General features: G+C 43.3%; 1 protein-coding gene across 1 annotated transcript; it reads right to left on the bottom strand.

Annotated features, from left to right (window-relative positions):
• Positions 1-36,183: 36,183 nt before the first annotated feature.
• LOC146821506 (uncharacterized) lies at positions 36,184-99,879 on the bottom strand. Its single transcript, XM_085609866.1, has 2 exons — positions 99,126-99,879; positions 36,184-36,287 (listed from the first exon to the last, which is right to left on the bottom strand). Exons 1-2 carry the CDS (start codon positions 99,877-99,879, stop codon positions 36,184-36,186), a joined length of 858 nt encoding a protein of 285 aa, XP_085465992.1.
• Positions 99,880-144,179: the final 44,300 nt, after the last annotated feature.

Raw genomic sequence — 144,179 nt, 5'->3', positions numbered from 1 at the left:
GCACTCGCAATTTGCGTCCCCATTGGGAATGGCTGGCCCTCTCTGGTATGGTGGCCTGCTGGGCTCAGCAGACCTCCATGTGTGGGACTGCTTTTCAATAAAGCAGTTTTTTTAATGCTGCCCGTTTTCCTTAAAGGAAAACGGGATGCATTTAGAAAAAGAAAAATGACCACTGCCTGCCGTTAAAAAATATTTTTAGAGACAGTCACAAAGGGGAAGGGGTACCCCGGGGACCCCCTTCCGTTTGAGAGTGGTTTACCACCCCTCAAAGCAGGGTCGTAAACTGTGACTGTTTTGCGACCGCAATTGCGGTTGCAAAACAGTCATACATGGCATTTGGGGTTGCTATTAGGAAGGGAACGCCCCTTCCTAATAGCGAGTTGCAAAACACTATTTTGCGAGTCACAAATTTTTGCGAGTCGCAAAATAGGGTTTGTACATGGCCAAAAGGGTTTCTGCATGCATAAAGGGGTCTAAGACCCGTTTGCGCATGCACACACCCATCGTACATCTGGCCCTTAAGCAATTGGTGGTTCAGACTGGTTAGCCAGAGGCAAAGAGGGTATCCTTATTCTATCAAGGTCTCCAAAGTGCATTGAGAAATATCTTGGCACCAGTGGTTAATCTTCATACAAAGTGGGAGAGTTAGTAGTACAGTTGATTCATTGCTTGTTCGAACACCAGTGAGGAAAGGCTAACGTTTTAACAGTAGGTAGAGGAGATTTTTGACCCAATGCAGTTAGGCAGCATATTAGACATCTATCTAAAAGAAGAAGAGAAAGAAGATGTGAAACTGTTTTGTGTGGAAGGTCAGGACACTTTGTAATGTTGTAGAAGTACCTTCAAGACTTTTGAAGAGAGACATGTCAGTGACAAAGTCTATTGAAATGACATAGCTGGCAGAAAACAAGATTCCTCAACAATTAAAGAAGCTGCCTTGCTGAGTGAAGAATTTAAGTCAATTCCCAAATGGTTGTCTTGAGTATTTTACTGATGAGGTATTGAGAGGTTGTGTGAATGTATTCTATATTATATTATGCTCTGCTCTGCCACCTTGAAAACTCACATATCAACTGTTAAGACAACATTGGAATGGTTAAGCGATCACCACCGTTGTCATTTTCATACGACTACTGTGGAGCTTTTGGGGTACATTATTAAATACAAGGTCATTGAAATGGATGAAACGTAAGTGGCAGCTATATATGCCTATAGCAACCACTGTTAAGGCAATTTAGAGTTTCTTGGATCTTGTCAGGTTTTATAGGAGGTTCATTAATCAGTATTCTGAAATCATAAGACCCATTACCAGCTTACTAGGGAAGGGAAACTTTTTTTTCATTAAAAGAAACTGATCAGCCATTTTGATTAAAAAAAATGTGTTTCTAGTGCCAATATTTTGTAATATCCTAAAGTAAAATGTCCATTTGTGGTTAAGATGGATGCTTCTGAACATACTAAGGGAAACGTTTTATCTCAGAGAACCCTGAGAAATGGTTAGGTTCAACCAGTATCTTACTATTACAAGACATTTTGGCCGGCAGAGTTAAATTATACAAACCAGAAACCTTTAGCTATTAGAAAATGTTTTGAAGGATGGAGACATTATTTATTGAGGCCAAAAACACTATAGAAGAGTATACGATCACAGGAGTGCCATTTCCGAAATCAGCTTTTACTGACTATGAGTTTGTGATTCATTGTAGTCCAAGATCTAAGAATTGGAAGGCTGATGCCTATGCATGACAAGATCAATTAGAGGGTGAACATCAAGTAACAGAAGACTCGCCATTCATTTTGTCAAGTTGCATATGAATGTTTCATTGCTTTAAATAATGTAAACTCATCTCTGACGACAGTATGTACAGAAAGTCATCTATAGGCAAAGAGGCTTGGTTAGAAGACCAGGGGACACCCTGAAAAGGATAGATTTTTGTATCAAGGGAAAAGCCATGTATTTACCGTAAGTCAGTTAAGGCAACAGGCTAGGAACTGGTTTCATCATTAAAAGGTTACTGAACATCCTGGCATTGACAAGACTCCATCAACAGTTTGGGGACATGTTTGATGGCCAATAGTTTTACTGATGTAAAACTCTATATATGACAAATGAATTTCAATCCCAATCTGTATGTATCCCTCTAGAGGTCATCCAAAATAATAATAATAACAAATAAAAATAAACGTACCTGATGATCACCGCCGCTCGCTGCATCACGCTCCTCCAGGCTTCCTCTGGGCACAGGCTCCCAGAACGCACTGCTGCCAATCCTGATGCTGCATGAAAGCAGCGTTAGGATTGGCCTGAGCGCTGGGACTTTGCACTCCCAGGCAGACAGGGAGCCTGTGCCTGCTTTCTCCAGCCCCAGCAACGTAGCTGGGGCTGGAGAGCGCTTTACTGCGCTTGATGGTTTGGCCGGCCTGAGACGGGTGGCCAAACCGTCATGTGCAGGGAAGGGAGTGAACTACCACTCACCCACCACAGTGTCATCCCCCTGGAGCTGCCCCCAAGACTTGTCAGAGTCCTGGGGGCGGGTCCTGGGGGATTAAAATAAAATGATAATAAAATGGGTTTGAAACCCGTTTTATTATTGTCTTCTTTGAGGGCGGTGGCAGGGGGGTGGCACTCCTCCTCTCTAATGGAGGGGCTGCCGTTGGTCTGCACTAAGACTGTATGGAGGCAGAGAACGAGCTACTCAACAGCATGCTGACAATGAACTACAATTCCCATCAGGTCGTCAACTCTCAAATATGCAGAAAATTTGCCTGCCATCTTGCGTTATCAAATATGACTTCCCTCTTGTTTCAGAGCTTCTTTGCTAGGCAATCATGATGCGATGTTACTGCAAGCATCATGGTGCGATGTTACTGCAAGCAGGACCTAAATATGCAGAAATTAGATTGTCGTTGCCAAGACCAATTGCAGCCTAAGCATTTGTATTGATGAATATTAGGAATATAGAGAAATATTCAGAAAAGTGGTGTTTTTGATTAAAGAAACTTTGATCTATTTCTTGAACATTTATCTTAACTCTTCGAAGATGAGGTTTATTACGTTAATGTAAGGGTTATCATATGATAGATGTAAAAGCATATGAGGGAATGGACTATTTTTCGCTTTATATATGAATGTCATGGACAAGGTATTAGAGTCAGATTCCTTCTATAGGATGTTAAAAAGTCGCAAACTGATGTCACAGAACCCACTGAGGGAATAATTACTCAACGGAATGGACTACCCTTCCCAGCATGCCTCTGAACATTAATAAGGCACTTAGCAACGCCCATTGGGCGGAACTATAAACGGCATGCAGAGCCTTCTGTGAATTCACCTGAGATTGCCCGAGAAGAAGAGGCGAGATGCCTTGAAACGCGTCAGCACTATTTACACTGGAATGAAGCTGCTGGTTGCTGAAAATAAAAAACCGAATGGTGAAATCGGCTGGGAGTGCGTCCTGACAGCTAGAGGCGTTTGATGGAGAACATGCACGCGGAAGCCTCTTCCGCGCAGGACATCAACATCCCACAATGTTGGTGAGGCTGCGGCAGAGAACTGATCCATGCCGTGAATGCAGCGCAGCCGATTTAGCACAATCAAACCAGCGCCAACTCCAGATTCCTACTATAGGATGTTAAAAAGTCGCAAACTGATGTCACAGAACCCACTGAGGGAATAATTACTCAACGGAATGGACTACTGCAGAGCCTTCTGTGAATTCACCTGAGATTGCCCGAGAAGAAGAGGCGAGATGCCTTGAAACGCGTCGGCACTATATACACTGGAATGAAGCTGCTGGTTGCTGAAAATAAAAAACCGAATGGTGAAATCGGCTGGGAGTGCGTCCTGACAGCTAGAGGCGTTTGATGGAGAATATATATATATATATTACCTACTGGCGGTCGCCAGTAGGTAGTTATAGTTAGGACCACGTTTCCATAGGAAATCCTCAACATTCTATTTTGAATAACTTTGGCGCCGGTTGACGAATCCTCGCAAATTTTTCAAAATAGGTGGGGCGCTACGCTCCGCTCCTACCCTGAAAGTCTCGGGGGGATTCGTCAAGCGGGGGCTGAGATAAAAGGGGGGTCCCAAAACGCGTTTTTCCCATGCATTTTTCCATAGGACCTTTAGACACAGCTACAGCCCGAACGGCTGAACAGAATTACTTGAAATTTGGCAGAGAGGTAGTCCTCAGGTCAAGGAAGTGCCTTTTGTTGGTTTGGTGTAAATCTGTTCAGTAGATTCTGAGAAAATAGCCTTTAAATCAATATATATATCTGAGCCAACTTACGGTGACGTGCGCGAGCGCGATTCTGATTGGCTGTTACATCTAAGTAAACATTCGAAGCGGTCGAAACCAGGAAGCGGCGGCCGCCATTTTCTCTCTCGCACTGTGAGGGAGGGGCTGTAAACAAAGGCAAAAAACATATAAAGGGGCTGTTTAGACAGCGCCCATGCACATAGCCATGTTAGTTGAGTCCTCAAAGATCCCCCAAGGCCAAAAACGGTAAATTTTTATTTTTTGAAAATTTCGCCGATTACGCTTACCGTATGCGTACCGTGCGCTTACGCTAAAAAATATTTAAAAAAAAAAAAAAACACACTCTCTGTGCATGGCATATTATTGTCATCACATTATAAATTAAATTTAACAGATTACCTATCACAAGGAAGCGCATAATATGTCCTCCATGTGCGCACGGTGCGTAACGTGCCCACCTTGCGTGTACGGCACTAACTGCGTAAAGTGGGCGCGCGGTGCGCGAAGCGCACCGCGTGCTCACTGTGCACGCACGGTGCGCGAAGCGCACCGTGCGCGCACGGAACGAACTGCGTTAAGTGGGTGCGCACGCCACGAATGGCGTAAAGTAACTTAGCATTTAAAAAACCGTACAAATTCACTGAAAAAACCATAGGTTTCACACACGTTATAGTTAGGAATTAGCATTTAAAAAACCTTGCTAATTCACTGAAAAAACCATAGGTTTCACACATGTTATAGTTAGCTGGAAATTTTACTGATAAAAAACCAATGAAATTCCCCCGTTATAGTTACTGTAGGCAACTATAACTCACGCGACCGTAATCCTCTGCTGATGACATATGTGTCTTTATGAAAAAAAAAAAATTGTAATATATGTATAGCTAAAATTTAATGGAAGAAGTCATGGGCAAATAAGTGTCTAAATACAGTATTAGCATCAGCAGAGGATTGCGGTCGCGTGAGTTATAGTTGCCTACAGTAACTATAACGGGGAAATTTCATTGGTTTTTTATCAGTAAAATTTCCAGCTAACTATAACATGTGTGAAACCTATGGTTTTTTCAGTGAATATATATATATATATATATATATATATATATATACATATATATATATATATATATGTATGTATATATATATCTATATATATATATATATATATCTATATATATATATATATATATATTATCTACTGGCGGTCGCCAGTAGATAGTTATAGTTATGACCGTGTTTCCATAGGAAATCCGCAACATTCTATTTGGAATAACTTTGGCGCCGGTTGACGAATCCTCGCGAAATTTTCAAAATAGGTGGGGCGCTCCGCTCCTACCCTGAAAGTCTCGGGGGGGTTGGTCAAGCGGGGGCTGAGAAAAAAGGGGGGTCCCAAAACACGTTTTCCCCATGCAATTTTCCATAGGGACCTTTAGTCCAAGGTACAGCCCGAACGGCTGAACAGAATTACTTGAAATTTGGCAGAGAGGTAGTCCTCAGCTCAGGGAAGTGCCTTTTGCAGGTCTGGTGTCAATCTGTTCAGTAGTTCCTGAGAAAATCAAAAGTAAAATCATATAAATATGTGGGCGGAGCCTAACCACACATCTCATCCTGAGATCTGATTGGCTGTCAGCACTTAATCCAAGAAGTGTTGGCAGCCATCTTGGGACCAAAATACATGATAGCACCTCATTAAAAAGCATTGCAGTTAATAGAAGGTTTTAAGACTTTAGTTACATTATAAATCATTTGTTGATGGTACCATAGTCATTTTAGGAATAGTGGTATGTTCTAAGGCGATTTCACCATGTGAAAAAGCCTTCTGCTGGGATATCATGATTGAGAGAAAAAAGGGGAGGAGCCTAGCGCGCAACCAAGATGGCCGCGTAGGTGCGAGGCTCCCGAGGACCTCCGCGACCTCCTATGACTATCCTGAGCATATCCTGTCCCAGATGAGGGGACTGTGTTGGTGAGCCTGAGCTGAGGTGGCGCCCGTTTTCCGCTTCCAAATCGGACCTCGGACACCGACTTTAGCACCGATTGAGGTTTGCGGCCTTCTCCTAGCCGAACCCCGGATTTGCGTTGTGGGGCGATCCAGTGACGAAGTGAACAACAGCGGCGGGCAGGGCTTGGTGGCTCGCGTGACCCGCACTTTCACTTTCGCTTTCGCACCCTCCTTGCTGTCTATGCGAGGTTGGGTCGCGGGGCTTTGTGTGTTGGTGTGGCCTCGCCGGGGGACCCTGCCTGCCTGCCGGCTGTGATCCGCCCCGCAGATCTGGGGTGGCACCCCCCCGGAGCCCGTGGACCGGCTTGCCCGCCCTTCACGACGTGGCTGGTGCGACCGGGAGACTGGGACCATGGCCACGAAACAAGATGGTGATCGGGCAAAGGTAAAATCGACCCGGCGTGGCGCAACCCATCAGTCCAACAGCATGGATCGCTATACCCTCCAGAAGGGATCTCCCGAGGTGCCACGCAGGTCCCCTGAGGGCCCTACTGATGCCCCCGATCTGCCCACGGACCTGACTCTGCGGGATGTCATGGGCGCCATCGCCGAGATGAAGGCCTCTGTGGGCCAGCGTTTTGATACACTGGCGCAGAAGATCGACTCGGTCCTCGTGGATGTTGGCCTGGTAAGGGCCGATCTCTCCAAGACCAACGACCGAGTCGATTCTTTGGCCCACACCGCATCGGGCCTTACGACAGATGTGGCGGCCCTACAAACGGAGGTGCGCCGGCTTGCTCGGGCGAGTGCACTGATGGATCGCCGCCTGGAGGACTCCGAGAGTCGGGCCTGGAGGAACAACATCCGTATCATCGGGGTGCCTGAGGGACGTGAGGAGGCGGCGGCGGACCTTTTCGTGGAAGACCTGATTGTTACCCATCTCCAGCCACGGGGGCTGAGTAAATTCTTTGCTGTAGAGAGGGCCCACAGGGTTCCCGGGGGAAGGCCTAAGGTCGGAGCCGCTCCGAGACCTCTCATTGCCCGGATTTTTAATTTTCGGGACAGAGACGCTATCCTGCAATCCTCCAGACTACAGGGACCGATTAGACTTGACAATATGGACATTAATTTCTATCCTGATTTCACCCCTGCGGTCCAGAAGCAGAGACTGAGCTTCCTTGGTGTCAAGCGCCGTCTTCGGGACCTAAATCTCAAATACGCCATGCTTTTCCCAGCTAAGCTGCGAGTGGAGGTGGATGGTCGCACACATTTTTTTGATCGTCCCGAAGCGGCCGGGGACTGGCTGGATACTCTGTCTGGGGATCGGGATCGGGGTGGCGGGGGGGGAGCGGCCGGGGGAGAGGGCTCGCCGGATCAAGACTGAGGGACTAATATTAGGCCTCGTTCGGGACAAAAATGATGCCACTTTTGACCATACGTCGGATTGCTTAAGTTCCCCTCCTATGGAGGTTGTGTGGGGTCTCTTGGGGGTTCTCCCTCCTCCTCTGGGGGTTTAGTTAGTTTAACTATCTATGGGGCGACAGGCACACTGCACGTTGGGGGGGCTGTCTGGGCTCATGCAGGGGTGCAGGGAGGGGGGAGTTCTGTTGGGGTGGGTGGGCAGGGATGGGGTGTTGTTCGTTATTATCACAAGGCAACCCTTTTTTTGTGTTGGTTCTACTGTGCTCTCGGGGGGACGAATGATGGTTTCTGTGTATGATGGGGGGTAGGGAATTAACTTTGTTGTCTTGGAACGTTAATGGTCTGGGGGACAGGATCAAACGAGGTGTGGTCCTACAGTATCTGAAGCGACTCTCGCCCGATGTAGTCTTCCTGCAGGAGACACACCTTATTGGCAATTCCTTTTGCGCCATGAATCGGCGTGGCTACCGCCTCGTGGCCCACTCGGGCTTCACGTCAGGCTCGAGGGGTGTGGGTATCATGGTAAAGAACTCGCTCCCGTTAGAAATTGATGAGGTGCTCCACGACGACAGGGGACGTTACACTGTCTTGGTGGGGAGAATGGAGGGCAAAGTGGTTGTCTTTGTGTCAGTGTACGTCCCACCGGGGTTGCAGTCGACCACCTTTGCAGACCTGGGGCGCCTCCTCCTTGGCCTTCCGGGGGGGCTTCTGGTGGTGGGGGGGGATTTCAACGCGGTGGTTTCTGGGACTGTGGATCGTCACCCCCCTAGGGACCTCCCCCGGGCACAGGCGTGGCTATCCGGCCTCTTGGATACACTGGGATTGGTGGACTGCTGGCGCTTAAAACATCCCACGCAGCTGCAATACACTTTCCACTCGGGGGCCCATGGTAGTCTCTCACGGCTTGATTATGTCCTTGTCCCGGCGGCCTATGTCGGGAGGGTGGGGGAGGTGCGCCATTTGGCACGGGGTATCTCGGACCACTCCCCGCTTCTGCTGCATTTCGATGTCTTTCCGAGGGGTGAGAGCAGGGTGGTCCCAATCAATTCCTGGTACCTGTGTGACCCCACCATTCGCGCTGACTTGATTAAATCCCTCCAGCGCTATTTTGATGAGAATGTGGGGTCAGTGCCTTCAGCTATCTCCCTGTGGGAGGCCTTCAAAACAGTACTTAGAGGGGAGGCCCTATCCCTTATTTCCCACGCCCGGAGGCGCGAGCGGGAGGAGGTGACCCGGGTGGAGGCTGAAATAGCTGAGCTGGAGGGTAATCTAGAAGATGGGGTGACGGATGCTGCACTACATGTCCTCCAGCTCAAACAAGCGGCTTATAGGGCCCTCGTTACGGAGGCGGCCAGGGGCCTTAGTAGAGAGCAACAGGGGCGACTGTATGATGTGGGTGATAAGGCTGGTAAACTGATAGCGTGGTTGGATAAAAAGGAGAGAGCGAATCGTGTGGTCCCGCTGATTGAGAAAACGAATGGTGTGTGTGTAACTAAGCCAGAGGAAATTGTCTCCTGTTTCGCGGATTATTTCCGCGAGGTGTATTCCCCGGTCTCTTCTTGCTCGGAAGAGGATTCCCGTGCCCTGCTTAGGGATATCGCGCTGCCTTCCCTTTCCGGGGAGGACAGGGTGTCGCTGGACGCCGCTCCCACCTCCGACGAAATCGCCCTCGCCATACGCTCGGTCGCTTCTGGCAAGGCCATGGGCCCGAACGGTATCCCTATCGAGTTGTATAAGCTGCGACCGGATACATTGGCGCCTCACCTCCGCGCAATGTTCCTCGCGGCCCACTCGCTGGGCTCCCTCCCGCTTGACCAGCGTCTGGCTACAATCGTGGTGATCCACAAGGAAGGGAGACCTCGGGATCGGGTTACTTCTTATCGGCCTATCTCACTACTGAATGCGGAGCCCAAAATTCTCGCCAAGGTACTCGCCAATCGGCTGGTCGGTGTGGTGGGAGATCTGGTTCATCAGGACCAGTCTGGCTTTATTCCCCATCGCAACACAGCCCTTAACCTGCGGCGTTTGCATGGGGTGCTCGCGCGCGTCCCATTTATACGGGAACCGGCCATTTTGGCGTCCTTAGACGCCACCATGGCGTTTGACACGCTTGAGTGGCCGTACATCTGGGCGATGCTTGCGAAGTTCGGATTTGGCCCAGGATTCATCAGTTGGGTCAAATTGTTGTATGCGGGCCCATTGGCGCAGGTGGTCGTGAACGGAAGAGTATCGGCCCCGTTTGAGCTGGGCCGGGGCACGCGACAGGGCTGTCCCTTGTCGCCGCTTCTTTTTGCGCTTGCCTTGGAGCCCCTGGCGGAGTGGCTGCGGTGGGAGCCTTCCATCCGTGGTCTCCGTTGGACCCCCGAGTATGAGGACCGCGTATCCCTATACGCTGATGACATCCTTCTGTACCTAGCCTCCCCACGTAAATCACTTATAGTGCTAGTTGATGTTTTACACTCGTTTGGTCGTAACTCCGGTCTCGTCATCAACTGGGCTAAATCGTGTGTGTATGTTCTCTCTGGGGAGGCTCCTATTCTCCCGCGGGGCTGTCCGATTCAGATCGCCCCGCAGGGATTTCGGTACCTGGGTGTCTTCATTACTCTGGACCCGGAGGCCCGGTATGAACGGAATCTGCTTCCCCCCCTCCAGCGTCTGCGGGTAGATGTCGCACGCTGGCGGCGCCTGCCGCTTTCGCCGCTCGGCCGGGCGGCATTGTTCAAGATGATGTCTCTGCCGCGTTTCCTGTACGCTTTGCAGAACACTATGGACTTAGTCCCGGCGCGCTACTTCCGTGAGGTGGAGAGTCTGCAACGCCGCCTGTTCTGGGACGGGAGGCCGCGCATTGCCCTGGCGAAGCTGACGCTCCCATGGTTTGACGGGGGGATTGCCCTCCCGGATATTAAACGGTACTATTGGGCCTCCCAGCTCGCTGCCATTAACCATGGCCTATACGGGCCCGCCTTAAACCCGGCATTTGAAATGGACAAAATGCTCCTGCCAGGTGGCGACTACAATCGAGCGCTCTACTCTGGCCCGCCCGATGCTCGTCTGACGGGCCCCACGCGTGTCATGGTGCAAGTCTGGCACGCGGCCAATGCAGCTATGGGGTGGAAGGACCGTTTGACCCGGGCGTCACCACTATACGCGTCTGAGCGGTTAGGCTCCCTGTGGACCTCTAAGGGCTTTGAGAAGTGGGACATAATAGGTATCAGTAAAGTGGGGGATCTCTGGACGAGGGGAGGATTTAAAACGTTCGATATGTTGCAGACGGAATTTCAGTTGCAGGGCAGTGAATACTTTCGGTATTTGCAGGTCCGTCATGCGCTGGGCTCCGTCTTCTCGGACGTTGCCTCCATCCCGGAAAATTCCCCCCTGGAGGATAGAGTGCTGGATGGACACGTCCCGGACAGCACGATCTCACTGATCTACAAAAAGCTGATAAACGACCGCTCGGGCCTGCTGACTGCCCTTCGTGCGGCTTGGGTTGCCGACGGGCTGGAGTTGGACGACGAGGACTGGACCTCCGCGGTGGCCTCCCCGAAGGAGGTGGCCATACCGGCTCGCCTTCGCTTCGTCCAGCTCAAGATACTCCACCGGGTCTACATGACGGGGCCAAAGCTTCTGCGTATGGGCTATGCTGGAGATGGGTTGTGTAAGCGTGGGTGTGGTGCTTTGGGGACCTTTCTGCATATTTTGTGGGAGTGCCCGGAGGTGGAAGGATTCTGGCGTGGTGTACATGAGGTGCTGCGACTGGTTACGCATGTGGCGCTGTTGCCTGAAGCGAGAAGATGCCTGTTGAATGTGTGGGAACCGACTGATTACTCGGCGCCGCAGACGTGGTGGGTGACTCTGGGATACATGATAGCCAAGCGTGATATTGCTCAACTGTGGGGATCCCAGAGGCCCCCGACGGTCTCGGCCTGGAAAGAACACATGGACTGGTGCATGTTTCGAGAAAAGGTGGTGTATGTGGCGAGGGGTAAGCCTGGGACATGGGTGAAAGTATGGGGCCCCTGGAACGCCTACCGAGGGGGTATCTGTGCACCACCGCTGCTGCCTGATGCCTCGCCAGCCCCATCCCCTTAGCCGACTTATTCCCACGCTGCCGGGCATTGGGTTCCCCCAGTCCTCGCTCTGTTCTCTTCCCCCTCTTTATACTTCTGTGTATAGTTGGGATCCCCCCTCTAGGGGAGCACGTGCTGCTATTTTCGATTGTGGGTTGCCTTGTGGGTGTGGTTTTAATTTTTGTTGTTCTTAATTTAAAATGAAACCGCATAATGGGGTCTGGATGATGTGGCCTTTGACATTGTTACCTACTGAGAAATGCTCATCCGTAATACCACGTGTTCCATAAATGTATGTCGTATGTTCCTACCATTGCTAGCGGCCGGCCGGAAGGTTGTGGGCCCATACTTGTATACTTTTAAGACCTGTAATAAACGGTTTAAAAAAAAAAAAAAAAAAAAAAATGATTGAGAGAAAAATATTTTCTCATGCTTTTCCCACAGAGGTTTGGAAGGTGATCTATAAGCTAAACTGAGAGCTTATTTTCTGTAAATTCACATTATCTTTCTCAGTCATGTGAGAATGAAGTCTGACATTCTCAGTAAAACATGTACATCCAACAAGGGCAGAGACTGTCAGTTGATTCCTTTGTGTTCTACTGCAGCTTCCCAGAGTGTTCCAAAGAACAACTAGAGCGCTAACAGTCCTACTTATGATAAACGTATGGCACACCTGAAGCAATCTTGCTTGGATTAAAGTGGTAACTCTTAAAACATTTAATTTAAAAAGGAACAAAATGAGGGGGTTTCCTTTTTCCATAAAAAGTATGATTAGTGCTGCAGAAAGAAAAATTAGGGCACATTTTGAGTGACTTCTCAAATCCTCTTCTATTTCATTAAAAAATTCTGACATGCAGACTGAAATATGCACTTTCAATACCAGCAGCAGTTTTCCATGGTGAGCAGTAGCTTTACTACAGTGATCTAATGAGCAAAAAGAGTGCTAACATTCTGAATTTATGGCAAATGTGTGACACATCTGAATGCCTTCTTGATGGAATCAAAGTAAAAAACTGAAAGTATTTCCTACTGAGGAGACTGCAGTAAATGAGGAAATTAGGAAACTTCATAACAAATAAGTCTCCCAAGATGGCCACCAGAGACAAAAGAGCTCAAATGTAGCCCAAATATCACCCAGATGTAGCCCAAGTATAGCCCAATGACAGAATGTCCAAGAGTGTTCTTAAAAACAACTAGAGCGCTTACTGTCTTCATTAAGACAAAAGTATGGCACACCTGAAGCCATCTTGATTGGAATAAACTGGTAACACTTAAAACATTTAATTTAAAAAGGAACACAATGAGGGGGTTCATTTTGCCATAGAAATTATGATTAATGCTGAAGAAAGAAAATGAGGGCACATTTTGAGTGACTTCTCAAATGCTCTTCTATTTCATAAAAAAATTCTGACATGCAGACTGAAACATGCACTTTTAATACCAGGAGCAGACTTCCATGGTGAACAGTAGTTTTACTACAGTGATCTAATGAGCAACTAGAGTGCTAACTTTCAGAATTTATGGAAAATGTGTGACATATCTGAATACCTTCAGGATGGAATCAAAGTAAAAAACTGAAAGCATTTCCTACTGAGGAGACTGCAGTACATGAGGAAATTAGGAAACTTCATAACAAATAAATCTCCCAAGATGGCCACCGGAGACAAAAGAGCCCAAATGTAGCCCAAAATCACCCAGATGTAGCCCAAATATAGCCCAATGACAGAAGTGTGCAAAACACTTATTATTTTGTGTTTTTGCAGTGTTATATAGTGCAGACTTGTCAGGTATTGGAGTGCTTTACATGAGCACTGGTTACATCACACAAGAACAAATTCATTTTGGTTGTAGACATGGGGAGACTGAGTGATTTGACCAGAATCACAGAATGTCGAGCTGAAGCAGAAACTCCAACCTGGTTCCCCAGTTGCAAAGTCTGCAGTTCTGGAAGTAAGACCACATCCTCTCCCCTAAGTGCAACATTTAATCAAGTGGTCAACTGGATAAAAAAACATAAAGATAACAAATAATTTAAAAGTGCTTTGTCGCTATTTGAAAACTCAGAATATATGTCCTTATTTTAGTCTTTTAGAGCACTAACCATAATTTTGATGCCAATAAGACCCTCTCATATATGTAATTTCTAAAGGAAATGCTATAGGTATTACAGTTTTGATTACATCAAGATGACGTCAGGCGTTCCACACTTTTGTAATAAATATAGAATGCTAGCAATCTAGTTGTTCATTAGGATACTGTTGAGAGGCAGAGGCCAGGGGCACGGACTCTGAAAATTGAAGGCAGGTAGGAGGGTGCAAAGGCAACAATTTAACCACACTGAGCAGGCAGGAAGGGCCGTGGTAGCACAACAGACTATGGAGGGCAGTGGAAAGGGGGGCAGGGGCAACAAACCAACAATACAGGACTTGCAAGAGAGGCTGTGGCAATGTAATAGACCATTGTGGGCAGAAGGAAGAGGCAATGGTAGTACAACCATACATGCCAAAAGACCCGATTCAGCCAGGAAACGTCCAATGTTTTTAAGCTCAAATGGGCTTTATTTGATCTGTCTCCTGTCTACAAACTCCTCTTTTTCAATGTAACTCAAAGGGGAAAATCAATACCACAGTTTTTTTTTCAAAATCTCCCTCTCACCAAGTTCAAAATGTTCGCAAGTATGGTACATTGGATCATGGAAGGAAATGGGGTAGGGACATGGACTTGGATAACAGAGGACAGGAGGGACATGGAGAGGTGCACCAAACTGACCCTGCAGGGCAGGCATCAGGGTTTGCAGCAGCACAATACACCACACAGGGCATGCGGGACGGGAGTGCAGCACAACAATCCATAGAAAGCAAGAGGGAGGGGACAGGACCATGCACATGGACAACAGAGAACAGAGGGACAAGAGGCAATGGTAGCTAGCTGACCATAATGGACAGACAGGAGAGAAAGCTGCAGCATAACAGACCATAAAGGGCAGGAGGGGCGGATCAGGGGCATTACAATGGAACAGACAAGCCAGGAGGGAGGGAGTAGGGGTCTGCACATGTAAACAGAGGGCTGGGGGCAAGGGGGCAGGGCAGGAGCAGCAAGATAGCCATGGAGGTCAGGCAGGATGGGCACTAGAAGCAAGACACACCATGAAGAGCAACAGTGAGACTGTGATGGCATACACAAAGACCATGGAGGGAAGGTGGGAGGGGGTCAGGGGCAGCTAACTGACCACACAGGGAAGGTGGGAGGGGCCATGGCAGCACAGAAGACCACGCATGGCAAGTGGGAGGGTTAGTGGCAGCACAATGGCTATGATGGGCAAGAAGGAGGGTGCAGGGGCATGCACAAAGGACGATGGAGGATAGAAGGGAGGGTCAGGACCTGTGCACAGACAAGAAAATTCAGGGGAAGGGGCCTCACAACAGACCGCATGGGGCAGGCAGGAGGAGCAGTTGCAGCACAACAGACCAGGGAGGGCAGAAGGGTGTGGCAGTACAATGGACCATGTAGGACAGGAGGAAGAGGATAGGGGCATGGCATGTGGACAGGCAGGGTGGAGGTGGCAGGGACAGGTTACAGTCATCTGACAATGCTAGGCAGGTGGGAGGGGAGTGGCAGCTCAACAGAACACTCAGAGTAGATAGGAGTGGCAGGTCCATGGAACATGGTGGGCAAAAATGATGGAGCAGGGGCATGCACAAAGACATCGGAGGGCAGGGGGAAGGAGAATAGGGCAGCAAGCTAAGCACAGAGTTTAAGCCGGAGGTCAATGATGGGGCATAGAATTGGGCAATGGAAGGCACGTTTACACAGTGGTGAAGGGAGGGGACGGGGCCTGAGGTGACGTGTGCAAACACGCACTATGGCACGTTTTAAATTAGGGATATAATTTCCCTTCAATACTGTGGGCCCCTGGGGGCTAACTAGCCCACCAAGTGCTTCCAGTGAGCTGCATTGCAGAGAGGTGGTCCAGGCCGTGCCACTTTTTACACCTCTCTGCAACGCAGCTCTGTGGCACTTACTGGAGGTACCTAATGGGCTAGTTGGACCCTAGGGACCCTCAGGATTCAAATGAACTTAATCTCCCAACTAAAAACGGACACAGGGCGTGTTTACACAGTGGTGAAGGGAGGGGACGGGGCCTGATTTAACGTGTGCAAAAACGCCCTGTGGCCTGTTTTAAGAGGTAGTTTTAATCCCCCTGCCCTGTTATATACTAGGGGCTTACAGAGGAGGTCATGCTAATCACAGAGGGACCCCAACGCATAATGTTCCCTAGTGTATGTAGGTGTTTTCACTGTATTTAAAGTGTCTTTTAACATAGCACTGGCTCTAGGACTGGTTAGTCAGACTCAGTTACCACCAGTATCCGTCTGAAAAAGTTGAGGGTACAGGATGATTTTGCAACAAGGATTCTTTCTGCTCTTCTGTTTGTTCTTTCTGCACGTTATCCTTCTTCCTGCACTTTTCTTCGTCTTTGAGGACTTCTGTTGCTTCTTTCTGCACTTCTTTTTTTTCTTTCGGTGCATTTTTTCTTCTTTCTTCACATGTCCTATCGCTGTAGGCATAGTTAGAAATTAGCATTAAAAAACCTTTGAAATTCAGAGAAAAAACCATTAGTTTCAGGCACGTTATAGTTAGGAATTAGCATTTAAAAAACCTCAGAAATTCACTGAAAAAACCATAGGTTTCAGGGGTGTTATAGTTAGCTGGACTTTTCACTTGTACAAAACCATTGAAATTCCCCCGTTATAGTTAGTTCAGCTAACTATAACTCACGCACCCGCAATGCACTGCTGATGACGTCACATATTACATCACTCATGGCATGGTCAGTGACATCACTCATGACATCACTGATGACATTACATCACTGATGACATATGTGTCTTTATGAAAAATAAATATTTGTAATATATGTATAGCTAAAGATTAATGGAAGAAGACATGGGTACATAAGTGTCTAAATACAGTGATGTAATATCTGACGTCATCAGCAGAGGATTGCGGTCGCGTGAGTTATTGTTGCCTGCAGTAACTATAACGGGGGAATTTGGTGGCCGTAGGCCACCAAATGTACAGGGCTTATTAATAGGTAAAAAAAACTAAATTTTGGCAACATGAAATTATAAAATCGAAATAAAAAAAACACTATCCACATTGACCCCACCCCCTGTGCTTTTGGTGGCCGAAGGCCACCAAATGTACAGGGCTTATTAAAGTTGATAAAAACCGTGCACGGAACGAACTGCGTTAAGTGGGCGCGCACGCCTCGAATGGCGTAAAGTAACTTAGCATTTAAAAAACCGTACAATTCACTGAAAAAACCATAGGTTTCACACACGTTATAGTTAGGAATTAGCATTTAAAAAACCTTGCAAATTCACTGAAAAAACCATAGGTTTCACACATGTTATAGTTAGCGGAAATTTTACTGATAAAAAACCCGTGAAATTGCCCCGTTATAGTTAGTGCTGGCAACTATAACTCACGCGACCGCAATCTTCTGCTGATGACATATGTGTCTTTATGAAAAAAAAATATTTGTAATATATGTATAGCTAAAAATGTATGGAAGAAGACATGGGCAAATAAGTGTCTAAATACAGTATTAGCATCAGCAGAGGATTGCGGTCGCGTGAGTTATAGTTGCCAGCACTAACTATAACGGGGCAATTTCACTGGTTTTTTATCAGTAAAATTTCCGCTAACTATAACATGTGTGAAACCTATGGTTTTTTCAGTGAATATATATATATATATATATATATATATATATATATATATATATTCACCAAAGTCGCTCCTTCCGATAGCCGTGGACCCAAAGAAAGGTGGCACACACACCGGCGGAGCACGCCGGTAATAAAATCCAATCAAGAGAATTGCTAGTCGTGTGCTATCAGAGATACGAATCCCCGAACAATCCAGAGATTCAAGCGTGTTTAATTACAATGTGTATCAGCTTGCGAAGAAGCCTTGTTCACGTAATACAACAGTGCAATGTACACCATGACTGATAAAGTTTCAAGCAGTGAGCATAGACAAAGGACAAACACTGTCGTTCTGAAGCTGTAACGGCAGACATCTTGGAATGGTATACTGCCACGATGTGATGACGTGAAAAAAGTATTCAAATCATGTAATATAGCTGTCAGAATGGACTTAGGATGTCAAACAAGTTATGAAACACATTAAAATGATATACATTATTGCCATACATGTGGAGCTATGTCAGCCTTTGTCAGAAATGGTGCTGAACACATTGTGTATGATTAAAAAAATATATTGTGGCAAGCTCACTGGATGTATATTGGAAGACGCAATCCAACTAAAATTGCTGAATTGCTGACAGATATAACATGCATACTGCAACTTGTAAATAGAGTATGTGTTCATCGGTTGTTACATGACAAGAAAAATGCTCTGTCAACACTCATATTAGTGGAACAATATGAGAAGGGCAAGTGCCCCTACACAGAGTGCTGACAATACTGGCAAACCATTGTTACAAAGCTCTTGTCTTAATAAGAGCTTAAATGACCCAATATACATATGCAAGTATGTAAACAAGTCTGGAATGCTAGACCTCTGGTAAAGATAGCTCACGTGGGCTCGCTATTTAAAAATTAATAATAACCAAGGTCAAAATAGATGGCAAGTGCCCATACGGTAATAATTAGTGATCGAACTGTACAAAGTCATACGTGCTTTCAGAGGCCAACCAGTCATGGTGATAAGTGAAGATAAGGGGAAAAGGGTAGGTTGCCCGTGAGGTGTGCGTGCCAGTGTCTGGGCCCTTTCCTTTCCTCCTGGAAATAAAAGAAAACAAAAGAGAGATGTAACGCACAAAAAACTCCGTGCACATTACAATCATTACATAATATCTCAAATATACATCTCTGCCAAATGGAAAGAAAAAGAATCATGCATCACACGTCATAAAATAAAATATATCCAAATATCCTAAAAAACACTTCGCAGCTTGGAGACAATGGAAAGCGTCATGTGAGGAGAATGTCAACTAACACTCCCTAAGGTGTATTGCCAATTCCTCATCCTGATTTAAACCACCTGGCACCTTTGTCTGGAAGTCCACAATATACTTGGACTCCCTTTGTCTCCTACTAAACCTGTTCCAGTTTCTGCATTTTGTTTCTGTCTATGTGATGGTGTCATTGTGAATGTGTATAAGTGTTGCACATGATACATCTTCCGAATTAGTCTGCCTAACTAACAAATCCCCTCCCAATCTACTGGCATCAAGAAATAAGTATTTAGGCCATAGATATAGTAAAACCCAGGAATTGTGTTCTCTTCTCCCTACAAAATTTGCCATGATCCTCCTGTCTATTCAAATGTGTGTTCACAACTACAGATCTGTTGACTGGGTGTGAGCGTTTGATTGGTTCTGATGCTCCGTCCATCACCACCCCCTTTTGTACCGCTTTGTTCGCCATAAGTTGGCAGGGTATGCTCAGACGTGAGTCCCTTGCTCACTTTGCCACTGGATTCAAGCAAGCCTGGCTGAAGACGGCTGAAATGCCAGAAACCGGTCCTAGGAAGCTTGTTTCCGGTCCAGGGTAGGAATGGCTTGGCAGTTCGGTCTGGACTGTTCCCATGAGGCACAGGGTCAGGGTCAGACTGATTTTCATATGGCCATGTCTGAACTGGGGTGGCAGAGTGGGCTAAAGAACGGTGATGGATCAAACCCAGATCTGTTGACTGGGTGTGAGCGTTTGATTGGTTCTGATGCTCCGTCCATCACCACCCCCTTTTGTACCACAACTACAGATTACTACATTCCTGTTTCATTTGGTTGTCCTTCTTCTGTAAACACAAATGTTCCCTTTGTGTTGGCTTTCTAATTGTTATTTAGGGTAAACCATTTTCTGTCTGAATTCTTTCTCTTTCTTTTTTCAAACATTTTCTAAAACATCACTATATTTATCACTAGTTCAAGTTATGTTAGTGTACCTTTCTTCTAAACCCATTATGTATATTTTCTCCATTGGTCGCATTAAGCATGCTAGTGTATTCTTGTAAGCTTTAACATTATCTGTAGGTCTGTGTGGAAAGAAATAATACCAGGTTGCCCCCATTCCTGTTGCTTGCAGATGTAAATTCATGTTTTCTACCTAAGGAACCCTAGAAAGTATTATATCATTGTTAGAATAGAAATGTTCAAAATGTCCTCGTCTATAAACCTAATGAGGTATGATGCTGCATGAAATTGCATAAGATAAAGGCATGTGGTAGTATGTTACTTCTTCTGAAACATACATTGGTAAGTGTGCACAGTCATTTGCATCCAAAGTATTACTATATTCTTGTACTAACCTAAAGCAAACATTAGTAGGAAAATCATTTTTCGTATAGCTTGCAAAAGAATATTTAATTGATCTTCTTTGCCAAGATATTTATGTGGTTTAGTTGAATTCTTTGCTTTGGGATCTCTCTCTATTGTTAAGTAAAATCCTATTATTACTATAGAAATCATCATTACTGTTATTAAAAAAATTAAACACTTAGGGCCAGATGTAGGTAAATTCAATTTTGCAAGTCCTTAATAGCGATTTTTACTGAATCGCTATTAAGGACTCGCAAAATTAAATGTAGGTAGGAATCACAAAAATATTTGCGATTCCTTAATATTCCTTAATTGCTAATTGCAAATTGAGATTCGTCATCAAGGAATACCATCCCATTCATTCCTATTGGCCAAGAGATAGGATAGGATTTGCACCCGCAATTTGCGAGTCACCAAGAGGCACTCGCAAATTGCGGGCGCAATTTCAAGGGTGCAAGGGTTCCAAAAGAACACCCTGTTGCACCCCTGAAATGTGTATGTGCGTACATGTGGCGCACATACATGCCCTAAGGGCATGTATTTGTGCCACGTGGCACTTTGTAAAAAGCCAAAAAGTGCTTTTTGAAATGTAATCGCAAAATACCACCTACTTGAAGTTAGTGGTATTTTGCGATTCCTTAAGGCAAAATCCCAATTTGCGATGCCTAGCAGCATAGCATTTAGGGAATCGCAAAGTGCGATTCTCTAAATGCTTGCGCAAAATAAGGAATCGCAATTTTGTGATTCCATATTTTGCGAGTAGGTTTAAACTTACCTACATTGCTCGCAGCCAAATTGCGATTGCAAACGTTTGCGCTCGCTATTTGGTTTCCTACATCTGGCCCTATATATTTACACTTCTTTCTAATGCAACACATTTCTCTTTGAGTCAGTAAGTTCCAGTTCTTCTTGAATTCAGCAGTTCTCTTTTTTTTTCAGGTTACTTTTGACACTGTTAGTCTTCAGAAGTTCAGTCACTAATTAGACAATCCAGAACCCTACTCCGTGTTCTTCTAAAATGTTATCCCCACTCTTCTACTGCTCACCCATAGGGCGTAGGTTGTCCTTCTGTAAAAAAAAAGACTAGAATTACTTTCTGAAGCGCATGTTGTGTGTTCCGCGCGGAATATCTAACCTAGCGGTCCATGAGGAATTGGGGGTCCCTTACCTAAGTGATGTCCTTGCGCTGCTCCCTTTGGTGTTTTGGTTGAGGTGCTGGTTAAACAAAGAGTTAACTCTTAACCATTTAATTTTAAGAGAGTGTATGTCCCTTGATAATGCATCTTGAATTAATTCCCTGCCTTAATTACATTGAAGAAGAATGCAAAGAAAACTTACCAAAGTGTTATTTAATCACAATTTGGTTCTATACCACTTTCATCACTACACTCAGTTTCTTCAGGTATAGTCTATGGTATTCGGACTATTGACGAGCTTCTTCTCAGGTTTCTGTGTTCAAAGCTTTGTGCATTCAGTTTGTCGATTTACTCTACTGGATTGAGTACTCGTTCCTTCACCTGGATCTTCTATTTGTGAAGGCACAATTTCAGTGACACTTCAATTCTGAGGATCAGCTTCTCCTTTTTCCTTAGAGACTTCGATTCCACCCTGTGTAACATCAGGCACTTGAATTTCTCGTTCAGATTGTTGATCTTCACCCCTCTCTTCCTCTTGCTGTTGTACAGACAACGGTGCTGCTGGTCTGGGTGGTCTGTCGGGTGGAGCAGTCACCAGTGTTCTTCGTTCAAGATCATAGATCACTATTGCTTCCTCAGGATTTCTCACTTTCTTGGTGTGTGAGGCATACATCTAGTTTGGAATTCCAGCACACTTAGCAGTATTTGTCGTCTAAATTACCTGAAAGGGGCCTTTCCATCTGGGCACTAGACAAGTCTTCTGAAAGTGCTTCTGGATCATGAACCAATCACCAGGGCTGAGTTTGTGGCACTGTTGTTGATGTGACTCTTGTGTTGTTGCCAAAACCTGATGAGAAATAGAATGGACTACATCAGTCAATCCTTTGCAGTAATCCAAAATAATATCATCAATGATATTCAAGAGCGAATTTGCGAGGATAGCTGGTAATCTCATGGCCCTGCCCATGAGATTTTCATGCGGCGAAAAACCTGTCTTCCTGTCTGGTGTACTCATTAACAGCAAGGGTAGTGCATCTGGCCATTTCAGAGAAGTTGAAGCACAAACTTTGGCCAATCAAGACTTAATAGTCCTGTTTACCTGTTCAACTATTCCAGAAGCTTCAGATCTATAACTGCAGTGCAGTCTTTGCTCAATCTGTAATGCTGTGCAGATCATTTTCAGAACCCCATCATTAAAATGAGTTTTTCTATCTGACTCAGGAGAAATCCACATTCTGTTTCTGGGTATCAACTCATGCAATAACAGCTTTGCTACAGTGAGGCTATAATTTCTCCAGGTTGGGTAGGTTTCCACCTATTTTGAGAAAATGCACACAATGAGCAGGGTGTATCAGAGTCCATTATAAACCGGTATCTCAAAAAAGTCTATGTGCATCCTGTTAAAGGGATCACCTGATCTCACTATGTGTATCAGTGTAATGTGTGTCCTCTTTCCTGCATTCATTTATTGACATACTACACATCCGTGGCAAATTTCGGCAGCCAGCATTCGAATTCTGGGATTGTACCAGTTTTGCTTAAAGAGTCTCACCATGGAATCCCTACCTAAATGTGTATATCCATGATAATACTTTGTCATTGGAAACAACAAACCATCGGGAAACATTGGTCTCCATCAGCAGACATTCAAATGTCATTTGCATTTTTCTCACAACCTGATTTTATCCAACTGCTCTGTTGTGCCTCTGAAACATTTTCCTGCACTCTATTTAAATCATTGCATGTATCAGTGACCTTCAGCAACATTGTGAATGAACTCTCTTCCCATTACATTTGCAGGTGAACAAAGCACAATACCATGCTACTGAATCCACACATCTGTTACCCATGGCAACGTAACCATTACCACTTTGATGAGCTGCACATTTAACCACTGCAATTTACCTCAGCAACTGCGAAGCCTCTAACAGATTCTTGACGTGGATTCTGTTCTGAAGAAGTCAGAAAACCTTGTTGTGACCACAACGGCCCAAAGTCGTGAACAACACCAAACCCTTTCTGGCTATGTGTAAAAATGGTGACTCTCACTTGTGCAGTTAAACTGCATGCTATTGTAAGGTCAATCAATTCGACAACTTGTGCTGAGGTAACACTTTGAAGCCAGGAAGCTTTGATAACGTCATTTATTGTGCACACTGCATATGCTGCTTTTAGTGTAGCATTATTACCTCTAAAAATGAGCAGTCTACAACAAGTACACAATCAGTATCAATTAGGGGTTCATCCTTTAAAACTGGTCTTGGTTTGGTGCATGAATCCATGACATCTAGGCAATCATGTTCAATCTCATGCCAATCAACATAATTTTCAAGCAACAAAGTTGATGGATTAATCACAACATCTTTTGAGAACTACATTATCACTGGACAGAATAGTTTGCTTGTATCTTGTCAAGGGATTATGGGTTAGGTACTGTATTTTCGTTCTTGTCAGCAATAGGTCTACAGAGTGTGGGACCGTAACAGTTAATGGGCAACTCATCACTATGTTCTCACTCTTTTCCAGACTAGTAGTCACACGACAACCGCTTTTGGGCAACCGGGAAGCCCTGCAGCTATGGGATCAATTGTAGTAGAAAAGTATTCCACTGTCTTTCAGGCATCTCTGTGTCAACACTGAGAGGAAACCCCCACCTCTCTTAATGCAAAATAGTGTGAATTCTTTTGGATAATCAGGCATTCCTAGTGCCAGGGCACAACAACATTTGTCTTTCATCTCTAGGAACGGTTTTGAGCTGTTGTTATCCTATGGAATTGGATCTGACACTTCCCTGTGTGTCAACCTTAGTAAAGGTTTTACCATTAAGGAAAAGTTTGGTATCTACTGTCTACAGTAGCCAACAATTCCCTAAAACTAGCCTGACATCTTTTTGAGTTTGTGGTGGATTCATCTGCATGATTGCTTCCACTCTCTCTGGTGTCACCTTTCTAGCTCCTTTCACAATGATATGCCCCAGATATTGAACTTCTTTTTGACAGTACTGCAGTTTTCCTGGAGGCAATTTGTGTCAATTCTCAACCGGGAGTTTCAATAAGGCAATGATGTTTTGTGTGGAAGCTTCTCATGTTTTTGATGCCGCAAGCAAGTCATCAACATATTGCACAAGGGTGGATTTGTTTGGCATTTATAAGGTCCCCAGATTTCTTTTCAGAATCTGGATAAAAATGGATGGACTCTCTGTATACCCTTGGGGGACACAACACCTTGCTAATACTTTCTGTTGGAACACAATAGGAAAAAAGATATTGACTCTCTTCCTGCAATGGCACTGAGAAGAAAGCCTGACATATATCAATGACTGTAACCCACTCTTTAGTATATGGGTTCTGAAAAAGTAGTGATGTCGGATTCAGTACCACGGGACAACAGGAAACAATGATCTCGTCAATTTTCCTCCAGTCCTGCACTATTCTGTACTTTCCATTGGGCTTCTGCAAACCCATAATTAGAGAGTTACATTGACTTCAATTCCCTCAAAATTCCTTTCTGTAAGATGTCTTCAATGGCTGGGGGAAACATCCATTCCATCGCAGTCATTACAACGCACTACCTTTACAACACAACTGTTACAACGCAACTACCTTTACAGAGCATGCCATTACAACGCATGCCATTTACCATGCATGTCACTATAACGCATGTCATTACAATGCATACCATTACAACGCATGCCATTGCAACGCATTATAAGGTAAGTAATGGAGATTGTTTTTGTTTTAGGGTGGGTATGAGTTTTGGTGCACATGGGGATAGTAATTTTTACCACTACACTATCCAACACTTTCCCTACTCTTGCACTCACTGGAGTGAGAATAGTAATTTTTACCACTGCACTATCCAACACTTACCCTACTGTTACCCTCAAAGTATTATGCGTTGTATTGGTATGCGTTGTAATGGAATGCGTTGTAATGGTAGTTTAAAAAAATGCATTGTAAAATCATGCAATGTAATGGTAGTTGCGATGTAACAACTGCGTTGTTAAAGCATGCATTGTAACTGTTTGCTTTGTTACGTCATATATTCATGGCTGGTTTTATTCCTTCAATACAACAAGAACAATTGATGGGCAGAATGCAGAACAATGTCATACATTCACCCCAGTACAGAGATCTGGGCCTTCATCCATCGATTTTTTGCTCCCCATGCCATTCCAGTTTGAACCCAGCCATATGCAAATCAGTCTTGACCCTGTGACCAATGGGAACAGTCCAGCCTGAACTGCCCGACCAGGTCCTCCCTGGACTGGAAACAAGCATCCTAGGATCGGTTTCGGGGTTTCACCCCTCATCAGGCAGGATAGCTTGATTGCAGTGGCATGGAGAGCATGGGACCCACGTCTGGGCATACCCGTCCCACTCGGGGTGACAAATGCAAAAAGAACCATTGATGGACCGTATGTTGAACAATGTCAAACATTCATTCCTGCAATAGCCTCTGGTGTCAAATGGTATGAAGGTGTTCAGGGAAACACTGTGTTTGAATGCACAGTAATTGGACTAGTTTGACACATTTTATAAGTCTGATATCTTTCCCTGTGAGATCCCAAACTTCAACATTCACTGTTTCTTTTAAATCATCAGGTAATTCTTCAATCGTAAAAAAAGGGAACAGTCCTGTCTTGTTTTGCTGTGTAACCAGTTTTAAAATCTACATGCTCATCGTGGGCCTGGAAGGCAACACCATCTGGTGTGCAGTAACTGCTGCAATTTAACTTGCACAGCAAATCTTTCCCCAATAGATCTACAAGGCTAGAGTCACAGACTCTGAAATGGGATTCATGAATTGTTTATTTGTAACTCCTACAACTTGGATAGTTTTCTCCAAGCGAGGTAGATCTGGTCTGTTCTAACAATGAATCTGTTACCATCTATGTCAATCAAAAATAATATGGGGTAACCATGTACTTCAGCGTCCACATATGGACCACTCTGGTCTACCTCTAAGACTGTGCCAAGTACACCTTCTTCCTCCCTTCTCAGGCATCTTCATTGGGAATTTTCAGAATCTGAACCATCAATTTTGAAAAAGGGATATTGCTGAAAAATATTTGGGTTCGAATTCTGAAATTGTGCCATGGAATTTTGAAAAGAGTTTGTATTCATTTTTGGCCTTTGATTTAAATCTAACCATGGGTTTCCCAAATTTTGAGAGTTCATTTGGACCCATAGGGTGGGCATCATTGGGACCTTACCTCACATAGGCACTTGCATCTGCTGTGTAGGCACATTTTACATTTGCATTCCTTTCAGCATCTGTACATTTTCACCAATATTATTAGGATTATATCTACATTCTCTTTTCCAGTGTCCAATTTAAGACAGATGTGACAGGGAGTAATCTTTTTCATAACAGCAACATCTGCTCCAGAATCTGTACCCACAGGAACGCCTCTATCTTGAGACACATTAAATCCTCCTTGATTTCCATGAAAACCAACCTCTGGAACTGCAATTTTTTGCATGCTCCCTCGATATCCTACAAAAGAAGGATCCTGAAAACCTTTTTCAGCCAACCTCACTTGTGCCAACATAAACTTCCCTTTAATCTTCTTCATGTCTAACTCGCAACTACAGTACTTAGTCTATCTCAAGATTTCATCAAGCAATTTGTTCTGCCGACAGATCACACTTTGCGCTATGTGCGTACAGATCGATGGCTTCAGTCCTAAAACAAAATGTGACACAAAAATCCTCATATCCCTTTCCTCTGGATACTTGTCCAGTGTGCTGCCGAAACACCTGTAACAATTGTTCATATTATTTATACATTGTTGCTTTCGGCTATTAGGTAGTTCTTTTTAATTTTAATCCAGTCTAAACTTCTTGGTGGCACTTTGCCTTTCAGGAAAATAATGACTGCCTTATAGTTCTCCATCGCTACATCGCTCTTGAGTATAAGAGACGCTGCATTTGTTCTAGCATTCCTCATAGGTTCCTCTTTCGGCCATTGTAATGCAGTCTTACTGTCAGAGTATAAATCAGCAGATACTACAATGTCAAGAAACATATTCAAATCTGTCCACAACACCTTTGAAATCTTTATGAATCGTTCCACTTGTGCATACCATTGCTCCAGTTTGTCTCACAATTTCCGAAAATGATTTGTAAATGTAGCCAAATTACCTTTACTACAAGTAACATGTCCATCCATTCCTCCTGCTATTTCTCTGAGTGTGTATGCTGTTGTTTCTTCCTTACTTCCCTCATCTTGCTTCCCTGCTATTGCTGCTTCTCTCTTTTTCTTTTCATGCTTCTTCACCCATTAAATTTCCAGCTACTCAGTCGCACTCCATTTGCGAATACATTTAACTAACTCCATTATGTATAAACACATTTCTGAAACTCTCATGTTCTGTAAAGCTGAATCATCTAATTGGACCCTATAGCTTCTTAGTAAGTGAAAATGTTTAGCAAGATCAATCTTGTATTTCTGAGCCAATTCTGTCAATTTGTCATGCACTAAAGCTGCTCTTCATGTAATCTCCTTACACAGGTAAATTAATTCCTTTCTTTGGTATTGCTCGAAATGGTCAAATTCTAATAATCCCCTTATTATTTCCTCTAATTCCACCTTCAATTGAGCAACATTTAAAGGCTTTTGCCCCTCTCTGTGTCTGGCTTCTCTTGCACCTCTGTGCTTTCTATATTCCTAATTGCTACTGCTTTTTCTAACCAAGCTGGCATATTACCCTTTCCAGTAGCATTTATGTCACTAGGAGTAATAGGGGCGGTGAGGACTAATGTCTCTCCATCTATTAGTGCTTGTACTGTCTGTTGGGAACTCCAGACAACAATCTGAGAATTTTGTGAAGTCGGAACAAACCCTGTGGTATGCATATCTGCAGCAACTTAATGAACTTCCGGCCTTCAATCCACATTTGGAGGAGTATTTGCAATGACTCTGGGCAATATCGGGGCATTTATTTTACAGGCATTATTTGGGGTATGTTTCACACTCCAGTCACATTAGTCACAGTCAGAACTGCAACTTGTGGTCGAGCCACAACTGGTGGGATAAGTTGGACTATCTGTACTGGTCTTTCAATTTATGCTAAATCTGGATCTACAGTAGCAGTTGCCACTGTGGCACTCGCATCAGCACTTAATTCTCTGTGATCAGTAGGTATTGTATATGGCGGGGGTCTTGAGGCTAGCATCTGCTCTAGAATGCCATCCCCTGAATCAGTATCCGTCTCACCCCCATCTTTCTTTTGCTGATCGTTTTCACTTCCCTTCTTAGCTGCTTCCAAAGTAATAGCTGGATAAAATCTTGTTTCCTCTATGATAGCGTTTTTCCACCTACAATGTTCTTCATCCCATCGAGCATCTACATAATTCTGCACCACTCGTTTTGTCCTTCTCTGGTATTTTTCCATCTCCTTCTCATTTGCAACCTTTATCCCACACAGACAGAGATTCATGTTGAGTGGGTCTAGGTGGTGGCGTCATCTCGTACAATTTTTCTTTTAAATTATCAAGCATACTGGTATTCAATATCCCGTAACTAGGAAAACTCAATGCACCTTCTTTCTCAGTGATTCTGTTCCATTGGCAAAGCCAAGAACAAGTATGCAACTCATGCTCAAATGTGCAGGTGTACTTTCGGGAGGTGCCTCTATACCTTTCCATACTGAAATAGTAAAATCTCCTCTCACAAAACTCTAAAATTCTTTAAAACATTTAATTTTTGCAATGCAACGAGAGAGACAAGGCAAATCTCAATCAAATGTTATTGTTTTGTTCTGTACTCATCAAATTTGAATAAACCAACTGTTGTAATGTGCTTATTATCTATACACTCTCCCTACTCTGGTTCTCTGCCTGCCTGCTCAGCCTTTGATGAGGTATGATAGAATGTTGAGGGTGGTTTGGATTCGAGTGGGATCAGTTGGTGAGAAGGGGCTGAGCAGGGAGGACGCTGCTCCTGGTGGGGCATTAAGAAGGAACAGAACATCTCCTGATAACCTGTAACATGTGATTTGGATCTGAAGAATAAATCATCAATCCTTTATACAAGACCATGCCTGCGCCCATTCATACCTTTTAACACTGGCGACGAGTTAAAGAACCTGCCTGTACCTTCAAAGGATTTTGGACTTGTGAAACTTAAGAGCCTACCTTGGATGAATTTGGGAACTGAAGTAGCGCATAAAAGGGAAAAAAAAAAAAGAAGTAATCTTGCACTCCACAAGCCCCACCAGAGACCAAAAGACCGGTCAGCCCTGGCGTGGATGTGCTAGATCATGGACTTGGGTGAGTGTTTCCCCAAAAGACAAATTGGACTAGTTGCTGTGTGGTTCTGGTTGAAAACCGACATCCCTGTGAGGAGTAAAGGCTGGTAGTCTACTATTTATCCAAAGAGGCTGCTGAGGTGAAAATGATGACAATATGAATTTCGGTGCAAGGGAAAAGGAGCGATCAGCATCACACAGCATCACAGCATCACACACGCACTATGGGGCATCGCATTTCAGTCTAAGTGCCCTGTTAATACTGCCTGTGGCACGTTTCAATTGGTGTTGGTGACATTTGTGTAGTCGAGCTACGCTTGACTCCAACGCGACAAGACTTGTAGCATGAATCTTGGATGGTGTCGGTGTTTGTAACCGGCAAAGTGTAACACTCAAGTCTGCTGTATTTATTGGACGTGTCGGACTGTCACGTTGGATGATCGGGGGCAGAGATCGAGCCTCAGAGTCTTTGCGTTATGATTGCAAACAGTGTGGACTTAAGAGTTTGCTGCTTGCCGGCGACCTTTCCTGGGCGCTTTATTTAAAAAAAAAAAAAACACCGTAACAGTCTTCTCCCAAGCGCGCGCAGTCTTACCTTCTTCACTCCGAACTGTGGTGTTGCCATGGATCCTCTTCAACATTCTGGGCTGGTTTCCTTTTCCGCAAGCTGCATGCAGCGACGTGCCGTGAGCCACCCGATGCGTCGTTGCCTACGTACTGCCATTGTAAGATTGGTGGGCGAGTTTGGTTGACTTTCCTGCTACGTGCATTACGTTATGTTGCTGTTGTCTGTGGAAATAATCGATGGCGTTTTTCAGCAATGCTGATATCGGAGGAACTGGCAGAGCCTTTTGGGAGTTGTGGTAATTATCTACATTACCAGGGGACAGAGACATTTGGAAGATGTTTTTTCTTTTTCGTGTCATAAAAGGACTGGTGAGCCTCGCATTAAGAAGTTTTTCACCGGTTATTTTGACTGTTTTCCGAATCGTTTCGTGTGTGACATCTTTATTGCCTTTTGCCTTATTTCACGATTTTCGTTGTCTTCATGCTTATGTAGTATTTGGGTTTGGGTGAGAGATCGTTACCGAAACGAAAGTTTTCATTTGTTATATGTCATTTTTAGGTCTCGCGAGCCAAAGGCTCGAAGAGACATTTTATATCTGGGCTTTACAAAGTGCTGCCGTGGCCTAAAGCTACAGTGCATGTGCGCGGGCGCGCGCGCCGCGCTTACTTTCACTTTCGCGGCCGCACGGCCGCTTTGATCACTATCACTTTCAATTTCGCAGCCGCACGGCTGCGCAGACCCAGCCTCCTCTGCCAGCACACCCACAACTGGCAACATTACTAGCGCTTGTCTATATTTTTGCTCTTACTATCCCTCTCCTGCTGTCTCGTGATGCTTTTGCTCTCTTTCTCTTTTTAATGTTTATCTCTCATTTATTTCCTTTGATATTTTGTTAAAGTGAACTATTGCTTGCTCTTTACGCTGCCTTCATATCCCTGTCACACGTTTCCTCCTTTCCTCTTTCTCTCCCTCGAATCTTTCTTTGTCTGTCTTTTTGCTTGTTCATATCACACTCATTTTGCCATCTTTCTTACACCCTCTGTTCTCTGAGCCTCGCGTTCAATTATTTGTACGCACCCTTTCCTGATTACAAACTTTCCACTTTAGTTCGCCTCTTTTCCTGGACACTTAACTTAGCTTCCATCCATCGCTTCTCTTTTCTTTTCCCTCTCGTTCTCTGCAGTTTATTTCTTTATTCTTTGTTTCTATTGGTTTAGCTAACGTTTGGTTTAGTACTTCACTTCCTGTCAGTCCTGACTCTTTTAGTTGTCCTTTCACCGCTCCGTCAGAAGAGTAGCTCCACTCCTTTCATTGACTCACACCGAACCGTGGTTAACGCAGCAGGGCCTGTGTTATCTAAACCACGGCCACCCACGTTTTATGCCGGGACAGGATCCCATTTAGAACGGCCCCGCCCCCTCCTTCCTGCCTTAGCTCCTCGGGAACGCTAGCGCTGCCTGCATCCTTCAGATTTCCGAGTTATCAGAGCGCGCGGTCGGTGGCAGAAAATACGTTTGCAATAGTAGTCCTGCAGCATCCAGGCTGGAGCCTGCCCCTCACAAGTCGCACATGGGGACTGTGCAGTGAATCCTCGGGACTAATGTGAAATATACAGCTGTGGTGAAGGCTGAACACATCACTTACGTGGGTTATTTTACCCCTGTTCAAAAGAGCACCGAGTTGCAGCATTACCCCATTCATTTATGTACCCTATTTCAACAAGCACTGGCATAGCCAATAGGTCTCGCTTTGGAAACCTTATAAGTATTTAGTTATGCAGCACAATATCCTTGGTGCAAGATCATCAACTGTTGCATGGCTAAACACTTATAAGGTCCCAAAGGCGAGACCTATTGGCAATGCCAATGCTTGTTACTCATACTGTTATTTATATTTGTGTGCGCCGTTTTCAAGGGGGTCTTTGAAATTCCAATATATTGTGGGGTGATGTGTTTCTGTCTAATCAGTGGGATGTCCACATTGTGGGTTGTGTGGGTTGGTCATGGTTACTGTTTTTTTTGGGGGGTTTGTTACTTGTATTGTTTCATTTGTTAGTGTTAGTTACCCATAAGATATTTTTGGGTGTTTTGGGGTTAAGGTTACCCTGTGTTTGTATAGGGTTAAAGGATACCCTAAATGGTCTAGAGTCACCCACGTGAGGGTTTTTGGGTGTGTCTTGGGTTAAGGGATACCCTAAATTTGTCATGGGTTATGGTTACCCATAGTTTATTGCGAGGTTGTTTTGAGGTTATAGTTGCCTTGCAATTTGTCTTGGGTTAAGATAACCCGAAGAGTGTTGCGTGAGTGTTGGGGTTAAAATATGCCCTAGATTTGCTTGTGTGTCTTAAAGTAAGTTTGGACTTGCTTAGTTTCAGTCTTAGATCTGTCTTAGTGGTAGATCTGTCTTGTCTTAGTTGTGCAGCTTAGGGTTGTAGATCCCTGTTCTGCCGCAGTTCTGCCTTAGTATGAGGCACAATGGGTACGTTGTGGGGTGTAGTGTTGTGTACCCATAGTTGTAGTACGAGTTTTCTAGTTTGTCTTGCAATTTGTTTATGATCATTTTCAGGGGGAAGGATGGTGTTTAATGTTTTGGCTATGCATCCTCCTTTTCTTCTAAGTGTGTGATATTATCTTCATGCATTTTACTGTATATGATCATTATCGCTGGGGGGGTGATGTTTAATTAGTTGTTATTAATGCATCCTCCTATGCTCAGTGAGTGTTGTATCATCATAACACATGTTGATTGTTTTCAAATATTATAAGGGGGGAGATGTGTTGTAATGTGCTTATTATCTATACACTCTCCCTACTCTGGTTCTCTGCCTGCCTGCTCAGCCTTTGATGAGGTATGATAGAATGTTGAGGGTGGTTTGGATTCGAGTGGGATCAGTTGGTGAGAAGGGGCTGAGCAGGGAGGACGCTGCTCCTGGTGGGGCATTAAGAAGGAACAGAACATCTCCTGATAACCTGTAACATGTGATTTGGATCTGAAGAATAAATCATCAATCCTTTATACAAGACCATGCCTGCGCCCATTCATACCTTTTAACACCAACCTTATTAAGATTACTAGTTTTCTCAATTTCATTAACAGATCCAAATATGTTATTCACTTCTTGTAATCCAATCCCAGTGTGACACCCTGATGTCACCAACCAACTCCAGCAATAAAGCACAAACACTGACCAATCTCAAAGTGAAACAATATGACGTAATGTCTCACTCCTTGCAGCAGTTCATCCTTGTGTACAATTTCTCTCGCATTCACATAGCTTCAGCAATAAACTTCAAACTCCTTCTTGTTTGCTCTAGTAAAGAAATAACCGTATTTACAATCATTCAAGAGTATTTTCCACAACTGCAAGTGAAATCTTGACCAGCGTGAAATCACTCAAATCAATGCAGCTTCCCCCATTTGCGCAATTAGGTTCCACTAAAACCAATCAATGTTAATCAATCACAACAATGCTTAATTTCTCTATGTTAATGGTATAGGTGATGGTACCTCACACACTACAACTTGTCCTGCAAACAAGTCTTCTTTTCAATTTTATGTATGCATCTAGGTATATACCTGGATCTTTTGACTTCAGCGAGTCTGATTTATTCAATATCTTTTATTTAACAGCTTTATAATACTTCTTTTCACCCATTCATTCATACTCACAACACCGCTTTCTAAACCAAAACACAACTACCATAAACAACACATCACCGTATTACTACACGGTCAAACCGCAACTGCCTTCTATTACCGCCTTGTCAGATCTTCAAGTTCTGGACATTGGATTCGGGAATCGGGAATTTTATTTTGACTTGGAAATTATTTCATAGCTCCGTTCAGGGTATAAACAATATCTCTGCTACCAGAGACAGCTGGCACAGATTTGTTTAAAATTTAATTTAATCAGCTCAACCCGTAACTTACAATAGTGGTCTCCAGCTCCGCACCAAAGTTTTCCTCCCTGCAATGGATCCTTGCCACCATTTTAGAATGTAGCATCTATCAAAATCATTTCAATAAATATCATCAAGTTAGTCATTTAGTTCAGTCAACAATGAGAGTTTTGGGTCAGTTTTAAGACCTTTATTTATCGACCTGAGTTTAGTACATAATTTTGGTCTCTTTATTTAAATTTGTAAATCAGATACATACCTTACAGAAATATCAAGAAATTAATGGTTAGAGTAAATAAAGTAAATTGCAATGTGTTCCATAAAGGAATTAAATCCCTACTCTACTCTAAGCAGATCCTAACCTACCAGAACCAATAAAGAGTCCTTTTGGAAAAGAGCAATATTTAAAGGAACATTGAATTCGAATCAGATTGAAGTGAAACTCCTCATGAAGAGTAATTCCAGAAACTCGTCTGAGTCCCTTGTCTCAAAACAGCCTCAGAAAACAGTTGCAGTAACAACTGTTGAAAGTTAAGCTAAGAAAATAGTCACAGTAGTAGCCATAATCAATTAAGAAAATAGACACCCCAAAGTAGTAGGTGAAAGAAATCCCCATCAGCTACAGCTCACAACGATTTGGACAAAAAGTCCTAAGGAAAAAAAAGGTTGGTCACTGAAGACCTGGACCAGTCTGAACAACACTGCGTGGCCTGCCTTAATTCTAACTAGGAACATGTATATTATAAACAGAAAAACATCTGTAACAAACCATGCTGGTGTTAAGTCATCTTAAACCAATGAGGAAAGATCGTATGATGGTCTGCTGCTTCTACCTTCATTCTCACTGTAAATGTACAAAGTCAGCAAGGTGCAATCTTCAAGTGTCAATTTAGTTGCTCTACAAATTTCAACTCAGTTTCTAAACATTCATGTGCGTTAACTTCATTCTGAGGTTCCACGAGAACCCTGCAGTCTAAACTATTAGCTATTCAGTATTCCACTGCATAACAATGAACTATTCTAAATGCAGAAACATTCTAGTGGTAACCTATGAGATTAAGTCATGAAATCTATGTCTTCATGTAAGCATTATTGTTTTAATGCACTGTTCAGTATTCAGCATTGTGAATATTTGGCACCTAGAAAACTAACTAAATACGTGTAGCCTAGGCAAGTCAAATGTGAATTATTTATCAAATAATATTGCAAGTTCAATATTTCCTAAAAACATTTATTTATTAAAGAAGAAAATGAACTAAAGTATAGAAAATGGTAGAGAACCGAGCCTCGCCTAGTGGTGTAATTACAATAGAAATTATTGCTTACTGCAAAAATCATGTTACAGGTTAATTGTACACGTTTAAGAAAAGGCACATTTTCCTACGTTTCATTGCTTTATTAAGCATTTTCATGGTAATATCTAGAGTAAATTATATCATTTATTTTAAGCTAAATTCTCCTGCTCTATCGCCTCATTTCTCCTATCAGCAAAAACTGGGAACACTTTAGATGCTAAATGTTAGAATCAAGTCTGATGTAAAAACTGAAGCATTAAATAGATGTCACAGGTGGGTAAAAACATTGTTGCATTGTTAAACCTATCCTAATCTAGGTTGCTCTGCTTCTGTTATTTCTATAAAAGGCTCAGATTGAGGAGAAACAAAAGCAGTACAAAGTGGTTGCTTTGCCTACTCATAATTGTCACCCATAGTCTTGTGACAGGGAGATGTTGTTCTGGGTGGTGGTCTGTGAAAGTCTAGTTGAAGGAGGCAAGCTTAGGAAAGTCACTTGGGCCACATTAGTTCCTGATTTAACAGATTCTACTGACAGGCTTTATTGCTGGGCTATAGACAGTCCAGTAGTGGTGGTGGTACTTAGAGGGTAAGATGAATGCAAAACCACAATCACATGTCAATGAATTAACTGATTGCAGGGCGGCAATTGGGATTTATTGATAACTGAGGCAAGAACTCATTCATATTAATGGTTGTGCAATCATGCACATCAGGAGGATGGGCGTAAGAACCAGATAAGAAAAACCTCTGTTAAAGGATCCAGTCACTGTTAACCCCCTTTATCATTTTCAAAATATGGCCAGGAAAAGGACATTCAACTTTTCAAACAGTGATTGTGATGATATTTGTATTTAAATATAGAATGAGGGGAAACAAATGTGTTCGCTGGGTAACATTGGGTTCTAAATGTAATATTTTATGGTGTAATTTGAATGGACAAAGAAGCTTGAGTTGGCTAAAACTGGCTTTCATCTAATGGGAAATATCTTTCTACTTTTTATATCTATCTGAAGGTAACCAATGTTTCTTATTTTTGACTTCACAGTATTGATCTATCGCCTTATTTTTGTTGTCTACAGTGAAGGCAAAGGAACCTGCATATGACACACAAGTTGAGCATGAGGCAAATGTCATTTTCATGGGCAAAGATATGAGACAAGATATGTGTTAGATCCTAGCTCCATAGGAAAGTCACTCCAGGAAGATTTGTAAATTATTTAATACAGAAGCCCAGCAAAGCGTCTTGCAAGCAGGACAGCTCAATGTAAACTGCATTCCCTCCTACATTGCATAATCAACATTGTCATGGAATGCAGAAAGCAGTGCAAAACATAACATCAGTATGTGCACATTAAATGTATTAATTGAATACAACATATCTCCCTCCTAAAGAAATGAAAACAAGGATAGTAGCAGGCACTAAATAACAACAAAAGATGTACAAGAATCATGGGTATTCAACAGATTTCTTGTACATTTTGCATGTGCATCCTTTTAGAGTCAAACCATGTTTTTTCTAACTTATTGCACACTTCTACAATATGTTGAAGGTGCTCTGCTGCCATCCTAGATAATATCAAAATATCACCCTGAGAGAATTTCACGTTCTTATCAACAACTCTAAATGTATGAAACATAGCCCTCTGAAACACAAAAGCCACAGAGGCTAGACCAAAATTAATTCTGGAAAATTGATACAATCCTTGAGGTGTAATGAAATCCATTAATTGTTTAGACTCTTCAGACAGTACAATCTGATGGGATGCTGATCTGAGATCCAAAGTGGAAAATATTTTTGTGCCCTCCAACATAGAAACTACCATATTGATGTTGGGCAATGGGTGACAATCCACTAATGTAGTGGAATTCAAAGCCCTCAAGTCAACACACAACCTAAGTTTCTGATCAGCTTTGTGAGCTAGAACTATGGGAGAAACTCATTCAGCTGACTCAATTTCTTCAATTATACTATCATTTATCAACTCATCCAATATTTCCAATATTTCCTTCACATTGATGGGTACCTCCCTCAGTTTCTCCTTAGCTGGCACAGTATTAGTCTTAATTTTGATCTAGTGTACAAAATATTTTAATTTACCCAATTTTTCAGTGACCACTTCTGGAAACTGTTCTTTATCCAATTTTTCACAATTTCTATCATCAATACACAGCACCTATTCGTCATCACCAGCATAACATAACAGTGGTTCTTTGCACCATAGATTCAATATTATCCCCAAATTCCACTGATTCCTCCAGCCTAGCACATTCACACCTTTCACAGCCACATAAAGCTTTATCTGTGTGCTTCTGCCCATTAATTTTACCTTTACACACACATTCCCAACCATATCAAAGATTGAATCATCAAAACTCTCAGCAATGACTTTTGAAGGTTGCAAACATTCTATGTCTAAAAGTCCTTGAAATCTTTCCCTGAAAAACTCCCTGGTGATTATGGTCAAAGGAGAACCTGAATCTGCCATAAGATGCAGTTCCACACCAGCAACATTAACCACACATCTAGGTGCATTTTTCACAGTTTGTTCATCTGAACACTCTCCACTGCTCTTGTAATGATAGCGCAATTCCATTACTGCTGTCGGCAACTTTCCCACACTCAAACAACAGTCTATCTGCACTCACATCTGCTGTACACAACACTTTGCGCTGGTCTAATTAGGATTCTTTTTAAGATCTCTGCAAACTTTCTAAAAATGCCCCACACGACTGCACATCTTGCATTCTCTATTAACAGCAGGACACCAAGCGTGTGAAGCCATATGTGTACTATTACGGCATCTATAGCACGTCTCACCTCTTTCAGGTTATTCTGATCTCCAAACACCTTGAAAATTGTTTGGCTGTGAGTCAATCGCATTAGCACCATTTGCACGATGTTCATCAGAACATTGAACCACACATACATCCTCAGCAGGACCAACATGTATGCCGGTCCCTTTCAAAGTTAACATCCATTTTTCAGATTGCTCTAAAGCCTTTCCTGTAGATATGGAATCTTGTACCTTAGAATCACCCATAACTGTTCTTGATTTTTCTGATTCCTCACCTGCACTATAACCTGGTCTCTTATCATTTAATCTGACACAGGACCAAAACTGCAAGTCATAGATAACTCCCATAAAGCTATTAAAAACTCATCAAATTACCCTCCCTCCTTTTGCACTCTAGCGTAAATATTGAACATATTTAAAGCGTTGCTAGTGGTGGATTTAAACCTTAACTTCATTCTGAGAAGTGCTTCTTTGTATACGCCCATTTGTCCTTGACCATTTGGAGGCACTACTTGGGGCAAAGTCCTAAATACAACCTGTGCCTCTGAGCCAAGAAATTGCAAGTGAATATTTTCTTTCCGCTCTGCTGCCATGCGCTTACCATCAATGGCCTTCATGTAGGTGATGAACTCCTCCTTCCATCTGATCCAGGGAATAGGAGGTTGTCCTTTGTAAAAATGTAGCTGGTGGGTCAAACTGCATTGCGTTGATATCCAGCTAATAACAGTTTCCAAAGCAAATTATACAGAAACAGCAAGCTGTACCAAGCGTTTCCCAAACAACCAAAGTCTGTAATTTGATGGCAAGCAAAATATAGTAAAATACTGACCAATGCGCTGAAAACATCTTAATGACTGCACCGGCTAGGTCATTAAAAATAATGGGCAAATCCTCTACAAAAGAGAAACAGGAACTCAGAATAACTGTGGTGTTTACTTGAAAATTTGCCCCAATCTAATATGGCCACTACATTAAGCACGATGACACGGCCAGCATAATGAAGACCCACATGATTTTGGCAGCATGACACAGATAACCCCCATGGAGCATAGAGCCTGAAGAACCACGCACTGAGGCAAGATTCCAGTTCATACGTTCCGTTTAGAATTGCAGGCGAACGCTCGAGGTAGTTAGCACGAACGTTATTTAGATTCAATTCACTCCGCGTTCCTGACTGCAGTACTCTTCTAAAATGCACTGAATAAAGATGCTTACAAACAATCCTACCCGTAACAAGGAATGCAGAGCGGCATTCACAGCATTGTAAAAAATAAATCCAATAAAGATAAAAAATGGGTTCTTAGGAGATAATCCTTTGCTGCTCTGCGATCGATGGCAGGGTATCTACTTCACTCGTCGCCATTGTTAGATCCTAATTCCATAGAAAATCCACTCCAGGAATATTTGTAAATTATTTCTTCCAGCAGCAAAGTGTACTGCAAGCAGGATGGCTCAAAATAAACTGCATTGCCACCTGGGCTCCACAATCAACATTCTCATGGAATGCAGAACGCAGTGCAAAACATAACATCAGAATGTGCACATTAATTCTATTAATTGAACACAACACAACTCATGTCGAATTTTTATGCATTTATCTTACATTCTGTACTTTGAGGTTCTTTAAGAAGTTTGTTATTCTTGAGAATTCACCAAAATGGATTACTTATTGATGTTAGGATTTTTTATTTTTCCAAATTTTGAAATTGAATGAGCAATTATTCAGAATTAGATGGCACATATTTTACTAAGTTATGTTCTCATTTTTTCTTAAGGCTTTAAAGTAGTAAACTACATGATAATGCCTTTTTGTGTTAGAACTGCAATATACATGTACAACATTGTCTCTACATATGTCTCTCAACACGACTGCTGTGAAACACAAAGCTAAAGATTCTTGACAGGAATTAAGTGAAATTCATTGATTATACAACAATCTTTCCCACATTTACCACCAAAATCATTCATACAAGTATCACATTGTTGCCTTGTGTATTATTGTGTTACATTTCCCACTCAAAATAATCTAAATATGTCTCTTTAGCCACTGTTTATCTCATTTTGTTGTATAAAGGTTCTTAGGGCCTGATTACGAGTTCGGGAGTTTGCCGAAGCCATGGTGAATGTACGGTGGCAGTCGGCGACCTCCGCACCAGTGCTCTGACCACCGTATTATGACTACGGCAGTCAGACCATTTTGGGACCGCTGCAACTGCCAGGGATCTGCAATCCCACATGTTGGCATATTATGAGTTTCCTCAAAGCCACAGTTTTCATGGTGGTGAGGCCGCCATTAAAACTATTGCGGTGAGAAAACAAAGGGGGCCCTACAGGGCCCCCATTGCCTCAGGGCCAATGGGTGCTTGCAGGGGGTCACATGTTGCGACCCCCTGTGTGCAGTCTCCCCCTTTCCGGCACAGCATGGACTTTACAGTCCATACCGTGCAGGAACTCCGCAGTGGAAATGCCAAAGGACAGCCCGCCAGATCACAGGATTACTCGTAATCTGGGGATGGTCGAGTTTGGCAGTCCTGGAGTGGAGTGCGGGAATGGTGGCTGGTTCCTGGACCGCCAAACTCATAATCAGGCTCTTAGCCTTAACAAAGGAATACAGCTGGATTTATCGGGCCTGGCTGCAGAGGAGAGAACTTCATGGAGATGCTTGGGCATAATAAGAAGAATTAGTATCACAAAATAGAAATTTTAAAAATCGAATAGGAAGGCTGGAAGAGCAATTGACAGGAACTCGTTCGACATTATAAAAAGAATTTGCATCATAAAATAGAAATATCAGAAAACTGGGGCTGGCTGTATTGAAATATTGATTGATCTGTGTTTTTGAAGAGTTTGGAACAAGTGTCAATATAGACAAGTGGACAAGGAAGCTTACATTGGAATTTTGATTATTTATGGACTTCAATAATCAATTGTGGATGAATTCATAATAACTGTACGCTCCTTCTGTGTGGATTTAACAAAGGAATAGTAAAAACAATATTGTTGCTGTGTATGCTTTGCAATTGCTTAACCAAGATGCTAAACATTTATTGAAAGTCTACTAATCTAGGGTAAAAAAACAGACAAGGGACTGAAGATTGTTGGGAGATAGAACATAAACCCCTTATGAGAGGCTGAGGTCTCAAATGGATCAACATAGTGTCTTGTGTGAATGTGCAATTAACTAAACGAGAGAAAATTTAAAATGCACATAGGAGGTGCTTCGCAACATTTGTAAATATTTATTTGACATTCGTCCATGTTGGTTAAATGCCTGAAAAATCTGCCAGTCTGCTTTTAGATCTTTTGTGAACATCATTGTGAGAAACCATAGCGCAAAAGATGGATCTGATGTATTAATGCTCTGGTATTTTGCTCTGGTATTTTGTAATGTAAACAGGGGAAGTGCTGGAAGTATTAAATTGCTGGAATTGTGGTTGTAATGTGCATATCAAGCACTATAAAGTATGTACTAGACTATTGTTGCCGCATGGAAGAGACAGGATTTGTTTCTGTAAATATGGAATGTGTGTAGTTGTTGTACTGGGAGCTGACCTTCTATAAATAGCACTTCTGATGTTAAGTGATTTGAACTGGTGACAGATTTGAAATGTTAAGTTGCTAAATTGTCAATATGATTGCTGTTGTGGAGAGGTCATATGGAACACATTATTGTCAACAGTAATTCTTCTTTTTTTGTCAAACTTAGTTTTATTAGCATTTGGTTTACACTTGGCAGTACCACAGATAACATTACGTTTGAGCAGCTTTACAGTGTGGTATACCAAGCATTGCCGAGGTTGATCATACATTAAGAAGGAGCAAAGATCTCTTCCTTTATGCATTGTGCCAATTAGCTCCCCTCCCCGCTCCCGCCTCCCAGCTGTCCAGCCCTCCCCGACCCCTACTTAATGGCGGCCGCCGGGACGCCAAAGGCAAGCTTGTCTGTGCAAGTCCGTGACCCGACTGCGACTAGCGCCAGGAACCCTGGATCTCTGCACCACCAATGCTACAACCCAGCGGCACTCCACGCTCTCAACCCAGGCCGCAACAACAACTGCAAGCTATCACCACCAGCTGACACCCACGGACCCCTCAGCTGTCACCGCTGCCGGCACACCTGCAGCACAGCCAAGACCACTGACCCAGCACAATCCGCCCGCAAGAACACAACCGAACCGAAGACCCTGCAATGCATCCTCCTCAACATCCGATCCCTCCACAAACACGCCACTGAAATCTGGGACCTCCTCGACAGCACTACCCCGGACGTAGCATTCTTTACCGAACCCTGGACCAACACCACCTCGGGGCTGGACATCGCCATTGCCATTCCCCAAGGATACAAGATCTCAAGGAAGGACCGCCCCACCCGCCCAGAAGGAGGAATCACCATCGTCCACAAATCCACCCTCCGCCTGAGCACACTCCCCGACGAGCCCACAGACCTGATGGAACACCTTCACTTCAAGATACTGGCCAGCCCTACCTCCACCCTCCGAGGAACCCTCATCTACCAACCCCCTGGACCCCGCGGACTTTTCGCCAACTCCATCACGGACATCAGCTCCTCACATGCCATCGCGTCCACCAACAACATCCAATTGGGAGACCTCAACTTCCTCCTCGACAACCAACTGGACCCCAGCACGATATCCCTCATGGACAACCTCCACAACATTGGACTCCGCCAGATCGTGACCAAACCCACGTACTCAGCAGGACACACCCTCGACCCCCTCTTCACAACAGGAAACTCCATCACCTTCAGCCACACCACCGAACTCACCATCGATGTGTCCACTTCACCTTCAGAACACCCACCATCCACAGACACCAGCACCTGCTCCCACAAAGAAACTGGAGCAGAATCACCGACGACCAGCTAACCTCATCACCCAGCAACTCCACCCCAACCATCGCGGAAAACGACGACGCCAACACCGCAGCCCGAACCATGCACAGATGGATCTCCGACAGCGCCAACACCATAGCCCCCCTCAAGAAAAACAACAACACCCATGCCAAGAAAGCCAGATGGTTCACCACCAAACTTCGAGAGTCCAGACGCACTTGCCGCCGCCTCGAAAAGGCCTGGAGAAACACCAAATCCACAGAAGCCCACAACAACTTCAGAGCCACCACCAACGCCCACTACCAACTCATCAGAAAAACAAGGAAAAAAGCAATTGAAGACAGAATCTCCACTCATGCACACAACAGCAAAGAACTCTTCAACATCATCAAGGAGTTCGCCCAACCCACCAGCGAGTCCACTGACATCCCTCCCTCACATGACCTCTGCGATAAACTCAGCACCTTTTTCCACCACAAAATCAAGAGCATCTACGACAACTTCGACGAAGACAACCAACACACTGAACCCTCACCAACCACCCCCGACACCCTGAAGCCACCGATCGACAACTGGACAGCCCTCACCACCAAAAACACTCTGAAGACGATGAAGTCAATCCACTCCGGGGCCCCCACGAACCCCTGCCCCCACCACATTTTCAACAGAGCCGCCGACATCATTGCACCCATGCTCTGCCACACCATAAATCGCTCCCTGGCAACCACCTCGTTCCCTGACGACTGGAAACACGCTGAGATCAACCCCCTCTTGAAGAAACCCTCGGCGGACCCCACTGACCTCAAAAACTACAGATCCATCTCCCTGCTCCTGTTCCCAGTGAAAGTCATTGAGAAAGCCATCAACAGCAAACTCGCCACATTCATCGAAGAGCAGAACATCCTCCACTCCTCCCAATCCGGCTTCAGAAAAAAACACAGTACGGAAACTGCCTTCCTCGCCGCAACAGACAACATCCGCCCCTTACTGGACAAAGGAGAAACAGCAGCCCTCATCCTCCTCGACCTCTCAGCGGCATTCGACACAGTCTCACACCGCACCCTAATACGCAGACTCCACAACGCAGGGATCCAAGACAAGGCCCCCCACTGGATCCGCTCCTTCCTCTCTGGCAGAACGCAGCGGGTCAGACTCCCTCCTTTCCTCTCGGACCCTACACCTACCACCAGCGGAGTCCCCCAGGGGTCCTCCCTCAACCCTACGCTCTTTAACGTCTACATGGCTCCTCTCGCCCCCATCGTCAGAACCTACGGACTATTCATTGTGTCATACACAGACGACACCCAACTCATCCTCTCCCTATCCAACGAACCCAACACAGCCAGACACAACTTTCGAGAAGGCATGGAAGCCATTGGCAAATGGATGAAAATCAGCTGCCTACAACTACACACCAACAAAACAGAAGTACTCATCATGGGCCCAAACCCAGATGCCTGGAACGACACCTGGTGGCCCCCTGCCCTCGGAAGCCCGCCCACCCCCACGGACTAGGCACGCAACCTGGGAATCATCCTGGACTCAGAGCTCAAAATGGACCACCAGATCAACTCTGTCTTGTCCTCCTGCTTCCACACCCTCCGCCTCCTACATAAGACCTTCAAATGGATCCCCCTTGAACACAGAAAGACCGTCACTCATGCCCTGGCCACCAGCAGGCTCAACTACGGTAACGCACTCTATGCCGGAATAAACAAAAACCTCACCCGCAAGCTACATAACATCCAAAACGCTGCTGCAAGACTGGTCCTCAACCTGCCAAGACACTGCCACATCTCCCAGCACCTGCGCACACTTTACTGGCCCCCCATCAAAGCTAGAGTCACCTTCAAGATGCTAACCCACGCTCACAAGGCCCTCCACGACACCGGACCAGCATACCTGAATAGCCGACTGAAATTCCAAGTACCCCAAAGGACCCTACGATCAGCCCAGTTCTCCTACGCCGTGGTCCCCCGCACCAGAAAGACCAGATCGGGAGGCCGTTCCTTCTCTTTCTGTGCGGCCAAAGCCTGGAACGACCTTCCGCTCCACCTCAGACAGATAACGTCGCTCTCCATCTTCGCAAGAAACCTCAAAACCTGGCTCTTCGACAGACACCCTCCTTGATGGACTGGAACCTGCGAACCCTCCCCACACCCCCCAGCGCCTTGAGACCCTTACGGGTGAGTAGTCACGCTTAACAAACACCTGATTTGATTTTGAATTAGGGTACAGTTTCAAACAATACTAAGGCCTGAAATGTGTAACAAAGAATCTACGCCCGCTCAACCCGTCTATTCTTTTGCGACGAGTTGTGTTGGTCAATGCCATCCAACAGGGAAGGTCCCCCCCAACGTCAAAACCCTCCCCCCATATAAAAGAAAGAGTGGTGGTGGTGATCGTACAGTGTGTCCTTTGGCCCCGATATAGACGGGGCGAACCCAGTGGCGATTTCTGGAATTGTCTGACTTCCTCCGAACTGTTATACCTGAATATCACGGTGGCCGTGCATTATTCCCATTAGTATGTGACCTAGAATTGAAATAGGTGCATGTCTCTAATGGAGGGAGGGCAAACTGCCAGGGTGAGTCCCTGTGTGAGGTAAGTGACTAAGGGTCCTCATTTTTATTCAAAGTTCTTGTAGTCATCCCTGAAAATATCTGTCATTCTCTCAAGGCAGAGGAGTTTCCAGAGACGTGAATGCCACTGAGAGATGGCAGGCGCCGCTTTCTTCTTCCAAGCTGCCGCGATCGCGACCTTAGCGGCCCCCAGGCAGGTCCACATGGTGGCTTATTCCACCTTGGTCTTGTGCTCCAGAGACGGGTCCCAAATGCCAAGGAGGACTCCCTCTATGGAGGTTGGTACAGGGTACCCCAACATGTCTTTGATGTGTGCTAGTATTTCCTCCCAGAAAGGTTTTATTGTGGGACAGTCCCACCATATGTGCCAAAAGTCATCTAAAAGACAACATCCCCTCCAACACAAATCAGAGGTGCTCAGGAATATCCTTTTAAGTTTGGTGGGGTATAAATACCAATCCGTCAAAGTTTTGATATGGGCTTCCCGCAGCTCCAAGGAGTGGTTAAATTTAGCGAGGTCGGACCAGATTCCCACCCATTCCTTATTGGATATCTCTCTTTGTGCCACCTCCTCCCACATGGGCATATATCTGGGCCTCGGGGATAGTGATGTAGCAAGCAGGGAGTTCTATAGGAAGGAGATTACGCCCCTCATGGAGCCCAACCCACTGTACAAAACTTTCAAAAGGTGTCCTCTCTCATGTGGCACCTTCTCTATTTTATGTAGAGAGAGCCCAGTGTTTGAGCTGGAGATAATGGAAGTGTTCGCCCAGGTCTAGGTGGAACTCTCTTCTGCAGTTTTCAAATATTAAGATGTCATAGTTGTGGAAGAGGTCTGACAGCATGAGGCATCCACCCTCTTTCCATGGGGTAAAAGGGCCTTTGTAAACAGCGGGAGGAAAAGCCGGATTCAAATGTATCGGAGTATATGGTGAAGGGAATGTGGTCCACCGTTCTCCCTTAGAAACTGTGTCCCAGACCTTCAAAGTAGTACAGGTGGGTGTGCTAATGTAGGTGTTGGCAGGCCTGTCGCCCCTGGGTTTCCAGATGAGATCCCATATTGTCCTCCCCTCTGTTGCCCTATCCATGTGTAACCACCGCTTCTCTGATTCCCGCATGGACCACTCCGCCAATATTCTCAGTTGGGCTGCTTTGTAATATAGACCGAAGTCTAGTAGCCCAACTCCACCTGCTCCCCTAGCCCACCTCAGAGTGTGAATTCGAAGAATTGGAAGGCGGCCCTCCCATTCTGCCAGATAAAGCATATGATTAGTGATCGGATCTTGGGGAGAAGCTCCCTGTCTAAGTCTTTGGGTAGTGCTTGAAAAAGATATCAGAATTTAGGTAGTACTGTCATTTTAGTCGCATGAATACGGCCCAGCCGGGAGATGAAGAGTGGTTTCCACCGTTTGAGGTCTTAATGAAGTTAAAGATGGAAAATTGCCTTTATGTAGCCCCTCCAGGCGCGGTGTTAACTGTATACCCAAATATTGAATTGAGCGCTTGGCCCATTGAAAAGGAGTGCGCTCTCGTAAGTCTTTAGCCTCTGCTGCCGGAACCCTAAGATTGAGTATGAAGGATTTATCAAGATTGACTTTGAACCCCTCTACTTTCTCAAACAGGGTCAGTTCCTTCTGTAGAGCGGTAAGAGAGGTAGCTGGTTTGGTGAGGGACAGCAACACATCATCTGCGAACAGTGAAATTTTGTGTGTGTCTCCCCCAAAGGGAATTCCTTTTATCTCTTTAGTCTCCTGGATTCTTACCGCCAGAGGTTCAATGCTTAGCGCAAATAGAAGGGGTGACAACGGGCATCCCTGTCTAGTCCCTCTGGCAAGGGAAAACGCGGACGATGCAGTCCCATTAACTTGCACTCTAGAGCAGGGTTGCACGTAGTTGGCCTTGATATTAATAGATTTGGCTCTGAAGACAAAGTGTTGTAGTGTACTAAAAAGAAACGACCAGTCCACCCTGTCAAATGCCTTCTCAGCATCCAGGCCCACTAAGATCGCCGGTATCTTACGCTTAGTTACTTTTTCAATCAAGTGTATTGTTCTCCATATATTATCGTGAGTCTGCCTGCCCTTTATGAAGCACGATTGATCAGGATGGACTAGGTCTGGCATCAGGTCATTCGGTCTTGCCGCCAGAATAGTGGAGTACAATTTAGCATCTAAATTCAGGAGCGCAATGAGTCTGTACGATGCGCAGTGGTGTGCGTTTTTCCCCGGTTTAGGGATCACTGTTATCACTGCCTCTGCCATAGACGGGGTCACCTCTACCTCCTCTGCCATGTAATTGAACAGTTGTGTTAAGTGGGGAATAATGTCAAGCGCAAATGTTTTATAGAAATGGGCCGTCAGGCCATCCAGCCCGGGTGACTTATTGGGTTTAAGCGATTTAATTGTCGCTCCCACTTCTTCCTGAGTTATGGGTGCGTTGAGAGTATCGTTCCAGGTCCAGGAGACTTTTGGGAGCTTCAGTGTCTGTAGGTACTGAGTTTGTTTGTCCGTGTCCCGTGGGTCCCCTGTGTATAACCTCTTGAAGAATTCCCTGAATATATTGGCCTTTTCGGTATCTGAATGCAATATAGTGCCCTCCCGATTTTGTATTCCTCCCATGTGTTCCTTTTCTCTCTTTTCCCTAAGCTGTCTGGCTAGATGTTTACCTATTTTGTTCCCCTGCGTGTAGGATATCTGGCGTGAACGCAGCAAGGTATATTCCGCCCTGTTGTTGTATATCGCTCTAAGCTTACCCCTGAGTGCAGTGAGTTTACGTTGCCCACCTCTAGATGGTGTGCTCTTATGTTCTTTTTCCACCCGTTCCAGCTCCGTTTCCAAGATCTCTCTCTCCCTAGCTCTCTGTCTATTCAGGGTAGCATTGAGTTCTAGGCATTTACCTCGTATGACTGCCTTGAAGGCATCCCAATTATTGAAGGTCGAAGTGTCATGGGATGAATTCAGTTTAAAGGATTCTGAGATTGCATCCCTCAACGTATCCCTCAGCAACCTGTGTCTTGTAAGGGAGATTGGAAAGTACCACCTGGGGGTCCTGGGCACGCCACGGCCCCAGTTCAAACAGATCGAAATGAGGCAATGGTCGGAGATCATGAGTGGGAGAATTCTTGCCTCCTGGAGAGAACCCAACAAGCTCTGGCTAATAAAAACATAGTCAAGTCTAGAATAGGTTTGGTGCATGTGTGAAAAGAAAGTGTAATCTTTGGTCGAGTGATAGAGGGTACGCTAAGCATCTCGAGTCCAAGATTATATAGAGTCTGCTTAGCCCCCTCAGGGAAGGAGCTTGTAGCCGTTCTGTGTAGGTGGGTACTATCTAACTCTGCCTGCCAGGTAAGGTTAAAATATCCCAATAGGATCGTCGGACCTTCTGCAAATGCTCCCACTTGGTCTAGAAGTGATGTCAAAAAGGCGGGTTGGCCTACATTAGGTGCATAAGTTGCGATGAATGTACAGAGTTTACCCGCAATGTCCCCTTCACCATGACTATCCAGCCCTCTTTATCAGATGTGACAGCTGCTGGCTGGAATTTGGTTGAGCTATGGAATAGGAGCATCATCCCTCGTTGTTTAGTAACTGCCGAGGACCTATATATGAGGGGTTATTGTTTGTGGCTAACCTAGACTCTTCTGCACGCTTTAAGTGTGTCTCCTGAAGCGCCACTATCTCAAACTGGTGATCTGGTAAGTATTTCCAATTTTTTTTTCTTGCCTCTTAAGCAGCGAGTTTAATCCTTTTACGTTCCATGACACAATAGACATCACCATAACGCTATTTTAATTCCTCCGTCCTCCCCCCTATCTTCTGGATCAGCAATCCCGATTTTAGCTCTTCGCTCTCTAGCCAACGGGTCTCCCAATCTAACTCTCCAGAAAAAGACCATTTGGGCCAAAGATTGTATGTAAGGAGTATATTTTGTCGACCACCACCAAACCCCGAACCCCTCCCCCCATAAAACAAACAACATTGTCAACATCAACAAGTACGATATAGGAGTTGCATCTCCAGTCATGTGGTGTACCATTTGTCGGGACATGTTGATGGGTGACTCAGCCAGAGTCCACATCCCCGTCTGTCCCAACAGTTCAAGTTTGTCACCAATTAGTGGTGCACCCCTTCGTATGAGGAGAACGAACTGTTGGCATACAATGGTGTCCCATCTTTGATCATACAGTGTTCAGTATCAATCATCTCTCTGGATGGCCACCCTGTAATGGCGTTGAGTGCGTCTGACTTGCTATTTTTCGCTTCATGCCTCTTTAATTGATTACGGTCTCCCGCGGCCTCCTCTAGTGCTTGTACTCCATTGTGAGTTCTTAGCAGTGTCTCTTTCTGTCGCACGTGCTGTGTCTTGTGCTCTCATTTTGTCTGCAGGAGGGAGCCCCGGTATTCTCAGTCCTTCTTCGAGCTCCGTGATGTGGCGCAACTTATTGTTGTGCTCGAAACTCAGGCCAAATGGGTATGTCCACCAATATTTTATTTGATCCGTTCGCAGCTTTGTGGTGATGGGCCTAAATTGCTGTCGTCGTGTTAGCATAGCAGGCGCTAGATGCTGCAGCGGAACACCTGAAAGGAGATGTTGCCTTTTTTCCTGGCCTCCTGTAATATTGCCTCCTTAACTTTAAAAGAGTGAAATTTGGCAAGGATGTCACGTGTGCGGTAACTGTCTCCAGTCGTCTGGCCGCCACCCGATGCGCTTGTTCCAGCTTGATAATTTTAGCTGCCGCAGGCTTAAAATCTCCGCAGAGAGACCTTCAAGGAAAGCCTCCAGGTCAGGTCCCTCCGCATCTTCCTCCAGGCCCCGGATTCGTATGTTTTCCCTGCAAGATCTGTTTTCTAAGTTCTCCAACTTCAGTAGGGCGAGGTGCAGTTGACCCTGGAGCTATTGCATCTGTTCCTGTGTGTCTGCAGTTCCCTTTTTCAGTTCCTGGGTCTAAGTTCAAGGTCCAGAACTCTCGTGCCCACCGAGTCCACATCTTGTTGGAGTGATGCCATGCGGTCATTCAGGTCCATTTTGGGTTGCTCCAGGGAGGCCTTGATATCCTGGGTTATCTCGGCACGTAGTTCCACTTAAAATTCGCTCAATGATGTCCTCAAGTCCTCCGTTGTGAGAGCCATGGTGTCAGAGGCTTCGCCCTGCTCTGGGGATTGCTTTTTCTTTGCTGGCATGAAAAAGTTTGAGACTGTATTCAGCCCCTTCTTTGGTGGCGTAGGTGCTGGCCAGGTGGTTACCCAGCATCTACGCTGATGCGGGCAGCTGTGGGGTGTGAGTATGCCCCTCTCTCAGAGCTCCTTGGAGTCACCAATTGCGTACTGTGCAGGTCTGACACTGTTCATCGGAAAGGAGGGCCAGGTATGCGGTGACAGCTGTCCCCTGGGAGCTATTGGTGTAAACTGAGGGCCCACCTCTGAGCGCTGTCAAACTTGGTGTGGCCTGGGGAGAGTCTCTCACTGCATTGCTGTTTTTGCACCGGTGCTTCGCCTTCAGGCCTAGTGAGGCCAGGACACTAGAAGCAGTACTTCCCTGTGTTCAGATCATGCAGAGTGGAGCCGGCAGCCATTTTAAGGTCAGGCAGTGCCAGGCGGGAGCCCGAAGCACTTTATATCTTATTTCCCTGCTTGTTGCTCTTCTTCCCAGTGCCCCTGCCTTCTCCGCCGCCCATTATGTAATCGCCGGGCTCTGAAGTGGACCCCTCCTCACCGGTTATCTTGCGGGTGTCTTCCCTGCATCTTCACACCCTCCGCAGTCGCGCCGGTCGAGCGCATCGGAAGGCAGCATACCGCAGCACAATCCCACTTGTCTATGTATTCAATGCCAATGTTGGGGTGGCACCCAAGACCGCGACTCTTCTTCTTTCCCGGCGAAATGCGGAGGCTCCAGCTGCCCGATTTCTATCTAGCTGTGGTGGCCGCCATTTTGTGTCGCTCTACCGGCGGGCTTCCAGGATTGCACCGAGGCTCCAAACTGCATGTATCTCGGCTTGGTATATCACCCAGTTAGACCGGCAGCGGTCACAGGCACTTGTTCATGCCCTGGAGCGATTTTGGCGTCATTTGGTGAAGCTTATCTGCATGAGACTACAACGTGGATCCGGAGCCGAGGTGAATCACGTCCACCCGGCCATCTTTGCACGGCCACGCCCCCCAGTAATTCTTCTTTTAGCTACGTAGAAGATGCGGAATCTCAAAATGCTCACAGTTTGACTTTTTTATGTTTGCCCTGTATGGTACGAGCAAGTCTACTGAGGAGGCAAATGTTTCTTGTTGCAGTGAGTAGACTGTAATTGTGTATATGAATTCTATGGTACTTTTCAAACCTTACCCATGTTCGATTTAGAGAAGGAAGGAGGAAGTTCACTTGTGAAAAGATGTGTTTTAGCAAATGGTTTTGCTAAACAGGGTTACACATCACATTTTAGAAAATTGTTCCAAAGATGTTAGAATTTTGTCTCAGGAACAATGTATTTTCAAGAAATCTTGAGATTTTTCTTCAGATACACGGCACAGTAATGGCCATACAGTTTGAACATTTGTATTAAAACTTGTTTATGGGTTGGCTTAATTGTGGGCTTGATACAAGAGGAAAACTGATCTCTTTCAATGTGCAATTTCCTAGAGGCATTCTAATGGGTGGTCCATCAAACACACACAAAGTAATGAGTGGAATTTCTTCAACGCCTGGCAATCGCTGGGTGAAGCATTCCAACCCATATTTCTTTTGATCACCATACCATCTGAATTTGGGCCCAGCAATTTACAATTCAGTCTTGACCCTGCTCCAATTGGCAACTGTCCAGCCTGAACTACCAGGCCACGTCCCCATTGAACCGGAGCACAAGCAACCCAATACTGGTTTTGCCCTGGTCTTGGGTTGCCCATGTTCCAGATCAGGGAGGACCTGGGTTGGAGCAGGACCATAACTGATTTGGATATAGCTGGGTCTAACCTGAGGTGGCAAGGTGGGCAAAAGTAAAATGGGTTTGAATGCTACCCTGAGCTATTTCCAGTGGTTAGACAAATTGCAAGCACTCCTCCCATCACGTTTTGTGTTTTGACATTATAATCTGGACATTATTACAATTTGGGAAGGCATTATAGTGGATAAAAACACCTGTAAGCACTATAGTACTAATACAGGATTATTGACCTTCATACGAAGTGCGAAACAGTGAGTTAGTTTAGTGAACCACTGAAATTAGTTAAACAGAAGATTTCAACTCCTTTCTCTTTCATACAGAACATTCTATAACTCACAAAAGGTGTGAGGACCCTAGTAACACCCCAACATATATGGGAACAAAACAGGGAATACTATGTTAGGGGACAAGGAAGAGAAAAAGCATTTTGGGAAAACACAACTAATTTAATACAAAGCAGAACATTACAGAAATGAAACATTCTGATTACCTCAACAGAAATAACAGTTGTATCAGATTCACCAGCACAAATAAAGAAACTGAAATCGCATTTCTAGATTTTGACTTTTATGTCAAAAACGGCCAACTCCATTTCAAACTGCATAGAAAAAGTATTGCTTGTTACTCAGCTTTTCATGGTAAAAGTATTCACTAAGACATCAAAACTGTCCAACAAAGGGAACGCCTGTGAATATGCAAAGATTGCATCAAAAATGATGTGTTTGAAGAAAAAACAACTGAAGCCACGAAGATTTTCTTGGATAAAGGTTACAAACATGCACATATCATGGAAGCAAAAGAAAACAGTAATTGGCAAAACCAATAGGTCTAGCTTATTTTTTCAGATTCAGTTATGAGTCAGACTTACTAGTTTTGTCAATGCTTGTTTTATTAGCACACAGTGCAGGTGGTGGAAATGTTGGCGGTGGTAATGTGGCTGGTGGTGATTTTGGTAGTGGTAGAATGAGTTGGTGGTAACAAGCATGGTGGTGGAGATGCTAATGGTATGTTCTGTTGTGTATTTGTACAGTGCACTCTAATCTACAAGGGTATCCGGGCACTGAGCAGGTGTGTGTGCCTAACCCTGCCTATGTTAGGTTGTTTCATTGAAAAGCCAGGTCTTCAGCTTCTTGAGAAATTCAAGAAGAATTGTAGTATTGTGGTTGTGGTATTGGTAGTAGTGGTAGTAAAGGTGGTAGTAGTAATGGTGGTGGTGGTACTGGTAATAGTTGTAATGATGAGGATAACAGTGGCAATAATGGTGGTGATGGTGATTATAGAAATGGTAACGATAGTGTTGGTAATAGTAGTGTTCATAGTGGTGGTGTTGGTATTGGCGGTAAAGTTATTCACGGAAATAATTATGGTATTACTTAGTGGTATGTATAGAATGCATGTTTGACATAATGATTTGAATGTGTGATAACTGGGTGTACTCTTTATGTGCCTCATGCATTGCAATGCAACCACCGCATAGGAGGCGGAATGATGCACTAAACAGCCAATATAATGTGATGAGAGAAAAATACTTTCCTGGCCCTGACCCAAAGACCACTTTACTGGGCCACTTCCATGTTGCCCAGTGTTCCTGCATCCAAAATGACCAGGTGTTTCAACAGTGGTCTCTATTTTGCAGTTGCACTAATGCACCTGGTAAATCTGTGGTGGGACTGGAGCAGGGACAGCAGGTAGAGCCACATTATACCCCCATCCTTCCCCCCACTCACCCCATAGTCTTCCCTACCCCCCACCCCCACATGCTTCCCACCCCAAAACTCATGCACAGTGACATGCTGTGGCCCCTGCTTCCTTTTTCCACCAGTTCACAGTAAATGAAAGCGGAATATTCCCCTGAATAGGGATGGATTTCTCACACTATTATCTACATAGTGAGGCAACATAATATAACACTTCAGCTGAGCCATAACATCTCATGCAACATTTAAATTCAAGGTCACTGCAATCTCTAATCCTTCATCTGTGCAACTAACCACAAATGAGGCGTTCTTTCTGTAAAAGCATGGTGTCTTGGGTAAACGTTTACAAACATGAACACAGGTGCAATATCGCCATAAGGCATGCGAGCTCTTATATTCTTGTCAATACTTTTGCAGTAAGGCTAATATCATTTATAAAATAAATTTCACTGGCTGGCGGATAAGGAGACATTTATAATATTAATTAAAACATGGCTACTATTGATAAGATTTTTTCATACCAGTTACTATCTCTTAGGTTGTTTTTCCAGTGATATGCACTCAAAGGATATTTTCACCAAAATAAATATACACTGATTCCCAGTTAAGGTACTATCTCACAGACAGAACAGTTGTAATTACATTTTTACAGAGCACCCATCTTTACAATATTTACAAGTTAATTACGGTAATTTTTTTATGGACATTGTGCTATGGTGAGATCGCCTTTCTTCATTCAAAAATCATTGTTGATAAAATTAAATATTTCACACACACGCATTCGTGTGTGGATACATGTACATGTAGCTGTAGGGTTAGACGTGACATATTCACTGCACGTATTAAATATCTCAACAAGATGTAGATCAAAGATGAAACATTATGATGTGTTCCCTTAATCGCTAATTACCACATGTTGATGAATTGGAGCTTTTAATCTTTTAATCCAGGGTAATTTTATATAAATTAACAAAAATAATTAGCTGTTTTGAGTCTCGCGGTACGGCACGCAGACAGCGCTTTGCATTTCATGAGCATCTTTCAGCCGCTTCTTCGTTAAATATTAAGCACGCTAAACATAAAACAAATATTGGGATAGAAGCAACGAGCCCTAAAGCGAGGTGGGGCTGCTGCAGGAATCATGGCGTTACTGGAGAGCAGAGCATCTCTGTGCTCGGAATAGAAACAGAAGTCTTAAAGTTACAGCCCACAGCTGTCAGACTTCCATAGGATTACCTGAGTTGGAACTTTATTTACATAGTCTAAACCTGTGCCTAGGGAGGGAACTTGTTATTTGTAAAAAAACGTATTTCATTCCATTTCTCTAAGAACAACCCTGATTGGTTCACTCAGTCAAGGAGGTAATAGACTAGAATTTAATGAACTCCAAGATCTGTTTCATTACCTCAACGCCCCTCTTCCTCGGTCCAGTCCTTACAAATGAGGAGGGCGGTACCTTTGACATAAAATCCCCGTAGCCAATTCTGAAAATGATAGTTTATGGGTGATATAAAGGAAGGTGGTATTTCCAGAATGTTCCTGTCTTTTTCCTGTCCATAATGGGGGACGGGTTGCTGGTGCAATAGCGTTTCTAGGCTAAGAGCCTGGAGCTACCCACTAGATGCTCCCATGTTGCCCAACAGAAAGGATGATTTAAGGTGCTTTTGAGAGAGATGTGAAGATGCACTTCCCAAGTATATGCTGGAAAAGAGTTTTACGAAGAGTCATAGGGCCAGATGTGCGACCGTTCTTTGCGGTCGCAAATGGGAAATCGGCCCGTTCGCAACCACAAAAAAGGGTCCTGACATGTACAAACGCTATTTTACGAGTCGGTGACTCGCAAAATAGCGTTTGCGACTCTCGCTTTTAGGAAGCCAGTCAAAATTAAATGTATCATTGTTTTGCAACTGCATTTGCGACCTCGAAACACTTGCAGTTAATCACCTACTTCAAGTAGGTGGTAAGCCACTCACAAACGGGAAGGGGTCCCTCCCCTTTGTGAATGGATGAAGCAATATTTTGTAGAGCAGGCAGTGGTCCCAGGTACCACTGCCTGCCCTTAAAAAATGAAACAGAAATGTTTCTTTTTCTTTTTTTAATGCATCCCATTTTCCTGTGAGGAAAACGAGCTGCATTTTTAAAAAAAGCTGCTTTATTTAAAAGAGCAGTCACAGACATGTTGGTCTGCTGACCCCAGCAGGCCACCATCCCTGGGAGTGCTAGCCATTCCTAATGGGTTCGCAAATTGCACCTGCCTTATGAATATTAATCCTTAAAGGAAAACAGGATGCATTTAAAAAAGAAAAATGAAATGTTACTGTGACCCTTTTATGCGGTCGCAAACGGGCCGATTTCCCATTTGCGACAGCAAAAAATGGTCGTACATCTGGCCCTAGGAGTCTTATTTTGTTTTTGGACAATGTACCCCCTTACTGCAAGGACAAGTGAGAGGGCGGGTCGCATTCCTAAGTAAAGGCTGGATGGTGCGACCAAGACCATATCACTGCTGCACTTGCATCCAATTGGGTGCCAATATTATGTACAAGTGCACATGTGGCAGATACTGGGGTTTTCTCCCCAGCTCAAGGGTAAGGAGGAAGTTAAGTTCATGGTACGGATGCACGTGTGTGTGGGGTGCAGCCAGAACAGCACAGGTCTACTGCACATACATGATTGTCAATAGCTACTGTGGACAGGCATGTAGTTGTGCAGCACTTAGTGGACTGGGCAGTATTCAGGAAATACAATTTCAGGAAAGAAGGTTTGTTGAGGTGACGTTTTTTTAAATTCCTTGTAATAACCTTGGAGTACAGATATTGTCATTAGCAATCCCCAGAGCAGGACAGAGAACATACATATGCTTCTGGAGCTAAAGCTCCTCTTCCTAATCAGCTACTCTCCCCAGATTATTAATTACAACGAATGTCCCGATAGATAACAACATAAAAGAGAGTGGCCGTAACAAATACTGAAAACAAAGAAGGCCAAGTTCTACACATTTTAAGTTAAAAAGTCAATGAAAAGGCTTTGCTGTAAAAGAATATGGCTTGCAGTAAGAATAAGGCTAGGCATTGGGACAAGGAAAAGATTTAATAATAGGGTTAGTGATTTTGTATCAGCTAGGGTTAGGGTAAGAGTTCCTGTGAGGGTTAGTGGAAGGAAAGGGTCATGAATTGGTTAAGGTGGGAATTTAGGGTCTGATTTTGAGTTTGTCTGAGAGTTACCTGATTACAAACATGACAGATATCCCATCCTCTTTATTACAAGTACCATAGGATATAATGCACTACAAACAGATAGACGGGATATCGGTCACGTTTAACACAGAGTAACCCTTCGTCCAAACTCTAAATCAGGCCCTTTGAAACAATAGGGGTATATCATTGCAAAAGGGGTTGGGTTTGCCTTAGGCTAGAAAGGGTTAAAAAGAAGTTGGATTAGGGAAAGAGCTATGGTTAGTGTTAGGATTTGGGTAACAATACACCTTGGACTGAATTAAGAGTCAAGTGGCTGAGTCTGAACTGGTATGGCGAAGTGAGCTAAAGAACGATGATGGATTCCACCCAGATCTGCGACTGGGGGTGAGTGTCTGAAAAGTTTCAGTGCTTCGTCCATCTTCTCCTTGTGTTTACTTTAAGAGTCAAGTGCCCCAGTATCCCTGCATCTGGCTTTGCCTGGTGTGGTAACACTGGACTAAGTTTACGGCTGAAAAAGCCAGCAGATAAAATTGAACAAGGATATGAGGCGGCTTTGGGTACAAGTGCAGCTTGGCCACTGCCCAATCCCCTCCCATGGCATGGGGTGGCAAGGAATGCTCCACTCTGTTCATCCAAAGCCTCCCCAGCTCCCTGACACCCATACACCACCCTACAACCTACTGAACCACCCACTACAATTTCCAACCTGCTCATAGAAGGGATTCAACTGAATAGGAGTTGTCTTTGCAAGAGGAAAACCGAAGGCAGAAAAGGATCCAACATTTCCTGGGTCACTTGTCTTCCCAAATTCAAGAATACAATGTGAAGGGCTGAAACCTGTAAGTGGACGGTGCAGGGATCAATTGCTGGTCAGACCAGTGAATCCATACTTGCCTATTTTGTCACCTCTGCCCCACACAACTCATAATGAGGGCGTTGTAGATGTCATTCTTGTCATGAATTGTTGCCTGCACTCATCCCTCTGCACTCTGCAGGCTTGAAAGTGCAGTATTCTGAACGTGCAGATCACACATGCATTCTGAGAAATGACAGGCTAGCGACGAGCCTGGAGTGTTGGGGCCGTTTGAAGAACTACTTTGAATCTTCAAAGGGCACATTAAGCAAGGCACCTAAATATAATTTAGGAAACTACATTTCCCATAACTCTCTCGATATTGGCAAATGGCTGTAATATGTGCTTTTATGGTCTCTGTTGGCCGAATAAAGATTCTTTGACTTGACTTGGCTGTAATCATTTTGAAGTTATTGGGTATAAGTTCCTCATGGCCTAGAGCATCCTTGTTAGTCAATCAATATAAATTGCTGCTGCTTCCAGGAGCTTGTTGCCAGAACTTGTGGAAATCATGAAGATAATTAACATATTGTGGAAATAAAGTCTATTTGTTGAAGTACTGTTTGAGAGATATTTCTGAAGGAGTATAAACTCATACTTTCTTTTGAACATCTTTGCTTATTTACGTGAGGAATGAGAATGATCCTCCACCTTGTAAAAAGACTTTGATATTTTCTCATAATGCATATATTGTTTTAAGTACTGCCAAGATGCTAGGCAAGTAATTATTTGCATCTATATGAACTTTATGACTTTGATGAATCTCTCTTACACTACAGTGTGAGAAAACAATCTTAAATATATATTTGAACCAGAAAACAAATATCTAATATATATGTATATATATTACCTACTGGCAGTTGCCAGTAGGTAGTTATAGTTAGAACCTAGTTTCCATAGGAAAAGCATTTTTTTATTTGCTATTAACTTTTGCGTCGTTTGATGAATCTTCACGGAAAAAGTCTATCCAGGTCAGCTCCTATCCTGAAAGTTTGGGGGTGATTCATCAAGCGGGGACTGAGAAAAAAGGGGTATCCCAAAACGCGTTTTCCCCATGTTAATTTCCATAGGAAATTTTGAGACAGGCTACAGCCCGATCTGCTGAACGGAATTACCCCAAATTTGTCAAAAAGGTATTTGCTTGGTTCAGAAAGCATCTTTTTTTTTAAATGATGTAGAACCGAGTCACAAGAAAACAGAAAAACAAAGGTGAAAAAAAAGAAAAGGGGGCAGGGTAGAAACACCCTGACCCCCTAGGCCTGCTCAGGGGGTCCCACAAGGACCCCTAGGTCCAAAAAAGCATTTTTTTAAAAAGATTTCAGCGAAATTCGTGCTGGGGTTGTGAATCCCACCGAAATGTAAAAAAAAGAATGAAGCGCGGGCTCCCGCGCTTCATTTAATTGAGGCCCCTGGGTGGGCCGGGTGCATTTGCAACAAATATATGCAGGGGCCCATGGGGGCCCCCGCAGCCCCGGGGACCACCACCCCAGGGGCTTGCTTAATATTATGTGCGGGAAGGCACTCGGCCATCCCGCAGCCCCGGAGACCGCCCCCCTGGGGCTTCTTTTTTAATGTGTGGGGGACCAAGCCCAGGGGACTGCCACCCCCCGGGGCTTTTATTAATTATTCACAGGGGGCAAATGGCCTCCCGCTGCCCCGGGGACAGCCACCCCCGGGGCTTTTTTAAACAAATAAATAACCCTGTGTGGGGGGCTCGAGCCCCCCCACACGTCCCGGGGACCGCCCGCCACCTCCCCGGGGCACTAAAATGCAAATGCGGGGGTCTGTTACAGACCCCCACGCACCTGAGACCACCACTTCCCCGGGGCTGTGCAGTAGTTGGGAGGGGGGCCACACGGCCCCCCTCCAGGAGCCCTCAATGGCCCTGGAGGGGGAGCCGAGTGCCTTCCTGCACATAATATTAAGCCCCTACCCCTCAGGGCCAGCTCCTGCAGTGTCCCGGGGTGCCCACCCCTGGGACACTGCTATTTGCTATGGCAGGGTGGGAGCCCTGTCATAGCAAACACTGGTTTGGATTTTGTAAGCAAGAGCAGGTTTCCTGCTCTCGGTTACAAAATCCAAACTAGATTGCTTTTCCACAAGGGGAGCTGCGTGTTAGCAGCTGCCCTTGTAGAAAAGCAATATCGGCTCCCGCAGGAGTTGGGGAGCCGGCGGGACCGTGGGGGCATTAGGGCTCCCCCCACGGTCCCCAACGGATAGGGCCTGTCCCGGGGGATGGGGTCCCTGGGGCCAGAATTATCCCAGGAGGGGGACCATGCAGCCCCCCTCCATCAATGAAGAATTTTTTTTTTTTTTAAATGAGGCACAGCCTCGGGGTATGGGGTCCCCGGGGCCACTTGAGGCCTAAGGAGGGGGCCACGCAGCCCCCCTCCTTTAAAATAATTAAAAAAAAAATCAAAATGGTGCCATGCCCCGGGAGATGGGGTCCCTGGGGCCGAAATTGGCCTCAGGAGGGGAGCCAAGCGGCCCCTTCCCGTTTAAAAAAAAAAATGCTTAAAAAAACAGGTCCTGGAGGATGGGGTCCCTAGGGCCCCAAATAAGTTAAAAGGAGGGGGGCCACACAGCCCCCCTTGGAAAAAAAAAAACTGACATCGCGGCAGAGGCCGCGCCCCCTAACTGCAGCACTCAGCAAACTCACCTCCTGGCGCGTTGTAGGTGGGGGAATTAAATTCCCTTGAATACTGCGGACCCTGGGGGCCAACTAGCCCACCAGGTACCTCCAGTATGCGCCAGGGAGCTGCGTTGCAGTGACGTGTTCAGAGGCCACACCCCTTTTTACAACTCTTTGCAACACAGCTCTGTGGCGCTTACTGGAGGTACCTGGTGGGCTAGTTGGCCCCCAGGGACCCTCAGGACTCAAGGGGAATTAATCCACCAATTTACAACGCACCAGCGGGTGTGTTTGTACAGTGGTGCAGGGAGGGGGCGGGGCCTGACATACCAAGGGTACATAAGTTGGGAGATTAAGTCCTCTTGTATCCTGAGGGTCCCTGGGGGCAACTAGCCCACCAGGTACCTTCAGTAAGCACAACAGAGATGTGTTGCAGAGAGGTGTAAAAAGGGGCGTTGCCTCGGACCACCTCCCTGCAAAGCAGCTCTGTGGCGCTTACTGGTGATACCCGGTGGGCTAGTTGGCCCCCAGGAACCCTCAGGATTCAAGAGGAATTAATCCCCTAACTTAAAACCTGCCAGGGGGTGCGTTTGCAGAGTGGTGAAGGGAGGGGGTGGAACTGATGTGTGGACTTATCCAATCACTCCACCAAAACCCAAGCACTTATAAATTCACTATGCACTCTCCTTGCAGTACTCTAATCATCCATTCAGTACCCATGCACTCATGAAATGACCCATGCACTAACACATGCACTGCTACAATACCCTGAGCACTACCCATGCAGACCTCGAACCACCTATACACTACTGATTTACTCCTCCAATTACCAATGTAGTAACCATGCACTCCAGAAATCCCTCTGTCACTACCCATGCACTCCTCCAATCACCCAGCCAGCACCATGTGCTTATCCAATCACTCTGCCAAAACCCAAGCAGTTATAAAATCACCATGCAATGTCCTTGCAGCACTCTAATCATCCAGTCACTACCCATGTACTCATGCAATGATCCAGTCACTAACACATGCACTGGTGCAATCCATTGAGGACTACCTATGCAGTCCAGTAATCTCCCTGGTACTACCTATGCAGTCCTCCAATCACCCAACCAGAACTATGTCCTTATCCAATCACTACGCCAAAACCCAAGCACTTATAAACTCACCATGCACTCTCCTCGCAGTACTCTAATCATCCAGTCACTGCCCATGTAGTCATGCAATGATCCAGGCACTAACACTTGCACTGCTACAATCCCTGTGTACTACCCATGAAGTCCTCTAACCACCTACACACTTCTCATTCGCTCCTTCAATTCCCCTGGTAGTACCCATGCACCCCAGCAAATAACCCAGTCACTGCCCATGCAGTCCTCCAGTCACGCAGCCAATACCATGTACTAATCCAAACAATCTGCCAATACCCAAACACTTATAAATTCACTCAGGCACTCTACTTGCAGTATTCCAATCTTTCAGTTAGAGCTATGTACTCATGCAATGATCCAGGCACTAACTGATCACTGTTACAATCCCACATGCCTACCCATACAGCCTTGTACCCACTTACACACTTCTCATTTGCTCCTTCAATTCCCCAGGAAATACCCATACAGTCCTGCAATCACACTGTCACTCCCTGTGCACTCCTCCAGTCACCCAGCCACTGCCATGTACTAATCCATTCCAAACACTTCTCCAATAGCCAAGCACTTATAAGTTCACTAAGCACTCTCCTTGCAGTACTCTAATTATCCACTCAGTACCCATGTACTCATGCAATGACCCAGTCACTAACAGATGCACTGCTGCAATACCTTGAGGACTACCTATGCAGTCCAGTAATCTCCCTGGTACTATCTATGCAGTCCTTCAATCATCCAGCCAATCCTATGTGCTTATCCAATCACTGCCCCAAAACCCAAGCACTTATAAAATCACCATGCACTCTCCTTGGAGCACTCTAATCACCCAGTCACTACTCATGTACTCATTCAATGACCCAGGCATTAACTCATGGCAAATACAGAGGAGGTCATGCTAATCACAGGGGTACAGAAAACACAACAATGGGGGAGGGTCCAAGGGAGAAAAGTTTATAGACCTGCAAGATAGTAATACCCCAATCAAGTTTACTACAAAACACAAAGAACTATCTTGGGTCTAAGAGTGAACAATGATCACAAGTGACAGAGGTTAGTTATGGTAAACTCCCACTAGGAAAAATCCCTTTATAGGACTGGAACCCTCACTCACCCTAGGTGGCATGCTTCATCATTGAGTTCTTTCTCCCGATGGAAAAACCTAGTTCCACCGAGGGCTACAACCCCCTCACTGTGAGGGAGGAGTCCAGGGATGTTATATGTAAAGATGAGGCTGTATACAAAGGAGATCCTTTTTAGTCCCTTATGCGGTGAGTGGAGTAAAAAAACAGCAGCGCAAACAATAGGCTAATTTAGGAAAAAGAGTGTGGTGAAATTAAAACTGAGCGGTGAGAACCAAAATATTTTTATTTTGTAGGTTTCACCATCAGGGTTAAAAAGCAGTGCAAATAGAGCAGTATAGAGCTTTAAACTGCTCGATGTAAAGGGTCAATATGTTTCAGCCCTATTGATCTGTAGAGAAGTATCCGGGCTCACTGGTACACAAGGCCGCCATTGTCACCAGGATTGATGAAAAGGTACTGTAGTATTCTAAGGATAGGCCATCCAACCCTATTGTTTTGTTCTGGGCAAGGTCCCGGATCACCTGTACTACGTCAATAGGTGTGATTGTGGCTTCTAGGAAAAGTCTGGTGGAAGCAGGGATGCACAGGAGAGTGATGTCCACTAAGAATGATTTGGAGTTCTCCTCTGAGTTGTCCGGTGTTGCCTGGTAAATGGAGTAGTAGTCTTAAAAGGCCTGCAGAATGTCACCCTGTGTGCAGACAGTGGCACCCAAGAGGTGGACTGATTACTCTTGTTTGATCAGCCAGGCTAGGAGTCTGCCTGACTTGTCACCCTCCCTGTGGACTTTGGCTGCATGGGCTGTAAAGTTATAGCACCGCAGGTGCTCCAGGAGGGCCTTGTAGGACGTTTTTGCATCCACGAGTTGTGAGGTAAGCGTGGAATCACGATTTACTGCTTTTACCAATCTGGTGAGGTGCTTCTTGGCATCTACTATGTCTCTATCCAAGGTCCGGCGTACTCCCACTATCTTCTGGATACAGACACCTCTCATCACCACCTTAAAGGCATCCAAATCCAGTGCCCTGGTAGAGACTGTGTTATGGTTCTCGATTAAGTACTGCTAAATATGGTCCCCGTGTTCATCTCGGAGGACTGGGTCCTCCAGGCAATCCCACGGGAGCGCTCACATGGGCGTTGGTTGAAGCGGAAGTACCCACCGGAGGTCCATTACGTGGGCATCATGATCGAAGACAATGTGTCCCAGATAATCTGAGTGCTGGATAAGGGGTAACAGGGAGGTGGCACAAGGAAGTGGCTGAGGCTCACACAGAGGTTATGAGGTACCGAGTGAAAGGAGTAGAGCTGGACCCTAGGCTACTTAGACCTCCATGCATCCTTGAGTGACCAGTGACATTCCCAGCTCCGGAAACAGTCCAGCTGTGTAGACGGGGAGAGCAGGGCAAAGGAGGGTGGGATCTGTTGTAATTGCCTCCCAACTCCCATGGAAGCACTGTTGTATGGGCTAGTACAGTGAAGAGGGTGTCCCATAAAGCTCCCTAATCTGTATTGGGGGCATAGATGCTCCCAATTTGCAATGGCCGGCTGCCCAGGCAGCCCTCAAGAAGCACATACCGACCCTCTTTATCTATAGTCGTGTCCACTTCTTGAAATGGAATTCTGGGCCGAACCCATACCCTGGTTCCGATCGCATATGCAGAGTAAGTAGTGACGCGAATAAGGTCGCTCCAACTTTTGCACAAGAGTTCCATTTCCTCCCTCGTGGTGTGAGTTTCCTGTAAAGGACTTATTTGTGCCTGTTGGAGTTCGACATAGGAATAGACCGTGTAGAGCATGGGTACTGTAGCAATGTGCATATTTCTCTGAATGTACTTTCCTGCATGTATCTCTCAGTTATACTTAGGCTTGTCTTCATGTATCCATTTGAGTAGCACCATGGTGATAGAACCTAGTTCTTGACAGGTGAGTCAGTTGCATCTAGCTCAAGCTCCTGGATGGATGAGACCTTTTACTCTCTAGAATAAACTTTCTTCAATCATATCCTGAGTTCTCCTGTGCATCAATTACTTGATTTTACAGGTACTTCCAAACATTTTCCCGGGGGCCAAAAGCTTGGTCGCTGATGTGATCGAGGGCCGCACAGATACCAGCAGGGAAGCGAAGCATGTACATTTACTAGCTGAATTGAATTGTACAATGTAGAAACAGAAAACCCGGGAACTACCCTGGCCGCTTGACCACATTGTGTGATCCTAGACAATTGTTTTATTTTACTTTCCCTCCTTTCTCTTCATTTTCACATACAAGAGGACCTTGAAATACATGACTTCAGAATGTGAGCTGTTCAAAAACTTCTCCTGTGTTTCATATGATAAACTAGAATGGTTGTGTATGGTAGCAACCCCAGCTACCCAAAGGGTGCACTTATTAACTGACTTGCCTTTCAGTTCGCTATTGGCATTGTTGCCAGGATGGTGGAGAGGCAGGAATGTATATAAATTCATGTTTGATAACTATCACATTTTAGAAAAAATACTTCTCAGTGCACTGATAGAATCTGATTTACTAAGGAGCGTGGAACAAGGTGAAGGCTGACGAATTACAGGAATTGTTAACCTCTACTGCGTTTGTACTACCGTATGATCTAGATGATGCCACATCCGCCTATACTAACTGGCTGGAAGCAGCAAGCAATAAGCTAGCTCCGAAAAAAAAACCTCCACCACAATAGGGCACGCCCCTCTTCACCTTGGTATACCCAAGAGCTTAGAGATAAAAAATTGGCATGCAAGCACATTGAAAGAACTTGGAGGAGGGAGTGCAATGAGACAGATAAAAATAAATACAAACTAAGCTTAGCTCAGTCAGTATAAGCAGATGCTGCAAAAAACAAAACAAGAGTTTTTCGCAAACAAGATTAATTCTGCAAAAAATTAAACTGAGGAACTTTTCAAAACGGTCACCACTTTAGCACACCCAGCTCCTCTCCTATTATGGCTAGCCAAGAACTGTGTGACAAGATAGCAAGATTTTCCTTTGATAAAGTTGAGGTTATTTTTTCTACTCTCAAAGGGTCAAAAACCAAGACACCCTCGACTGACACGGTAGATCATAAGCCGCTTCAAAGCTCCCTCCCACAGCTGGATAAATTTGCCCCTGTTACTGTCACAGATACTCTTAAGCTTCTGATGACAGCAAAATCAGGCTCACTATTTGATCCCTGCCCTCTCTCCATACTTCAACTAGCACCCGAGCCAGTCACGCTAACTTTGACTTCCATCATTAATGCTATGTTTAAGGAAGGGTATTTTCCCAAAACATGGAAAACCGCATCTATAATGCCCCTATTGAAAATACCAAGCCTGGATCCCAAAGACTCCAATAATTTTAGGCCTATCTCCAGGCTCCCACACCCCGCGAAAATCACAGAACAAATCATGAGCACACAACTCAGTCTGTTCCTGGAAGAAGCCCAGGTATTGGATCCCACCCAGTATGGTTTTTGGGGGGGGTCACAGTACGGAGTTTGCACTTCTTAATTCCACTGAAGAATTCAGCTCTATATTAGATCAGGGAGGAAAAGCTGCTATGATTATGCTGGACCTCTCGGCAGCCTTTGATACAGTCCATTACGTTTTATTGATGGACCGGCTGCAAGAGATTGGAATCAAAGGCACCGCCTGGAAGTTACTCAAATCCTTCCTATCCAACAGAGTACAGACTGTGTCCCTCAGTGAGTTCACTGCAAAATTTTTCTCGCTGCCCTGTGGAGTCCCTCAGGGGTCTTCCATGAGCCCGACACTTTTTAACATTTATGTATCACACCTGGCTCCCCTGATTGAATCTTTTGGTTTTAATTTAACCTTGTATGCGGATGACACCCAAATTGTAGTGTCACTGCCACCTGATAGGATACAGGGAATGGCGTCCTATTTCCATGACTGCATGACAGCCGTGGGTAACTGGATGGCCCAAAACTGCCTTAAACTAAATTCCAGTAAGACGGAGGTGGTTTTGTTCGGCAATGATCCAAACTTTTGGACCCCGGTATGGTAGCTGGACACACTGGTTCCGCTGCCGACTCCTTTTAGGAAAGTAAAGAATCTAGGAGTCTAAATAGACAACAAACTTAGTTTTAAGGATCAAGTGAATGCGGTGGTTTCTGCTACAACCTACACTTTGAGATCCTGCAAGAAAAGTATGCCTCTCCTACCCAAAGACAGCAAACGGACAGTCATGACTGCCTTAGCTTTGTCCAGATTGGACTATTGTAATAATCTATATCTCAATATCCAGGAAGGTCTTATTAAAAAACTTTAACTCCTGTAGAATGCAGCTGCCAGACTACTCACCGACATACCAAAACATGCCTCAATCTCGGCTGAGATTAAAAAGCTCCACTGGTTGCCCGTCAAAAAACGTGTTCTGTTTAAAGCTCTCTGTGTGATCCACAAATCCCTTCAAGGAAATGGAACCCTCCATCTAAAACTGCAGTTCCAGCGGTATGTTCCTCGAAGACCTCTGCGCTCTTCAGAAGCAAAACTGGTATCAGTGTCCTTCGTAAAAAAGTCCAACTGGGGAGGCAGAAGTTTTGTGGTTGGTGCTGCCAAGGCATGGAATGACCTCCCGTTGCATCTAAGGTGCTTGTCAAACCATCTGGACTTCAGGAGGTCTCTGAGGACGTGGCTTTTTGCTGTCTAACTGCTCCCCTTCACTACCCCATGTCTTAGGCCTTCGTAGGACATCGTGCTCAGCGCCAGGACACCTTTGGGTAACAGTTTGCACTTTAGAAATATCAATAACATTAGCATTAACATTAAGGTGAAAGATTCTGTATGTTAATGAAATACACTTTTTGAATTTTGAAGAGACTTTATCATATTTTTGCACACTTGGTGCAAGATGTCTTTATAAATGAAGGTATTCCTAACGTTAAGCAGTGCAGGACACCCGAGTTAATTCCTCTCTTTAACTGCAATTAACATTTAAATAAACGCTTGCCTGTTTATTTAACATATTTTAATGTTAGTTCTCTGTTGTTTAAACAGCAGCCCAGAGGGCCGCACGTAAAGGTCAGGAGGGCTGCATGTAGTCCCCGGGCCGTACTTTGAGAACCACTGGTGTAGAGGTTTCTGGCAGTATGCATTCCTCAGACATTTAAGGTAAGAGAGTGAATATTAGCTGTGGGAACCATTGCACAGAGATGCGCAGCGAGCAGGGTGCATGGAGGGGGCCACCCAGGGCAAGCTCCAACCCAACAGTCCACCTAGCCCACGCCGCAAGAGATATGTAAGCCCTGCCTGTCGAGTCCAGTCGGCATGTAGGAGGAAGGAGGTGAGTTGAACTGTGGCAAGTGGGGAAAATACCAACATTGAGGGCCTATTACAATGGGCAGTATGCCCAAACGAGAGATATTCAGAAAAACTCTAGCTTATTGTGGGGGTGTGGCTAGATTTCAGGGTATAGAATAATGCCCTATGTGCCATGAGGAACAAAGGCTGAGTCATGTCAGACCCAGCAAGAACCGCCGGCAGTCCCAGGGCCCACCATGTGTACATTGCGAAGAGTGGGGCACAACTATGGGAGATCAGGGGGCCAAGCAGGTGTGACGTGGACAGCAGGAGTGGGCAGTAAGGGCAGCATAGAGGGGCCATACAGGGTGGGCAAGTGATGGTGGCCTCCACCGTGGGAGCAGTGTTTGCATTAACACAATACTCTTCAAAACAAAACAAATATGTGAAACAAGAAACTGTGTGAAATCAGCAGGAACAACATTAATTGGGGTTTAAGTGAGACTATGCTTGCATAATACAATTTAGGTGCAGCGCTTTTGTGAAGATTTTGGAGGCTGTGTTGTAAAGTGAAACAACAATGTGAATAAGCATTTACTAAAGACATTAATTCCCCTCTTATAGATCATGTTTTCTCTGTTATGTTGACCGAAGTTCGGGCTCCATTTTGTATTGTCATGCTTCCACGTGTTCCCCACGAGAAGAGTCCAACCTCTGTGTTAGTTGCTCTTGTAATCTGCCTAGTAACAGTCTATAAATAGCTCCTTTGTCCATCTGGCACATGCCCAGACTTGACCGCATCTGTTATCAGTTAGCCTTGCTTGACCATGTTTTCGCGGGCTCAAGGAGTGCGTTAGCTCCGCCCACGTATTGATTCAGTATCGAAAATGACCATAAATGGTCATTTTCTTCAGCCTCATGTTGTATCCACCCACTTATGAGCCCCTCTGTTGTGTATAAAAGGGGACTGTGTACGCAAGTTCTGTGTGCTACTCTATGCAATACTGAAGAGTGTTGTGTGGATTGTAGGACCACCCTTAAGGGTTAATAAATGCTGTCTTTGTACTTTGCAGTTTCCGTGCCAACTTCCTTATAGATTCCATTACAGGAGAGCGAACCCTTGTGTCCTGCGGGCCTAGCTGGGGCCTGTATTCATCAATTGGCGCCCGTCACGTGGGGCTCATCGGCGACTCGGATGCCCGAAGGACTGGTCGCGACGAAGGTGAGGAATTTGACCGGGGACGTGATCACTGCCCGCGGCGTCTTAGCCCTGGCATCCCGAGGTTTTTCTTCCTTCCCTTCCGAGCTGACCGTCTGGGTGGCGCCGGTCCTCGACTGAGACCTCTTCTGTCGGTCTTGCCGTGAAAGCCGTTTGGGCGATTGTGGAGCTTGGCAGTTGGAATCTGGACTCTTGATTGGTAAGAACCGGTGTACGGTACTTGCTCCGAGTTTTTGAAGCCTGATCTGGCTATTTGAGTTTGATTTGTGATGACTAGTCATATTTTGAATTTGTCTTTGTGAATATATATGCGTTGCAACACATATAGGCAGGTAATGTGGAGAGATTTCTCCGGAGCTGTGTAACTTTGAACGGCGCAACGATTAAGTGCCATTTTTCTATAATATTGCATATTTTGCATTATTTCTGAGCATGCCTGCTTTCAGCGCACTCCGTAAGTGGTGCTGCTGTTTCGGAAACCGGTTGAACCTCGAGGAATCTGCTCCAGCTCCCCCAGAGGGGACTCCTAATAGGGATATGTATGTGAAGCATGGTCTTTCTTCCATAATGTACAGCACAGTATGGAGGAAATATACAAAAAAAGATCCTGAGTTACGATGGCCTTTGTATGGATCGTTTGATATACGTAAGATTGAGTATGTGGAGCAGTGTATGTGTAAGCGGCGTGCTCGTCAGGATATGTTTGAGTGTGTGCGGTTGTGGGTGAAGGAGGTGCGTGAGCGAGAGAAGCGTGAGAAAGCGCTGTTTGATAAAGAACAACGGAAGAATGATCATGTGCGAGCACAGGAAGCGAAGCGTCGGGAGGACAGAGAGCAGACGGACAGGCAAGAGAAGGAGCGTAGGCTACAAGTTTCGGGTCAATACGCTGTTCGGCAGCCACTTTATCCTGTCCTTAATAATCTTGATGATGATTTTTATTTACTAGATCGCTCTCCGCCCCCTTATGTTGGCGCATCTGCTCCGAGGCCACAAGATTCTGTCCCGGGTCCGGGTAAGGTAGATACGCGGTCCATGTTATCGGCTGAGCATATGGCTGAGCTTCGGCAAATTTCCTTCCGTGCACTTAAGGGTAAGGTGTCCGTGGATGAATTGTTCCATACTTGGGGGTCGTGGCAGGATAGAGAGAGATTGTATTTTTTGAACCATTTCGCTGAGGAAGTGATTGCTGCTTTTCGGAAATATTCTAGTGTCTTTGAGCCTGAAGAAGTGACATCGGATGCCAAAGCATTGCATGATGGTGTTTTTTCTCCCTCTAAGGCTCCTGATACGGCTCGGCGGCTATTCGCCTTGCGGGACGCGGTGCTGGCCCATAGAGAAAAAGCGCGCCAACGAGCAGGGGAGGAGACGCAGTCGGATTCGTGTACTGCAGAAGGCCACTCATCCACCTCTCAATCAGATAAGAGCGATCTAGTGCATGCTAAGCCAATGCGCGAGGCGGCGCCTTTGTATGATCCTCCTAAAGGAGCGGGGACTAGCTCGGACATTACCTCCGCCGATCCTAAGGGATATTTTGTGTATAATTGGGTTTATACTCCGTGGCATAGAGCTGATGTGATGGCATTAAAGAATGCGCTGCCTGACCCCCGCAAGAATCCAGCGGCCTTCTATGAAGAAGTCGAGGGGGCCTTGAATTCTTGCGTCATGACTTTAGCAGACATAGATTTGTTCTTTGGGCTTATTCTACCACCAGACATGTGGCGATCTGTGCGGAAGGTAGATGATGTTGCCACTTTTAAGGCTCGATGGTCTGAATTGGAAGATGAGGATAGGGAGCGGAAGCCTGCGCAGAAACCGCCCCAGAGTATTTTAGATCTCCCTGCTGCTATTGTGACTAAGTTGAAGACAATTATCCCCCCTAAAAAGATTGACTGGAATATGTTAGCTGCATGTAAACAGAAAGTTGGCGAGTCAGTTGCGGACTTTTTTACGCGCTTTGAGGAGACGTTTCATGATTTTAGTGGCCAGTCGCTTACTGACGATACGGGTCGCCACCTTTTTGCGGATAAATATGTGGCTAATCTGCTGCCGGCAGTTGCGGCCCGTCTAAAAGCGAGCGAGAGTTCTTGGTCCTCCGCTACACCGACGGCCCTCCTGACTATCGCCCAGTATTATGAGCGTCAGGAGCAAGAAGCAAAGGGCCAGGAGGAAAAGAAATCGAAAGATTTGAAAACAAAGGTGATGTTGGCACAAGTCTATGGCCCGCCCCGACGGGGTAGTAATAGAGGTCGGGGAGGATCTTATGGTCCTCCCTTGGGCCGATCTGATTTAAATAGGAACCAATGTGCGTATTGTAAGCAATCGGGTCATTGGGCTAGGGACTGCCCGGTGTTGCATGCATCGCGTCAGGGGCATACCTCTGGTGGCCCGCGAGGTAGAGGGAGTTTCTCGAACTTTCGAGGGAATTCTAACGAACAGGCTCGTTTTGACTCTGCTGGGCAGCACCGAGATAGATCAAATGTTTTCGATCGCCAGCATCAGTATCAAGCATCAGGAATTGACCGGTCGGGGTACCATGACTCTCAGCATGCATAGGATTGCGTTGGATGGGGGTTAGAATCAGTTGAGGTGCCGGTCGATCAGAAGGGCCCTTATGTATCGGCTGAGGTTTTGGGCTCTACTGATCAGTTCCTAGTGGATACAGGAGCGACACGTAGTGCGCTATCTAAGCAATTGGTTCCGGGGGCTCCCCCATCCGGCTTAATGGTCACATCGGTAGGGTTCGATGGTACACTCTCCCGAAGCCCTCTTTCACAGCCCCTCATGCTTAAGGTTGATTCTTTTTCTGCACCCTGTCCGTTTCTGCTTGCCCCGTACACACCGGACAACATTATGGGTCTTGATATGTTAAAGCATTTTAGGGCTACGATCCGTTGCTCCCCTGCTGGTGTACGGGTAATACTGAATGACAATTACCCCCGATCAGAACGAATGTGTACGATGTCAGAGGATGCGCTGTTAGCTACCCTCCCTCGTGCTTTGTGGGCAACTTCGGATACTGATGTAGGACAAATGGTGATTCCACCGGTCCACATCAGCGTCCAGGAGGGGGCGGTGTTACCTCGCCTCCCACAGTATCGTATTTCCCAGGAGGGTGAGGAGGCTCTCATACAGATAGTGCAGGATTTAATGGCGGTAGGGGTAGTGGAGGAAGTCCCCTACAACATTTGTAACAGTCCGATTCTTCCTATACTGAAAAAGGATACGGATGCCAGAGTTTATCGGTTCATAATTGATTTGAGAGAAGTGAACAAGATCGTGATACCTCAGTACCCAGTGGTTTCTGATATCACGACGTTGCTTACCTTGGTCCCGCCTACGGCGACCATGTTCTCAGTGATTGATTTGAAGAATGCCTTCTTTTCCATTCCCATTCACCCTGATAGCCGATATCTTTTTGGGTTTACATTAAATAATAGGTCTTATCGTTTCTGTAGGATTCCCCAGGGCTATACAGAAAGCCCTAGCATTTACAGTCAGGCTTTGAAACGACAATTGGATTCTTTTGCTCTGCTCGAGGGGGTCGCCCTCATTCAATATGTCGATGACATCTTGCTGGCGGCTGACACCCTGGAGTTGTGTGAAAAAAGTACGTTATCCTTACTTTCCTTTTTAGCGTCCCACAATCATAAGGTATCTAGGAAGAAATTGCAATTCTGTAGACCAAAGGTGACTTATTTGGGTCACCTTTTGTCTAAGGAGGGACGTGCACTCACACCGGATCGTATCCAAGTAATTTTGGATACACCGAGACCATCCACACAGAAGGATGTGCGTGCATTTTTGGGCCTTGTTTCTTTTTGCAGACAGTGGATATTGGGGTTTTCGCACATAGCTAAGCCATTGTTAGCCCTTTTGACAAAGGACACGCCTGTCCCAATCCCTTGGTCAGATGAGTGTGATACTGCTTTTCAGCAACTACGACAGGCCCTTTGTTCAGCACCAGTGTTAGGAACCCCTGATTATGCAAAACCCTTTTCGTTGTATGTGCATGAGAAAGATGGATGTGCATTGTCAGTTTTAGTGCAGATGCACGGCGATAAGCAGCGCCCTTGTGCATATTTTTCGGCTGTACTTGATCCTGTCGCCCGAGCATTACCGGGGTGTTTTCGCTCGGTTGCGGCGACAGCTGTGTCAATACGCCAAAGTGAGGGAATTGTGTTATCTCATAAGTTGTTGGTATTAGTCCCCCATGCTGTCGATGCCCTACTCAATCAAACAAAGACGCAGCATTTGACCAGCGCCCGTTTAACAGGATATGAGTTGACACTTCTGGCTCCTCATATTACGTTAAAAAGGTGCGTAACGTTAAACCCGGCAACATTGTTGCCATACCCCGAAACCCAGCCTGAGGCGCGGAAAGCGCATGATTGTATTCTCGTGACTGAGGAACAAACAAAGGGTCGTATTGATCTCCAGGATACGCCCTTTCCAGATGTAGATGGAGAACTGTGGGTGGATGGATCCTGTCTGAAGCTACCAGATGGTACGGCTTCAGCAGCGTATGCAATTACCACATTACAAACGATAGTGGAGACAGCACGCATACCACAGAAATCAGCCCAAGCAGCGGAACTGATAGCATTAACACGAGCATGTGAGCTCAGTACAGGACTATGTGTGAATGTTTATACAGATAGCCGCTATGCCTTCGGAGTAGCGCATGACTTCGGCCTACTCTGGAAGGAGAGAGGGTTTTTAACGTCACATGGAGTACAGATAATGCATGGAGAGTTAGTTCACAATCTTTTAACCGCATTGACATACCCAAAGAAAATTGCTATCATTAAGTGTAGCGCCCATAGGAAAGTAGTTGGCAAAGTTGGAGAAGGGAATGCGTTGGCAGATCGAGTAGCACGGGAAACTGCGATGCAGCCCGGTACTACTGCCGTGTATGTAGTGAAGTCACAGGTGGAAAGATGGCATGATGCGAAGGAGGAAGTGCGAGAAATGCAAAGGACCGCTTCTGACAAAGAGCGGGAACAATGGGCTACTGAGGGAGAATTGGATGATGAGGGTTGCTGGAGAAATAAGCAGATGGATAGATGGAAATTACCTACGGCTTTTGTACAGCCTATGGTTCAGATGGCACATGGGCTAGCACATGTTGGAGCTTCCGCAATTGTGAAATTGCTTACCCAAGTCTGGGAGCATCCAGAGATTGCTAGCACAGCGAAGAGGGTGGTGCAGACCTGTATGATCTGCCTGAGGTACAACCCAGGAAAGGGTACTCGAACTCCAGCAGGAGGATTTGTGACACCCACTGCACCCTTTGAGGTTCTGCAGATGGATTACATCCAGCTTGAGCGCTGTAATAATCTGAAGTATGTTCTAGTAGTGGTCTGCGCTTTCAGCAAATGGGTTGAAGCGTACCCTACGAAAGACAATACTGCGATGACTACTGCGAAGCTGCTGCTGAAGGAGTTTTTCCCCCGATATGGTGTTTGTAGACTTCTGTGGAGCGATAATGGCCCTCACTTTGTAGCGGACGTTATAAAGTATGTCTTGAAGGGTCTAGGCATCACTCAGAAGTTCCACGCCGTGTTTCACCCTCAGTCTGCAGGCCTAGTTGAGAAGTATAATGGTACACTGAAGCTTAAGATCGCCAAAATTCAAGCTTCGACGTCTTTGACTTGGCCAGACGCTCTGCCACTGGCGTTATTGTCAATTAGATCGGTACCACACTCTCGAACTGGCCTTACACCTTACGAAATTGTTTTTGGACGCCCAATGAATATTTGGGGTCCACCAAAACCTAAGGCTGTGTATGATGTACCTTGTGTAATGATGAACGATTATCTGGCACAGTTAACGGATAACTTGGTTTCTATTCATCAACAGGTCCGAGAGGCGCTCCCTGATCGGTCTACCGGTGAAGGACATGGTCTCCGGCCTGGTGACCATGTCATGGTGAAAGTTTTCGACAGGACGAACAGCTTGGAACCGAGATGGGTGGGCCCTGAGCAGGTCCTCCTCGCAACGAGGACGGCTGTGCGAGTCTCCAATCGAAAGAATTGGATCCACTCTCTGCACTGTAGGAAGGTGCCGCCCGGATTGGTGGAACCTGCCGTGCTGACCGATCAACGAGAAATTTTGGCTGCAGAGACAGGCCGTGCTGCGGAGCCCAACGCCACTGAGGAGCTCTTTCCGGACCACGCGACTCCTGGAGGAAGGCGATATCATCTTCGACCAAGGAAGTGAGTTTTCCAGTACCGGGACATACTGTCAGAACGGCCCTTGGGTTAGTGAAACGGAGAGCCGATGAGGCAAGGGGGGGGGGATCAGCCCTGCATTAGTGTAGCGACACCCGTCTTGGCCCGCTGGTGAAGAAATCAACCGCTGCCCAAGGGGAAGAGTTCTGACAGACTTCTAGTTTCAGGAAGATATTGGGTTTTATTTTTGCTTTGATATGGAGAAAAAGAAAATACTTTGCGCATTAGGGTTCATGTTGACAGTAGCCATTGTTGGGATAACCACATGGTTCGTGGAGGATGTAACTCCCGCTCGGAAGATTCTTGTGTTGACAACTCCGGTGCCTGAGGAGCACTACTTTTATACATTACCGTATCAAGAATTGAAGCATCGACAATCTTACTTGAATAACACTTTCATCCAGATGCTGCATCATACCCACGTTGCTACAAATGCTACGAACTGTTGGATATGCGGGATGATGCCAGCTCATCAGAAGAAAGGAGGAACGCCATTTATACCACTTCCTTTCTCTCATAATGGCTTTTGTAGAGCATGGTATACCTTGCTTTTTGCTACACGGAAACCAACAGTGGGACGATTGCTCTTCAGACTCAATAAAGAATGCCATCAAGACAAAAATGGGTATCCACAAGCGAATGGGACAATTTGGGAGTGGGAAGAGTACCGACCAGACAATGAATCCATTCCCTACATCTTTACGAACACAAGAGACACTGTGGGAAAGGACAAGTTTGTAATTCAAGTAGCACAAGCTCAAGCGGACCTGTGTGTCCAGAGTGTGGGTTTTATTCCTGTTGGGGTTAGTGATTGCATTACTGTTTTGAATATTGATGGGTTGAACAATAGTACCTTCTTAGCCTCCCATAATACGTACTTTGTGTGTGGAAATAAAGGTTATTACCGTCTGCCGGCTGGGTGGTCTGGGGTATGCTATGTATCATTTCTATTACCTCCAGTATTCTTAGCTCCCGCATCTTATCATAAGGATTTGAAATTATTAAATAATGTGACTGTAAATAGGTATAAACGTACTTTATCAATTGATGATGTAGATCAGACTGACACCAGTCTGCAACAGTATATTGATTTTAACTTGGGACTGTTTTTCTTTGTTGGAGCTGCCCTGAACAGTAGGAAGATCCGAAGATTAACAAGAGTGGTAGAAGCTGTGACAAATCAGACTGCTGCTGCTCTTGGGAATCTTACGGAGGAATTACAGATCACTAGAATTGTTGCATTGCAGAAACGTATGGTATTAGATGTTATGCTAGCTGACAGAGGAGGAGCATGTAAAATTATTGGAAGTAGCTGTTGTGTGTTTATTCCTGATCATACGCCATCAGTTTATAATGCCATCAATAAACTGCATAAGATTGCAGCCGAGATCCATACGGAAAACGGCACTTGGTCCTTTTCTGGATGGTTTTGGGCGTTAATTACTGCCTGGGGATGGAAGGTTCTAACTGGTCTCTGCATTATTGTAGCGGTTCTGTTTTCATGCTGTATCTGCGTTCAGTGTGGTCCTTTACTCTGCTCATTATGTGTATCATTTTGTATCCCCGATAAGAAAGCTATTGCCAATGTCACTTATCAGAAACGTTTAGCTAAGGAAGTAGAAGAGATGATGATAATTGATATATATGATGATTATTCTAACAAGCCGGATGTCTTCAGTAAATGCTGAAAGGGTCGTCTGTTGTAAAGTGAAACAACGATGTGATTAAGCATTTACTAAAGACATTAATTCCCCTCTTATAGATCATGTTTTCTCTGTTATGTTGACCGAAGTTCGGGCTCCATTTTGTATTGTCATGCTTCCACGTGTTCCCCACGAGAAGAGTCCAACCTCTGTGTTAGTTGCTCTTGTAATCTGCCTAGTAACAGTCTATAAATAGCTCCTTTGTCCATCTGGCACATGCCCAGACTTGACCGCATCTGTTATCAGTTAGCCTTGCTTGACCATGTTTTCGCGGGCTCAAGGAGTGCGTTAGCTCCGCCCACGTATTGATTCAGTATCGAAAATGACCATAAATGGTCATTTTCTTCAGCCTCATGTTGTATCCACCCACTTATGAGCCCCTCTGTTGTGTATAAAAGGGGACTGTGTACGCAAGTTCTGTGTGCTACTCTATGCAATACTGAAGAGTGTTGTGTGGATTGTAGGACCACCCTTAAGGGTTAATAAATGCTGTCTTTGTACTTTGCAGTTTCCGTGCCAACTTCCTTATAGATTCCATTACAGGAGAGCGAACCCTTGTGTCCTGCGGGCCTAGCTGGGGCCTGTATTCATCAGCTGGTGCAGCAATTGATACATTTTATGGAATGGCATAATGATGTAAAGCAAGAATCTGCAGGGCTAAACATGTATTGCTGGGTTGTTATATTTCTTGGTTGCATATGGAATGATCAGATCCATAAACTGATAAAAGATTACAAGCACTCTGTAGATTGTAGCAGCAGGACCAGTATTGAAAAGTTCAGTGTCTGGGACAGGGGTCTCCAACCTTTTCTGTAATTAGAGCTTTTTGTGTTCAATGGAAATCCTCCCGAGTTACTAATATTATAAGAGATGTAGTAGTGACCACATCAGACAAGATTACATTAGTAGCCACCATATGTAAGATTACTAGCAGTGGTCACCTCCTTGCATCAGTCAAGGTTGCCAGCAGTAATGTTAAAGAAAATGTTTTGTCAATGTGGAATGCCTCTACATGGGTAATACATTACAGCCATAATTACAGTGTCCTCGCACCAAGTTAATAATGTTAGTATATTCTCCAACAGTGTTTGATTTTTACAACCTAAATGTCAGGATACAATATATTTTGGAGATTCAACAGTTTTTCTCCAAACATCAGCTGATGAATTCTGAAAATTCAGACATTTTAGTTTAAAATATATACTTTTCAATTTTAGTATACATATATTAATTAATTAATTCAACCAAGCAACAGCTTCCAATGTAGTTTCCCTGGGTTGCACACAGGAGAGCTACTTACAGGTAGCTGGAGAGCTACCAGTAGCTCACAAGCTACTCATTGGTGATGCCTGATCAGGGATGTGCATCAGATTATCTACTTTGGAAGGACTTTATTTTTGATAGAATTTGCCACCTCAGTGCCAAGGTAGAAGACAACACATTAGAGAGGACATAATAAGGCAGGAGGTGGAGAATGTGCAGAGAAAATACAGTCTAAACAATTGCCTTTTCACTGCACATTCACTACAAAATCAACGCACAATCCATTTCCATGACTAACATCACTGCAGTTTGAATACCAGTGTGGTAGGAGCAAATTGCACAAAGGCTAGCCACATATTCTTTCATTTATCATACTTTTAGCACCAAGCATAGGGAACATATTTGGTAAGGTCTATAAAAACATGAAAGTCTTTGCAAAGATATCATTTAAAGCATATGTGCAGCGAGGGCTTCATCTTGGCTGTTGTGTTCAAAGTTTTCTAAGCAGCCCAAATCTAGTCCAATATTCTGCTGTTGATTGTTGTGTAAGTGGTGACTGGGGCCCACCATAAGTCCAACTTACTTTTAGATGTTGGTACTTTGGACGGAGGTGGGACCAACTGGTGAACAACATGGGCCCAACTTACTTGTGGGTGTTAGGGGGCACTGGTGCTCTGGGTAGGGGAAGGGTGGCTGGGGGCCCACTATGTGTCAAAAATACTTTTAAGTGGTTGGTGGAAGGGGCACTGATGCTCTACGAGAAGCAGGCCCACTCTCCTATTTTTTTAAAGTAATCTAACCCACCACATACCCCAAGGGCAGCTAGCCCGATTTATTTTTCTTTTCAACCACCAGGTGACTATTCTACGCCCCCAAAGCCATAAGATTAGCATGGGCGGCAAGCAATAGTAATTTTTAACACATATTGAGTTAGTAAACAACTGTTGTGGTGCTCACTCTAAATCAGACACCCAGCCCACCATGTGGAAGACAGTCATAAGTGCCTGTGCTGCCAAGTAAGTGCTGGTGCCGAGCACCGGAAACCACCGGCTCAAATTAAGCACTGTGGCCAAATGCTCCATTAGTGGAGGGCCTGATCTCCGATTTTTGTTACCTACCTAGGTCTGCTGCAAGTCCCTTGGGTGGCAGACCTGATGCCTAATTGTTTTTACCAGCCACTGGCTGGACCTGATCACATCATTTTTTTAAAATCTCAAGAGTAGAGTGATTGAGGAAGAGGGCCAAAGGGCTGACACTGGTGTTTAGAGCTTCTAAAGCTGCTATCTTTTGTCCCAGAACAAGCAGTTCCTCTATCCTCTACTGGTTGGGCACAGGGGCGTAGGTGCAGGCTGAAGGCAGCTGGGGAGCTGGTCTAAGTGGTGAGGTGGCTCTCCAGGAAGTTGTGACACAAAGCAGACAGGTCAGAAGTAAATAAACAAACAAATTACCTGCTTGCTGCCCCTCCGTTTATTCGGCCCGACGGTTAGCGCTGGAATAACGGGAGGGATCACAACCTTTGAAATTTGTGGGGACTTTTCTAAACATTGCAGGGTTTTTACACAGCTGCTAATTTAGGTTGGGCTTTTTACTAAACTGGCAATTTACCTTTTTTTTGTTTTTGCTGCAAATCGCTAAATCGTGAAATCCTGGCTTGCCTGGCTATTGGCTTTAAGGGTTCATTATGCTTACTGCTGGTTATGCTGAATCCCTCATTTCTTCCCCTCTCCTGCATTACTAAGTGAGTCACACTTATTAGGGCCATAACTTAGTCACTCTGGGAATTTGGAGACAGTTTTAGGAATGTAAACGTTCAGAACTTTGTAGTAATTTACGTTTGTAGTAACCTATGCTTGTTGCAAGGTTACGTGTGCAGAATCTTACTTTGTGAGTGTTCTGTATTAAGGTTCAGTTTTGGACAGTTGATCTTTGACATGATCTGATGTTGCTGCTCTGCTTGATGGTCCAGCATGATGTGGAATAAAGACTACTGAAACTCACCTGATTTCTCCTTTCATTACCACATCTTTTTGGCGATGGGTGCTGGTGCTGCAGATCGGAGCATATAAATTCTCCCAGCTTCCATGGACAGAGTAATTCCACAGTCATACGCACATACACTCATCATACGCTAGGGCCCATCACACTAATATTCATTCTATTACTCTATCCACACTGAATATACGAGAGAAATCTCGAATCAATCTGCATCTAAACTGAGGTCAATGCGACCTAATTGATCAGTCTTGAGTCATGATTTAAACAAATAAAACACACTTGGAAATTCAATAAATGACAAAGAAATAACCACCCGACACTGTGATTCAATCAAAGGGTTATTTTATCTAAATTAGTTCAAATGAAAGTCAATCAATAGCAAAATCATTATTCTCATAATTACCTATTCTAGCTAAATGTCGTAAATGGGTCAGGACCGGTCTCTCAGTAAAGTCTCCCGAGTCGCCGTCCTCTCAATCAGCGTCTCTCTCTCGAGCATAGGTTCAAGAAGAAGTGGCCTTAGACCCTCTCTAGTCTAACAATATTTATAATAAAACTAACACATTAAAAGTTACAAACAAACTTTAAACGTCCGTTGAGCCATTGAGCAGAGCAAGCAGGAAAGGATGTTGACTTGCAACATTTAGAAAAAACCTCCGCTCTCGAAAGTCTCAAAAATAAAAACACGGAAACTGAAGTACTGGGTATTTTAGAGCCAGCGGTGCAGGGGCACACACCCTATGACTTCTGGGTTCACCCTGTTCCAGACCTACAGAAACACAGAGTCTTCTGGGTGAAGTCAAAGATCGTTTATTGGCTGCAGACCAATTACAGGTATCCTAGAAGTACAACAGCGTGTATGTTCTCAGGAGACTGCTGAAAATCATAGAAACAGGCTTCTCCTTAAGTACAGTTTTTCCTGCCTCAGGCATACATTCCTAGGTTTACGATACGGCAATAGACAAGTGTACAGTTCAAAAGAAAAGGCAGAGTCATGATGACCATCCCACATTCCAGTTAAGCCAGCCCACAATTATTTACACAGCAAGGTTCAGATCCCACACTAGATAGTCGATAGGCCCCAATAAACATGAGCATCTCCTGTTTTGGGAAACAAGCCATAAAGCAGGAACAAGCAGGTGCGAAAGTGATTAGCCAGAGGCTTGTGTGTGATGAAATAACTTTATGGTGCGTTGAGCCCTGATGCTAATCACAGGTGGCCGGAGGAAGGGGAGCTCGTGGGACCAGTTTGACCTGGGGCAGCAGAGCCAGCTGCCCAGGTCACAGAAGAGTCAAGGAAAGGCACATGCATTGCAAGGCCCGTAGTTGCTTCATTATAGCCTATGTGAGGGCAATGACAAGATGGCCACTGCTTCCAAAATGGAACCCGCGTAGTGAAGCAGAATAACGTGTACACAGTGCATTAATAGCTAGAACGTTATATAGAGCACTTGTACATACCGCATTTACCATTTGCGGTTCGCCAATACCAGGATAGACAGGGGTAGGGCCCTGTCCCCTACGCGGTCATAGAGATTAAAGTACGACAGACCCTCCTTTTGCCCTTACATAGGCAATCACTATACTCATCTTAATCCGAGTCTAGGTCAATGTTCACAAAGTCATGGAGATGTTGCTGTAGCATCATCCTATTACTTAGCTCGTCCCTCGATACAGGTTTCCTTACACATAAGGTAGCACAGAGGCCACATATCGCAGGAGCACACTGTATGCACAGACAGAACAGGAAAAGAATGGCTAAGATCATTCCAATGACCATTAGAACTTTCCAACCCCAGGCAGATATCAATTCCCAGAACCACCCCACCAGTGACCAATCTCCCTTATCCACGTGTATGGATTCAGATATTTTATGGAGTTTGGAGATGGCTTGATAGACTGTTGGAGCGTTATCTGGTATGAAAATGCAGCAACTAGATTGGATAACCTTACATACCCCACCGCGGTCTGCAAGAATAACGTCTAGAACCATGCGGTTCTGCAAAGTCATAAGGCGATCCGCTTGGAGCTCAGCGGTCAGATTACCAAGGGCACCAGCCGTTACATTTACAGTGGATTCAACCACACGTGTCAGTTGTCTCAGGTTCCTACTATTCACCATAGGTCCCCAAAACGGCAGGAAGCCCAAAAAGAAGTCTCCTGCTTCCTGGCCGGCAGTATCCTCCTTACTAATCACACCTCTCACAACTCTGGTCTTGTGATAGTCAGAGGCAGCAGTAAATGTCGGCGGTAGCAAGTTCGCAATATAACATGTGCCCGAGAAATCAGGGGGCAACCATGTATATGCTCGGTCATTGCAGATGAAATATGTGCCCTTGGCAGCCAAAAATGCAGGGGAAAACTGTGACGGGAAGGTGTACGTTTCAGTACAGTCACTTCTTCCCAGTTGAGCTCTAGGATTCTGACCATTACCCTGTAAGCAGAACCGACCTATGTGGGGTACAACCCAGATTGGAGATGAGATTTTTCGCTGTCTTTCACCCAGACTAATACTATACCCCGTCGCGTTCCACCCTACATAAGCTCTCAGCTCTTCTTTGGGAATGGATGAGTATGCATCAATATCCCTACTCATATCGGCAACTCCTTTCATCAAAGCCTTATTATTGGTGATAGGTCTAATGGAACGCGGTTGGCGAGGGGAGTACGTATCTAGAGCATAGAGAAACATGGTCTGGAATGCCCATGACGATCCATTGTAACTATACGGCAGCACCAAATAAGGAATACCTTTGTTAATGGTATGTGGCATTAACCCACACACCCAGCAATTGGTCGTGTTCATTACTAGTTGGTGCTGGTGCAAAAGCTGGATAAACGAGTTATTTACAAATTCGGATCGTCTGGTCTGTTCGTGCTCAGGCAGAGGGTGAAAAGAGTGAGAGGAGGCAGTAGAAAGAGGTATAGGCTGTTCAGTGGGTTCAATGGGCTTTTGAGCGGAGAAGAACACAAATCCTACAATAAACATTGTGATACTACACAGTGTAAAAAGGCACAAAAATACAAAACATTTAGTTTTTACAATTCTACACATCCTTGCGTTAAAGTTCATTTCCTTAATCGGTCTCTCCATCTTAAAAAACTCCATCCTCTAAACGGGCCGCTCGCGGCGGATGAGTTTCTTCTGCTAAGGAGTACGCCTGTCAGTCCAGGGAAACGCCCTAGACCAACCAGAACCGTTGACCTAACGTCTTCGGCCTGTACCCCAAAGTCTTGGCACCGCGACCCTGCGGCAGAACCCGGATGGTGGTTCGGAAAACAAAAATCAAGAAAGTCCTTCAGATGGGAGAGCAAAAATGTCAAAAAGGAAATAGTAAGGAAATCTTTATTTGTCCATGGGTCTTGGTCTCAAATTATAGCGGAGACGGCCAGGTGCTGTTTGGTCTTGGAACAAAAGTTCAGGCTCAGTGGTGTCCAGTCGATTTGATGGTGGCACAGCTTCTTGCAGAATATTGTCACTCTCTTGGTCTGAAACTGTGTCTCTTATGCGTGCGTCACTGAATGGTACAAAACGAGGTACAGTGTCTGTCTCAGAGTCGGCGACACCCTCCTGGACCCACCGGTCATATGGCAAAGGCAAGGGGACTACTTTGCAGTGGGTACCATGGATCCAGTGCTTCTTCCCTTTTACTCGCACCGCTGATCTTGTCGACAGAAGCACAAGGTGAGGGCCGATCCAGCGAGGCTCGTCGTTGCTCTTGCGCTGGAAATTTCGGACCAGGACCCACGAGCCAGGGTTGATAGGGTGTCCGGGAGGTTCAGAAGCTTGGGGAAGAGTATCATGTACCTGTTGGTGCAAAACACGCAGTTTAACAGTCAAATCATACAGGTAATCGAGTAGTACTGGATGCTCAATCTCACTAAACTTCGTAGGCCTCGGTACACCCCATACGTTGGCCGGGCGGCCAAAAACCACTTCGTAAGGACTAAGTCCCACTCGTGAGTGTATGGTCATTCTGGTGGACAGGAGTGCTAAAGGCAGAGCGTCAGGCCATTTAAGACCGGTGCTCGCCTGGATTTTGGCCAGCTTGAGCTTTAAGGCTCCATTGTAGCGTTCTACTAGTCCAGCTGATTGGGGGTGATTTGCAGCATGGAACCTCTGCTTTATCCCTAGCCCTTCACATACATTCTTCATCACTTTACCCACAAACTCACTTCCATTATCACACCACACCATTCTTGGCATCCCAAACCTAGGGAAAAATTCCTTTACAAGGGCTTTGGCTGTGGATAGGGCAGTGTTATCTTTCAGAGGATAAGCCTCTATCCATTTTGAGAAAGCACAAACAACCACCAGTACATATTTCAGGTTGTTGCATCTTTCCATGTGAATAAAGTCCAGCTGCAAAACTTCGAATGGACATGATGGGGGTGCAAAGTGACCAGCTGGAGTTGGGGTTCCCCTACCAGGGTTGTATTTCAAGCATACCATGCAATTCTTGACCACATTCTCTGCACACTTGGGAATCCCAGCATTCTGCCATACTGGAGCCAACAACTTACAAATACCTTTCGTACTGATATGTGCCATTCCATGTGCCATCGTAACCACTGGAAGCACATATGCATCGGGCAACAACCATCGCCTATGTTCTGTCAGATCAATCCAACAACCATTCTCATCCAACTTACCCATACTTTCTCTCCACTTGCTTAACTCTTTCTCTGTAGCTTCAGCTTGAAGCGACTTCACACTCTCTAATGTGTTTTCACACATCCCAACATCATTAACCCATCTTGCGGGGCCTGCAACATACATTCTAGTCTTTACATTCTGTGCTGTTTCTTTCGCGGTCTCATCAGCAAACGCATTCCCACGTCCAACATCATCTGTAACTTTCCTGTGCGCACTGCATTTCATGATCGCAACTTGCAACGGTAGGGTCAGTGACTCAAGGAGATCATTCACCAACTTGCCATTCTGGATTTTAGCTCCATACGACGTCAGGAACCCACGCTCTTTCCACAAACGCCCAAAATTATGAGCCACGCCAAAGGCGTACTGGCTATCTGTGTAAATATTCACTCTCATTCCTTCAGACAACACGCACGCTCTCGTGAGGGCGATTAATTCTGCTGCTTGGGCCGAATTATGTGGCACTCGTGCAGTTTCCACGACCGTGTGTAAAGTCGTGATAGCATATGCAGCAGTCGTGTCACCATTAGGGAGTTTGAAACACGAACCATCCACCCATAAAGTGCCATCACACTCAGTCAGGGGAGTATCTTTTAGATCTACTCTCCCTTTCGTCTCTTCTTCTGTTCTGAACAGACAGTCATGTTGCTCAATCTCATCTGAGTCTGCTGGAATTGGCAATAACGTAGCTGGATTCAGCGTATTACATCTTTTTATGTGTATGTGATATGCTAACAGTGTAAGCTCATAGCCTGATAATCGCGCACTAGTCAAGTGTTGTGTCTTGGTCCTATTTAATAATGTGTCTACAGCATGTGGAACCATAACGATCAATGTATTGTCCATTACCAAACCAGCAGATTGTCAGATAGACATCGCTGCAGCAGCTGTCGCTCTCAGACAGCTTGGCAATGCCCTCGCTACAGGGTCCAAGGTGGATGAAAAATATGCGCATGGGCGCGGTCTGTCGCCAAAAGGCTGTGTTAACACTGACAACGCACAACCATCTTTCTCGTGAACATACAATGTAAAAGGCTTACTGTAGTCAGGGGTACCCAACACAGGAGCCGAACACAATGCATTACGCAATTCCACAAAACTTTTCTGGCACTCTTCAGACCATGGGATAGGATTCGGTGTGTCTTTGCATGTTAAGGCTAACAAAGGTTTTGCCAACAAGGAAAAATTTGGGATCCAGTGCCTACAGTATGAGGTAATGCCCAAGAAAGCACGCACTTCTCTCTGTGTTCTTGGCACACTCAACTGTGCAATGGCTTGAATTCTTTCTGGGGTCAGTTTCCTTCCCTCCTTCGATAAGAGATGACCTAAGTAGGTCACTTCTTGTCGACAATATTGCAGCTTAGAGAGAGACACTTTATGATGGAAAACAGATAAATGGCGCAACTATGACAATGTAGCTTCTTTGCAGATCTTTTCAGTATCCGCGGCGATTAGTAAATCGTCCACGTATTGAATCAGAATAGCGCCACTAGGTAAAACAAGTGCATCAAGCTGTGCTTTCAAAGCTTGGCTGTATATTGATGGGCTTTCACAGTAGCCCTGGGGAGCGCATTTGAAGCGGAAGCTTCGGCCTCCCAGACTAAAGCCAAAAATGTCTCTGCTCTCCTTCGCAATTGGGATGCTAAAGAAAGCATTCTTTAAATCGATCACTGAAAACCATGCAGCAGAGGCTGGAATCATCGTTAACAAGGCAGTTATATCAGGGACAACTGGAAACTGTGGCACAACAATCTTATTAACCTCTCTAAGATCAATCACAAATCTGTAAACAGGTGGCTGTGAAGGGTCCGTTCGTTTTAAGACAGGTAAAATCGGACTATTGCAAACGTTGCCTCTTGTCTCTTCAATCACACCCTTATTAATCAAGTCGCCGACAATGTCTAACAATGCTTTCTGCCCTTCATTAGAGATCTTGTACTGGGGAATACGTGGCAGTCTGACATTAGCTTTTAAAGTCACCACATATGGCGGTATCTCCAAGAGGCCCACATCATTGGGACCAGTAGCCCAAAGGGCATCCGGAAGGGATGACAATTCAGGCGGCATCGTATTTTTAGACAAGTACATTGGGGAAATCACTTTCTTGCCTAATGTAAGTTGTACTCCTGAAGGAGAACAATACAGTGTAGCGTGCAATCTTTTCAACAAATCTAATCCCAGTAAATTCTCACCACAACCTGTTGTCAGAATCAGGGGTGCTTTCAGCTCGCAAGGCCCAATAGAAAGTGACATGGGACTAGAAATCGGGTTCCTAACTGGGGCGCCAGAAAAACCTACTGAAACATTTATATCGCCAGACAAAGGTGCGCCAGGGAGTTTTGAATGCATGATTGAACTCTTTGCAGCACCAGTGTCTAGCAGAAAGGGCTCCGTTACATTTGCTGTAGTTACTTTAACATACGGTCCACTCTGATCCACTGGCACTGAAACAACTCCCTCTCTCTGTCTATGGCTGTCCTAGTAATCATTATTTTCTGCATCGCCGTCCTCTGCATAATAATCATTATTATAATACTGGGCCGTATTACTAGTCGCGTTAGCTTGCTGATCAAAGCTATTAATGGCGCTTTGGGGCGGAAGAGGACGCGCGTTCTGGGGAACACTTCCACGCCCTCTGCCTCTAGGAGCTTGCTGACCACCCCTACCTCTTGCGCCATACGCATTACCGTTCCGCTGCATTAATTTAGGGCAACTATATTTATAATGACCTTCCTCTTTGCAGTATGAACATTGGTTGGGACCTACAGGGACACGTGGTTGATAATACCCATTCATTTGCTGGTTGTTCTGAAATTGTTGGGGTTGGTGACAGACACCTTGGGGTTGTCTATAATTGTTCTGACCTCCTCGTGGTGGGTAAGCCTGCTGTAAAAGGACTTTTGTCTTTAATTCCTTCGTTTTCTTCTCTGTTCTATCTTTCTCGTCTTTATCTCTATTTTCATAATACTGTGCAGTAGCCAGTATTTGCGCTGAAGAAGAAACGGCCCAAGAACTCTCTGAGTCTTTCAACTTTTTACACAGGTCAGGAAGTAAATTCTGCACAAATTTATCCACAAATAACCGTTGGCCACCCTCAGTACTCATATCCTGCCCACTGTGATCAATAAACGTTTCTTCAAACCTAGTGAAGAAGTCTGACACTGTCTCATCTTTCTTTTGCTTGCATGCAGATAACTTGTCCCAATTTACGCGCATCGCGGGCATTATTGTCTTCATATACGTGATGATCCTACCAGGCAGTTCAGCTACTAAAGGCTCAGGTTTCGCGCCACCAGTTTGTCTAGCGTCAGCGGCAATAATGTCAGCCCATGTAGCACCTAGTTCTGCATCGTGATCTGCATTACGAATTGATCCCCATAGGGGCTGTGGAACAACATTACCAAACAACATGTCTATGTCTGCCAGATTCATAATGCATGACCCTGCCGTCTGTGACAACTCTTTATAATAACCTGCTGGGTTTTTACGGGGATCAGGCAATGTCTGCTTAAGCACTAACACCTCAGAGCGCTTCCATGGAACATGCACCCAAACACGCTGGAAATGCGCTGGCACAGCAGCGATACCGGCACCGGCATCAGCTGCAACTGCTTCCTTCCATACCGGGGGAACTTCTCTCATGGGGTATTGTCGCGCTTTTACCTTCTTGCCCACAAGGACATTTTGTTCAAACAATGACTGTTGACAATCATCATTTCTGAAGGACAATACAACCGCAACGGCTTTATCTACTTCGCGGTCCACAATTATACCAGTTCCAAAATCAAACCTCACTCTACACAATTCCTGCGGGCTCGGATTTTTACCACTATCTTCCAATTCTTCACAGAGAATTTCGCACATTTTCTCAAACACATATCTCTGTTTTGGGGCATCCCACTGATGGAAAACGTTGACAACTGATTCCACGTCATACAGTGAAGGGAAAACAATCCATCTACGCGCCATACGATCTATTACCTTTTTCTCATCGGGGTTAGGCAACTGACTACGCAATTGCTTACGCTGTAAACCAGGAGTCGCACTGGATGACTCAAAGAGAGGCGACATTAACGTAGTAACCACATTAGCTAAGCGCTGTCGCGCTGAAGGAGAAGCTGAGGCAAAAACAGGGGGATAAACAGAGGGGAGAAAAGAGGATGCAGAAACAGGTACTGGAGTGGTGGAAGGAAGAGTGTCAGGGGAGGCAGCTGCTGAATCAGGCAAAGTCGCAGGAAGCGCGGGGGCAGTCGGGAACACAACTGGCGGCCCTTGAGAGGGCTGCGCTATATGGACAAGAGCCGGCTGCGCAGCAGCTGGCGGTAGTGGCAAGGCTTGCTGTATATTAACTGGAGGTGGCATATTCACAAGCTGGGGAGGTGCCGTGGCATTTTGGGCATACGGGGGTGGCGAACTCAATAAATGCGACATCAGGGGATCTTTCTCCTTTTCTTCTAACTCATTCTGTTTAGAGTGCAGTAAAGCTGGGTAACATTTGTCAATCCCTAACTTACGCTGCCTGTGCAATTGCTCATTCATCTGTTCCTCCTCATTGTCTTTGAATTGTACAGCTGCTTGCATTACCGTCATACCTCTCTCCCTTTTATTCTTTTTCGCTAACTTAATTTCCTTCTGTTTGGCTTCCTTTCGCCATAAGCGGAAAGAGTCAAACATCGCCGGCCGGGCTTTCTTTTTGAACAATTTAATTTCCAAATTATCTAAAATATCGGTATTGAAACTACCATTTTGGGGCCATTTTAAAACACCGTCTTTTCTGGTGTAGTGGATCCATACTTCGTTATATGCAATGGGGCCTACACCATGTTTTACATAGAGCTCATAAGTTGGAGTTCCAACCGGAGGAACCGGACATGATTCCTCTAGCTGGAAATCTTTTCCACAACCCAAACAGAATAATCTACCAAATATTCCAGAACCAGGCATCTTCGCTCACTAGTCTAGATCCAAACGTCAAAGGATTATCGATTACGATAGTCTCGTGAATACACGAGTCCTCTGGTTTTGGCGTTTGCAAACTCCAAATTACCAAATTACCAAATCAAACGATCCCGAGGGATACCAAAACAAATGGGAGACGCTCCACTTATACTTAACTGAATATTGCTGATCGATGGCGTCACCAGAAGACTCTCTCGATTGTTTCGCTCTCTCAAAACTCGTCAAGGGTCCAAAACAGGTCGATTAATCAGGGCAGCAGTCCTTCGTAGCCGTCGGGACGCGGAGAACCTCGCAGAAAAGACTTTCGGACCACGTCGACATGCAGGGGTCGATGAAGTGGCGGCCTTCCTCCGGAATTTCCACACGAAGCTCCTCACGAACCTCTGGCTTGGACTGGTACCGCTGAAATCGTCCCGAGTTGGGCGCCAAACTGAAGTACTGGGTATTTTAGACCCAGCGGTGCAGGGGCACACACCCTATGACTTCTGGGTTCACCCTGTTCCAGACCTACAGAAACACAGAGTCTTCTGGGTGAAGTCAAAGATCGTTTATTGGCTGCAGACCAATTACAGGTATCCTAGAAGTACAACAGCGTGTATGTTCTCAGGAGACTGCTGAAAATCATAGAAACAGGCTTCTCCTTAAGTACAGTTTTTCCTGCCTCAGGCATATATTCCTAGGTTTACGATATGGCAATAGACAAGTGTACAGTTCAAAAGAAAAGGCAGAGTCATGATGACCATCCCACATTCCAGTTAAGCCAGCCCACAATTATTTACACAGCAAGGTTCAGATCCCACACTAGATAGTCGATAGGCCCCAATAAACACGAGCATCTCCTGTTTTGGGAAACAAGCCATAAAGCAGGAACAAGCAGGTGCGAAAGTGATTAGCCAGAGGCTTGTGTGTGATGAAAGAACTTTATGGTGCGTTGAGCCCTGATGCTAATCACAGGTGGCCGGAGGAAGGGGAGCTCGTGGGACCAGTTTGACCTGGGGCAGCAGAGCCAGCTGCCCAGGTCACAGAAGAGTCATGGAAAGGCACATGCATTGCAAGGCCCGTAGTTGCTTCATTATAGCCTATGTGAGGGCAATGACAAGATGGCCACTGCTTCCAAAATGGAACCCGCGTAGTGAAGCAGAATAACGTGTACACAGTGCATTAATAGCTAGAACGTTATATAGAGCACTTGTACATACCGCATTTACCATTTGCGGTTCGCCAATACCAGGATAGACAGGGGTAGGGCCCTGTCCCCTACGCGGTCATAGAGATTAAAGTACGACAAAGAAGGAAGCAGAAACTAAAAAATGTAACATCCATGAATGCTCTTCCTCGGAATCATAGTGAAGCCACCGCAAGTTTATCAGAGTTCATTGTGGCTTTATTCTTTTCCAAGGGCAACTGGCATCAAGCCCGGAGCTGCTGTCCTCACGGAAACTTTTAATACAGTCAGAGGCCGAAGTCAGGTGGTTTTCAACCAAATTCAGCGAGGCCTCTCTTCGTATTTCATCTACTCAAATGCAGGCTGTAAATATCGGCCATCTTTGACTAGGCCAAAACGGACCATCTTAATCAAAAGAAACACAAAACAGCGTTACAACATCGTAATGATTATACAGTGTTAATTCCCACTAATACCCTTATGTGTATGTAATTATCTAGCCAACTGCAACATAAAGAAGCATTAAAAGCGTATTATTTCAAAGCGCAAACACATAACAATTAGCACTTTAGCCACACATATTTAATTAATTTGCTCACCAACTTAGTTCACGTATTAATAAAGCAACACAAATGCATTCCCACGTGTAATTCTCTCATTAGTAAAGTTGATTAGTCAGGAACTTCAACAAAATTAATATTTAATAATTAATTATCAGTAATTTTTATTATGACATATAAAACGTAAACTGGAGTTCAAATTTCCAAAAATTTTCAATAGAAAACCCTGCTCCAGCAATCCCCCCTTTGGTGATATATTATCACCACAAATGCCAATCCCAAAAAAAAATTTTGTCCCCATTTCTTAGGAGAAATTCAAATGTCTTTTTGAACAACATGCTACACACCGGTCTCTCTTTCATCCTCTTCTCTCGATTCTACGTACACACTCTCCCTAAATTTCTCCAATTCTAATTCCTGTGGGTCTCTCTTTGACCTCTTTTGTTTCCTTTCAATATTTTCTCTTATTATTTTCTTTTTCCCTCCCCTGTTTTTACAACACAAACACCCTAATCTAAGAATCAGTAAAGCAACAATCACACATGTCAATGGAAACAATATCTTACCAATTATGGTACTACCTATCTTAGCAATAAAGTTCTTAACAGCAATCATCTTATTAGCCAATTTAGTCCAGATACTTTCAGCTTCCAGTGGTACTAATTCTTCATGCAAATCAGTAATATTTTTGATATAGACCTTTAGATCTCTGCTTTCGTCAGGAATGTAAGTGCAACAATGTTGAACTTTCAGCATTCCACAGACTCCACCCTCTTTGGCCAATAGAATATCAAGGGCAAGTCGATTTTGCATAGACATGGCGCGTACGGCAACCATCTCTGTATTTACCAAAAGAAACCCTCCAGCGGTGCTTGTCGATAAGCGATCCACCACTGTTGACAGTTTCCGAATTCCATATGCATTTAATGAAATTCCCACTGCTGGAATCAAAGCTCCAAAAATATCTCCTACAATTTCTGACCAAGTTTCTCTCTTAAAGCGTGTTAGTAGATTAATCTGTTCCACATCTTCTATCTTATCTATATGGAAAATCTTTGGAAAGACCAGGCCAACATAACATGTGCCATACCAATGGTCAGGCAACCTGTAATAAGCCTTATTCCCACAAATATAATACACTCCCGGGAAAAACGGATCTTCTCCTCCCTTGAATCCCCATCCTGTTGCAATAAAGTATGTATCATGACACTCACTAGTCCCAACAAAATAATTATCATATTGGGATTTCCTTCTGGTAATGCATAGTTTACCCTTCTGTGGTGCATCTAAAGCCAAAGTTGGACTGGCCCCATTCTTCAACTCCTTTCCCATCTCAATATCCCATATTGTCTCACTCATTTTATATTTCCCTGCCTTTTCATGCATGCTCACTCTTCTTTTCTCTACCATGTCTAGGAAAGCCTTTTCTTCTTCTTTCAAACTGCAAGTTAAATTGTTTCTAAAAATGTAATCTAATGTTAATTCTTCTGTCTCAATAAAAATCTCACCAAAAATGTTAGCTTCTTTAGCAGGGTTCAGTTTCTTATTTATAGGCAATTGCCCAAAAATGTTATCTTTGTTAGACATCTCATAATCTATTTTCCCTAACAAATAAAAAACACTACTCAACACACTATATGAAATTCCATACGTAGCTGGAAGATGGTGATAAGTAACTCCCTCTGAAACGGATGCAGGCAATTGCATAAAGACGTAGCAATCCCTTACTTCCATTGTCTTTACGTATTCGTACAACAACTTTGAAAAAACATTACTAGAAAAATCATTAATTGACCTATCCTTATGTATGTAAATGTTACTAATTCTAGTTGGCACTACTTTCTGCGAACTCTTCTCTATGTTAGTCACATTCTCAGTATGTATTCCAAAAGTGTCTATTGTAATTCTAAAAGTAACTAATAAAGCAAGTACACCCCATAGTAGCATTAATAATCCTGTACAGCAGCAGCACATTCTACACCATCTTTTCAAGAAGGTACATCTACTTTGATTATTTTCTGTGTTAGCCATCTTATTACTTTGGCAGTGTCTTTTGACTTAGCCTCTACTACTCCACTACTGAATTTCTAGAACTCTAGATTATTTCAAACAGCTAATTTTAGATTTTCCTCTTTCCACTCTTCTCCAAGTGACTCCTTCAGTTCACTCAATTTGGATTTTCATCACTTTTCACTTCTTCTTCAGCAACATCAAACTGTATCAGATCTTCAATATCCTGAGCATCTGACTCTTCTCCAATGTCAGTCAAGATAACTTTCAGGATTCCAACAGTCTTCTCCTCCTCAACCACTTCCCGTAAGGTCCCCTCTGGATTTCCTTGACTTTCTGCCTCTTCTTCTTCAGACAGTGCCACGTACGTCCATTCCGGTGACCTATACTTCTGGTTGGGCTTTCTGATTCTCTTGATCTCCTCTGGTTCTTTTGATTCCTTTTGTTTTTCACCCTTTGCTTGATTCTGACTCGACACTTCGTTCACCTGTTCAGCTTTTGATGAATTTGCTCGTGTCAGTCTGTACCTCAGCCTCTTTATCTTGTTAGGCCAAAGATCTCCTTTTACACTCCTTTTTGGTCTCACTTCTTTATTATTTCTTTCTCCAATCCAAGTTCTCTTTCTCAGAACTCGACCCTCTGGTTTCTCATTCTCACTCTCATCTGATTCTGTTTCATTTGCCTCTGATTCATGAACAATTTTCTCTTGCTCCACAGACTTCTTCTCCACTGATTGAGATTTCCCTATTACTGTCCCTCCTCGGGTCTCCGACACGCAATCTTCTTGCTGTCTACTTGTCCCTTCACCTAGCTTATCAGGAAGGTTCCCTACACCTCCTCGGGGGTCTTCCGCAATCTGTCCCTCTCTATCTTCTTCTGACCCTACTTCTTCAGGAGTAATCTCAAGTGGATTCTCAATCTCTTCATCTGACTCGGGTGTAGTCTCTGTGGAATTGTTCTTTTCTCCTCTTTCTTTTTCACCGCTCGTTGAAACTTCAAGCACCTTTCCAGAATCTGAACTTTCTCCTGAGGTCCTCAATGTTCCTCTTGAAGCCTCTCTTGGTAAGAAAAAAGAATCACCTGACTCTCTTTCTCCTTCCCTCCTTTCAGGATTCTTTTTTCTTCTCACTGGTTCAGTCTCTGCTTCATCACTGGAATCTGACTCTTCAAAATACTCTTTACCAGTCCCATCCTTTGGATTCGGAACTCTCAGAGTATGACTTGCATGAACCCAGTTCTTCACACCAGCACACTTTACAGCAGTTGTTGTAGTCAGAATGACTTGTCTTGGCCTTCCCCACCTTGGAACCAAGCAATTTCTTCTTCTGTGCACTTTTATTCTCACCCAGTCCCCTGGACTTAGATCATGGGCTTGCTTCTTTTCAAGTGTGGTGGCGTCTCCTCCAACCTGGTGAAACACAGGAATGAACTGCGTCAGCCAGGCCTTTACAGTAATCCAAAATCATGTCATCAGTTATTGTCATCAACTTGTTGACAGGCACGAAAGCATGTCTCATTGCTCGTCCCATCAGTATTTCATGTGGACTCAACCCTGTAGTTCTATCTGGAGTAGACCTAATAGTCATTGGCACTAGAGGCAAGACATCAGGCCATTTCATTCCAGTGGCTAAACACATCTTACCAATTCTATTTTTGATTGTGCCATTCATCTGCTCAACAACACCAGAAGCCTCTGGTCTGTATGCACAATGTAGCTTCTGCTGTATGCTCAATGCTTCACAAATTAAACCCATGAGCTCATTGTAGAAGTGTCCACCTCTGTCTGACTCAATTGTCACTGGGAACCCGTACCTAGGAATCAACTCTCTTAACAGTAACTTTGCCACTGTTATTCCATCATTTCTCCTAGTCGGATGTGCTTCCACCCACCTTGAAAACAAACAGACTACCACTAGAACATACCTCAATCTATTCACTTGGGGCATTTCAATGAAATCAATTTGCATTCCGGTAAAAGGACCTCCTTCTCTGCCTATTGTTCCTAGGCTCACCACTGTCTTCTTTCCAGTATTGAATTGCTGACAAATCAAACATCTTTGACAGATGCTCTCTGCAATCAGCCTGAACTTTGCATTGTACCAGGTTTGTTTAAAGGACCTAATCATAGCGTCCCTCCCCAGATGTCCCTGGCCATGATACATTCTTGCCATTGTTGATAGCATTGAGTTAGGCATGACTGGTCTTCCATCTCTATAGATCCAAACATGATCTTTCTCTCTTGGGGCACATCCTGCCTTGATCCAATCTCCCATTTCCTCATCTCCTGCTTCATCCTGCAACTGTTTCACCTCATCCCATGTTTCCAGGACATTAGTAAACATCACAGAACAAAAAGACATTTCCCTTTCTCTTCCCCGGTTAATCGAATGATTGTTCTTTGCACAATACTGTGCTATGTCATTTGCAAAGCGATTACCAAGAGTAACAAAATCATCTCCCTGTCCATGAGCAGCACATTTTACAACCGCTAGTTCTTTAGGCAGCTGTATTGCCTCAAGCAACTTCCCAATCACTTCAGCATTCTTTATGGGAGTTCCACTCGACGTCAAGAAACCTCTCTGTAGCCAAAGGTGGCCAAAATCATGAACCACTCCAAATCCGTACTGACTATCAGTCATCACAGTCACTCTCAAATTCTTCCCAATCTTGCAAGCTTTCGTCAATGCCACCAATTCAGCTACTTGAGCAGATCTAACTCCTTTCAAAGGCGAAGCTTCCATAACTTCTGAAACCTTGCACACTGCATATGCTGCACTTAGCACACCATCATCAGTTCTCAGACATGATCCATCCACAAACAACACATGATCACTCTCAGGTAGTGGCAGATCTCTTATGTCTGGTCTGGGTTTTGTGCAGTAGTCAAGCACATCTAAACAATCATGATCAACATAATCCCCCACATTCACATTTTCAGCATCTGGCAACAATGTTGCTGGATTCACATTCACACATCTCTCAAGGGTTACATTTGATGCTCCCAGAATGATTTTCTCATATTTAGTCAGCCGACTATGTGACATATATTGAGTCCTGCTTCTTGTCAAAAGAATTGCCACATCATGAGGTACGAACACCCTTACAGGATATCCCATTATTATACCCTCACTCTGTTCCAAGCTTCTGCATGTAGCAGCTACTGCTTTCAGGCAACCTGGCAAACCCACAGCTACGGGGTCAAGTGTTGATGAGAAGTACGCAATTGGCCTTCTCAGTCGTCCATGTTTCTGGATTAACACTGAAAGTTCACATCCATTTCTCTCACTACAGTACAAGTCAAACTCCTTCTCACAGTCTGGCATTCCCAAAGCAGGAGCTTCACACATGCTGCTCTTCAATTCTTCAAATGCTGCCATTTGTTCTGCATTCAGTTCCAATGGGTCTCTCACCTCACTTTTAGTCAATTTAATCAGTGGCTTTGCTATCAGGGAAAAGTAACTTATCCACTGACAACAATAACCCACCATCCCCAGAAACATCCTCACTTCTCTCTGGGTCATTGGGGCTCTCATTCCTCTGATAATTTTGATCCTGTCATCGGTCACCTTTCTCAGACCTTTTTCAATATTGTGTCCAAGATAATGTACCTCTTTCTTGCAAAATTGCAATTTGGCTGGAGATACCTTTAACCCTCCATCTGCCTGATGATTCAGTAAAGCTATGGTATCTACTTCACAAGCTTCACGTGTCTTCGATGCCACTAGTAGGTCATCGATATACTGCACTAGTACTGAGCTTTCAGGCATGATCAAACTCTCCAATGATTTCTTCAACAACTGATTGAATATTGAAGGACTCTCTGTATACCCCTGTGGGATACGACACCATGCCAAAATACGCTGTCCAAACCGAAATGCAAAAATCGGCTGGCTGTCAAGATGCAATGGAATAGAAAAGAAAGCATGACACAAATCAATTACCGTGTACCATTCAGCATCATGAGGAATCTGATACAAAATCACTGACGGATTTGGCACAATGGGACAACATGCTACCACAATTTTGTTAACTTTTCTCAAATCTTGTACAATCCTGAACTTCCCATTAGGTTTCTTTAGCCCCATTATCGGTGAATTACATGGGCTACTCAGTAACTCTCTCAAAACACCCTGTTGAATCATCTTATCAATTATAGGGGTTATTCCTTCAATTATTTCTGGTGTCAACCAGTACTGTGGGATATTAGGATAAACGATCCCCTCTTTCACTGAAATCTTCACTGGATCTACATTATTCATCAATGACACATCTTCTCCAGTAAAATCCCAAACTGCTGCTTTTACCGTGTGTCTCAACTCTTGAGGCAAATCATCTGGATTAAACACAGCATATGTTCCAACAATCTCACTTTCTCTATTATCTAGAGTCATCCTGTACAAAACATCCTCATCTGGTGTCTCAAAAGCTATTCCATCCGGAGTACAGAAAATTGTGCAATTCATTTTACACAATAAGTCCCTACCTAACAAGTTCACTGGACTGGTGTCACAGACTACAAATCTGTGCATACCTGAAAATTTCCCTATTCTTACCCTTACTGGTTCAGTAAGACGAGTCTTAATCTGTGTATTAGCTACACCAACCACTTGGATTGCTTCGTCCGAGAGAGGAAGGTTTCTTATATCTGCTGACCTGACAGTTGATCTCGTCGCTCCTGTGTCTACTAAAAAAGTAACACTTTCCCCATTTATTTTCCCATCTACAAATGGTCCTGCCTGGTCTATTTCTAGAGTTGCACCAAGTATGCACTCTTCCTCCTCTCTTTGGCACCGTCAATAGTCCCCTTCAGACTCACTCCCCTCATTTTTTAGCCAGTACTGTTGTACCGGGTTTGAACGTCTCGGTTTGTTTTCCTGCTCATCATTGTAGAATCCTGAGTCCTGGTTATATTTCTGGGACCCTCTATTCTGCGGCAAGGGCGGTTTTGGCTCTTGACTCTGCTGTCTGACAACCTTCTGCTGTTGCTGCTGATGATTACACCCCTCGTTCTTCACCTGTTGATTCAATGATTTATTCTCATTACTTACTAATGGTGGATTCGTACACTCGGATCTCCAATGCCCCAATTTTCCACAGTTGTGACATGGGAACTTCTTTTTGGCTTCTTCTAGATTTCCCTTTCCTTTTCCTGTACCGTATCTGGGCCTATTTCCTGAATTATTTGCTTGTTCCACCAACTGTGCTTCTTGTCTTTCTGCAACTTTCACCTGTGCCCACATTGCTTTCTCTTTCAGCTTTCTCTGTTTTGCTTCAATTTCATCACTGAAGTACTTTGCATGTCTCAAAATTTCATCAATCTTTTTACTCTGCCAATCAACTGTGTGCTCACGAATTCTTTCACTGATTTCAGGTCTCAAGCCATATACAAACCTGTATACAAAATGACTCAAATCCTTATCACCCAGGTGTTCATCTCCACTGAACTGTTTAAAAGCCAGTATCAGCCTTTCATAAAAAGCATGAACTGATTCTTTTGCTTCCTGATGTGTTCGATCTATCTTAACCCAGTCTGTCTCTTTAGGGGGTACTTTATTTTTCAGAAACACAATAACCTGCTCGTATTTCTTCATTACCTCCGGGTCTGCAGCTCCTGTTCTCTGATCCCTTGGATACTCCTTAGCAGGCCAATCTACAACTATTTTACACTCTGCCCACAAGTCTGCTGGAACAATTATATCAAACAGACTATTCAGGTCAATCCACAGCACCTTTGACAATTTCACAAACCTGTCTACCTGCCTATACCACTCGACGGGCTTTTCTCTCAGTCGAGGGAAATCATTTGTAAATGACAAAATATCCTGTCTAGTCCATGGGACATGTACATATCCTCCTCCAGGAATCTCTCTCATAGGATAAGCATCCACTGTTTTTTCTTTTTCTCTCATGGGAAAAGCTGAGTAAGTCCTGTCCACTCAATCTTCTCTTTTCTTATACCATCTATCCTTCCACTTTTCCACATCACCCCATTTTCGCAATAAGGAAATCATTTCCTTAATCTGCCCTGTTCTGCCAACATCATTTAGATTCTCTATGTCTTTGTCTGAGAAATCCACCCTATAAGGCTTTTGCAAAGCTTTCACCTTATCCATGTCAACTCCTAGTTCACTCGCTATTCCTTTTAACCTGTCATGTGTACTCTTAGCCCTCCAGGTGATACTTTTGCACATGAATAACAACTCTCCATCATGATGATTTTTCAACATTTCTGTAGGAATTGTTCCCGCAATAAGCTCCTCCAATTCTATGCGCAACCTGGCTACATCAATTGCCTGTGAGTCTTTATCCTTCTTTTGAAGAACTTTCAACCAATCATTCAAATCCTCAGCTGTTATTTCTGTAGACCTTTTCACTGCACCCACTTGTTCTGCCATCCTCTGCGGTTCCAATATTGATCCTCCTAAACAACCAGTATTCAATCCTGAATTAGGCTGTACATCTGATCCTCCACCACATGTGTCATGTCTCAATTGTCTCAAATTATTTTCTTCAGTCCTCATTCCTGACTCTCCCAAAGAACAAGAACCATTTCCTACATAGGGAACTGTCAAACCATTTTCACCCATTCTTTGTTTATCAAAAATAGGCGTAACCGGACCTATGGTTACAGGCACTGTAACAGCTTCTAGATTTTTCGTTAGCTCTCTAATTTTCTCAGTCAGCTCAGATGTCGTTCTGGCTAACTCTCTTGTTTTGTCGTCCCCAATTTGATTCTCTCTCTCTCGCTCTCTCTCTCTCTCCCTTTCCGTGAAAGAGTTACCACTTTTCAAATCAGGTGTCGCAATCTCTGTTTTAACAATTCGCAAAGTATCTCTTATAGGAGTAGCAACTGGCGTTCTCTCTTCTGGTTCTGGTCTATATGGAGGTGGTCTCTTGTAAATCATGTCATCCAAGACCTCATCCTCATAATCATTAGCCCCATACCTTCTCACTTCTGTATCAGGCACCTTTTCCGTACCCTTCCTTCCTTCCTTCTCTTCAACAGTTCTCATAGGATATAGTCCCTCTGACATACTAGCATCTCCTCATTCGATCATGATGAGTTTCACGATCATATTTCCTCCCAAAAATATACCTATAATTACCTCCACTCCTCTGCTTTTCTCGCTCATGCACCTCATCTTCCCATTCTACCAACGCCTCAAACTGTGTCGGCCTTGGTCTAGGCTCTAGACAAATCATCTTTTCCCGTAAATTTCTCAACACGGCCAGATTAAATGAACCATGTTCCGGGAACGCTAAAACACCATCTTCTTTAGTGTACTTAGCCCAGTTGTCTAACCATATACAGGTATGATACCCATATTTCGCAACCATGAAGGATGCAGGGGTTCTTGTCGGAGGTAGCAATTCACCTTCTCTGGTTATTATGTCTTTATCCTTGTCGAACCACCTTTTAATTTTACCGAACAAGGATTTCTTTTTCTTTTCCTCCGTTTGGTAATACATTTTAGCGTTTACCACAACTCTCTTGTCCCTTCCGTAACTGTACGATCTTTTGTCCAATAACAGCGCGACTCACCAATCCTGGAGCGTCTACGTCACCCTGTACTACTTCCAATCCCTGCGCGGCTCACACCAACGCACCAATCACAGCGCGGGCACTGTTCTAATCCACTGTCCAATCACAGCGCGATCTTTTCTGACGTCAGTAGTCGCTGCAGTCGCTTCTACTCCTGTCTCCTGTCACTTGTCTACCCCTCCTTTACAAAGCCTTCTCAATAGACTCTGTTTCAGATTCTACAAAATCATTAGTTACAACATATAAACATCTCCATTGTCTGCTTCGCTAACCACAGAATAGTAAAGAAAGGTCTTTCTCACAAGAATCCCGCTTCTCTCTAGAACATCGCTTACCTCTGCTCCACTACGGAATTAATACTTTCGTTGACACAGTAGCACATCCCTCTACTCTGCCCTTCTATCATGCATCCATTAACTGTTTCCTCCTGGAATGCTCCAAAGAGTCTCACAATCAACTAAATGCTCATACATTCACGCACTTTCACACCCGAAAATGTAGCACATTTACACAGAATCCTGCCTTTCCCGAGAACAGCGAACAGTCTGTTCCACTACAGAATTATAACACACGTTAACCAAGCAGCGCTTACCTCTGCCCAGTCCTTCAAACAAGCTCAGAGAATACCTATTACTTCTCCAGCAGTAAGCTTTAACGGCAAACCTTACGGATCCCTGGGACTTAAGACCAGAGTTTCACAGATAACCTTCGCTACCATACACACTCCTTTTATACTGAAAATATGTCTCTAATAGTAACACACGACGATGTCACTGATTCCGAACCCAGACAATGCGATGCGCAACTTCAATTGTCACACGTTTTTCCCTGCATACGTACAGGGCCAACAATCCCGTCTTTCCCGAGAGCAGCACTCACTTCCCTCTGCCCTACTACGGAACCGTCACCAGCTCCCCACGTTCCAGAAGCCGTACACACTACATAAAACTCAATACGACGACTTCAACATATAGTATTAGTACATATATCAACATTAATCAATAAATCAATGAATCCAAAAGCCTATATACAAACAATCTATCAGATCAAGACAATAATCAAACCATCATACTGCTACCAGGAAAATGCTGCAGATCGTAGCATATAAATTCTCCCATCTTCCACGGACAGAGTAATTCCACAGTCATACGCACATACACTCATCATACGCTAGGGCCCATCACACTAATATTCATTCTATTACTCTATCCACACTGAATATACAAGAGAAATCTCGAATCAATCTGCATCTAAACTGAGGTCAATGCGACCTAATTGATCAGTCTTGAGTCATGATTTAAACAAATAAAACACACTTGGAAATTCAATAAATGACAAAGAAATAACCACCCAACACTGTGATTCAAACAAAGGGTTATTTTATCTAAATTAGTTCAAATGAAAGTCAATCAATAGCAAAATCATTATTCTCATAATTACTATTCTAGCTAAATGTCGTAAATGGGTCAGGACCGGTCTCTCAGTAAAGTCTCCCGAGTCGCCGTCCTCTCAATCAGCGTCTCTCTCGAGCATAGGTTCGAGAAGAAGTGGCCTTAGACCCTCTCTAGTCTAACAATATTTATAATAAAACTAACACATTAAAAGTTACAAACAAACTTTAAAAGTCTGTTGAGCCATTGAGCAGAGCAAGCAGGAAAGGATGTTGACTTGCAACATTTAGAAAAAACCTCCGCTCTCGAAAGTCTCAAAAATAAAAACACGGAAGAAGGAAGCACAAACTAAAAAATGTAACATCCATGAATGCTCTTCCTCGGAATCATAGTGGAGCCACCGCAAGTTTATCAGAGTTCATTGTGGCTTTATTCTTTTCCAAGGGCAACTGGCATCAAGCTCGGAGCTGCTGTCCTCACGGAAACTTTTAATACAGTCAGAGGCCGAAGTCTGGTGGTTTTCAACCAAATTCAGCGAGGCCTCTCTTCGTATTTCATCTACTCAAATGCAGGCTATAAATATCGGCCATCTTTGACTAGGCCAAAACGGACCATCTTAATCAAAAGAAACACAAAACAGCGTTACAACATCGTAATGATTATACAGTGTTAATTTCCACTAATACCCTTATGTGTATGTAATTATCTAGCCAACTGCAACATAAAGAAGCATTAAAAGTGTATTATTTCAAAGCGCAAACACATAACAATTAGCACTTTAGCCACACATATTTAATTAATTTGCTCACCAACTTAGTTCACGTATTAATAAAGCAACACAAATGCATTCCCACGTGTAATTCTCTCATTAGTAAAGTTGATTAGTCAGGAACTTCAACAAAATTAATATTTAATAATTAATTATCAGTAATTTTAATTATGACATATAAAACGTAAACTGGAGTTCAAATTTCAAAAAATTTTCAATAGAAAACCCTGCTCCAGCACTGGATCATCCACACGAAGCCACGAGCAACTTCTGATTTAAAAAAAAAAAAAAGACTTTGCTACTGAAAGAACTGCGGCACGACGGAGTCTTCCGGTTTCAAAGTTAAGACTGGTCGGAAGTTGTCACCTCTGTTTAGCGGTTGGTGTTCATGACGTGTAGCGAAGGAGCAGTCTTATGAAAAGACACAAGTGGCTGCTGATCGTTTATAAATTCTTCACAACTGGAGACACGGCGGAACGACAGAAAGCAGTCGGATGCTGTCATCTCTATCACCAGCTGCTGTCACATCGTGTTGTGAAGAAACAGTCCCATGAGCAGAGGCAACACAAAAATAAAGGTTAGTGTATCTGGAATGCACAACATGGACTTGCGTTCCACCAATGGTAAAAACTAGTGCCCAGTGACGCATTCTCGTTTGCGCACTACACGGGTACCCCAAGCATGCTTGCGTTTCAACATTGAAACACGGAAAGGTTTCCATAGCAACTACGTCACAAAGACGTTCCTCAAAGGATTCCTGCAGAGTTTCCATAGCAACTACATCAAAGAGATGTTCATCGAAGCAAGCTTGCTTGCGTTTCGACATTGAAACAAGGAAAGGTTTCCATAGCAACTACGTCACAGAGACGTTCATAAAGGATTCCTACTGAATTCCAAAACTCTGCCAGCATCCTGCACTACGTCACAGTTGAACAAAGGGAGCGGCACTAAGGAAGGTTATATTCAATATTGAACTTTTGTTGCACACTTCTATTTTTTTTCAGCTTATATGTTATTCAACGAATAACTTTATTCAGTGCCAATTTCTTATATGTGAGCAACATCACAAAGTCCACATCACTGCCATTCATCTGGTAGTAGGTGGTCACCCTATCAGTCTTACTTTTCATTTTGGTCATATCTACGTTATATTTTCTTCATTGTTTTCTATCTTTTGTTTTGTTGCAACAGTTAGTTTGTTTTGTGTCGCATCCTATTTTTCCTTGCGTGCAGGCTATACTATTTGTTGGAACGCTATATGTGACTGGATCAGACATTCCCATCGTATGTCGGAGAAAGTGCTTACTCTGCTCTATCCTTATCAAATTTAAAATGGCTATGCAAGCAGTTTCTCCACCACCACCATTCCTAGAGACACCAGGTGACCCGCCCATCAAATGGAGGAAGTGGTTTGATGGTTTTGAAACTTACCTTGGTGTAATTGGTGCCATGAGATTTCGAGCAGAGCGTAAGAAGTACATCTTACTACACTGATTAGGCTTTGAGGGAAGGGAAATTTTAAAACATCTTCCTAATCCAGTCCAAGATGAAGGAGATCCTCTTGATCAGTAACAGGAAAAAGTAAAAAAATTACAAACTAGGGGGCATATAATCAAGCTGGCGATAGAAAATTATCGCCGCTTTTGGGACCGTTTTCGGCCGATAAGCGGCGATAATTTTATCGCCTAATTAGCAAGGTCAGGCTAACGTGTGAAACCTTGCATTAGCGCACAAATTCTTAACGCCCATCTTTGCATCTCTAATGAGATGCAAAGTGGGCGTTCCTGACCTGACATGACAGGAGAAATGTTGCTAAGCGACATTTCTCCTATCATCAAGCCCCACGCTATGAAGCATAGCGGCAAGAGAAGTAGCGATAACCCCTGTTTTCACTACTTTCCTTATGCCTGCTTCAGGACCGACTTAGCCATGATATCCTATGGAAGGTGGATATCATGGCTAAGTTTGTTAGGCTCTATCAACAAGCTAACGCACACTTTGTGAGATTATCACTGGGTTTCCAGCGATAATCTCACGTTAGGCAGTTAGCGCTAGGATTTTTTTTGCTGATGAAATAAGCGTTGCTAATAGCACGCTATCTCAGCGATAAAATTCCACGTTAGCTGGCGATAATTATCCTGGCGCTAAGTGCGCTTAGAATTATCGCCGGTTGTTGCTGATATGCCCCTAGGTTTGATGTTCAACCCAGCTTGGTTGTACTTAATCACAAATTCTTTCTACGAACTTAGAACACGGGGGAGGATGTTGAAGGTATCCGACAACAAAGCATCAGACAGACAATGTGTTTCAGTAAGACAGAACTCTTTTTTTTCAAAGACTAACATTTGCTTCAGGTGTGGATATGAGCCACACGCTCCAGGCACTAAGTGCCCGGCTAGGTTTGTAACATGCAAAAATTGTAACAAGATTGGCCACTTTGCTCAAATCTGTCAAACAGGTAGAGGCAAGTTCAACCCCAAGCCTTCCCCAGTGAAATGTGTCGTTGATGAAGACATGATGCAAGATGAAGAAGAGTCTGTTACTAAAGAACTTAGTAATATGGTTATTCTTGTACAAGACGATGGTGTTATCGCAGGGGATCCAGAATTGTGTGTTGATCCTTATGTAGAGATTTTTGTAGGGGATCGTGTATTGAATCTTCTTGTTGATTCTGGAGCACGTATATCCATGATGACTCTAGAACTCTATCAAGCAACATGGCCCAACAGACCTTTTCTTCCCCCAGACCGTAAAGCTGTCTCTTATGAGGGACGTGAGATTAATCTTTCTGCCTACATCGAAGAGATCATGGAATTCAAGGGAAGGAAGATTGTAGGTAAGATTTATGTGGCGCAAAAAGGGCTGAACATTTTAGGCTGGTTCCACCAGGGACTATTTGGGATGGTAGTCAGGCCGGGAATCAAAGATCAAGTCCTGGCCATAAGAGACAGTGCTGATCTTGTAAACTTGGAGGCATATTAGCAAGACCAGCGATAAAATTATCGCCGTTTTAGTGGCAGGAAACTGCCGCTAAAACGGTGATAATGAGCTTGCTAATATGCGTTATAGAATTCCAATAGAAGCCCAGGTTAGATGTGCAGGACATCTAACCTGGGCTTCTATTGGAATTCTATAATGCATATTAGCAAGCCCATTATCGCCGTTTTAGCGGCAGTTTCCTGCCGCTAAAGCGGCGATAATTTTATCGTCGGTCTTGCTAATATGCCCCTTAGTTAGTGCATTTCCCCATGAGTTCTCTGTAGAATTAGGCAAAATCAGAGACTTTCAGCACAAGATTATTCTAAAGGACAGTGCTTGTCCAGTAAAACATAAGCTTATGAACATTCCTTTCAGTGTCAGGCAAGATCTTGAGAAGGAACTTGATTCTTTGTGCACCAAAGGCATAATTGAACCAGTAGACCCATCTCTATGGTTGTCCCCTTTAGTTGTAGTGAGGAAACAGAATGGGGAACTCAGGGTTTTTGTTGACCTACGCTGCATTAACAAGGAAATATGGATTGACTCACAACCTCTTCCAAACATCAATGAGTTACTAGGAAGTTTAAAAGATGCTAAAGTTTTCACAAAGTTGCACTTAGGATCTGCCTACCACCAGGTAGAATTGGCACCAGAGTCTAGACCTCTTACCGCATTTGTTTCCCCTTTTGGAACTTTCCAATATGTACATATGCCGTTTGGTCTTGCCTCGGCGACGTCCGTATTTCAACGCCTCATGTCTCCAATGTTGAAGGGGATTGATGGACTGTCTGTTTTCCAGAACGATGTCCTTATTTTTGCTCCTGATAGAGCTTCACACGATATCATTTTGAAGGAAGTGTTATCTAGATTTCAGGCCAATGGTGTTGTCTTGTGCAGAGACAAGTGTGTTTTTGTGACTAAGGAAGTAGAATATTTAGGTAATTTAGTTAATGAGAATCGCAATCTTCCCAAGTCTAGTCTTGTTGATTTAATTGTTAAAGGCAAAGCCCCTTCTGACAAAAGCACTCTCAAATCGTTCCTTGGCTATGTGAGTTCTATTCAAGGTTCATTCAAGAGTTTGCAAGTAAATTAAGACCCTTGTCACGCATGCTCATGAAGGGTGTTGTGTTTAAGTGGAGCAAAGAATGTCTGGATGTTTTTGAGTGGGTTAAACAACAGCTCAGTTCGCCAAGAATTTTGAAACATTATGCTCCCTCTCTTAACTGCACCCTCACAGTTGATGCCAGCAATATTGGGCTTGGTGCAGCTCTCTCTCAAAAAAAAAAGAAGGGGAGTCCAAAACCATTGGGTTTGCCTCCAGAGTCGTGTCTCCTGCTGGAATGAAATATTCAGTTATTGAGAGGGAATTGTTGGCCTGCTGGTGGGCTGTCATGAAATTTTGGAATTTTCTTTGGGGAAGGAGGTTTTTTCTTCAAACTGATCATAAACCATTGGTTTTCATCCTAGTGGAAAGAATGTCAGAAGTTTCACCCCCAGAATTGCACGTCTGTCTTCAAAACTTCTTCAGTTGGATTTCTCTGCAGAATATATTCCAGGATGCAAGAATGGGTGTGCAGATTTTTTATCTCGCTCTTCTGAAATTGTTGAGGACAAACCTAAAAGAGGAAGATAAGGAAGAGTTTCTTGTGGCAGCTGTGGACCTCCCTCAGTTGTGTGCTGTGTCAGAGAAATGAATTGCGTCAAGCTCTCTTAAATGATGTATCTTTGGGTATTGTAATGACATTTATCAAGGAAGATTGGCCGAAGGAGAGGAATCTGAATTTTGACTTTAAGACATATTTACAAGTTGCAGATCAACTTACCATTGAGGATGGGTTATTGTTGAGAGGCGACAGGCTTGTTCCTCCCCTAGTATTAAGAGCTAATTTGGTCAAATGTGCACACGAATGACATTTGGGTGCTACATTGACAAAAAAAAGGGTGCGACTTTCGTTTTGGTGGCCTTCCATGGATAGAGAAAGTGATGATTTTGTCAAATCGTGTGTGATTTGTTCTAGCTGTGACAAAATTGCCAAGTTGCGTACTCCACCCTTGTCAACTATAGAATTGACTTCAGTACCTTGGGTTAAATTAGGGTTAGACATTGTGGGGCCATTCCATGCTCTTGACTCCTTGTCCAAGTTTGCTTTGGTCCTTATGGACTGCTTTTCAAAATGGCCTGAGATTAAGTTTGTGAGAGAGGTGAGTGCCAGAACGGTTGTTGATTTCCTCAGTGATGTTTTCTTGAAGAAGGGATTCCCTGAGTTTTTAGTGACAGATAATGGGACACAGTTTGTTGCTTCTGAAGTTGAGGAATATTTACGCACATGTGGCATCACACGTCTCAGAAGTTCGTTGTACCACCCTCAGACCAATGGTTTGGTTGAATGAATGAACAGAGTGTTGGGTGAATGCATACAGTGGGCTCTGTCTAACAAGTGTGTTGTGATCAATTCTGTGAGGAGCATGCTTTGGATTTACCGAACTACTCCTCACTCAACTACAGGTATCTCACCTTTCGAGTTGTTGCGTGGTCGCAGAGCTTCCACTATGTTTTGTCCAGGTTGGATGAGTAAGTGGATCAAAGGGAAACAGTGGAACGACAAGAGTGTCAGGAATCAGGTAGAACTAGTTCAGGAAAAACAGAAAGTCTATTTTGATTCTAAGAGGTGTGTTAAAGATTTTGTTATAAATTCCGGTGATTATGTTTCCATTAAGAAACCTGTCCATGTGAAGAAGGGCTCTTCCAAGTTTAGTTCACTGATTAAAGTCACAGATGTGAGAGGAAACTCTGTCAAACTCGTCAATGGCCAATGGTGGAACAAGAGCTGTTTAGTGAAATGTTTTCACTCCAGTAAATCTCTTTGCAGTAAAACAGGTGAAAGAAATGAAGATTGTGCGGGACAACCTGTCCTGAGGCATAGTGTTCGAGACCGTAGAATTCCTCATAAGTATAGAGTTTAATTTATGTAGATTGTGCAGAGCAACTTGCTCTGAGGCACAGTGTTTCAGACCAACTATTATTCATTCGTAATAGAATTGCTTTAGGATTTTCTCTGTCTTTATACCCTTTGTGCTTCCATTTCTTATTTTGTTTAAACTCTTGGTTTTCATTTTTTTTTCTTTTCCTTTTCTTTCTGATGTTTTATATTTACTTCTCAGTCTTTGCTTTTCTAAAGGGAAGACCAATGTAGTAATTTACGTTTGTAGTAACCTGTGCTTGTTGCAAGGTTACGTGTGCAGAATCTTACTTTGTGAGTGTTCTGTATTAAGGTTGTTTTGGACAGTTGATCGTTGACATGATATGATGCTGCTGCTCTGCTTGATGGTCCAGCATGATGTTGAATAAAGACAACTGAAACTCACCTGATTTCTCCTTTCGTTACCACAAACTTCTTCACAAGAGTAAAATGAAGGCCTCATTCTGAACTGAATGCAATATGCAGCATTGCGTGAACACATTTTTGCACAACATTTTGCACTTCGGCCCTTAGATGAGTACAAACTCTGCCCATTCCTGAGGCTCTCATTACGAGTTGGCAGGTTTAAGGGAAATATTCCCTGCACCTGAGAGATAGCGATCCCAGGTGGTAGGTTATTTTGAATGGGACATATTATGCAGATGTTGTTGTTTTCTTCACCAAAAGATACATGTCCTTATATTTACTGGGTATTTTTTATCCGATAAATATTTGCACATTTGACCTGTTGAAAGTTTATCTGGCCATGTGATTTTTATTGCACCCTGTATATACCGGGTGTGATAAAAAACACAACATGAACAGTAAAAGCAGTTACCTCCAGATACTTCTTGTGGAAATTGCCCACCAGGTACGTCTTGTGGAAACTGTTCCTGTAGCACTATTGACTAAGGTAGGTAACGCGTAAAATGAGGTGTAAAAAACACTTGTGCATTTTATTCCCCATTTGTAACACAGAGGAGACAGTTGGAGGTCAAAATACATCCGCCACACAGAGCAAATTTAAAACTATGACAGAATTTTACTCTTCTTTGAACACTGGAGACTCAAACTGTTTGCTGTGGTGCAAAGATATCTCATAAACATAAAGATATGTAGTATATCCTGAGCCTGATATATATTTAATGCATTGGTGCTTTTATGGCAAAAACATACAGCGGTATCAGAACATTATTTCATAGGATACTGCGAAATATGGAATACATTTCACAGTCCTTGTGTGAAATATAGCTTTCATAATGATAATGACAACATCTAAACCACTCTCCAGAGCTTTACTGTTGTCAAGAAGACCACTAGGATTAGGTGGTAATGAAGGATCAATGTATGTGGCATCATTATCAAAATTCTGCAGCGAGAAAAGGCAAATTATATGGTACATTTTCCTCAGGAGAGGCCCGTGCAGGTAAGAGCAGTGGGATGGTAGGGCAGGGTTGGGAGGGAGATGACAGACGATGAAGGAAAATTAAGCTAAAAAAAATTGAAAACCACTTACCTGGTGCTCGCCACATCGCTGGCAATGCGGGGAGCGCACGATAAGTGTTTTGCTTTTTTAAATTTAATTTACCCTCGTTGTGGTCTGTCGACTCCCTACCCACCCGGCCCCGCCACTCTTACCTGCACGTGCCGCTCCTGATTTTCTTGCAGTGTTATTTTGATCCATTTTAGCTAAGTGCACATTTTGTTGAAATTTGCAAATTATGTAGCAAATTATATGGCGAGTGCACTAAATCAAAAATTATGAGCTCCGTGTCACTGCCACAGAATACCATAATTCCACTGTCCCTGACCATTGTTTGATTCATTATCAACAATCTATTCAGGAAAGGTAAAAAAAAACCAAGCATACTAATTCCAATTAATTCCCATTGTTAGCTGCATGTGGTTATGAGTCTCAACCATCTCAACAATTTTCAAACACATACAGTGAAAAACATCCAAATATATATGCACTGACAGGGAATATGTAACAATATTCTTTTAGTCTGCGCCTAACCATGCCAGAAAAGTGATAGGATGTTAATGAAATGCATCAGCATGTATTACACATTTCATGTGAGCTCACAAAACGTTACACAGTATTCAAATGGGCAATGTTTCACTTTTCCAATATTCTTGTTGACCGGTACATAAATTGAGGCAGTTTAATATCCTCAGTTTATTCATATCACATTTTTTCTCATGAAACTTGCATAAATTGTTCAAACAGTAAATGTTTGTGTTCCGTTTGTTCTCATATGTTTTCTAACGGTCGTATATTCCACCTTTCGGTCCTCTGCTGCCCCTTGTGCATTGTTTCTTTGTTTGTATGTTCTGTCTTCTGAAGAAAACCTATGGTACCGGTACCAGTCGGACGCCAGTAAACTCCAGTTGATCCTAATGTGTGCAAGTTATTGTAGGAAATGTGAAACTTCCCGGTAAAGGTGGTTGCAGGCAAAAAATGCGTCCACTAACTGAATGCAGGGAAGAAATAGGTGCTTATGAATGGGTTCAAAACCAAATTACAAACCAATAATGCAAGTGATTAAAAATTAGTTTATCAAACACTAGGGCTCTCAGGTCAGAAAATATTTTCTACTACTTTAACGTAACAATGTGGTAGAGTGGGATTACAGCACTAAATTCCCCTCACTTGAGACGACTGGTAACTAGGGGTGGGTGGAACTCGTGGAGATTCACTCTGCGGAATTCTGTGGAGTTACTTTATTAAAAGTCCACACGATTCTGTGGAATTCTGCAGGTGGAAATCAGTATGTCATGCTGATTTTTAGCACCGGAAGCTTGCTGCCGAGCTGCAAAATCAGCATGGACGGCACCATGTGGTATGTCAGAGGGCACTGGTTCTTTGTTGCCACTCCAGTGATTTTCTACTCTAGCGGCAGCCTTCTCACTGCAAACGGTCGTGACCACCAAGATTTAGTAAATCTCGGCAGGTGCCACTTTAGCACCTGAAAATGGTGACAGGGAATTCCGATTCTCGCTCGCGTTCTCTATCTTAACGTAGGGGAGCCACGTGCAAGAAAAAATACCATGCAGCGGTTGACGGAGTTTTGCAGGAACTCTGCTTTTCAAGCGTAACACGGAGTGGGCAAAACTCTGCGAACTTCACCGGCGGAGCAGAGTTTATCACCCATCCCTACGGGTAACAGTCTTGCATGTTTTACTACCACATTTGTGAGTAACTAAGGAGGCACTGTGAATTCAAGGACAATAACCTTTGGCCATTTTGTGGCCAGATAGCAAAGCCTGGAAAACCAGCTCACAACAGGTCCTTGCACAACTCATACCTATGCCACAAATGAGTGAGGGTGATCCTAGTCTATGCCCACTATGTCACAAATGAAAGAGGGTGGTTGTTGCCTCAAGTGATGTGGCCTACCCATGCCATGCCTGAGTTGTAGTGGTACTTGCCGAATCTCATGTGGCCTACCCATGTCACAAATGAGTAATTGTGATCTTTGCAGTGTCCTACAAGTACCATGAATGATAAGGTTTTTTTTTTTACCTAACCTGATGGTGCCTCTCTATGCCATTAATGAGCGGGGTGATCCTTGCCGAGGCCTATCCACATGACAAATATGTGAGGGTGGTCCTTGTCTCAGCTAATGTAGCATAATCATGCCTCGCACGAGTGAGAGTGGTTCTTGCCTTAGCTGATATGGTCTCCACATTCCACAAATGAGGTAATGTGGCCCTTGCCTCAGCTGATGTGGTCTAAGCATGCAATGCATGAGAGATGATGGTACATTATCAGAAATTAGAATGCAGTTGAGACAGACCATTAATGAACTGTGCCACACAGCTTTCTCGCAAGAAAGATAGCACCAGTTAAGTTCTCTTTTTCATTACCTCTGTGAACCTCTTTTTCATTGTAAGATTTGAGGAGTAGACCGTACCTGGATCTGAAGTAGATGTAAAGTTGAATGATACATGACTACAGCAAATATTAAGGGTCACACAGTTTTCATTGGTACATTTGTTGGTGCCCACAATGGATTCTCAGGAAGGTGAAGGATTCTATTGCTCATATGTAGCAAAACATCATCTCCTAAAGTATTTTATAAATAGGACTATGTCAAGCCTCAAATGCTACATTTTCATGAGCCCTTAATGAGTAATTGTGTGATTTGTGTAGAGATATTGCAGTGCGTCATAGGATCATCAGTTCATGACTCATGTGTGGCACATACTTTTACAAGTGTGTACAAGTATGCAAACTGCAAAAATATCCCAAATAACATATTGTTGGCCAGGATATCATCAAATGCAAAGTAGGTATTTAAATGGCATGCAAATAAATAGATATATATGCCATTGCAGTATCATATGGGGAAGGGGGCCGGCTGGTCCTTCCCGCATTACTGGAACTGGCTATTAATTGTTCACTTTTGAATTTGGCACAAGTACACTTTACATCCCACTTATGCACAATTTAGCGGTTTTACACATGCACTTTAATGTTGTATACTTGGTATATCTGGTCAGGCTCGCTGCTATATGCAATGGTTTCTCTACATTTACATGTGACTACATCTATAATGATTGATGCAATGGTAGTTGGACTATCTATTTAGTAGTTCACATTGATATACATGCAAGTGTATGCTGTTTTGAAAATCTGGCTTAGTTGAAACATATTCAGTCTGCTATATTGACCAAAACGCTATTCACAACAACCTGCTATTTAAGCCGTTTGGCTGTGGGTTAAATGCTATTTTCAGTACATTACTGCGATGAAGTGATGCATGTATATATTTCTACATATTGCGTGTATTTCCACGGATTATCTTTTCAAAATTTGGATGAAGTCACGAACATGATATTTTTCTGTCACGTGAAATTTTGACCGAGAAGTGCTGGATCTATGTATTGTCACGCAATTGTTGACTATTGGTAATTTCTACGATTATCTATTTCTTTGCAATTTTATGATGACTGATTGAATTAATTTCGAAAGACATGAGAATCGAACCAGTATGTTTTCAGTGTCTATTGCTGACGTAGAACGCATTTAACCCGTTCGTGCGGTAATGACATTGACGTGCTGCCTTCTTTTCTGATTGAAAGGATTGTTTTATAAAAAAAAAAATATATATATATATATATATATATATATATTCAATGAAAAAACCAGAGGTTTCACACACGTTATAGTTAGGAATTAGCATTTAAAAAACCTTAGAAATTCAATGAAAAAACCAAAGGTTTCACACACGTTATAGTTAGCTGGACATTTTACTCGTAAAAAACCATTGAAATTCCCCCGTTATAGTTAGTTAAGCTAACTATAACTCGCGCGCCCGCAATGCACTGCTGATGACGTCACATATTACATCACTCATGACATGGTCAGTGACATCACTCATGACATCACTGATGACATCTCAAATGACATCACTGATGACATCACTGATGACATCATCCAGTGAATGTGTGTTTTTCTGAAAATTAAATATGTTTTATATATGTATATCTCAAGGTCAATGGAAGAATAAATGGGTATATAAGTGTCTAAATGGATGATTTGTTTTTGAAAAATTGATTGTGTAACTGACTGATTAGGTGTATCATAGTGAATACATGGCTTAGTGAGTAATGTTTAAATATGTATATATCTGTATCAGTCTTTCACTTTGTGTATAAGTGGCTGCATGGGTTGGTGAGCAGCTACATGAGTGTTTATATAGGTTATTAGTTGGTTTTGTGGGTATCAGTATAAGTGTCTGATGTCTTTATGGTTCGATGGGGGGTATTACGTAGTGCATAGGTGCATGAATGAGTGACTTACTGTTTGTATGTGTTGAAGATAGTATGTGTGCAGGACTGCATGGGTGGATGAGTGTGTGTATGGGTGTGTTAGTGAGTGAATGACTGTCTCTACAGTGTTTTTATGAGTAACTACATATGTTTTAAACTAGTATATGTGACTATTGGTGTATATAAGTGAGTATATGTGAGAGTGAGAGATTGAAAGAGTTCCTGTATGAATAAGTATGTGTTTCTATAAGTGATTGTTTAAAAGACTAAGTATGTGTAAGTTTTTGTAGAAGTAAGTGTGGTGGTGTGTGTATAACTGTATATGCAAGTAAATGGATGTTTGATTCTTTATTAGCATGAGTGACTATGTGTGTGAGTAACTCTACGGATGAGTGGCATTGTGTAACAGGATGTATAGGTGTATGAGTACATATGATGAGTGAGTACATGTATGAGTGACTGTATAGGACTGTTGGTGAATGAGTGGATGTGTATGTGGATCTTAGAATTACTGAAGAGGTTGTTGTAACTGGTATTGGTATGTCCATTGTTTTGAAAAGTTTAGTCTCTATTTATGAATGTGTGTATCAAAGGTTATATTAGGGTGAGAGGAGGTCTGCCACTCTATCACAAGGATGATGTCATTAGTGATGTCATCAGTGATGTCATTTGAGATGTCATCAGTGATGTCATGAGTGATGTCACTGACCATGTCATGAGTGATGTAATATGTGACGTCATCAGCAGTGCATTGCGGGCGTGCGAGTTATAGTTAGCTTAACTAACTATAACGGGGGAATTTCAATGGTTTTTTACGAGTAAAATGTCCAGCTAACTATAACGTGTGTGAAACCTTTGGTTTTTTCATTGAATTTCTAAGGTTTTTTAAATGCTAATTCCTAACTATAACGTGTGTGAAACCTATGGTTTTTTCATTGAATTAGCAAGGTTTTTTAAATGCAAATTCCTAACTATAACGTGTGTGAAACCTATGGTTTTTTCAGTGAATTTGTACGGTTTTTTAAATGCTAAGTTATGTATTTTTTTCTATTTTTTTTACATATTTTTTTTTAAAATTTTCTATCCTTTTTTTAAGACTGTGGTTAAATTTTTAAAATTCTATAATATGTTTTTTTTAAAATATTTTATAATACAAAAAGGTAAAATTTATTAGCAATACATTTTTTCCTTTTTTTTTTTTTTTTTTTTAGTACGCGTACCGTAAGCTTACGGTAAGCGTACGGTTTACGCAACGGCCGTAATTTTTCTATGCTCTTTGCGTATAGTTACGCAATTTGCGTAGCCGCGCGTACTCCGCGTGGGACGCGTACGCGTGTACGCTACACGCGCACGTTACGCGGAAGTGTCGGGTAGTGACTGTTATGCGCATGCGCGCAAGCGCGTGTCTTTTTTACGCGCATGCGCACTTTTGCCGTAAGCGTACCGTAAGCGTACGGTAGGTCATGTGATCATGAAACACAACTTTTGATTGGTTGAAACTACTTTCAGTTCTAGAACTCTCCTACACCACACCCATTCCCCTCATTTCTGCTTGTGATCCCTTAGGAGAAGGAGCTGGGTTGTCTTTGTGATACGATGGCAGACCAGCAGAGCTCTTCTGAGAGTGAGGCTAGCACTAGCAGCACTACCTTGAGGCAGAGAGTGAGGAAACAAAAGACCTCTTATGTATGGGATTATTTTACTTTTCCTGAAGGCCAGAAAAAGGTAAATGCACCCTTAGTAACTTGCAAGCTGTGTAAGCGTGTACTTTCAAGAGGTAATCCTGACAGGAAGTATTCCTTTGGGAATCATACCATGAAGAGACACCTCAAGGATGTACACAGAAGGACACATGCTCGACTTTTTGGAGGTAACCCTTCAGAAAGTCAACCAAGCACATCCACAGCAGCTCAGCCTGGACCATCATCTGCAGGGCTGACTCCTTCTTCTGCAGGTCAGGTGAGCCCTTCATCTGTGGGGGGAGCATCTCCTTTTGCTGGCCCTCTGGAAATTAACCCTCGATTTCTGAGGGTTGATATTCGATGTGCCTCTTGTCATGATCTAATTTGTCATAGGGAGACCAGTGTTTCCCTAGTGGACCTCAAAATAGATCAGCACACTTGTCACAGAGACTAATTTTCCCATTCTTTCTTTCCTCTCTCCCTGCATGAACACAACGGCTCTTTTAAGAGCCAACCTTATCTTTCATCTTTTTTTTATAGATATTTTTAAAAACTTTTTTTTTTTTTTTACCGTACGCGTACGGTGCGCGTAATTTTTTTTTTTTTTTTTTTTTTAAAAACACTAAAAATCAATAATCACATTACAAGGACTTTGAAACACTACAATTATTATTATTGACTTACCATACCCACTCAAAAAATATTTATTCATTTGTTTTTTAAAAAAAAAATTCCTTTAAAAATGGGTCTAGTTTTCGAAAATTTTCTATATCAATCTGAAAAAAAAGAAAAAAGTATTAATATTTTTTAAACATTTTAAAATACAGTACTCGTATTTACATATTTTTCAAAAAATATTTTTGCCTTATTTTTGCTGTTTTCAGAATATATTGCATTTCACTTTAAATTGTGAAAGCAATTGCATTCATCATTTAACAGCGGGCAAAAAAAAAATAACAATCTCAAAGATTGTATTAAAAAAGCCCAGAATCTCTTCTCACTTAAACTTAACATTACAGAAATGCATAATATTCTAAAAAAATATCATCAAAAAACAATACTTATTTCTTTAAAATACCGTCTGATATTTTTGTTTCAGAAGTATAATCACAATATTATATCTCAAATAACTCCACAATACATCTGATTCCATTTCCTTTAGGCAAAATAGTAATTTAAAAAAAATTTTTGGATTAAATTTCCAACGGTAATCCAATAAAATTCTAAAGTTTAATTTGTCCAGATCTCACCGATTCTCTGTAACATTTTGGTTCAAGAATTTTTTTTAAATAATTTAATAAGTCCACAATAGAATTGGTTACTTTTCCGCATGGCCAAATAGTAATTTTTAAAATCATTTTTGAAAAAATTTCCAATGGCACTCCAATAACATTCCAAAATTTAAATTGTGCAGATGTTACCGATTATCTCTAAATTATTGGTTTTTGAAAGTTTCATTAAAAATTAAAAAAGTCAACATTACAATTGGTTATCTTTCCATTAGGCCAAATGATAATTTAAAAAATCTTTTTTTTAGAAATTTCCAATGGTAATCCAGTAAAATGGTAAAATTATTTTGTCCAGATCTTGCCAAGTTTCTCTAAAATTTAGGTTTCAGGAAGATTAGATAGGAATTTGCTAAATCAAAAGGCAAACGTTGTTTGAAAATCAATTGGGAATCATTACACAGTGTCCAGCCTTTTTCACATTTAAGATAAACTGTGTAATGTCCAGAAGTAACAGTAGGTCCATCATGGAAAATTATTGCAACAGTTACAAAAGTTTTTCCTGAAATTGATAATTGCTGTCCTGTAAACTTCTTTATTAAAGTATCCAATTTTGAACCATCAGCTCTACTTCGTTGCATCATTAAAATTACATACTTTCCGTATTCGTTTAAAATTAATGTTGAAAACATGTCAGATTTACACTCACCGCATTTCATGCTATGATTAGCATCTTTAACTAATTTTGCAAAAGTGACTGTTTTACTGTCTGGCAATGTCAAATAAATAAACCTTTCATTATCAACATTAGAGCCACATATATTATAACAGTTTTCACAACTATGTTCCCATTTATAAGAGAGACCAAATACATTTTCAATGGGAACCCCTTCTTCTTCCAGTACCTGAAGAAAATACATCAAGAATTCCTGTGCATCTTGCTGTACATTTTGAGAAAACTGTGTTCGTCCTGAACATATATCTAAAAGTTTTCTAATTTCAGTAGCACTTTCTATTTGAGTTTTATCTTTACTCAGCTTTTGAAAAAGGAGACTCAGCTCAGAACAGAATCTTTTTCCCTGATTTACTATTATCTGCTCTTGCAAACTTTCCAGATAAAATGCAACATTCAGCACTACATTTGCGTAGCAGTTGACACCAGAGCTATTTTCAAAATGACATCCTACAACCTGTTCTTCATTTTCCTTTTTCTTTTTGCTTGCAATTACATCACTCCTCTTTTTTTTCCTCTTCTCTACATCTTCATTACAGATATTCTCATTTTTTCTTTTACGAGAAACTACACGTTTCTCCAACACAGGATACTGACCTAAATGAGGAGCATAGCTTCTTCTTAATCTATTATACTCCTTTACACAGTTTGTATCAGCACTAACTTTTGAATCATCAAAGTCTATCATGAATAAACCTGATAATGTTTTCACTCGTGACAAAGCAACATATGCCATACCTTCTTTGAATACAGTTGAACCAATGTTCACAAATGCACAATCTACAGTCAATCCTTGAGACTTGTGAATAGTTACAGCATATGCTAGAGAAAACGGAAACTGCTTCCTACGTACATATAAGTCTTTCACAAGCATGAAACGAACTGTACAACGATAAATATCTTTAACTTCTTCTATCTGATCAAATTTTATTTTTAAACATTCAATTCCATCTTTTTTCTGATAATTAATAAAACCCACAACTCTTCCCATAGCTCCATTAACTAAACCTTTTTCAACATCCAAATTTCTTCTTAAAAATACTCTACAGTTCATGCAAACATATAGATTTTTTTCTAATCCAGCTGTTTTGGAGATGTTCTTCTCTAGTGAGTCCAATTTATTTTTCAGTTTGCCTGTTACTGTGACAGTAATTCTTCCATCCTCAATTTTGTCCACTGCTTCCAATTTCCTGATCTCTTCCTTTTCCAATTTCAAAAGCTCCTCATTAAATATTGAGCATTCACGTAGAGTTGGCATTAAGCAGATGACACTTTTGTTTTCTGCAATGTTCTTGTATATCTTCTCTGCAACTATTTCTTCCTTTGGAAATAAATTATGTAGCAGCCGACTCTGTAATGCTTTTTTGCCAACTTCTGTGAGTAGTCCAATTCTGATATCTTTCAGAATACTTCCATATTCTTCATCGCTTGCTTGCCTCATATTAGTAGTAAGTTCCTTGTACTCAAAGAAGGACCAAATATTTGTATTTCCGATGCTTCCCAATGACTTCTTCGTGTCTTCATGTGTGACAGTACTAAACACTGGTTGTCCTTTAACTGGAGTAAGTTGCAAAAGATCTCCAAAAACTATGACGTGTTTTCCACCAAATAACATGTCATAGTCTGTCTTCAAAATTTGCTGCATTCTTAAATGCACAAAGGCAAGCATTAAGTTTGATACCATGCTCACCTCATCAATAATGAGAACTTGCATCTTCTTCAATACTCTTGAAACTTCCAAGGATGCTTCTCCAGTTAGCTTGTTGTATTGTATTTTGTTCTCATGCTCCACTGGTAACATTAGCAAACGATGTAAAGTGATTCCTTTTATGTTCTATGCTGCTAACCCAGTTGGAGCAGTAACCACACAAGACAAAGTAGAATCTGTTTTTTGCTGTAGGTAGCTTCTGATGACTTTTATAAGGAAACTTTTTCCAGTTCCAGCTTGTCCGCTTACATACATCCTGATTGGATGAAATGATGTGCATGAGCACTCTTTTTTTTCATGTAGAAATCCGTGTTCAATTTTGCTTCTGATCTCTTCATAAATTTGTTGCTGCTCTTGATTCAGTTGTCTTTCCAAATTTTCTAAGTCTATAAATTCTTCTTGAGCTTGATTCATAGCCGTTTCCACTTCATTCATGGCTATTGATGCTTCATTTTCAACGATTGGTTGTCCTAGGGGATCTTGACTGAGTGTTCCTGAACTTTGGCTGTCCTGAGAACTGTCTCTAGCTATTTCTGCTGCAATTGTAGTTTCCTGTTCAATTTCTTCATTTAACATTTGCAGATAACTTGAGAATGTACTGCATTGTATGCTGTCTTTGCAAGCATTAAAAGAATCTTCATAGCTTTGAAATTCTCCCAGTAGTTCATCCTCTGTACGCCATGGTTTAAACAACTGTAAAAGAGCCAAGTAGTAAAATTCCTTCTTGTCAGTAGTGTCGCAACTCAGCTTCCTGTGATTTATCAAACTTCCTTTTGTTTGCTTCACCAAACATCCTTCCTCACCAACGACTTTATATTTTCCATTGTTGATGTCTTCTGCGGCTTTCCGTGAATAAATGTAGTTCTGCAGCACTTCATAGAGACACATGTTCTCCAGATGTTGACTTCTCTTGGGATAATATGTGTCCAACATGTTTGATTTCAAAATATCTGTACTTTCTGGGTCATTCTCGGCCAAATATTCAATTTCTCCAACAGATTTCAGTACCCGATTTCTCATTGCTGCAAGGCCTAAACTTGCCCAAATTATTCTTCTTGACTTCGAGTAGAGACTTGCAGAAGATAACCTATCTGAACATTCGTAGGATCCAATTTCTCGATGCGATAACATCTTCAAACTGAAACTGTACAGCTTCTTACTGACAGTCTTCTCGTGAGAAATCTCTTCCAACATTTCCTTCAATTCTGTTTTTTCTGATTTTGTAATGTAAGACGTTACATATTGAGCAACAGCAATGGAATTGTCAGCTACATACTGTATATCCATGTTAGCGTTCCACATGGATAAAATGACTGGGTTGTAGTCATTTATATTTTTGGATTCTTCTTTTCTTTTTAGGTTGTAGGTATTCTTAGGTGATTTCCTTGTGATAGTATGTCTCACAGCTGACATAAAACTGTTGACTCTTCCATTTGAAAGAACAGGTCTAGGAAATCCAAATCGACATTTAGTGTAGTATTTATCTTTGCTCTTGTATTTCCGTCGACAGTATTTTCCACACCGATGACTTTGGAAACGTAAAACTTGCTCCTTTAACTTTTTCTCTTCTGTGCTTTTTGGTATAGCACATGTTGCATATTCTTCAATGAAAGATAACACTGCTTCATCAGTATCTGTTCCAAACTTTGGGGCATCCTTGATCCACAACAGCATATGAATATGAGGAGCACCTCTTGCCTGGTACTCTTTTCTCCAAAAGAAATCTACTACTTCTCCAAGAGGTGGATTTTTTTTATTGCAGATGAAGGACATCATAGCCTCAAATCTATGATTGAAATATCTGCAAACATTAACCGGATCCAATGAGCACAGTTCTCCTGCTGTCTTGTATTCAATGTTTTTAATGTTTGAATTTGCCTCTCGTAGAAAATCCAGTAAATCATCCCAAGCGTACTCCGCACAGCTTAGGGTAACGAACCATGTTGGTGTTCCTAAATTCCGTAACATGCATTTTAGTTCACCATGGCGTCGGTACCAATATTCATTTGTCCCACGCTGACAAGCCATCAGATTGATCAGTTGTGTTTCCAAATGATCATCTCGGTGCTGCACTTTCTCCATAAAATCCTTAGCAGACACATTTTGTAAATGTACTCCACTTTTTAAAATGTGATTTACTGCATAAGACAGTGCAGACAAGTCGCTTTCAAATAAAAGATGGAACAAATAAGGAATACTTTGTCGAAATCTGGGATCTTCAGCATATAGTCTTGTAGTCCGATACTCAGAAGCTGGAATCTGTTCTGGACGTTCATCGTATCGTCCTCCTTTTCCTTTAGGAAACAGCTGGGGAAAACATCGAGCTTCCAAGCTCTCCTCCCATACACTCACGGGAGTTCCTTTTGCTTTCTTCATCTGAAAGAGATCAATATTATCTCCCATAACTTCTTTTGAATGAAGAGGATGTATGCTAAAATGTTCATAAATTTCTTCTTCCTTTGACTTGTCCACTTTTTCAATTTGTCCAGTTGGTGTTTCTGTGTCTTCTTGTAAATCTTCTTCTTCTTCTTCTTCTATATAAATTGATTCATACCATTTGTTATTCCTTTTCAAATACAAATTTGCTCTTTGTACTTTCCGCACATCTACCAGCTCCTGCCAAATCTTCTTATTCTTTGTAGGTACACCATTAACCAGAATAATTAATGGTTCAGTTTCCAAAGTATCCGCATCAATAGTTTCCATATTTTTTTTCAAATCCAAGGGCAAATACACCACTCTTCCTTTTAAACCTCTCAGTAAATCAGAAGGAGGCAATTTACCAGTTTTGGGCTCCATACGTACTATGGTCTGGAACGGATGAACACATTGAATGAGTATAGACTCATATGTATTTAATTCAGAAAGTTCAGCAGGAATAGCATCCAATTCTAAATTATTATGTACAGCTCTGGTCGGCATTCTATTTTCCTCTAACTTGTTGTAACAGTATTTACAAATACGCTGATCTTCACCCAAATCAAAACAATTTTCTAGAAATATATATGTGGCAAAATCCTTCCACTTATAATTATCTTCATTTTCACTCTTTCTGTAGAGATCAACATTCCTAGTTTGTTTTCTATAATGAGTTCTGCGGCAACAAATACAAGTAAAATTTGGTCTTTCATTAGAGACTATTGCAAATTTTGTTATATGATCATTAAATGTGTTACTTACAGAGGGTTCTACATTCTCTTCCACTTCTTCCTCATTTACTGTGTCCTTCTCTGCACTGTTTTGTTCAGGACCAAAGTAACAAAACTGAATTTCATCCACAACCTTCTCTACATCTGATACCGTTCCTCGGAACAGAGCCCTATTCAATTCATTTAACTTTATTGCTGGACTTTTGGCAAAATACAACCGTCTCACAAACTTTCTCATTTCAGTATGATGAACAGCCAGCATCCTAAAATGATGGAAAACACTATTGCACACTTTTCTAGATAGACAAGCCAGAGAATGACCCTGCAAACCAGTATTCTCTCTCACTCTGCATGGATCCAGACTTTGAAGCACATTAATCTTCTGTTTTATACTTTTTTTACTATATTCTCTTAGAAACTCTCGAAATTTGTCAATAGATTCCTGACGCACAGTGCAAATACTACTACAATTCCAAGTGTACACTGGGGCTTTAGGACGTCTCCCCATAGCCTCATCTGCCATCACTTGTACCTCATCTCTTGGAACCATTATCTCCTTCTCCATTATGCAACCATTTTTTACTTCGTAATAACGACCTCTGGTGTCAACTGCATGCAGCAAACTATTACTTTGAAAATAGCTCTCTTCATTAAAAAAAGGTTCACTACTTGAACTATGCATCCACTTTCCTAAAAACACTTTACAAACGTTTGTTCTGTTCACTACTCTTTTCCTTTTGCTATGTGATTTCAGTACATTAACCATTTTGTCTAATGTACGCATCCTATTCAAAATTAAAATGAATAGTTTCCTTTTTAATTCTAATGCCTTTGCTGCAATGGCTTCTATTTCTTTTTTTCTTTTATAAAACTTTGTCTTTTTCTTATATTTCTTCACATCCTTCATCAAATTGGACATAACTCTTCTCTGAAACATTTTTCTACGTATCTCTTTAAACGCTGTTTTTCTATTTATATAAATCTTTTCAGTTGCTGAAGGTATATTTGGATTAACTAAATTGTCAATTTTTTCCTCTCCTTTTTTGTTCAAAACATCCTTTCGAGTACAGACATTTTGTACATTTTTCATTCTTTTGAATATATTTTTTAGAAATTGTTTTTTCTGCTTACCAGAAGATTTTTTCTTTTTCCCAACATGAGCATCTTCTACTAACTTTGGTCCTCTAGTTGTCTTCAAATATAGGATTTTTGTGTGCGTTTTTTGAACTCTGGATTTTGTAGGCATCTTAAATTTTGTCCACTGCTCTTCAGCAATACCTGAAAAAAACTAAAAAAAAAATCCTTTATTTTATTTAAATATATTACTACATTTCTTTTCACAATAGTCACAAAACGTAATTTCTTTGCCAATTTGAATGCACACTTACTGCTCTTTTTTTTTGGCAAGTTAAAATCACTTTTACAGACTGACACATTATGAAACCACTTTTCAGTTTTTTAAAAAAGCCCATGTCCAGACTGCTTTTTCAGACCACCACCATGTGTATCCTCGGTGACTACCTACACTCCAGCAAGGGCAACCAGCCTTAGTGATGCTGAATGTATTTGCATTACAGACTGAAACCTGAAAACCCCACTTGCTTCTAAATACTGTGCATGATTATACATGGAAAGGAGCTGGGTGTGTGCTAAGAGTCTGCTTCTTCCCCCAAAAAATCGCTCCCCCTTTTTCCTACTAATGCAACTGTGAAATCACCAGAGCAAAACGCAATAAATCTCTGCCTGTAATTCCTATTTCCACACAGAGTCATGTTTTCACATTAGTCCCAAAACGAAATTTCTTTGCCAATTTGAAAGCAAACTTACTGCTCTTTTTTTTTGGCAAGTGAAAATCACTTTTACAGACTGACACATTATGAAACCACTTTTTAGATTTTTTAAATTGCACATGTCCAGACTGCTTTTTCAGACCACCACCATGTGTATCCTCGGTGACTGCCTACACTCCAGCAAGGGCAACCAGCCTTAGTGATGCTGAATGTATTTGCATTACAGACTGAAACCTGAAAACCCCACTCGCTTCTAAATACTGTGCATGATTATACATGGAAAGGAGCTGGGTGTGTGCTAAGAGTCTGCTTCTTCCCCCAAAAAATCGCTCCCCCTTTTTCCTACTAATGCAACTGTGAAATCACCAGAGCAAAACGCAATATATCTCTGCCTGTAATTCCTATTTGCACACAGAGTCATGTTTTCACATTAGTCCCAAAACGACATTTCTTTGCCAATTTGAAAGCACACTTACTGCTCTTTTTTTTTGGCAAGTGAAAATCACTTTTACAGACTGACACATTATGAAACCACTTTTCAGATTTTTTTAAATTGCACATGTCCAGACTGCTTTTTCAGACCACCACCATGTGTATCCTCGGTGACTGCCTACACTCCAGCAAGGGCAACCAGCCTTAGTGATGCTGAATGTATTTGCATTACAGACTGAAACCTGAAAACCCCACTCGCTTGTAAATACTGTGCATGATTATACATGGACAGGAGCTGGGTGTGTGCTAAGAGTCTGCTTCTTCCCCCAAAAAATCGCTCCCCCTTTTTCCTACTAATGCAACTGTGAAATCACCAGAGCAAAACGCAATAAATCTCTGCCTGTAATTCCTATTTCCACACAGAGTCATGTTTTCACATTAGTCCCAAAACGAAATTTCTTTGCCAATTTGAATGCACACTTACTGCTCTTTTTTTTTGGCAAGTGAAAATCACTTTTACAGACTGACACATTATGAAACCACTTTTCAGATTTTTTTTAAAAAGCCCATGTCCAGACTGCTTTTTCAGACCACCACCATGTGTATCCTCGGTGACTGCCTACACTCCAGCAAGGGCAACCAGCCTTAGTGATCCTGATTGTATTTGCATTACAGACTGAAACCTCAAAACCCCACTCGCTTCTAAATACTGTGCATGATTCCACATGGTAAGCAGCTGGGTGTGTGCTAAGAGTCTGCTTCTTCCCCCAAAAAATCGCTCACCCTTTTTCCTACTAATGCAACTGTGAAATCACCAGAGCAAAACGCAATAAATCTCTGCCTGTAATTCCTATTTGCACACAGAGTCATGTTTTCACATTAGTCCCAAAACGAAATTTCTTTGCCAATTTGAATGCACACTTACTGCTCTTTTTTTTTGGCAAGTGAAAATCACTTTTACAGACTGACACATTATGAAACCACTTTTCAGATTTTTTTAAATTGCACATGTCCAGACTGCTTTTTCAGACCACCACCATGTGTATCCTCGGTGACTGCCTACACTCCAGCAAGGGCAACCAGCCTTAGTGATGCAGAATGTATTTGCATTACAGACTGAAACCTGAAAACCCCACTCGCTTGTAAATACTGTGCATGATTATACATGGACAGGAACTGGGTGTGTGCTAAGAGTCTGCTTCTTCCCCCAAAAAATCGCTCCCCCTTTTTCCTACTAATGCAACTGTGAAATCACCAGAACAAAACGCAATAAATCTCTGCCTGTAATTCCTATTTGCACACAGAGTCATGTTTTCACATTAGTCCCAAAACGAAATTTCTTTGCCAATTTGAATGCACACTTACTGCTCTTTTTTTTTGGCAAGTGAAAATCACTTTTACAGACTGACACATTATGAAACCACTTTTCAGATTTTTTTAAATTGCACATGTCCAGACTGCTTTTTCAGACCACCACCATGTGTATCCTCGGTGACTGCCTACACTCCAGCAAGGGCAACCAGCCTTAGTGATCCTGAATGTATTTGCATTACAGACTGAAACCTGAAAACCCCACTCGCTTCTAAATACTGTGCATGATTATACATGGAAAGGAGCTGGGTGTGTGCTAAGAGTCTGCTTCTTCCCCCAAAAAATCGCTCCCCCTTTTTCCTACTAATGCAACTGTGAAATCACCAGAGCAAAACGCAATAAATCTCTGCCTGTAATTCCTATTTGCACACAGAATCATGTTTTCACATTAGTCCCAAAACGAAATTTCTTTGCCAATTTGAATGCACACTTACTGCTCTTTTTTTTTGGCAAGTGAAAATCACTTTTACAGACTGACACATTATGAAACCACTTTTCAGATTTTTTTAAATTGCACATGTCCAGACTGCTTTTTCAGACCACCACCATGTGTATCCTCGGTGACTGCCTACACTCCAGCAAGGGCAACCAGCCTTAGTGATGCTGAATGTATTTGCATTACAGACTGAAACCTGAAAACCCCACTCGCTTGTAAATACTGTGCATGATTATACATGGACAGGAGCTGGGTGTGTGCTAAGAGTCTGCTTCTTCCCCCAAAAAATCGCTCCCCCTTTTTCCTACTAATGCAACTGTGAAATCACCAGAACAAAACGCAATAAATCTCTGCCTGTAATTCCTATTTGCACACAGAGTCATGTTTTCACATTAGTCCCAAAACGAAATTTCTTTGCCAATTTGAATGCACACTTACTGCTCTTTTTTTTGGCAAGTGAAAATCACTTTTACAGACTGACACATTATGAAACCACTTTTCAGATTTTTTTAAATTGCACATGTCCAGACTGCTTTTTCAGACCACCACCATGTGTATCCTCGGTGACTGCCTACACTCCAGCAAGGGCAACCAGCCTTAGTGATCCTGAATGTATTTGCATTACAGACTGAAACCTGAAAACCCCACTCGCTTCTAAATACTGTGCATGATTATACATGGAAAGGAGCTGGGTGTGTGCTAAGAGTCTGCTTCTTCCCCCAAAAAATCGCTCCCCCTTTTTCCTACTAATGCAACTGTGAAATCACCAGAGCAAAACGCAATAAATCTCTGCCTGTAATTCCTATTTGCACACAGAGTCATGTTTTCACATTAGTCCCAAAACGAAATTTCTTTGCCAATTTGAATGCACACTTACTGCTCTTTTTTTTTGGCAAGTGAAAATCACTTTTACAGACTGACACATTATGAAACCACTTTTCAGATTTTTTTAAATTGCACATGTCCAGACTGCTTTTTCAGACCACCACCATGTGTATCCTCGGTGACTGCCTACACTCCAGCAAGGGCAACCAGCCTTAGTGATGCTGAATGTATTTGCATTACAGACTGAAACCTGAAAACCCCACTCGCTTGTAAATACTGTGCATGATTATACATGGACAGGAGCTGGGTGTGTGCTAAGAGTCTGCTTCTTCCCCCAAAAAATCGCTCCCCCTTTTTCCTACTAATGCAACTGTGAAATCACCAGAACAAAACGCAATAAATCTCTGCCTGTAATTCCTATTTGCACACAGAGTCATGTTTTCACATTAGTCCCAAAACGAAATTTCTTTGCCAATTTGAATGCACACTTACTGCTCTTTTTTTTTGGCAAGTGAAAATCACTTTTACAGACTGACACATTATGAAACCACTTTTCAGATTTTTTTAAATTGCACATGTCCAGACTGCTTTTTCAGACCACCACCATGTGTATCCTCGGTGACTGCCTACACTCCAGCAAGGGCAACCAGCCTTAGTGATGCAGAATGTATTTGCATTACAGACTGAAACCTGAAAACCCCACTCGCTTGTAAATACTGTGCATGATTATACATGGACAGGAGCTGGGTGTGTGCTAAGAGTCTGCTTCTTCCCCCAAAAAATCGCTCCCCCTTTTTCCTACTAATGCAACTGTGAAATCACCAGAACAAAACGCAATAAATCTCTGCCTGTAATTCCTATTTGCACACAGAGTCATGTTTTCACATTAGTCCCAAAACGAAATTTCTTTGCCAATTTGAATGCACACTTACTGCTCTTTTTTTTTGGCAAGTGAAAATCACTTTTACAGACTGACACATTATGAAACCACTTTTCAGATTTTTTTAAATTGCACATGTCCAGACTGCTTTTTCAGACCACCACCATGTGTATCCTCGGTGACTGCCTACACTCCAGCAAGGGCAACCAGCCTTAGTGATGCTGAATGTATTTGCATTACAGACTGAAACCTGAAAACCCCACTCGCTTGTAAATACTGTGCATGATTATACATGGACAGGAGCTGGGTGTGTGCTAAGAGTCTGCTTCTGCACCAAAAAATCGCTCCCCCTTTCCATCTAATGCAACTGTGAAATCACCAGAGCAATACGCAATAAATCTCTGCCTGTAATTCCTATTTGCACACAGAGTCATGTTTTCACATTAGTCACAAAACGAAATTTCTTTGCATATTTAAATGCACACTTACTGCTCTTTTTTTTGGCAAGTGAAAATCACTTTTACAGACTGACACATTATGAATCCACTTTTTAGATTTTCTTAAAAAGCCCATGTCCAAACTGCTTTTTCAGACCACCACCATGTATATCCTCGGTGACTGCCTACACTCCAGCAAGGGCAACCAGCCTTAGTGATGCTGAATGTATTTGCATTACTGACTGCAACCTCAAACCCTTAAAGTATTCCTTATTTTTACCAGTACACCTTAATTTATCATGAAAAAATTGTCCATATTATTTTACATGTTCCTCACATTTAAATTTCTCCCAAAACAGAAAATAATAAACACAACTTCTACAAAAGGAATTCCAATTCTATAATTCATTTCTTAATTTACCATATACGTCCCCTCTCAAACTCTAAACTCACCTTTAAAATTAGTTAGTTGTGAAAGAAATGTGGCACTCAAACAGCAGATTATCAGAGCCAGGATCTCTGTTCTCTACACCTCTCTCCTCTCAGCAGAACCAGATAATGGCAAACTTTCCCTCTATTTTTCCACACATATACATGTAAGTTTCAAATCTCAGTGCTTCCCCCTTTTTTTCAAATGTAATCACACATTTCTATTGGTTGAAAACCAACCCTTTTCCAAAAGTACCCTGCCCCCAACTTGACTTCTGCCTAGTACCCTTCCCCCAACTTGACTTCTGCCAGCTACCATAGCAACAGCTCATGGAACACTGCTGTGTGGAGTTAGGTCAGAAGTTCGCCACACAATGTTTCAATTCCACAGAGCAAGAGTGCTTGACTTTTCAAACCTAACAGCAAATCCATAGTACTGTTCTTTGGTAACACATTTTTTTGTACCAATACAAAACATGCTTCTATTAATTTACACATACAGCCTAGTTTTTATTCTAGAATGGTATGAAACAGCCAATCAGTTCTTTTTGTTTTGAAAAAAATATGTATGCCTCCATTTCCAAACTGTCTTTCTTTTCTTATTGCCATTCTACTGAAAGACACCTCCTGAGTGCATCCAGTTCTCCTTTGAAGATGTTCACAGTGTGGATTGTAGGGCACAGCTATGTCTTCTGGAGTGAAAAGTTTGCAGAGAAAACAGGTATGGTGAGAGACCTTGCTTTGCCAAATGTAGACATTAAATGGATTGGTCAGAGAGGGTTAAAGTGGCACCAATTGATGCCATTGGTGAAATCCTTCATGCAAATCCAACACCCTGACCTCATAATAGTGCACTGTGGTGGCAATGACCTAGGCACTTTGACTGGGGTAGGTCTGGAAATGCTTATGAAGGACACCTTTGCACAACTGTTTTCACTTTTCCCTAAAACTGCCTTTGTGTTTTCCAACATATGCCAAAGGCAAAAATGGAACTGGTTCAATCATTTCTGTCCGCAAATTGACAAAGCAAGAAAGCACGTCAACAAATCTGTTTCTGCTTTCCTCCGTGACTATGGTATGGGTGCCATTTACCACAACAACTTGCGTTATGACATGCAAGACATTTATAGAGGAGATGGTGTGCACTTCAATGATGAAGGGAACAGAGTCTTCCTCTTGAACCTTAGACTCTGCATCGGTACTTACTTGTAGGTACCACTTAAAAAATCACTTCATAAACACAACGGCTCTTTTTAGAGCCCCCTAATATCTAAACTCTTAAATCTGCATTTCATTTCTTTTTTAATTTTTTTTTTCTTCCGTACGCTTACCGTAAGCTTACCGTACGCGTACCCCGTGATTTTTTTTAAAATCCATAAATGTTTTCTTTGTACTTTTCTGTCCTTCTTTGACCCCCTCACAAATGTAAGGGGGTCTGTAACTCTCCTCCTTGCCCCCTTTTCTTGTTTTCACTCTTTTTTTTCTGAGTGAAACACACAAAATGGCGGCCGCCGCTTCCTGGTTTCGGCCGATTCGAATGTTTACTAAGATCTAACAGCCAATCAGAATCGCGCTCGCGCACGCCACCGTACGCGTACGGTAAGCTTACGGTAAGCGTACCGTAAGCTGGCTCAGATATATATATTGATTTAAATTCTATTTTCTCAGGACCTACTGAACAGATTTACACCAAACCTACAAAAGGCACTTCCTTGACCTAGGGACTACCTCTCTGCCAAATTTCTAGTAATTCTGTTCAGCCGTTCGGGCTGTAGCCCTGTCTAAAGGTCCTATGGAAAAATGCATGGGAAAAACGCGTTTTGGGACCCCCCTTTTTTCTCAGCCCCCGCTTGACGAATCCCCCCCGAGACTTTCAGGGTAGGAGCGGAGCGTAGCGCCCCACCTATTTTGAGAAATTCGCGAGGATTCGTCGACCGGCGCCAAAGTTATTCAAAATAGAATGTTGCGGATTTCCTATGGAAAAGGGGTCCTAACTATAACTACCTACTGGCGACCGCCAGTAGGTAATATATGTGCATATATATACACATATATACATATATATAGCATTCAAATCAATGTATTTAAAATCATAAAGTTTATTAATATAACATAATCATATAATTATATTTATTTTTTATTAATCATCTAAAATTAAAATATATATCTATAGAGTTAAAAAAATATATATAAACAATTAAAATACATTAAATAATTGTTTAAGAATTAGTATATATCAAATTAATTTCTTTCAATTAATACAATACCAACGAAATTAAAATAAAATAAAAAATTGCCAATTTTTTTTTATAAATATTAAAAAATGAACAAAATACATAAAGAAACAAAATAAATATTTAGCAATCCTAACTAAACTATAGATGGTCAAGTGTTGGTCTTTAAAGGAGTCAGATTTACTATTCCCACCCCAATCTCAGGAACAGTAGTAAAAGTGTTGGATTTTGGAGAGGTCAAATTTACTATTCCTACTCCAATGTAAGTAAAAGCAGGGAAAGAGCTGAAATTTGGAGGGGCTAGATTAACTATCCCAATTTAAATCTGAGCAACAATAGGAAATGTATTGGACTCTGCAAGGGTCAAGTTTCCTACTCCCACTCCAACTTAAGCAAGAGCAAGGACTTTTGTGGATTTTGGAGGGGTCAGATTTACCTAAACTTAAAAAGCACACTTAAATATAAAACAAAATAAAAATATTTAAACATATTTAACATAAACAATGTATTCCTTAAAGATAATTTAAATTAAATTAAGCTAAAAAATAAAAATGTATATTGTAAATATAATACACAATATATATCAAAATATAAATATTTAAAATAATTATGCTTCCTTACATTCTGCCAAAATAGTCATCAAACTATTTCAATTAATAAAAGCATTTATAAAAATGATAATTAATAATATTAAAATAATTATTATAGAAAAGAATGATAGTAAAACAACTAATATATATATAACATTCATTCATAGCCTTTTATGGTAACATGGATTGAGAAACCAATTAACAATTAATCAAAAACAACAAATAATTAAAATAACATGTAATTAATTAAATATGTTATGTAATTAATTATCAAGCATTTATTTAATGTTCATGCAAAATTAATTGAAAATTTAAAAACAATAATCTATGTTTTAAATAACTTTCCACTCTAAATCCGTACAAACCCAATGAACTGCTACAAAGTAAAAAAAAAGTATAATTACATTTAAAAAAAAAAAATCACATTAAAAATTACAAACTGCAAACTAAAACATTAAATTCCAAATATTATTACAATACTTACTAATACCTTGTTACAATACAGTAACTAATGTATATGAAAATAATTACAAATAATTTATAGAACTATATTAAATACTATATTATTTACAACAAGATTGTAAAAACAATATTACATATCTTAACCCCTTCAGTGCCACGCCCTTTCCCCGCCCTGTGCCGGGCGGTGCATTAGCGGGCGGGGCTCATGACGAGATAGTCTCGTCATGGGCACAGCGCAACCGCTCTCCATGACGAGACCATCTCGTCATGGGCACTGAAGGAGTTAAAGAGCAATAGTCTTACCTTTTATATTCTGTCCCACGACATGTTTGAGTTGACAATATTTTTACACAATATTCTTGTATCACAATTTTTTTTCCATGATTGTTGGACATGGCCCTTCATAGGGGATTTCCCTAAAACGTTTTGCTTTTTCTCCTCCTTGTTTTTGCTGATTCTCTTTTCGTGGCCTTAGGACTCTGGACGCTTTTCCAAAAAAGTGTGTGCACCCTTTCTACACACGTTAGGAAGTGGTGCTTACCTGATTTTTTTAAACATGCCTCAAGCCTGCCCTTGCAGGCCTGTAGGTGCGCACTTGCACCTAAGGTAGTTTTAAACATGTGTCAAGCCTGCTATTGCAGGCCTGTGTGTGCGCAATTGCACTTATGCTCATGTTGGCCTTTCTAAACCACTGGCCAATCCTGTGGGGACCTTTCACTACCACTAGGGCACCCCTGGAGTAAGTCTTAAGGGGTGAAGGCAGTGGTAGATAGAAGGCAGGGCAGGAACACATGTGTGTTCTATGCCCAGGTAGTGAAGAATACCCATGTGTGTTTTCACTACCTATGAGGTTTGCTCTTCCCACAGGTTAACATGGGCGAATGGTTGAAATTACTTCAAGCTGCAATAGTAGCTTACAATGGAGTAGCCTCATAATGTTTCCTATCATTGGACTCACAATGACAAACCCTCTCCTGTGGTAAAGAGGGATTTGTTATTATTAGCTTCGAAATGCCACTTCTAGAAAGTGGGCATTTCTCTGCTCTAGAAATCTCTGTGTGCCTTTGAGTTTGACTCCAGTCCACACTAAAGGCTGGGGAGCACATCTGTGTATTGCCCAGAGACAGCTATAAACATTGAGCATGCAACTTCAATGACAGACCTCTGCTATTTGAGGGCCTGGCTGGATAGACTGGAGGAAGAGATTTTGACACTTGGCCTCTGGAAGCCAGATCATAGCCTCACTAAAGATAAGATTTGCATTCCAGTGCCCCAGGGCAGACATGACTGAAATTTAGGGGAGACATCAGTGGTTCAAAGGGAAACCTTCTGACCACCCCGAACTTCAAAGGCACGCTACAGTATAACTACTGGTACCATACTTCAGCAAAGTAGAGATATACTTGTGGGGATGTAGGACCAGAGATCCTGGAACTGCGTGGTGCACACTGCTAGAGAAATCTGTTGTGTACAAGGAGATTTACTGCCAATGGAAGGGACCGTATACCCTTCCTAAATAGTGGCTGGCCTATGTTGACTATCTGCTGCTTTCTGACACCCTGACGTGTGCTCTCCAAGGGCTTGTGGCCTGCCCACTGATCTCTTGTGGAGGTCTCAGGGACATCAAAGACCTCCTGCGAGGGACCCACACCATCTACATGTGACACCTGAAGAGCAATGCCCTCTTAGGTGCACATATCGTCTACTGGATCACAATTGGTGGTGCTGCGTGAGCGTGGAACTACATATTGTGCCTGGAGACTCGATTGCCGTGTGTGCAGTCCCAAACATACTGCCCGTATCTAAGGAGTGCGCCTCATTTCCAGGGGAGGTGAGGCGGAGCGAATTCATGTTCCGGTGTGCCTGGATTGCCTAGGTGCTACTTTGATTGACGTGGGTTTGACTGGGTGCCTCTTTCTTCCGAGAGGCTCCCCTGCTTCATCCCCCATTCACAGCTTGTTCATTTTGTGCACTCAGTGCAGCGGACCAACTGCCCTCTCCTCATCCATCCCAATGACTTCCTGTTGACAGGTAGTATTACCCGGATAGGGCCTGGGTGGTGACAGTAATTGACTGAGATAAGGAACGCTTCCAAGTGCCATTAGAAGCAGGTCAAGAGACTGCGTGACCCCCCCTATGCTTCAGAATGGACTGGTGCCAGAAGGTAATAAAAAAAGGGGGAGGTATACCCTAATGCTTGAATAGGGATGGGGTAGCACACGAAAAAACAAAGAAATTCCCTAAGCAAAAACAAAACGTAAATATGCTGAATTTGGTGTAACTGCTCTTACTTATTGTATTGCATAGCCTGTTGTCCAACACATGATCCACATATTTACGTTTTGTTTTTGCTTAGGGACTTTCTTTGTTCTTTCTGGTGCCAGAAGGCATAGTATGGAATCCTTTGATTGAAAGGCTATCATCCTCAACCCCCGTCTGCTCTACATACCATGGGCGAACTTCCAGAGTAGTGGCCAAACCTCCATTTGTCGACTCCCGCCTAATTAGCCCTGTTACCTACCCCCACCTCCTTTACTTGGACCCTAACTATGTGTGACTATGGCTGCGATCGGTTTAGAAACGGGGGAAATGTTTTCTTTATCTCCAGCCCGGGGGTGTAGGGGTGTCGAGGTGAGCTGAATGGTGGAGAAGGACCTGGACCACGGGGTCTCAATGTGCATTATCAACTGACCTGCTGGATAACAATTGCACTGCATTAAGGTGCTGTGTGCATGTGTGTGTGCAAGTGCACTCCACACGGACCTGCCTGATATCCGTGGCACCGCGTATCGGTGCTGAGTGAGTATGTGGGATTGACTGCCTGTGATTAATTACATCACATGACAGAGTTGCTTTATACATTGATTCCTTGCCAAAAGAATACTACGTTTGACATTGGTTTTTACCCATGCGGCCTTGACCCACGGTGCTGGTTGAAAGTGTTGTACTAATCTGTGTGCACACAATTCTGACATCGTTGTGAACTGGGATGCACCCTATAACTCTGAAGTATTGTATAATAAAAATTGTCAGGGTGGGCCTCGTCCTGACAACATTTTGCACAGCATAAGGGTACTGTGGCGGGTAAAATAGGATCTTTCCCAAGTGTGCATATTACTGATGTAATTTTAACATGTTTGGGCCTAGTACTGCTAGTGATATTTCTGAATGTGATTTGCACCCAGAAATGTATGATGTTTATGTTGTGTTACATACACAATGTGTGAAGTCTCTTTTGTGATATATAGTGTATTTGTTGTGTGAGAATTAGTGTATTTGTTGTGTGAGAATTTAGTTGCACACGCTACATTGCATTTTGCAATGCAGTGCGTGCAATGAAATTCATTTTATTTATTTAATTGTTTACTTACCTCCGTTTATCCATAATCCGATGTTTACTACTCCCCACCCTGCCTCTCCCCTGCCCCGCCTAACCACCCCACGGAACTCCCTCCACAGGCCGCTACTGGTGAGTACAGGTTATACAGTGAGTGTAATCACCAGCCCTTGATGGGAGTGGTAGGTAATGCCAGGCTAGGGCCTCGTCAGAGCCAACCAGAATGTGCCAGTTCCAGCAATGATATTTTGTTAATTCAGTCTACCAATAGGTGAAAAGATGCTAGTAGTAAATTTGAACCCAGAAATGGTAAATAGAAAAAAGTGGAGTAGTACACCTATGTGTAGAAGTAGATCTACAAGTGAGTATAGATACACATGTATATTTTCCTTTGTGAATTGGACCCCATATGTTTCCTTATTCTTTCAAACTTAAAATAAATGTAATGCCTCAAGTTTAAGAAAATGGAGTAGGGAAAGACGTTACATGAGACCTTGCCTTGGTGAGTTACAATTTCAGAGTACTCTAAAATAGGGATAGTAGGCCTTGCTAAAGGGAGCACAGGTTCTCCTGCCAGGGCAACCATTATACAAAAAAGAGCTGAATGCAAATACTTATTGGATTAATCTCAAGATAGTGTATTTTTAGAGTTCTTATTTCTGGTCATCCCTGATTTGCATTTTAAAATTCAGACATAATCATACTGAAGAGTTACCATGACAAATCGCCTTGATCGCATCTCATTGATACATAATTATTAATATTGTTTTTTTAAAGGATGCTGGTTACATAGCTCAAATGTCGGTATCTGCATACTGAAACCCTGCACTGAATCCAAACAAAACTAACCATCATACTACACTGCAGTAGATAGACAACAATCCACCACCTTGCATTACATTTTAGAGCTATTTATTCAACCCATTACAATGGATGCATGAAACATCGGCCAACCACATTCCACGGCATTCCACGAACAAACACAACCCCCTGCACTTCAACGTGGGATGCTAATTCACAATATTGAACTGGTCCTGGGGACATTACATACAGTCCTTCAACCTAGGAGCAGTAACTTACCACAATGCACTGTACCCAAGTACCAAGTCAACACTAATGCAGCACCCAACATCCAATTCACACAGACCTACTACACTGCATTGCATCATTTGAATACTAGATTGCTACAGTGCAGCTAACGGCTAATAAGACACTACATCACACATCTTCATCGGAACTCAGATCCACTTTGAAAACTGATCTGCATCTTAAGAACTTTAACTAACTACTCCTTATGCCAGTAATGCTGACCTACCACATTGCACAGGTGTGCACACTTACTATTGAAGTCAGAATACCAATACTAAATATCAAAGATAGGCTTTCAAGAGTATTGCTATATCAAGGTATGCATTATCATTGGTAAGTATATTGTTGTTCTTTTGCTTCCAATAACATCAACATTTTTAACTATCTAAAACTAAAATATCGTTGTAGTATGATATTGTTTATAAGTGTTTTAAGGTATTATTTACATATAACTTTTATTTTTTTTATGTGAATGTTAAATGTGCTTGTTTGTTTAGATATGTCTATTATAGTATTTAAATTACACCGTGGCCACTGCATAGTTATAGTTAGGACGAGTTTTCCTAGAAATTTGACTTTTTGTTTTTCTAATGTGATGGATCTTCACTAAACATTCCAAAAAAAGGTCCATTCTTCTCAGCTCCTTCCTGAAAGGTTTCAGGGTGATCCGTCAAGTGTTGGACGGCAAAATGGAGGGATCCCTAAAAAAGTTTTGTCCATGTAGTTTCCATAGGAATTTTTGACCAAGCTACAGCCAAAAGGACTTAACAGAATTATACAAATTTAGCAGAAAATTAGATCTTTAAGGAGAAAGCATGGTTTTCTGATTTGGTAAAAATCAGTTCAGATGTTTAAGAGGAATTAAACCGCAACATCTATAGATATTTAGCAATGCAGTGCTACAGAGGGAGTATAAAGCAACATATAAGGGACAGGGTTTGGTACCGCGGGATTCTGGCCCTTAAGAGTGAGTGCTAGAGGAACCCGCCTGGGATCAAAGTGCAAAAAAAGCTTCTTTGTGTTCCTGCTGTATTGCGGAACTCTTGAGAGACTACCAAGAGGGTACAGAAGGAGTACCAATGGAAAAAAACGACAAATGAAGCACTTTGATTGGCTCGTCCTGCTAGACTGAGCACTGTAATTATCAGGCTGCAGCATAAAGAGAAGTGTTGTAGCAGCCATTTGAGGACTCAGGGACTCGGTCCCTGTGTCCTGAAAATTAGAGTAAAACAACATACAGGGGGCTGACCCCCTGGCTTTGTAGGTTGGCCCTAGGTTGACCCTAGAAGTATCTCCCATAGGGTTAAAGTGCAAACCCCATTTTTTCATGTTGATGTTTACTTGCGGCACTCTCATCGGACCTTGGGACCAAAAAAAAAAAAAAGTGGATGGGTGGCTGTTAAATCTTGTGTGATCGTGGAGGTCATTGGCCAGCAATGGGGGATTGTCCGCCTGCAGGTGTTTGGTGCAGGATCATCTTCAAAGGCAGGCCCTGCACCCAACCTCACCACACACACCTGAGCACCAAGTACCACAGGTGTTGGCCACCTTGCAGGCTCTTGGGTGCACAACACCACCACGCATTGCCAAAGGCTGACGGCTGAGCACAGCAGGGGGATGGGTGCCTGCAACAGTTTGGGTGCAGGGTCTAGATGCAGGGGAGGCTTGGCACCCAACTCCCTGCCACGCATGGCCTAAGGCAGTGGTGGGTACCGGGTTCGAATTGTTAGGTATGTTCATTAAGTCTTACTTCATGTTAAAAATATCCTAAAAATTCACTGAAAAAAAACAAAGGTTAAAGTGATGTTATAGGTAGTCATAGTAATACCCTACTTTACATTATAAAAATCTCTGAGATTCACAACAAAAGCAAAGGTTAAAGTGATATTATAGTTAGGCGAAAATGTCAGTTAAAAAATACCAATTTGACCTAAAAAAACAGTTGTAGTTAACTGAAGTAACTATAACTTGCACACTTGCCAAGCACTGCTTAGGACCTCATTTATTACTTCACTCATCACACTCACCAGCAGTCTACTCGGTGACGGTGAGGAGGGGCATGCTGCACAACAGCACCTTGCACTTAAAAAAGCCTCACTCTTCCTGTGGCACGGACATTGACTTTGCTATGAATACCTCCTGCTAGGGTGGGACTACATCCACCAGCAGTCTCCTCAGTGGCAGTGAGGAGCGGCATGCCACACAGCAGCACCTTGCGTTTACGAGGACCTCACTCTTCCCATGGCGCAGGACATTGACTTTGCCATGGAGACCTTCTGGTGGGGTGGGACTACATCAACCCAGCAGTCTCCTCAGCTCTGGTGAGGAGGACCATAACGCATTCCACTCTTCTCGAGGTGTGGGACACGCCTGGGCACCTGCCCTGGCAAAGACCGGGCCAAGAGCCGGTTGGTCTGTGCCCCCCCCCCCTGGCCTTAAGAGCTGGAGTCAACCTGGAGAGGAAAGAATCTGAGTAGGCCTCTCAGTTTATAAACTTTTCCCGTCCTGGTAAAGACTTCATTAAAACACGATCTTTCCAGCTAAGGAGAGAAATAAATCTACATTGCAAAGAAAAAGAGTGGATAAGGGATGCCTTTCACCCCCATTAATTACATCTTACTTCTCATCTACCATGGGTGCTATTACCACTGAATTGGAGTTAGTTGAGGATCGTATAGATGCTGTCCGAAGGCTGATAAAAGACCTTACTGCTCAGCCAAAGGCTCAGTCTTCCCAAGCTCCTACAAGGTCAATAGGGGTTGAAGTCAATAACATCCCTAGGGTATTGTTAACAACCAATCATTCATCCACACCAATAACTCAGTCAAAACGACTAACCCTTGTGTTTTGCACGAGCAGTTGGAAGACATCTCTATTGCTAGCCCCGCCCCCTCAATCTAGCACTAACAAACCTCCTCCCTCCAAAAGGAAGTGGGGGGATGGGAAAGTACAGAGGGCTGGATGTTTGAGATCAAAAGTTAAGGAGCCTATAAATACAGATAGGGTTCGCAGAAGACCTTAGTCCGACTCGACAATGCAGAATTCCATCCTCGTGGAATGGTCTGACCTCAAAGACAATTTATATGACTGTTGTTAACCATTTTTTGCTAGTATGGAGGCCTTACTGAGGGACTTTCAACGGGATATCCACAATCTTAATGTTTTGGGTGATAGTGTACAAGTGCTGACAGAGAATCATAATGGAGCTTTTCTGTGCCAAACTGCAGCCTAGAGTGCATCAACTACCTTGAGTACTCTTCCCCAGGTTGATAATTCTGCTGCGTTTCTTCCACCTCCTAGCTCGTATGCAATCACAGACACCTCATTTCTAGTCATGAACAATTCCATGCCCGAACAGACAGTGCAACCTGTCTGTTTTCCTCCTCCTCATAGTACCCAGATGAATGTCTTTAAGAATAACTGCCAATAGGGACATTTACATCTGCCCCCATCGAATGCAAACCACATGTCATAGTTCTGGAAGGAGTGCCCACCATGGGTGAAGATGCCCATGAGGATTGGCTGGGTATAAAATTTAAAGTAGCTCACTGGTGCAAAAAAACGCAAAGGCTGGCTGATGGACATATTTGACAATATCCTAATGGTTCGAAGAGTTGGCTGGATAGGTCTTTCATCCAAAGCCTCTAAGGGAGACTGTGCTATAGCTAACTTAAAAACCCCATGAATGGTGAGTTCCTTGCTGCACCGTCTATACTATTTAATAAACCAATGGGATGAGCAAGCAAGAGGTGATGTGCTGCCTTAAATGTGGAGTAGAAAAAGCTGATGACATACACATGTTTAGGAAGTGCCCCCAGCTCCAACGCCTCTGGCAAGATGTGGGTAAGACACTTACAGATGTGATGCATCACAAAACAGAGGTAAGCACAGAGCTTACTATATTTGGGGTATCCGGCTGCACTAAAAGTAAGGCAAAATTAAGCATTAAGCATAAAAATCTGCTTTTTATTTTGATCCTACTGGCCAGGAGGGAGATCTGCATTAAGTGGGTATCTAACATTTCGCCTATGCATGAAGAATGGGTAACCTCAGTCCAGAGAATAAAGAAAATGGACAGAGGGGGGAAGCCTAGCAAGAGGGTAGGCTTTGGGGATATCTGGGAGTGGAAGTATGGTACAGATCTTAGGGGACAAGAGACAGTATAACGTCCAATAATCATGCAATATTGCAATAATCCACAAATTTTGAACTTGCACCGGTGGCCCCAGGAAGCAGTCCGACTTTGTTGGATCCAATCGGAAAAGATGGAAGGGGTCTACCGGAGCAAAACAAAACCAAACTCAAGACGGTACAGAGAGAAATAAGACTGCGGTCACCCCCTTTATCCTTGTTATCTGCACAAATGAGGAAAAAAAAAACAATGGGGCAAGATACCCACCTTACCCTTGAATTTCTTTCATCTCCCAACCTCTTTCAGTGTCATTGAATCCATTAGGCCTAGATCAGTCCTTAAAGTGACTCATTGTCAGTGAGACTGCTCTCCCACCCTCACAGCTCCACCATTAAGTGAGGCCTCTCCTGAGCCCCTGCACTCCCATAGTGTTGGTGCTCGAGGCCCTCCTCCACCCGCAGGTTATACCTGTGCCTCATCCCTGGTGGTCCAGTGGACCTCTGACTCCTTTCTCTCGCTCAGCTTTCTGCCCCTTTCTGCTCTGTTTTCCACCCTTTAGCTGTCACCCTTTCACTCTTTTTAGCACTCTTCTTCTGCTTTCTTCTCCGTTTTTAACACTTTAGCACTTTCACTCTTCATATCTTTTTATTTTCATTTTCACCCTTTTTACTCTTTACTTTTTTCCCTCTTCCCGATTGCTTGCTTTGCCCTGTTTTTTCCCCACCGCTGATGCCCCCATCGCCCATCCCCCCAGCACGACCAGCCCGAGCCAGTTCCCCTCCCCGCTCCCGCCTCCCCGCTATCCAGCCCTCCCCGACCCCTACTTAATAGCGGCTGCATGCATGCCGCTGGCGTGCCAAAGGCACACCAAAGGCAAGCCCGTCTGCGCCTGTAAGCGACCTGACCTCGACCAGCGGCAGGAACCCTGGACCTCTGCACCACCAACTCTACAACCCAGCGGTACTCCACGCACTCAAACCAGGCCACAACAACAACTGCAAGCTAGTGTCACCAGCCGACACCCATGGACCCTTCAGCTGTCAACGCTGCCAGCACACCTGCAGCACCGCCAGGAACAGGACCCAGCACAACTTGCCAGCAAGATCACAACTGAACCGAAGACCCTGCAATGCATCCTCCTCAACGTCTGATCATTCCACAAACAGGCCCTCAAAATCTGGGACCTCCTCAACAGCACCACCTAGACGTAGCATTCTTCACTGAAACCTTAACCAACACCACCTTGGGACCGGACATCTCCATCGCCATCCCCAACGATACAAAATCTCCCGGAAGGACTGCCCCACCCGCCTGGGAGGAGGAATGGCCATCGTCGACAATTCCACCCTCCGCCTGAGCACACTCCCCGACGAGCCCACAGACCTGATGGAACACCTACACTTCAAGATACAGGCCAGCCCTACCACCACCCTCCGAGGAACTCTCACCTACCGACCCCCCGGGCCCCGCAGACCTTTCACCAACTCCATCACTTACATCATCTTCCCACAAACCATCGCATCCACCAACTACACCCTTGTGTAGACATCAACTTCCACCTAGACAACCAACTATACCCCAACACCGCATCCCTTCTTTGACAACCTCCACAACAATGGACTCTGCCAGATCATGACCGAACCTACGCACTCAGCAGAACACACCCTCGACCCCCTCTTCACATCAGGAAACTCCATCACTTTCAGCCACACCACCGAACTCACGTGGACACACAATCGATGCATCCACTTCACCTTCAGAACACCCACCATCCACAGAACCCAGCACCTGCTCCCACGAAGAAACTGGACCAAACTCACCGACGACCAGCTCACCTCCTCACTCGG

The sequence above is a fragment of the Triturus cristatus genome, chromosome 6, assembly GCF_964204655.1.
Source record: "Triturus cristatus chromosome 6, aTriCri1.1, whole genome shotgun sequence".
NCBI lineage: Eukaryota > Metazoa > Chordata > Amphibia > Caudata > Salamandridae > Triturus > Triturus cristatus.
This window is presented reverse-complemented; position numbering and strand designations above follow the sequence as displayed.

Bases quoted from the DNA above. Each gene is read 5' to 3' on its own strand.
- LOC146821506 (XM_085609866.1), bottom strand. From the start codon at position 99,879: ATGAGAGAAAAAGAAAAAACAGTGGATGCTTATCCTATGAGAGAGATT. The intron at 36,288-99,125 runs GTACAGGAAAAG...TGTCATATGCAG, and splicing joins AGGAAATAGGCCCAGATACG to GTTCCTTTGCCTTCACTGTA.